The following is a 144,179-nucleotide window of genomic DNA, read 5'->3' as shown; positions in this document are numbered from 1 at the left end:
CTAACAGAAATCCTAAGTCAGGGGTGTCAAACTCATTGGCTATGGTGGGCCAGATTTGAATTAAATGTACTTCAAGTGGGACATACATACCATAAATCGAAATATTAGGCACTTCTGGAGCGCTGTGTCTCGTGCATACAGCGCTCCACGCATTGCCGCCAGAGTACACAGATCTCATGGCAGCGCGCGGCGCTGTACCCTCTGACGGCAGCACCCGCTGCCACGACATCTCGCAGTGTTGTACCCTCTGGCCGGACCAAAAAGGTTGGCGGGTCGTATTCGACCTGTGGGCCGGATGTTTGACACCCCTGTCCTAAGTCTTGTCATGAGTTTCTCTGAGTTCTTAATTATACATTATGAACAAAGTTTCACACCTCCCCACCCCATGACCTTAATACCTGTTGCAGAAAAATAAAACTATGAGCCTGATCCTGGAAATATCACCTGGAATGGGACTACTCATTCTGGTAAGCATGATGCGCAGGCCAATATCTCAGCTGGAGTAAACTGTCAGTGCTTCACTGATGTCCATAGAACTCAGACAATTTATACTAGTTGAGGATCAGCCCCCCAGCAGTCAGTGTTTGGGTCATGATAGCAATTAATGGCTTCACTCATTATACCTGGCTATCACAGAATCCAGGGGTACATCTGGGATGAAAATTGCACTGACTAGAGAGATAGGCCCCAAGTCAAAGATGTGACTGGATTTAAGGTGTTTCTGATTCACAGCAATTTCTAATTTTTTGGAGAACATACAGAAAAATAGGCTTTTTTCCCAAAACTAATTTAATGATATTAAATCTCAGATAAATTCACATTTTCAATTTTGTTTGTATAGGTCAGTGAAAAGTTATTTTTAAAGTAGTAACCTGTTGTTTGCAGGCTGCAGAAATAAAAACCAGAAATGAAATTTGATCTTCAGTGTCCAAACTGGGTTAAAGATTAAAAACTGACAAGTAAATTAGATTTAAAAATTATTTCAGTTTGAATGAGCCAAGAGGTTATTAGTTACGTGAGAAAATACAATAAACATACAATGTTGTAAACCAATGTGACAGTGCCCCTTTAAAGGTCAGACAAGATAAAACAAGTTGTTGCTGGGAAATTCCAATGCAATTAAATACAAACAGATCTATCAAAAATCTCTACATATACATCTTACAATTTAGACATACTTGAGCAGAGTTCTTGTACAACTAGGTACTTGTTCCCCAGGCAACACATTATATACACGACAAACTATTTGATTAAGAACTTTGCTTTCTTCTGCAACAATTGTATTTATTATTTGATGGACAATACGATTACAAGTGTTTCAAGGGCAATTTTTGAAAACCAGGAATTTAAAAAGCACAATTCCAAAACCTCATCAAATGGCAACTAAAAGCCAATAAAATAATGTTGCTTCACCTATTGAGATGAATCAACCCTGACAATCACAGAATGGAATTTCAGCAGAAGAGCAAAGTAAAGGAATCACATCTCATCTTAACTATACTATGTGTATGGGAATGGGCAGGGGGGGTGATAATTGCAGTAGTAGCCAAAAGGAGAGAAAAATAAACCCAACACAGGAGCAGCATGGGCAACATTCAATTAAACTGCAACATTCAATTAAAAAGTTTAACAGAGTCTCGGCAGCACACAGAGGGTTATTCTACAGACAACAGGCACTATAAAGAGAACCTCCATATAGGCATCTTCCACCAATCCAGAGACACATTATCGGTCAGATAATAAAAAAACTGATAATTAGTGATGGTATTACGGGAACACAGCAGTCCCAATCCAGGAGCAGAGCCCTTTCATGCTACATGCTATACAAACACATTAGAAAACAACCCTTTCCCCAATTAGCTTATCGACTGACAAAGTATAACAAGCAAATGTGACAAACAAACAATAGGAGGCAAGGGCAGACAGAGGAGGTGGGAAATGAAAATAAGATCCCAGAGTTACACCCAGAGATACTGCATACCTGATTATTTCTGAAGATCCCAAATTTACTGTTATTGTTTAAAACATGGCTATTCCTGGCTGGCACACAACAAAACCACCACTGACTGGATGATGTCTTGCAGAAATAGCAGCAGACATGGGTCTTGAAGAGGGCATGAGGGAGGGCAGGGGATCTTAACAGAAATTGCTGATTTTAAACTGTGCATGTCATGTAATAGAAGTTCTGATAAGATGAATGTCTTGGCGTATATAAGTGGCTACTGAAATATTATTAAAATATGGCACCAGGGCTGCCAATTAATTGCAGATGATGCCTGCAATTAATTGAAAACAAAATTAATGCTTTTTTTTTTTAATGCGTCAATCACATGACTCTGGGCAGGGAGGGAGGCATTGGAAATGGTGGGGCTGAAGCCCCAACCTGCAGCTCTGAGCTGGGCTGGAGCCTCAAGCTGGGCTGGAGAACTGAGCCTCTCACTCTGAGCGGGGCTGAAGCCTCGCACCCCAAGAGAGGCTGGAGCCTGGAGAAGTCCTGAGCCCCGTACCCCAAGAAGGGCTGAAGCTCAGAGCCCGCAGCCGGGCTGAAAGTAGGGGTTCACAATTATTTCTAGATGGAGTAGGAGGGGGAGTTCCACAATTTTTTTTTTTATTTTTTTTTTAAAGTCCAAATGGAGTTGCCAGCATAAAAAGTTAGAGAACAGGGGCCCGGCGAGCTCAGCCTCCCTGCACCAGCCTCTCCTTTCCTGCCATGAGTCCCTGAGGTAAAATCTAGCCTCCCTTGCAAAGATGGGCTCCCTCAGCTGTAGGGAATTATAATAAATAAATAAAATAAAAATAATTTGCCATTTGTAAGTTCAACTTTCATGATAAAGAGATTGCACTACAGTACTTGTGCGAGGTGAATTAAAATACTGATTCTTTTATCTTTTTTACAATCAAAAGCAATCAAAAATAATATAAAGTGAGCACTGTACACATTGTATTCTGTGTTGCAATAGAAATCAATATATTTGAAAATAGGGAAAACATCCAAAAATATTTAAATCAATGGTATTCTATTATTGTTTAACAGTACAATTAAAACTGCGCTTAATCGTGATTAATTTTTTTTATTGTTTGACAACCCTAGACATAACTTATTGCATTTTAAGACGTTGGTTCCATTCCTTGAAGTTTGAATCCATTCCATGTAAAAAGCTTCTCCCCCGATATACATACCACAAAGTAATCTTTTCTGTGCTTATTACTTTATCAAACAAAATACAAAAACTGCCATACCTAACAGTGTAAGACAAGGGTTCACAAAATATAGCATGCACATTTTAAGATTACTTCTACTTAGTCATTCATTATGCCACAAACTTTATTCCCTTGACTCCCTGACTCAGAAATGTCAATCACTTATTTCCATGCAATATGCAGCACTAGAACTGGGTCCTAGTGGCACTATTGATTTGACCCTAAAAGGGAAAATCCATTTGTGGAGGTCTGTGTCCTCCGGGTTTTATCGCCAGCAGCACATTTTACTAATTTAACCACTGGTTGGAAATAAAAAACTTATTGATTTATTCTCAACTCCCTTCAAAGACCATGCAAGTGACTTCACACGCTTATAACAGTATCCAGACAAATTACTCTCGACTTCTATTTAATTTTGCCTCCAAATTGTCCAGGGGTGGTTTCTGCAGTAGCAGGGAATAAACTGTGTTGTCTTAAAGGGCTGTCACTCAAAATTACAGATGTAACCAGCTAAAATGCAATCCATCTGTTCAACATACATTCAGTTAATTTGTGGAGGTCTCAAGGGCTCATAATGGTTTAACCCAACACACACTGAAAAGAAATACTACAAATCAACAGAATAGAATTAAAGTGGTTTAAAATTCACCATAACACCTGTAAATACCTATTTAAACAAAAATTATTTTTCCATTCAGTTTGAGCATGGGATGTATGTGTGTGCACCTTGATATTGTACATCAAATTCTAACCCTGGATCATTAAGTATATTGCAATTTTTAGGATGAAACTTTATATCTACTTGCAAAATTGCCATAAACTTTTACCAGCCCAGCCACAAATTCTGTCTGTTAATGAAAAAGTGTTAATGAAAAATGTAACAAAATGTTACTTCCCCATCAAAAAAACCACTTACCCTCCTGAGTGGATATTTACAAAGCTGATATATCAAGATGTTTGCAAAAATTGTTTTTACTATCGATCTTAAATAGAGGAACGTTTTCTAACTCTGCTCAGAGAAGCCAAAATACACAGCCATTGCTACTAATAGACACCACTTGGCATATGATACCACTTTATGTTAAATTCTGCTACTGGATTTGGTAACATGAAGTGATCAATTTGTAAAAAGGCATCTTAAATGTCACTGAGAGAGATGCCAAAATGATCAGCCTAAGAGACAACTGTGTATCGAGCAGTGGGGCTGGTCTAATGGCTTAGTGTTAGTGTTCTACACTGCAAATGAAACACCTGGATTTGAGTCTTGTTTCATGCTCGCCAGGACTGGGGTTGCTGTGGAAGCAAAATTTCAGCCCCTGGATAGTGTGGGGAAAAGGGGATGTCTCATGCTGCTCAGCAATGATTACTGTGTAAAGTTAAGAAGCACATTCATGAGATTCAAAAAGGAAGCCATCTTGCTCCTTTAGATCAGAGGTCCCCAAACTGTGGGGCACACACACCTACAGGGGCATGGAAGAACATTGGGAGGGGCACCGCAGGGTCCGAGCCAGCCCCTGTGCGGGCTGGGAGAGAGCACCATGCTGTCCCATTCTGCTCCAGCCCCACCCCACAGCCATGGCTCTGGCCTCAGCTCCCAGCCCCACTCCCAGCCTCGGCCGCTGGCTGCTGCCCGCTAAGGTCTCTGGCCCCGACTGTGGCCCCACTCCCAGCCCCAGCTGGAGGGGGGAGGGTGTCGATCTAAAGTTTGGGGGCCACTGTTTTTGACCATAAGAATGATAGCCATTATGTGAGGTCTGAAGAGAAGGATGTTGTACAAGCTGTACTAGGGAGTGGGGAAGTACACAGACCTCACAGGTAGAAAAGAATTAGAACACAGAATATGAGATAGCTGTATTACTTTATCTCCAAAGGTGTAAAATGCCCCACTTCAAAACACAGCCCCACACACAGACAGCCTCTTTACCAAAATCTGACCCAGCTACTTTAATTCAATATACATGTTGTTCATTCTTGCTGTGCTTTGAAAAGAACCACACACACTGGGGAAAATATTGTAACACAAGCTGCTGATCCAAGAGGCTGATACCAGGAGGAAGAAAAGCCAGCCACAGGCTGGAGCTATTTCCAAGCTTGTTTAGAGAGAGCACTGGGATGTTAACTTCAGCTTTCAGAGAAGCTTGAACTCCTGCAATGTTAAACTGAGAGCAAGCAAGACAAGACTAAAAACAGAAACATAGCTGGATGTTGGGGATGTGGGTAGTGAATCGGGAGATAGTCCTTGGGGGATTTTAGAAATGACTGGCCTGTCCAAATTCATGTTTCAGTGAGAAATGAAAATTTTAGCACACATTATCAAGTTCAAAACCTCTGTATGAATCAGGCTTCACAAATGACTCGAAATGGAACATACAAAACTCAGCCAAGAGCACGTAGACAGATCATCGCAAGTCTGGTAATCAGTGCATCTTTCTTGGTGTCCGTTTCAGACTGAAAGTCTGCCAGTTAAACCCCAAAAGAGACTAGGGACTATAGTCCACCACCCTTCCTCATACTGAGTAGTATCTTGGCTACTCATGGAGTAAGCATTTCTCAGTGTGAAGAAGTGTGGCAGAATCTGGTCTTAAGTACATAAAATGACTTCAGGGCTACTTGGATATATAGCTGCTAAGTTGTTAAAGTTTTACAAAGAGACATCATTTACTTGCCTCAGCTTACCGGGCTAAACACTCACATACATACAAGAGTTGTGAAACAATTCATTCACGTTTGTAAATTAACTTTAACTTTGTGATCTTTGGATGGGTAGCATTAGGGAAATGCCAAGTATTATAAGCAGACACCTGCAAACTAAGCAGCAGGAGATATATGGACATAGGGCAGTTACTGTTGATCTACTTATGTATGGAATAAAATCAGGCAAGGAAGTGATTTCAAAGTCTGTCCAAAGTATAGGTCTGAGTTCTTCACATCAATAATACGGTATGCAGTGATCCAGTTAATAGTTAAAGTGGAGATCTCTAAGTAATAAATTCTGCCAGTGGTAAAACCATCAGCTCCTGGATTAAAGGTTTGTGAGTACAATCTAGGAGTACCAGAGAAGTAAGTGAGCAACTGGTCTATATTGGTAGGATTCAATTTTTCTGGGTAACTCTTGGTAAACATTGATTTGACTGTACACACACAAACCAACGAAAGAATATTGTTATCGATAATAATCAAAATGTACAGACAAGCAAAGTAAGAAAAATGCTGCTTGAGGGCTCATTAGATTCCCACCTTAATATGTATAAAACATGTTATAATGCTGCTCAGAAACAGGGAAGATTTGGTAGGGGAAGTAGAAGTGGGTGGCAACCTAGGCAGCAGCGACCATGAGATGGTCGAGTTCAGGATCCTGACAAAAGGAAGAAAGGAGAACAGCAGGATACGGACCATGGACTTCAGAAAAGCAGACTTTGACTCCCTCAGGGAGCTGATGGGCAGGATCCTCTGGGAGGCTAATAGGAGTGGGAAAGGAATCCAAGAGAGCTGGCTGTATTTTAAAGAAACCTTATTGAACGCACAGGAACAAACCATCCTGATGTGCAGAAAGAATAGCAAATATGGTAGGCGTCCAGCTTGGCTTAACAAAGAAGTCTTTGGTGAACTTAAACACAAAAAAGAAGCTTACAAGAAGTGGAAGCTTGGTCAGATGACTAGGGAGGATTATAAAAATACTATTCGAACATGCAGGAATGAAATCAGGAAGGCCAAAGCACAATTAGAGTTGCAGTTAGCAAGGGATGTGAAGGGGAACAAGAAGGGTTTCTACAGGAATGTTACCAACAAGAGGAAGATAAGGGAAAGTGTGGGCCCCTTACAAAATGAGGGAGGCAACCTAGTGACAGAGGATGTGGAGAAAGCTGAGGTACTCAATGCCTTTTTTGCCTGTCTTCACAGACAAGGTGAGCTCCCAGACTACTGCACTGGGCAGCACAGAATAGGAAGGAGGTGAACATCCCTCAGTGCTAAAGGAACAGGTCCAAGACTACTTAGAAAGATTGGACATACACAACTCCATGGGGCCAGATGCAATGCACCCGAGGGTGCTGAAGGAGTTGGCTGATGTGATTTCAGAGCCATTGGCTATTATCTTTGAAAGCTTGTGGCAATTGGGGGAGGTCCCTGATGACTGGAAAAAGGCAAATATAGTGCCCATCTTCAAGAAAGGGAGGAAAGAGGATCCAGGGAACTACAGATCGGTCAGCCTCACCTCAATCCCTGGAAAAGTCATGGAGCAGTCAACATGGATTCACCAAGGGAAAGTCATGCCTGACCAACCTGATTGCTTTCTATGAAGAGGTGATGGGCTCTGTGGATATGGGGAAAGCGGTGGACATGATATACCTTGACTTTAGCAAAGCTTTTGATATGGTCTCTCACAATATTCTTATCAGCAAGCTAAAGAAGTATGGGTTGGATGAATGGACTATAAAATGGACAGAGAACTGGCTAGAGCATAGGGCTCAACGAGTAGTGATCAATGGCTCCATGTCTAGCTGGCAGCCGGTCACAAGTGGAGTGCCCCAGGGGTTGGTGGTGGGGCCGGTTTTATTCATTAATGATCTGGAGGATGGGGTAGATTGCACCCTCAGCAAGTTTGCAGATGACACTAAGCTAGGGGGAGTGGTAGATACCCTGGAAGGTAAGGATAGGATACAGAAGGACCTAAACAAACTAGAGGATTGGGCCAAAAGAAATCTGATGAGGTTCAACAAGGACAAGTGCAGAGTCCTGCACTTAGGGCAGAAGAATCCCATGCACAGCTACAGACTGGGGACCGACGAGCTAGGCAGCAGTTCTGCAGAAAAGGATCTGGGGGTAACAGTGAATAAGAAGCTGGATATGAGTCAGCAGTGTGCCCTGGTTGCCAAGAACGCTAATAGCATATTGGGCTGCATTAGTAGGAGCAATGCCAGCAGATCATGGGAAGTGATTATTCCCCTCTATTCAGCATTGGTGAGGCCGCATTTGGAGTATTGTGTCCAGTTTTGGGCCCCCCACTACAAAAAGGATGTGGACAAGTTGGAGAGAGTCCAGTGGAGGGCAACAAAAATGATTAGGGGGCTGGAGCACAAGACTTATGAGGAGAGGCTGAGGGAACTAGGCTTATTTAGTCTGCAGAAGAGAAGAATGAGGGGGGATTTGATAGCAGCCTTTAACTACCTGAAAGGAGGTTCCAGGGAGGATGGAGCTAGACTGTTCTCAGTGGTGGCAGATGACAGAACAAGGAGCAATGGTCTCAAATTGCAGTGTGGGCGGTCTAGGTTGGACATTAGGAAAAAGTTTTTCATTAGGAGAGTGGTGAAGCACTGGAATGGGTTACCTAGGGAGGTGGTGGAATCTCCATCTTTAGAGGTGTTTAAGCTGCGGCTTGACAAAACCCTCGCTGGGATTATTTAGCTGAGGTTACTCCTGCTTTGGGCAGAGGGTTGGACTAGATGACCTCCTGAGGTCCCTTCCAACTCTATGATTCTATGATTCTAGTGGAGCTCCTGAAGAGGTGTCATTTAGCTAGCTTTAACTTTTTGAATCTCAACATCCGCTGTCATTAGTCTGCATTCCATTGACAAAATTTTCCTATAACTCTTAAAATTTAAATGGATAAAATAGAAAAAATGCTTACAAATAAACCAATCTTTTCCACTGAAATTATAGAAACAAATAAAAATCTATTGGTGATCAACTTACTTTTCTCTCCCCAAAAATAAATAGAAACTGTTAAAAAAATAAATTTAAACCATGCTTAATTTCTGAAACACACTTAGAGCTTAAAACTGGCAATGGTTTGCAATCAAGTATAAAACTTTTTGTATATATGCAGTGCATATTTATTTTATAAATATATTATTGCAAAATAAACCTAGCATTACACAGAATGTGAAGAGAGAGAGAGTCCCGGTGTAGAAAACTTTATTTTCTTTCTCAAACCAATAGCGCACATGGGACAACAGTGTAGCCATGAGAAGGTGCAGAGATAAGTGAAGGATAAGTAGAAGAAATGAGTTTTAAAGAGGCCTGGAAAGAAGAAAGAAGGGTAACTGAGTATGAGAATTCAGAAGCTGGTCTAAGCTCAGAGAGCCAACCTGAGAGAAGATGTGAAATCAACAGGGCTAGAAGGAGACAAAGGGAGCACTTCGGTGGGAGGATACGCAGGGAGTGAGTTAGTGTGAGAGCAAATGAAATGTTTTTATTTCTAGTTGCTGTGGTTGTGTGTAAAAAAAGATACCCAAACAGATGAGATTAGTGTGCTTCCAGGCTTCCCTGCAGCAACTCGGCACCATTTCTCTGGGCTTTCAGTCACAGGGGAACTGCTGCTACAGTGTATTTATTAAACAGTGTAAAAACTAAAATAGGTATTCTAAAGAATACTTGGTTTTGTTGTGCTTTTATCTAACACAGGAAAGCTGTTGGTAAGTTTTAATAGGAAAATGATAACCTGACAAAATGGAGTCTTGTATTTTAAATGTAGATTAACTTTGGGGTCAGTTTACTTTGAGTGTCCCCTTACGGTTTGGATACAGTTTTACATACACTATCGCTGCCAGGATCTACCACCAGAGTCGGTGCCTATCCAGTTTATCAGTTTTTAGAAACCTTGGCCATCATCCGGCAGCAGGGCACTAGCCAGAAGATTTATCCTATTCCACAACAGTGCATGCATAATTTTTTCTTGAGGGGCCAACGAGGAATCTTGAGGCAAAGATCATGTGATTCTTCTAAGCACTGCTCTACAGTAGAGCTCTCTATCCCTCACCTTGGCAAAAGCTAGTTGGTGAGTGGATTGTCACAGGCTGGTAATTTGCACAGAATTTCAAGGGCTTTGTACAGATGGAGAAGATAAAGAACAAAAGCAATAAGTTAGTTGCCCATGGTTACATAGGAAGCCTGCGACAGAGCTGAGAAAAGACCCTAGAACTCCTTACACCAATGCCAGTCTGAGATCCAGGCCATGCTGCAATTTTAATACTCTACCCGAGTGAGTCAAGGGACAGAAACTGCTAGAGTCCCCATACAAAAGCGAGCACCATGGGGGGGGTGTTAAAAATGGGTGCTAAACCCCTGAACAAGTTTCCACGCCCTCCAAACACCCCACTCACCCTGCGCCTTTTGGATTTTTTTCCTTTAGGCCACATCTACACTTCAGACTTCTGCCAGGATAACTATGTTGGTCAGAGGTGTGACGAGTTGTGACCTACGACTGCCAGCACAGCTGTGCTGGCAGAAGCCCCTAGTGCAGATTCAGTTTTGCACTTTACTGGTATAACTTGTTTCGCTCAAAGAAGGCTGGAATAAGCTAGGCCAGAAAAAGTGCAGTTTTCCCCAGTATAAGTTGCAGCCACACAGCATTGCTGGTATTGCATACTGGTACCAGGGAAGGGCTCCTAGTGTAGACATGGCCACCTTTGGTTTCAAAAAGTTAATGCTTTCTGACATCTTGGCCACTATGCATCCTTTGGAGGAGGGAGGAGTTATGCACAGAAGAGCAACACCATGTGAAGGTGAAGAAAGTCGTTTGTTACGGACATTCGACTACCCAAGTAAATTACTGCCACCGATTTGTTTCTTCAAAGCACAGAATCACGTGTGGCCCAGAGACGATTATATCATATTGCCAGCAGAACAAAATCTGGGTTTTTTTTTTTGCAACTTGCTGCCATCAAGGCACTTGAAAGAGAAGCCTCCCCCCCTTCCATTCCAAGGAGACCTTTCACTGACATCTGTTCACTTTGTTAACTGTCAGCTTGACGTTACCATGACAAAAAGCGACATTTCCACAGTGAATAGCCTCCAGCAGCTACTAACTGCGAGCAGAGTCAGAAGGATAACAGGGGCACCAAAGGAGAGCCTCAGCTTTCCGCCCCTACTTGGAGATCTCTGCTTTTACTGTCTCCTATTTCGTTCACTGCCCTATGCTTTTTGTACATCATATAATAAGCTAACAAAAATAGCCAAGCTAAACAAAAGAAAAAAAAAAAGACAACGAGAGAGCGCAAGACAAACAATGGAAGCTGCTTTTATTGGTCAGAAAAAGCAACTGCTCTCTTAATGGAACAAACTGACTTGTTCTGTGACTACATCAAAATCCAAATGGAAGATAGTGGGTTATTGGAAAGCAGAGAAAGGACATAGCCTTGCATTATTTTAACCCTTTAAGCACCTTAAGGGGTGCAGTACATGAAGAATGCAGGAACTGGCCAAGAAAAATGTGCAATGAGCAGGGACATACAATGGAAGCTCTGCTTATGCAAAGGTGACAAAGCTAATATTTCACAACTGAAATGGTGCTATTTGCCTCATTGTTAATGGCACTGCATACTGTCCATGCATCCTGTAGCCAACTTAGTTCATTGCATCTGATTGAGCAAAGAAAGTCTCAAGATATCTCCACCTGGCTTACTAAGGGGAGGGGCAAGAAGCTAAATCATTAGCAGCTTACAGTTCCGATATATTATCTGAGTATAACCTGATGCCAGCCTAATAGCTTTTGCAGAGATTAGTAATTTTGTATTGCAATAGCAAAAACAAGTTTTTGCAGATACCAAAGTTCCTATTATTACTGTTGCTGGTCTAATTCAGACTTGATGTAAACAAGGTGGCACTGCCTTGGCTTTAATAGAATTACACAATCTTTCAACTCAGACCCATGTCTTAGCAATTATTCCCTGCTGTTTATAACACGCATGTGTGTAGCTGAAGAGAAATTCAGACCCTGAAATGTGCTCGTGAGCAAACAAATTGGAATCTGTATCACTTCATCATCATCAGCTCTCATGTAGCACGCTTCAAGAATCATTTTCCATGGAAGTATTTCCAATGCACCCAGTACCAGTAGTACCAAAACACCTTACATGTAACAAACCATCATTATGAAAGACTTATCTAGTTAGTCCTAATATCACCCAGTGCAAATGAGCAGAGACTAAACAATGAGTAAGAGTTTATGGAGCCGAGAATTTTTCAAGAAACAGGATGGCAACATTTATACATACATACACACACTGCATATATATCAATGTAATAAATTACAGAACTGTGAGATATGTTCATTTATCATGTCCCTCTAACTACTTTTGCCTATTAATTCATCTCCCTAGCACCTATTCTAACATGCCTGAGCTATTCTTTCTCCATACTAACTTACCAGAGAAACATTTCTTCCTTCTCCTCTAAATGTGGGCTTCCCATCCAATTACTACACTTGCCTGAGGCCCAGGACGGGCAAGATTCATTCTTGGGGCACTGACAAGTCTTCTAGACATATAAATGTATTTGGTATCTTTCATGTCTGATATCACATGGCTCTGAAGAGCTAGAAATAGGAGTTATACTATTGATATGAGTGGTTAAAGCTTGGTCAGATGACTAGGGAGGATTATAAAACTACTGCTCGAACATGCAGGAATGAAATCAGAAAGGTCAAAGCGAAACTGGAGTTACAGCTAGTAAAGGACGTAAAGGGGAACAAGAAGGGTTTCTACAGGAATGTTACCAACAAGAGGAAGATTAGGGAAAGTGTGGGCCCCTTACAGAATGGGGGAGGCAACCTAGTGACAGAGGATGTGGAGAAAGCTGAGATACTCAATGCCTTCTTTGCCTCTGTCTTCATAGACAAGGTGAGCTCCCAAACTACTGCACTGGGCATAACAGAATGGGGAGGAGGTGAACATCCCTCAGTGCTGAAGGAACAGGTTCAGGACTATTTAGAAAGATTGGACATACACAAGTCCATGGGGCCAGATGCAATGCATCCGAAGGTGCTGAGGGAGTTAGCTGATGTGATTTCAGAGCTATTGGCTACTATCTTTGAAAATTCGTAGCAATTGGGGGAGGTCCCTGATGATTGGAAAAAGGCAAATTTAGTGCCCATCTTCAAAAAAGGGAAGAAAGAGGATCCAGAGAACTACAGACCAGTCAGTCTCACCTCAATCCCTGGAAAAATCATGGAGCAGGTCCTCAAGGAATCCATTTTAAGGCACTTGGAAGAGAGGAAGGTGATCAGAAACAGTCAACATTGATTCACCAAGGGAAAGTCATGCCTGACCAACCTGATTGCCTTCTATGAAGAGGTGACTGGCTCTATGGATGTACGGAAAGTGGTGGACGTGATATACCTTGACTTTAGCAGAGCTTTTGATATGGTCTCTCACAATATTCTGATCAGCAAGTTAAAGAAGTATGGGTTGGATAAATGGACTATAAAATGGATAGAGAGCTGATTAGATCATCGGGCTCAATGGATAGTGATCAATGGCTCCATGTCTAGCTGGCAGCCAGTCACAAGCGGAGTGCCCCAGGGGTTGTTCCTGGGGCTGGTTTTGTTCAACATCTTCATTACTGATTTGGAACATGGGGTGGATTGCACCCTCAGCAAGTTTGCAGATGACACTAAGCTAGGGATAGGATACAGAGTGACCCAGACAAATTGGAGGATTGGGCCAAAAGAAATATGATGAGGTTCAACAAGAACAAATGCAGAGTCCTCCACTTAGGACAGAAGAATCCCATGCACAACTACAGACTGGGGACCGACGGGCTAAGCAGCAGTTCTGCAGAAAAGGACCTGGGGGTTACAATGGATAAGAAGCAGGATATGAGTCAGCAGTGTGCCCTGGTTGTCAAGAAGGCTAATAGCATATTGGGCTGCATTAGTAGGAGCATTGCCAGCAGATCAAGGAGAGGCTGAGGGAACTAGAATGAGGGGGTATTTGATAGCAGCCTTTAACTACCTGAAAAGTGGTTCCAGGGAGGATGGAGCTAAGCTGTTCTCAATGGTGGTAGATGACAGAACAAGGAGCATTGGGGAGGTCTAGGCTGGATATTAGGAAAAAGTTTTTCACTAGGAGAGTGGTGAAGCACTGGAATGGGTTACCTAGGGAGATGGTGGAATCTCCATCTTTAGAGGTTTTAAACTGCGGCTTGACAAAGCCCTGGCTGGGATGATTTAGCTGAGGTTAGTCCTGCTTTGAGCAGGGGGTTGGACTAGATGACCTCCTGAGGTCCCTTCCAATTCTCATCTTCTATGATTCTATGGGAGAGACAGATTGATAGCTTTTCAGTGGGACGCACAGCATCTAGTGTCCCTTCTTTATGCACAAAAATAAACAAATGAACAAACAAAATCTCTACAGTCATTAGCAACATTGTTATTAAGGCACCTGGCTTCACAGGCTCAGGGATTAAATAAAAATAAATAGTCCCAATGCTGCTATTTAAAAAAAAACCCCAAAACTCCCAGATACTTTTGCCATATGTAGCATGTACAGAACACATTTTGCTGTGGTACGGCATTGAGGTTTCATTGGCACTTGTTTGGGATGACCTGCATAACTCATTTGTGGCTTTGCCACCCATGAACAATGCACCGATCTCACTCTTATGATAAAACCTGAATATATTTGCATATACTATTTCACACACATCCCAGAGATTATGCCATTCAAAATTAAACAATTTGCCACAGCATGGTGACTGTGGGAATGCAATATTATCTCCTATTATAAATAAAGAAAGATACTACGATTGTTGCAAGTACAGAAGGCAGAGAACAATTTTTATTTTTATTTTTTATTTTTAAAACACGGACAGTCATTAGGAAATATTTTTAACAGCTGCCCCAATTTTTGCTTACACTTAAAACTATAAAATAGAACCATAGGACTGGAAATCAGAGGACTGGAAAGGACCTTGTGAGGTCATCTAGTTCAGCCCCCTGCCCTTATGGCAGAGCCAAGCATGATCTAGACCATCCCTGACTGGTGTTTATCTAACCTGCTCTTAAAAATTTCTAGTGATGGAGATTCCACAACCTCTCTAGGCAACTTACCCTCACAGTTAGGAAGATTTTCCTAATGTCTAACCTAAACCGTCCTTGCCTCAATTTAAATCCATTGCTTCTTGTCCTATCGTCAGAGGTTAAGGGGAACAATTTTTCTCCCTCTTCCTTGTAACAATCTTTTACGTACTTGAAAACAGTTATGTCCCCTCTCAGATGTCTCTTCTCCAGACTAAATAAATCCATTTTTTTCAATCTTCCCTCAAAGGTCCTATTTTCTAGAAATAACAGGTATCTAAGATGCCTCTGTGTGGTAACTGTTAGCACATGTTGATTTATTGATGGGAACCAAACCCAAATGTGTACACTGAAATGATTCCTATACACACAGTGTATATATAGTTTTATCAGGCTTGCCAACCTTAGCAGTGTCCCTTTAAAGATCTGAAACTACTAATTGGCCCTGCTTAATAAAATCTGTGTAATCTAATGTGAATCTTACAGATGATAACTAGCAACTGTTAACGTTAATTAACTCAGCAGAGCTTTAACTCCCCTTTTCTCCCCCAGGCTCTCCCTGGAGTCCGAGTTAAGGATTTTCTTTTACAGCAGCACTAGTGCACGACTTAGCTAGGGTTATTATTGAAGTATCGCCCTTGTGCTTCTAGGGCGGAAACCCATTAAATAAATTACATACATTTTTTAAGGGATTTCCTCTCCTCTTTTTGACTTCCATTCTCTAATACACGCTGTAGTCCTGACATGATTAATACTTCTAATAGCCTAGGAATATCCATGAAACACTAGGAAAAATGTAGAGGGTGCATTCTAGGTGTTCCTTTCTTCCACCATCTGTCACAGAGACAGAGGTAAGCTGTGCCACTATGTAATTTATTAACATTCACAAAACATTAAGTACCTAATACTCCTGCTATGCCACTTTTAAGGCTTCCAAGCATTACATTTTCAGTCTTGCCAACTTTCACCATTTTAATCTCGAGTCTTGCGATATTTAGTGTCTTTCATGAAGCCCTAGCTCCTGGAGTCAGGTAATTATGCGACAATCTCGACTTTCATTTAAAATAAATAAATAAATAAAGATAAGTTTCTAGCCCTCGTGGTTGAAAAGAAAAAGCTTGAAAAATGTGACCCTTTACAGGCTCAAAAACTAGAAGGCAAATAAAAAGAACCCTCCATGCATTATTTAAAATCTTGTGATTTTTTTTTTTGGGGGGGGGGCTGATTTATGATTTTTGAATGCTTGGGAGTGGCAATACTGCTGATTTTTTCTTAAAGGTAGCCCAGGCATAGGCTCTTGTAGACTGAGGAGACAGGCAGCCAGAGGGAAGGTGTTATCCTTGCTACAAGTTAGGAAAACAGAGAGGCAGGGAGTAACCACACACGTTATAGAAAGCCCTGTGCTACTAATTTCATTTCACAATTATACTTCTTGATCCATGGTTTCTTGTGATTTAACAGCTGGGGGGCTGAGTAAGAGTGACACTCAGAATGGCATTTCCTAGCATGTTAACATTTGCAAAGGTGCTTGGAGTTGGCACGTCTGCGTGATGCTTTAAGGCAAGGTTTGAAAACAGTCATGTATTTCTCCCACCACACCCATTACATTACCTGTGCTTGTGGAGCTCAGGATGACTGTGAAAGTAACACGGTCAGGCTTGGAACAAAGGAGGAAACACAAGACGATGTATCAAATGATCTATACTCTCAGCCTGATCATGAGACCACAGGCGTACTGCTGCAATGGAGCTGTCCTCCCAGCTAGTTAGAAGCCAATGGAGGGAGGATATAAAAGGGGACTAACTGTTAAATCCCTAGAAAGAATGCTTCAGGCAAGGAAAGAATCAAGCCTGAGAAAGCTGAAAGGATAATAGTGCCTCCCATGCTCTCGCTGTTGGAGGGCTTTAAATGCTGATTTACAAATAGCAAAGGCTGTGGGGAAATAAGGCCAACATTTACTAACCTTGGTGCCTAAAATTAGGTGCCATATTTAGGCACCTAAGTAAGTGACCTGATCTTCAGCAGTGCTAAGCAACCCACAGCTTGAATGGGAACCGCAGGCAGGGGCAGGCACAGGAATTTAAATCCCAGCGCTTTTGGAGGGGCTCATTCTGTCCCTCATTCCCCCACCCCTGGGTCAGAGGAGCATGCGCCCTGCCCTGCCCTGCCCACCAGGGCCCGAGGTACATGCATCGTCCTTGCCAATTATTAAAGGGGCCCGTGCCCCTGCTTGCCTCTTCCCCCCTTCTGCACGCCCCTGAATGCATGTCACTTATTCATGTGACTAAACAGAGATTATAAGGGTCTACCTTTAGGCACTTGAGTTGGAGCATTTGGGCTCAAGTCTCCCTAAAAAGCTTAAAATAAATACCAGTGTAATATTCACAAACATCTTGATTTTAATCCTGTTTAAATTTCTGTCATAACTGTGGAACAGCTGATGCAAAGCTATAAGGGTGCAGTGCCTAGAACCCTCTCTTAGACTGTGCTGAGTCAACAGTGTAGCTACCAGCAAGAGTTTGTCTCTCCTACTGCAGCTAAGTGTAGAGAACTTTAAAATCAAATCCGAAAAGCAAAGCCCAAGCAAGTAGTTCAGTTAATACTTGATCAGCAAGGGGAGTGTTTGTCATCTTTTGTTCTTGTGGAACACAAGACATTGGCAAAGCATGTCCACGTGTACAACAGTGTAACTAGAGCAACACTGAGTTTATTATGAGCTTCAAAGAGTTGAGGGTAAGTGGTGGAGTTAGGAGAAAGGAGGGTTTTCTTCTGGTTTACAAACAGCTTTTCACCTAACTTATTACAACTTCCCTGAATCATTGTTTAAATATATTTATACTAAGGTATCAGGTTACTTTGTCAAACCTGTTCTTTGTTGAAAATACCATGAATTAGTTGACTCTGGTGAATGGCTGATCTGAAACTGGAGAGCTATGGGAATTAGATTAGGTGCTTACCGAATGAAGCACTGCAGGGGAACAAACATGTCTTGCACTCTTAAAATCTGCAATTAAAGTGTGCTAGCTACGAGGAGTCAACATTTTCAAACTTGCACACTTAAAGTTAGCCATTTATAGTTAGATGCCTAAATAAGTGACCTGATTTTTCAGAGCTGAGCAAACACAGCTCCCATTAAGTTCAAAGGGAGTAGTAAATATTCATTATATCTGAAAAATCAGGCCACCTTGATGTAGGTACCTGAATGTGGATCTGGATGACAAGGTACCTTCACAGAAGTAGGCTGATTTTCACGTCACGTTCCTACCACTCTTTTTTAACTCAAAAGGAGCTGCATATGCTTAGCACCCTCTGAAAAGTCAAGCCATTGATTTATATGTTTAAATATCAGTGCTCAAAGTTAGAAATTTAAAGTTTGAACATTTTGATCTGGGTGCTCAGTTTCTGCAAACTCAGCAAAATGAGAATAATCGCTACCTTACAGGCTGCATAGGAATGTTTTAGAGCCCACTGAAATCCTCTAATGAAATGGTGCTACATAAAGTATTAATCAGACAGGAATCTCCAATATCCACAAACTCTGAGGAAGCTCTGATCCAAACTTGATGACTCACGCCTATCTCTAGCATTGGCATATATATACATACATGTACAAATGAAGTAGAAGGGGAGAATTTATTGCTAGTGTTCCAGATCAGCAGATAAACAATTAATTGTGAATTATGATTGAATGTGATACCATGAAAATGAAAGCACAGCCTTTTTAATCTTACCCAAAACTAATTCAGTCAGGAATTGTGTGAGCTTCTTCAAACAGCTCTGCAAATACATAACTCAGGTCTGAGCTGCAATGCTCCTAGTATTTCAAACCTTGGTTCTCACTAGAGCAAACTGCCCATTACATCCAATTGTGTGGCAGTTTTATGATGTGCACAGTAGGGAGAAGAAAGAAATTTAAGTTTGTCTACTTGTGATGTAACAGAGGATTTGAAACCAAGTAAAAAAGATCAGGATATTTTGCCACCTCTCTGTTTTCCTCAATAAAACAAAAGGGGTTATAGATATATACACACACTGACCCTTTTGAGAGTACAGCTCCATATGTTTGTTATATAAACTGCATTTTTATATTAAAGAGACCAGAGATGGCAGAGTGGAGTAGCTTTGCCTCCGGAGAATTGGCATTTTACCATAGGCCAGAAGAGCAGGAGTGCTGTCGCTCAAGACTGAGTTGCACTTCATCTGATCTCCTTGGGCCCGATTCTCCCCTCACTTCTACTGGTGAGAATCAGGAACAACTCCACTGAAGTCAATGGAGTTTCACCTATGTAAAGCTGATGCGAGATGACAATCAGGCCCATTGTGCACATTTGGTAGCCATGGTCCTATTATTATTATTGTAGTTATCTTACAGAACCCAAGGGTGTGCTAGGTGCGTCACAGAAGATTAGGAAAGATGTGCTCCCCACCTCCGAAGACTTTAAAGCCTAAAATCACAGTCCTGCCTTGTAATGAAGCTGGAGAGACTCTTTTTATCCACAAGATAGTTGCTACCTTCTCAGAAATGTAGTTTGACCACCTTGCTGGCTCTTGGCTGGGGTCACACGTCTAAGTCTCATCATTATGCAAGGGCCACCAAATCAGGATGAAAAGACAACATCAACCAGCTTTTCTAGTTGATTATAAATGTGGTGCATGATAAGTCTTTCCCCTGGGGATGGCTAGACCAGAAAGCAGATGTTCTGAATGAATTTCAGCCCCTATGGTTCAAAGTACTGAATAATGTATTTCAGAAAAGAAGAATGATGGAGGGTGGGGGGAACACATCATCACATTAAAGAATAAATCATGAAAATAATGGCAGGTGGTGACTAACAATACATATTTAATGAGGGCCTCCTGCTTCATGAATACATACAATATACAGTGGTTTTCCCAGCTAATTGACACCACTCCTTGTTACAGACTGAAAAAAAAAGAGCTTTGTTATATAGAACTACACATTTGAGTTGTTCATATTTTCCTTGGCAAAAAATGTTTAGCAACCAAGCAATATGAACTTTAAATTCTGAACTCCAAACAATTTATTTATCAGTGCTATATTTTCCCTTCTTAGCTGAATTTGCAATTACTGTATACTCTAAAACATTCTATACCCTCTATAATGGCCTTGGATTCAAACTCATGCTACTTTTTACATGTATTCAATTAGCTGAGGGAATGAGACCCAGTGGTTAGAGTAGGTGACAGAATTAGTGCTTCATAAAAATCTTATTTTGGCCAAGTTATTTTTAAAAAATAATTAGTTTATTAACACAGGCTGCCTCAAGGGTTAGCCAAGAAATGGTTTGGAAATAAACTCAGTCTGGGGATTTTCTGGAAGGTCTGGAGGGGCATCCAATACAGATTCACAGAGACCTTCTACTTGACAAGCTCCTCCTGCACCTATTGTGCATAAAGCCTGTGTCCAAGAGCCACAGACAACTCCTCAATGGGAGATATCCTGATATCACAGGATACTGGAGGGCTCAGACAGAAGCAGGTCACCAGTGCCGGTATCCCACAAAGGGGAGAACTAGAGGCATGAATTATGGGAAAGAGGATGAGAGGACTGTAATTGGGGAGATAAAGCAAGTCAGGCTGCTTTGACAAGCTATTGTACCAGGGAAGAAGTCTGAGTGATCAAACCATTAACTAAGGCTATGTCTACACTACAACCTATGTCGGCATAATTTATGCCGCTCATGGGTGTGAATAACACCCTCCCCTCCCCCCCCAGCACAACATAAGTTACGCTGACATAGCACTGTGCACACCAGTGCCATGTCCTCTGCCAACATAACTTCTGCCAATTGCAGAGGTGGTTTTATTATGCCAACAGGAGAGCTCTTCCCCATTGGCAAAGAGTGTCTTCACCAGACGCGCTGCAGAGGCCCAGCTCCATCAGTGCTGCTTCAGCGCTGTATGCATAGGCATATCCTTACTCAGGAAATAGGACTTTATCAGACTGTAGAGCTAATGCAATGAAGTACATGTAACCAAAGCTAAAAACTGCTCTGGCTCAGCACAAAGGCTATTATCTCAGGGGCTGTGGTAGCAATTTAAATCGTTATTGACGTTTACGGTTCTTTTCATGCCCTCTTAGGTTGCCCTTCATGCAACAAAATTCATTCTCCTTCCTCTGATGCAGGAAGGATTCTCTTGTTAACCACAAGCAAGATCTCTCTCTCCTGCACAAGCCTAAACTAATGTTGTGAAGCCATGCTTTGGGGGGAGAATTTGCAGGTTTATTTGTAAGCTAACTACAGTACATCTCATAACTGTTAACTGCTTTTGCCCTTGTGGGCATACATCATACATTCTAGGAAGAGAACCTGAAGAGACTTGCTCCAAATCCAACTAAGATTTTTTTTTTTTTTTTAAAGGGACAAAAGGCAAGAAGCAGTTAAAAAAATCTCTCCTTAGCACTGACATCTGTTTGAGTGCCAAGAAACTAGTTTATTCCATTCCTAATTTCTCTTTGATACTGCAGCAGGGTATCTCAGGGTGCCTATTGGCTCATAAGAGCAGTGAAAGGCAGATGGGCCCTCCATGCATCATATGCTGGGTTGGGGAAGGGGGTGGATAAACAAAATGGAAACACCTACAAATATTAGAACCCAAAAACTTAATAGTAATAAAATTGGTGGGTGGATTTTTTAAAAATATTTAAGAACCAAATTCTGCCTTCAGTATGCACATGCAATTCCCTTTAGTTCTACACATTTAGAATGCAGGATATAATCTCTATTCCATTCCCTCAAATTTAAGATCAGCCATATTTTAATGTTAAACAGGCTGACAGCATATATTTAACAGGCTTATCAGAGAAATCAGTGAAAAGCACTGCACTGTAATTTCAGCTGGGCCTCCCTGTGTTCTGAACCCTTCTTTGTGTAAATAAAATAATTAAATGGCAAGCTGTTGGCTGGCCATGATGGATAAACCCACGGAACATGTCAGGATGATAAAATTCAGAAATGTGTTAAATTTGAGATCAGGAGACAATGGTGTGCAGAGGTGTTTGACCATGAATAGAGACACCCACAGGGCATTAAACCAAGTTCTTGGGAAACTTCACACTAGAAGGGACAATTAACAGGAGAGATTTAAGCCACTAGGTTTAAAAAGGAAAGATTGTTCAGTTCATGTGAGCTTCCTTTTGTGCTGCAAAACAGCAAGAGACAAAGAGGGAAACACATACCCAACACCCAAATGCTTTGGTCTTTAGCTCTTGTGTGGTTTGAATAACTGCCTGGGAACGTGCTCATAAAAGGGTTTATTGGATCTGATGAGGGTTAATGCACCTAGGGTCTGATTCTGTGTTCCCTTGCACCTTGTACACTCACTCACACTGGTGCAGAGTGAGTGTAAAACACTACCATGGTAATTTAGTACTATTTCACACTGTGCACTAACCGAAGTGCCTGCACCAAGTGTGGACAATAGAAAACAAGCCATCCATCTGGCTAAGGATTTTAATTAAGTTTCTGGGGTTCTGGAATACTCCATCTGAAATTTGCTTTTGTCATCTCTTCTCTGTTCAGCAGAGTGCACGTTGTAAATAAATGAGACAGCATCCTGTATCTGTATCAACTCATCTCTCCCCCAGTAAGGACATCATCTACCTCCTGGAATCTAGGCCCTTCTGACCACTCAGACAGTGGCAGGAGCTAGAGTACTAAAAGAACTTCTAGTTTCACCTCTGTGCGCCTTGCATTTTAGTTTGAGGTGCTCTCCTAAAAACAGCCGTTCTCTATAACATTGGAGAAAAAATTAGAAGTCATCTTGGAGTCATCTCTCCTCCCATGCACTATTACACAGACTCCTCTCATTTGTAACCATGTTTGTATCAACTGCAACAACTGTCTTCAAGGAAGAGCAATAGGAAAGTATTAAATGTATTTTTAGCTGTTTTTTAATGCAGCTTAGTAGGGAGGAGGAGCCAGCACCATATGACAAACTAGCTCTCTGTGGACAACAGTTTGGGAACTAAAGTCTTAAATAAGTAGGGATGGAAGAACAGAGTAACAGTAAAATTAGGCTACTGTATTGAAAAGACTTCAAGGTGCTTTATTTTTAAGTAAATGCATCAATACCAATATATATTAATTTTTATGTATTTTTTTTCAAATGTTGAATAGATAGAGAAAAGTCAGATATACTGAAGACTAAAACATCACATCTTTCTGAATTGTTTTTTCACAGTATTTGAAGGGAACATCTTGTTATAAAGCATTTATTGATTTTGCTGCAATTTCAGCATTTTCTGACCTGTCCATTCTTGTACATTTTCTAATACACATGGATATGAATTTGGTGACAGAAAAACCAACCATCATGAATTGGATGAGAAAACTATTTACAAGTTTTAGCTGTCTCTAACATTACACAGTTCTCCTTTTTGCCATTTGTTTGCAGTACAAGGCATGGAACTGACACCTGTGACCACAGCGAAAGAAAAACAACTGTTGCTAGCACCATAAAGAAGAGTAGTGTGGTAGTCAACCACACTGCAGTTTAGACAACTCTGGGAGGAGAAATCAAACAAGGAAACAAAGACACTTGTAATCTTGTTATGGATGCTTTCATAGTTTATATTTGCCTCTACTTAAAAAAAAAAAAATCATACTGTGCAAACTACAAAACATGTCTTGCATATGCATTAGTTTGTATTACCAGAAAATTTTAAACCCCACTTGTGTGATGAACACTCCATATTCTCAGTCACTTTCTATATACATCTGTGAAGCAGCATAATTTAGGCAAGTGGTGAGCCATGACTCCTGTTTTTATGCAAAGGCTCAAGTATACGGAGTAGCAAAATGCAGCAGTTCATTTTAAATATGCTTTTTGTCTAGCACCGTAACCTGGTTGTCACTAACTTTTATAACTGCTTTAAGACTTATATATTAAGTAATTAGAGGGCACATGCAAAACACTAGATTATACTAAATTTATTGGATAGGCATCATATTTTACAAGTTCTCAAAAACACAGTAGAGTCTTGCCTATTTTCATTTTGTATATCGTTCTGCAAAGTGTATAGCCAACTCAAATAAACTGAGGCTGGCAATTACACACGATTATATTATCTTTCAATGTATACTAGGGCAAGGATTAGTTTAGTCCAGTATATAAAGCTTCCACCAGAAATACTGATTATATTCCACCTTCTGCTTTTGTTGAGTTTGGTATTGGAGATAATCACCAGAGACTCAGGAGAACAGGGTCCCTGGTTACATGACAACTACTCCTTCATGTTTCATAACTAGTGGGATGCAGAATTAAAGCATGATCTAGGATCACATTAAGGGAACTTCTATCTAGTCTTGCTGTCCTGCAGAAATGACTGAAGAAGTATGTCTGACCTTAATAATGTATATTGGAAAATAGGAGAAGGGTTAAGATTGCTGTAGAAATAGGCAACCGAACTGACTAACTATAAAAGCTCTTTTCTTGGAGAGATGGGCAGAGAGGCATTGTCAAACTAACATGCTTGAGCAAACCTGAGAAACCCACTTGTGCACAAAGACAAAAATAATTCATAAAGATGGTTTCAATTTCAAGCATCCAAATGGTTGCTATAAACAATGAAAGAATTAGTTTTGATAAGCTATGACCAATACCTTGACTGTGTTTAAGATTGCAACAGGCTGTCAAGGAAAAGAGCCAAAGCAAACCGTGAACTGGAATCCAGTTTTGTTTTAACCATACACAAGTGTATCAAACAAAACTGCTCCAGGGCCCAAGTCATGCAAGATGCTCAGCACCTCCTCACCTGAAGCCAGCTGCGGAACTGAAGGTGCAGACCATGTCAGAACTACTCATGATCAGGCTCCAAGTCAGAGAATAAAAAGGAACAAATTGGTTTTATTTTCTCTGTAGTATTGGAACTGGAGGGCACAATTAAATGAAGTGTAAGCAACTCTTGCAAAACTGGCAGCTTTTGTTACTGTCTCATATCAGCTCATGCCTTCTGCACATAAAACCACAAAGAAATAGTCATGTGCTACTCAGATAAATACAAATCATGACACTGAAGACAAAAGCCACAAATCATGATATGGAAGACAAAAGGCTTTCTGCACCCAGGGCTTTTCACATTCAGGAAAACCTAAAAACATGCACTTTTTTAAGGGACAAAATCAAAGAAAAAACTTGAGGTGAATTACACAATAGGGTAACTTTTTTTTTTTTTTTTTTTTTTTTTTTTTTTAATTTACACGGCTGTTCTGCTCTGAAAAATGACTAAATAATATTGAGAGATCTCCTGTTTATGGTTTCTTAATTATTCAGATAAAATCATACCCATATTAAAAAAACCCAAAACTTCTTACTGTCACCCCTGTAGACTTAGCTTGGGACCAGGAAGTCAAGCTGTTTTTGCTTTCTGCCTGCTATGTCACTACCAGTAACAAAGATGCTATAACTGAAATTTAATTAAGAATTCTGCTGAGGATCTGTGAGCCATAAAATAACTCACCTCCCTCTGCCTTAGCTGCTTTGGCTCTAGCAGGAATAATCACCAGTAAAGAAACTCCCTGGAATATACTTCTGTCACTAAAATAAACTGGATGACTTGGGGTACAAACAATGAGCAAGTGTAGGTTCATTTTAAGAGTCATTTTTCTGATAATAAATTTACTTTAAAGTAAAGTAAGTAATTAGCAAATGTAAAAGGTAGTTTAAAAATTGAATTCCTACATTACTCTGTGTTAAGGTAGCTTAATATTCTAAAGCATCAATCTAGAACAGTATCGTATAAAAGGTCTATTATAAATTAATAAACTGACAATTTTGGATTGAACATTTACAAGAATAATTCACCCACCACCTTTTTCTAGTGGTAATTCTTATGGTTCTCATGGGACTACAGCCATTTAGTCTTACTGCAACACAGCTGTTCCAAATAAACTGAGTATTAACCCCAATACGACCTTCTCCTTCCTCTAACCCACTGTGCACCAAAGAGGTTAACAGAAAAAGGTCTCCTAGTGAACACCATTTGGACCCTGGATTCCATTCCAAATGCCCCATTGGTGGATCTTTTATACATTAGTCTATGGAGCCAGCTTTCCAACAAAAATATGTATTTAAGATGCCCTGGAAAGAATGGCATTTTCTTTTAAAGCCTCAAAGCAAATAGATTTTACAATTATTTTAAATTAGCCATTTAACATGAGAGGACTAAATTCAACAATTTGGATCCATTTTTCTGAGTGAAGGACTAAGCTTATGAGTTAAAAGGTTTTAAAGATATTAAATAATTCCAACATATCAATTTTTAATGGAGGGAGGTATTCAGAAGTGGCATGTAGGATATCTTACTTTACAGGAGTTAGGCTGGGTTTTTAAAAGGGATAGCAGAATTAATGGGCTCTATCCATGTCATCAGACAGTCTAAAAACCTAGATTGAATAAATATCTAGGGATTTTTAATAATGCAAATGATTAAACTGACAGACAGTGACAGCTCCACAGGGGCTATTTCAGTCTGTTGAACTGATTCTTATTTAGGGACTTTTATTGGCCAGATTAGGGCCTGATAGAATTTAAAAGCTTAACTCCTTAGCTGCCAGATCCATCTAGATTGTACAATGCTGTGTGGTTTAGACAGCAAAGTCATCAGTGCACACATTTAAATCGTCTCGGAGAGCTAAGAAACAGGCGTTGTTGTGCTAGCACAGCTGTTACTTTAAAAAAAAAAACAAAAAAACCCACACACACACAAACCAAGAGCCTCTTTAAAAATCTTCCCCATTAAAAAACAAACCAATGAACCCAGAAGCATTATTGCATATTATGGATTAGTAGATGACAAAATTTCAGATTAACACACACTTGTGAGCAGGTGAGCTTCACAACTATCTCTGACACAAAGTCCACATTGTGTGGTGTCAAAATTTCACCTCCTTCCTGGAGCTTGCCTTTATTAACAAAAGAACAAAAACCTTTTCCTCCACCTTGACTACTCTGTTCCTATATCAGGTCTGCTCAATCCACACTCTAGATCCTCTGTCTAGAGAGACACTCCAAACTCTTTTATATCCAGGTGTGGTAATCAGCCACTGTCCACATGATTCAGCAAACCCTATTGACATATTTTCCCAGTAGGATCTACACCTGCTGTGGGAACGGGGTATTTCAGACAAACATTGACAACTATTTGCAACAATGTGACTTCCAGGAGCAAATACTACTTTGCATTTCTATAGCACATATGACAGTCTTAAAAGCAAATCTAAAAACAGTAACTTTTTTTCTGGAATTCCTATGATTTAAAAAACTATATTGCGCAAACATTTTTTCCAAAATTAAAAAAAATACCCTGGAGGTATTATTTGCAGGTCCAACACCTTGTTGGGGGGAAGGAGGGGAGAAAAAAAATTAGACTGTGTTAAAATGATGGCCAAGTTACAAACTATTATAAAACTGCTATTTTCAAGATGAAGTGCTAGTACAGCTGAAGACATCGGCTCCGATCCTGTGAGCTCATAGACACAGGCTACTACTTTGCTACTAATGCCACCAGCTAGAACAACTAACCCACTGAAACCTTGGATTAGAACAAAAAAGACAGTTGATGACAATAGCACAGCCCTTCTCCTCCACATACTTTCCATTCAAGCTATGAGCCTAGAATTCAGAGTCATCTTGATTGCTATCCTTTAATATTTATAGTACAGGAGCACTCACAGGCCCTGCCTGGGATTGGGGCCCTGTTGGGCTAGTTACTGTACACAAATACCTATTAGGAAATGGTCCCTTGCTATCTCCACAGGCACATGCCAGCCTATTCTGTCCTTTCCCATATTCCAGCTCCAGGAAATTACAGGCCATAAAGACATTTAAAAGCTGAGCTATTTTTCCCCATCTGTTTGAGGTCACCATTTCATCCAGAATTAAACTGTATGCCGAGCCTCAGGGGGAGAAATGTGCTCTCAAAGCTCAGTGCTGTATTAAGCTTTCAGACATAATCCAATATATCAGCTAAAATGAATTTTAGAATCACAGATAGTAATCTAATAACAAGTTTTCAATGGCATGTTGGTGAGATCCCTGAACCATCTGAAATAGGAGCTCTCAAAATACTGGTAACTTTCCAAATTAGCCACCACACTTGGAAAAAAATGGTTAATTTGTCTATCTCCACCAGAGTTACAGATGGCATAAATCTTACTACACAGTATCACAGCTTCACTTTCTGGTACATCCAGAAAGTCTAGACATCCATCTATCTAAGGTACTTATATGGCCCCCCCATTACCATAGTCTGTCTGTCTCACAATCTTTAGTGTACTTATCTCTACAACACCCTTGTGAGGTAGGGCTGTGCCATTATCCCCATTTCACAAATGAGGAACTGAGGCACAGAGAGACTAAGTGACTGCCTGCTCACACAGAAAGTCTGTGCTGGAACAAGGAATTCATTTATATGGCACCCATAACTGTAGTATATGAATGGCTCTTTAGAATCCATCTAACACTGTATAATTCATATTTCATACTGTAGATAGTGCACAGGTTAAATAATATTTAGGTAAGTTAGATGTATTCAAGTCCATAGGGCCTGATGAAATTCATACCAAGGTACATAATGAACTGGCTGAAAATCTCAGAGCCATTAGCAATAATCTACAAGAATGCATGGAAGATGGGTGAGCTCCCAGAGGGCTGGAGAAGGGCAAACAAAGGAGACCCAGGGAATTAAAGACTGGTCAGCCTAACTTCGATACCTGGAAAGATATGAGAACAAATTATAAACAATCAGTTGTAGGAAAATGGAAGATAATAGAGTTAAGGTACAGCCCGCATAGGTTTGTTGAGAACAAATCACGCCAAACCAATGTAATTTCCTTCTTTGACGGGGTTATTAGCCTAGGACAGAAGCAGTACACGGGATATAACTTGACTTTAGAAAAGGATATAGTCCCTTGCGACAGTCTCAGAAGCAAACAAGGGAAATGTGGTCTTGAAGAAATTATTATAAGTACAACTGGTTGAAAGACTGTACTTCAAGAGTAGTTATCAATGGTTTGCTGTCCAACTGAGAGAGTATATCTAGTTCAAAATTCTGTTCTGGTGTTTGGATTCAAATGCTGCACCAGTTCCACTGGGATGTCACCTTTTTCTGACTGAAATACCTTCACTGATCGTGTTGGGAGCTCTGCCTGTCTCAAGCACTCCGGACCCTAAGCTGAACAGCCTGTCTCCTGGGAACCTCGACTGATCAAGCTTCACTGACTGGTGAGACCCAACTCGCTCTCTCTCTTTGGTTAAGCACACTTTTTTTTTTTTAAATCTCCTCTTACTCCAGGTAAAAAACTTTCTAAACCTGACTTTTGTAATCAAATTTGGGCTAGATTTTCCTATTACCCCAATTGAAACCATGTAATATTGTAACTGTAATCCAGCATAGGATTCTTCTCTGCAATCAAGATAGCCAGCATCATGGCTTCATGTGTTTTAAGCAGAGTCTCCCCCTGCCCCACCACACTGTCCACAGTTCCTTTCTTTAAGGGTTTGAAATACAAGCAGGAAGAGGAAATCATTTGCTACATTGTATAACGGGATCATTATCTACATTGTTACATTTGTATCATGTTCTTCACTATGCTAACTGTGGCTACCTCGTTATTTCTCTTTCATTCTGTAGACACCTTGGCAGTGGACCAACCCTTAAGAAGTGCTGTGGACAGAATGTCTCAGATTAGAAAAAGGGGAAAAAGCAGAGATGACATGTTTGTGGAGCTCATGAACGCCTCAGCAGCCAGAGAGAGAGAACAAAGAGCGAGGTGGCTGACCTTGTCCCAGAACATGGGACAAATGCAGGACCACGATCGCAGCACCACACAGGAGATGCTATGACTCCTGCGGGACCAGGCAGACATGCTCCAGCGTCTTGTGCACCTTCATGAGGAGCGGAGGCAGGACAGAGTCCCGCTGCAGCCCCTCCATAATGCTCCTCAACCGAGGGCTATGCCACTCTCCCTTTCCCCCTCCCCCGTCCCGAAGAGGTCTCGGAGGAGATTGGCCAGGATGCAGTATATGCTCTCCTCCACCCCGGTGGAGGCGAGCAGAAAGCTGCGGTGGCCACGCTGACTGCTGGCCAGCAAGCTATCACCCTACCCCAGGAGACAGTGAATGAACCCTCCTCCCCACCCTTCCCCCATGACCTCAATGTTAAAAAATAAAGTTTTGCATCATTTCAACACGTTTCTTTATTAAATCAGATCTTGTTCAGGAGGGATTTGTCAGGCACAGATATCGAAGGGGGGTGAGGGGATCATCAAAGGCAAATAACAGACAGGAACAGAAATCAGTCCTGCATCTCATTGAAGAACCTGGTTTTCAAAGCTTCCCGAATGCAAAGCACTCCACAGTTAGCTCTCAGCATAGTGCTGGCATCTGGCTGTTCATAATTGACGGCCAGTCTTTCTGCCTCCACAGCCCAACCCTGGGGGAACCTTTCCCCCTTCATTTCACACACATTATGAAGAACACAGCAAGCAGATATCACAGAAGGGAGGTTCTTCTCACTCATGTCCAGCCTAGTGAGGAGACTCCTCCATCTACCCTTTAAACACCCAAAGGCACATTCTACAACCATTCTGCAACTGCTTTACCTCTTATTAAAACACTCCTTGTCACTGTCAAGGTGACTGGTGTACAGCTTCATTAGCCAAGGGAGCAAGGGGTAAGCAGGATCCCCCAGGATCACCATGGGCATTGCCATACCCCCAATGTGAATTTTTTGATCAGGGAAGAAAGTGCCCGCCTGCATCGTAGAGAACAGCCCCGAGTTACGAAATACACGAGCATCATGCACCTTCCCAGACCACCCCACATAGATGTCTGTGGAACGACCCCTGTGATCCACAAGCCCCTGCAGGACCATGGAAAAGTACCCCTTGCAGTCGCCAGGTGTGCAGGTGCTAAGATGGGGATATGCATCCCATCAATGCCCCCAGTTTGGGAAGCCCATCGTGGCAAACCCCTCCACTACATCCTGCACATTTCCCAAAGTCACTAGCCTTCATAACAGAAATCTATTTATGGCACTGCACACTTGATTCACGTCTATGCCCACTGTAGATTTACAGACTCCAAATTGATTCCCAACCGAGCAGTAACAGTTGGGGGTTGCCAGCTGCCACAGAGCGATAGCAACTATCTTCTCCACCGTCATAGCTTGTCTCAAGCAAGTGTTCGCACGCTTCAGGGACGGTGCCAACTCCGAGCACAATTAGAGGAAAGTTGCCTTTTGCACACAAAAGTTTTGCAGCCACTGATCATCATCCCACAGCTGCGTAATGATGTGGTCCCACCAGTCTGTGCTTGTTTCCCTGCACCAGAACCTGCACTCCATGGACTGCAGATGACACGTTACAGCCTGCAGCAATTGGGAATTGTTCTGCTCGATGTCTTGTAGCAGGGCAGCCTCAGTGGCATCAGTGTTGTCTCTGCTTAGCCTTCTTGCTCTATTTCTAAAGTACACCAAGATAAGCCACAATATACTTGTCACGCTCACAATTATAGAGCAGAGTTGAGCTGGCTCCATGTCTCTCCAGCAATGGTGATCGCAGGGAGTTTAAAAAAAAAAAAAAATGGTGCAAAAATCCTTTTCCTGTTAGTTGGGGGAGGGGGGGGGGGAAGGAGAGGGAAGCAGCATTGCATACTGGGACGAAGACACTTATCCCAACAGCCACCATGGCTAGTTGCACTGTGGGATAGCTACCCACATTGCACTGCTTTCTAATTCGAATTAAGGCTGGCCAGTGTGAACACAAGAGACCAGTGCAGTGTGTACACTGCTGCAATTTCTAAAAATCACCTGCTGAAAGTCGAATTAAACAAAGTCGAATTCCGGCAGCAGTGTAGACATAACACCCTCGTAAACCACGACTAAGGTTAACTTGAAGGTGCTGATTGACTCTGCCTGCTCAGATGCTTTGTTAACCAGTGTGCATGTGTCAGAATGAATTTTATTGTTGCCCTGCTGAACTAAGTTCAGTGCTGAATCTGGGGCATATGAGGGTGTCAGCTTAGAAGTGCTGATCGACCCTGCCTGCTCAGATGTGCTCTGTGTGCGTGCGCTCGCGACTGATTCTGGGGCTGAAAGAACCCAGCCGTATTGAACCAAGCCCTGCAGGGCAGCTCCACTGGGAGGAAGGGACTTGCAGAAGGGAGAAATAGAGCTCCATATAGAAACAAGTGACAGGCGGCACACTGATAAAATTACAGAGACCACACTACATAACTCTAATGAATGAACACATCCCAAGGTGACATTCAGAAGCTAATGTTGCCAGATTTGCCCATTACCTTCCCCATATCCTGTTACAAGTTATCACAATTTAAAATCTCTTACCTTTGGGAGGCATATTAATGTTCAAAATTACAAACATGAGAATGATACAGGCAGTTAAATATATATTACAAACAAATTGTGCTCTCAGTTGCATACACTATCAATTTTGATAGTGTATGAAGTCAGCAAAGTACTTTGGGTGAATTTATAAGGGACTATTATTTGTTAGAACTGCTGACATTGTGGTCTTGAGAAGAGACAAATATTGTGGTTTACAAACTTGGATTTTGAAACTCAAGAAAAAAATTCATCCCTTGAGTTCCTGAACTGAGAGAGAGCTTGAAATATACATAAAATATGTAGTATTACTAAGAAATAAAGTTTACTTAAAGAGATCTATTAATTAAGCAACTAATCAGGGACCACAGGACTCTTCTTACTACTACAGCAGAAATTTAAATTCAACAAAGTTTTTATATATAAACTTGTTTACAGCTGGCAACAGTTATTGGGCACAACTAATTAACCAGAACCAGAACTCAGATTTGGAGCAATATGATATATATAATGTTCTCTCTGTACATTCAGTGGATTACTTTACATTTACTCCTCCCACCATTATTTATGGAACTTCTAAGGTTTGAATTACTTATTGAAGCAGCATGAGCTATTATCAGAGTATAATTGATTTCTGAATTGTGTCTCAGCAGCAATTCTTTTTTAAATGCACAACTATTTCCAGCCTACTTAGAAATGTCAAGCAATTTTCGAAGGACTTAATTGCCACAACTATGGGAAATATAGGCATCAAAATGCAGCAGTGACCACACATGAAGTGCTTCTTCCAAAGGCATTTCCAATCTGCATTCTTCAAATGAAAGATATGCCTCAAAACCACACAGAGACTAGCCAAGCAATGATTTTTTTTTCTCCCCACAGCCACAAACTTTCATGCAAATTATAGGGATTTTTTGATGCAGTATGTGCCATTTGAGTGAATATTGGCATTTCTGAAAGTTACGGATGTAGCAGACATGGAAACAGATCTTTTTGCTGCTTCTGGTTTTTCAAACTAAATTCAAAATGAATTTCATTGCCCATAAAAGGTGTCAGATCCAGAGGCTGATGAACAAAATGGAGGAAGCATGACACAGCCACTTCAAGCTTCCCCGGGCTGTCCTGCCAGCCTGCCCCAGGCCTGTTTCAAATAACTGTTCCAAAGCCTAGTCCATATGAGCACATTCTGTACCCACTGTTGGTAAAGAATGCAGTTGCACTGGTTTTGACAATGGTTTAAGTGCTAGTGTATACAGGCTAAAACATTTCCAACAGTGTAGTAAGGGTACTTTGGTGATAAGCACAGTATAAGAACCAAACAGAATAAAATAAGGTGTGTCTACACTCAGAATTTTCCCAAGTTCTCCTGCTATTGTCCTAGCTACAACTTACCCCTTCCCCCTCTCCCCCCAGCTTGGTGTCATCTGCAAATTTTGTAAGCAGACACTCTACTCTGTTATCCAAATTATTAAAGAAAACGGAAGACTGACCCCCGAGGCACCCCACTAAATATACCCGCCCAGTTGGACAGCTAGCCTTAGATAACTACTCTTGGAGTACTGTCTCTCAGCCAGTTGTGCGCCCACCTTATAGTAATTTCTTCAAGACCACATTTCCCTAGTTTGCTTCGAGACTGTCACAAGGGACTGTATCCCTTTCTAAAGTCAAGATATATCCCATCTACTGCTTCTCCCCCAGACCAGTAACCATGTCAAAGAAGGAAACTAGGTTGGTTTGGCATGATTTGTTCTTGACAAACCCATGCTGGCTATAACTTATAAGCCCATTATCCTCTAGCTACTTACAAACGGATAGCATAATAAGTTGTTCCAATATCTTTCCAGGAATCAAAATTAGGCTGACCAGTATATAATTTCCCAGGTCTCCATTGTTCCCCTTTTTAAAGGGCAGTATTGTTTTTGCTCTTCTCCAGTCCTTGGGAGCTCACCCATCTTCCATGAGTTCTCATAGATAATCACTAATAGTTCTGAGATTGCTTCAACTAGCTCCTTAAGTATCCTAGGATGAATTTCTTCAGGCCCTACCAGTGTGAATACATCTATCTAAATGTTCTTAAACCTGTTCCTGCCCTATTTTCCTTCCCTCTTGTTGTTCAAATTAATTGCATTGAATATCTGCTTACCTTCAACCCTTTTAGTGAAGACTGAAGCAAAACAGGTATTGAACACCTCAGCCTTCTTGACGCCATCAGTTATTAGCTCTACTTCTCCTCTGAGTAGTGGGCCCATACTTTCCTTTGCCTTTCACTTGCTCCTAATGTATTTAAAGAACTTGTTTTTATTGCCTTTTATGTTTATTGCTAAGTGTAACTCATTTTGTCTCTTAGCCTTTCTGTTTTTGTCCCTACATGCTTGTGTTATATTTTGTACACCTCCTAAGAAATGCCTCCATATTTTTACTTTTTGTAGGATTCCTTTTTGATTTTCAGTTCATTAAAGACATAAAAACACATACGCCAACAAGAGAGGTATAAACCTACCAATGCTTTGATCCATCTAGTCTCCAGAAATCCGTTCATCAGCCTCCTTAAAGATTAGTTACAGTCAAGTAGGTTGGGCTCTGTTGTGCTATGCACTGTAGGAAGCTAGCCTGAATTTTAACCCGAACACAAATATTCAAAGATCAGCCAGTCTCCGACTTGTTCAAAGCATTAGCTAGAAAATGCAATCATGCTCTCCAACACACACACACACACACACACACACACACCCACCCCTGACACAATGACCATGTTTCACATTCTCCCTCATAGAAGCCTTCCCCAAGTATCACAGAAGTTCAAAAAGTTAATTATGAGCATTTTTGCTGTTAGCTGGTAGCACAATGTTCATTAAATGGAATTAGTGACAGATCCTCTTGAACGGATTTCTGCTCATGAAATCCCACAACAGAATTTGCTTAGTATCAGGAGATGAAGTTCTACAGGCTATGTAATAGTGGCCTACAAGAAGTGCAGCCATGCCATGAAAAAGGTAGACACTTTATTTGCCACCACAGCTAACCCCTTTTTATACATTCCTGTTAAAAGATTGGAACCAGCCAACCCAAAATTCTCTCATCTTAAAAGTTAATGTTTCTCCCTGTTTTACTGCAACCATCTTGACAAAAATCACTGGTGATTGTTCTTTTACAGCCCTCAGCGATCAAGGTTTTGTGCTGCTGTAATGCTGGCATATCTTCATTGAATTTGAATTGCTTTTGACAGTTAATGAAAACTGCAAGTGATAGGACACCAGGTGATCATCAGAGCCACTTAAACCGTTTCTTTTAAAGTGGAATCAGGTTTCTTTAGTGCATTTGCCCAGCCCATTTATGTCCAGCAAAGCAAAATTAAAGATGGGTCCAAGCTATAAAAGCTCAGATCTAAATCCAAATTTCCCCCAATATCCAACTCTCTTCAGATACAGGGTTTTGGTTCAGGCCCGTTATAGAGATAGCGCCTCAAAGTTCCAATCCAGATCTGGAATGTCCTAACATTGTGGGGGACATTTGGATCCAGTTTTGGTTCATTTCCATCTTTACTTTCAGAAGAATACCACCAAATATTAAAATGATCTCCTTGTTAAATAAAATTCAATTACACTGAGCACAATTATGCTAAACATATATATGGACCCAAAAAACCATCCAGCCTTTGAGTGATAGTTTAAAAAATAGTTCAATTTTAGTAGCTACTGATGTCTTCTGCCACAAACACAGGGATTAGGGGACCATGAACTCATCATGTTTCTATTCTTGTCTTTGGGGGGAGAGGAAGAGGCTTCTGTTTTGTGACACCCACTTTGACCCTTTGTTTGATAACATACAAAAGAATAATCACCCTTACTTTCCCTTCAGATACACTCTCCCCACCAAATACAAGGAATTAGCTGTAAACTAGATTTGGGTCCATTTGGTGAAAGTGAAGGGAATTCACCAAGGCTAACATGCTGTTTTTTAAGCTTGTGTTTCCCTTGAGGAAGCAGCAATTCATGCTTCTATTGTTTGTCAGGAACCTCCCCTCCCACTTCCAGACTGCCACTGAAAATTGATTAGATGTTTTCTGTCAGTAACACACTAGCCTCATCTCGAACTATTGACTTAGATTACTTAACTATACAAAAAGACATCCGATTTCAGGCTACTTTAAAAAAATGTTCAAAAGGAGGAGAGGTTTCACAATAATTACTATGAAAAGTTTCAGATGGCAAAATTCTCTAGTACACTCTGAAATATCCATACTAAATGCCTTGGCTATACTTCGTAACATTTAATTCAAATGATATACACTAGATGGGCTTCTAAAACTCATGCAACCATCCAAAATACAAGAACCATTAGTAGAAATGGGACATGGCACTTTTTTTTTTTTTTGGGGTATATATCCATCATATATAGAACTGCCAAGGTTGCTGCACAGACAGATCTCCTTCCAGGCTATCAGGAATTGAAGGTTATGCAAGATCATTTAAAAGGGAATCTCTCCTAAATTAGCAATGAGGCCTTGGGTTTGCCCTAAAGACCTTTATTTGACAAAGGAGAAGTGAGCTCCTTACATGTACTGTATAGACACAAAAATACAATTTTTGTTAGATTTGCTATTATTTTACATTTTTAAGAATAAATTAAATTCCTGAGTCAAGAAGTTTCCTGAGGCAGGGAGATGCACTAGCCTGACAAAGTAACAGCATATATTTTTCTGGAATATGCCAAGAATCTTATTATTATGCCTCCCACCACCAGCCTCAGGTCTTGCTCCCTGTTACAAACAGTAAGAAACTGTGTTATAAGGTATTACTGAGGTGCCTATCCGTACTAGATTATATTAAAAAACCCAACAGCCCAGAAACAAGACATTAAACAAGCTTGGATTGCAAACTGTAGAGAAAGGACTATGCCTTCTAATGTTGTATGTAGCATAGTTGTAGCTGTGTCAATGCCCAGATATTAAAGACACAAGGTGGGTGAGGTAATATCTTTTGTTGGCCCTACTTCTGTTGGTGAGACAGTCAAGCTGAAGAAGAGCTCTGTGTGGCTTGAAAGTCTCTCTTTCACCATCAGAAGTTAGGCCAATAAAAGATATTACCTCATCCACCGTGTCTATGTCTTCTGATGCCTGTAAAACTTCATACAGATCTATGGTGTGGAGTAAGTAATAACAAAGATAGACAAGGAAATCCCATCCTGTCGTGATGAAATGGGATTTCCCTGCTGGGACAGAGAAATCAACAGGACAATTAAAGTTATTTATTTTTAAATGAATGACAACCTATTCCAGCAACACCTACAATGCTAAACAATTAAGACATAAGTTTGTTGTCCTCAAAAATACGTGAAATGCCAACACCACCTCAGATCAAAAAAAACACAACACAATCTACTCTCCTAACATGCTGCCATAACGTGCATTGAAAGTTATCAATTCTATTTTACTTTCTTCTACATGAATCTGTCTCACACTCAGACTTTCTTTAGCAAGCTCCCTAATACAGATAGCAAGTGGTGGCAGTAATATTTTGGGCACATCTCTAGTATACTGGCATCAAGCAGCAGAACTGTAATTGAAATTAATGTAGTACCATTATTCTCCCACACTCCACTCTCAAGAGATGCAATACTCCATTCAGCTGCCTCTAGTGTATAGCATATAGCTAGAAGGTATGCAGGAGGAGAATAGCCTGAGAATGGGAGCTAATGTAGTCACTTTCTCAGGAGACTTATTTAAACACAATACATATGTATAGGACCATTTTAATATTCTTTGGTCTTTCAAGATGTCTCCAGGGAGGGTAAAAGCAGCGCAACTTGTTTTAAACAAGTTTTATATCCTCAGACATTAGTCCTATTTCAAAGATCCTGCAGAAGAGTTGAATATCTACACAATTAACCAAAGAGATATCATATCCTTCAAACTCCATTTTTTCCCTTCCTTTTTAGAAGCTGCTGATGGGCCATGAAGGCTAGAAAAGTTAGCTGTAACAGCTGGCAATGATGGCTGAAAATGTTTTTACATGAACACAATTTCCTCTTCATTTCCTGTGGTAGTTTTCTTTATCAGGCTACTAACTCATACGCTAGCAGAAACACTATAACCCTCAGCATTCACCAATAAGAGCATAGAGAGCAGAAGGCACACCTGATAATAAATCTTGATGTTTCTGACTAAGATGGTAAGATTTTGGATTCGGAGGTTGACATCATTATTGACGTGCTTGTTGACCCGCTGGTTTGTCGGCCGTGGATCTCTAGAAAAAAAGGAAAACCAAATGTTAGAGACTGGGTATTGCATCAGTGCTATCCCTTTACATTACAATAATGCAGCACAAGGATAACTCTTAAACATTTGAATATTTCAGTACAATTAATGCAAATTTACAGTACAATAACCTAGCAATTTAATACTCCTTTTGCAGTCATGTAATGAAAGGGAGGGGAGAGAGAGAGTTTGGAACTCCTCCACTTCCCAATCTGCACAACATATTTTAGGTGACTCTCCACGGCAATTCAAGGGCCTCCCTCGCTTCTAAGCAACAGCACACTGCCACCACCATGCATCCGTGGAACAAGGGGCATGCAGCATGCATACAGCAAAACAGTCCCTGACACAAGGAAATCTCATTAAGACACAGGCCATGCAGATCAGATACATAATGCAACGGGCAATGGTGGAAGCCTGAGGCTTTAGAGATGTCTAGGAAAGATTACTGCAAACAGGCTTAGGGTCTGAGCTCTTTAGATGGTGGGTTTTGTCTTTTCTGGTGTTGTTTTGAACAAATAAATCAGTATATACTACCCAGATTTCAAATCTCAGACATTTGATAGAATGAGAATTTTTTTTAACCTTTTTGTTTGTTTCTATATTTTCTGTCTTGTCTAACTAGATTTAAGTCCTGTCTTATATTTTAGGAGTGTTCAGTGTCTAGCACAATGGAGTCCAGATCCTAACTGGTGCTTCTAGGAAGAGATATAAAGATGTGTGCATGTGCAAGAGAAATCAACTAAATCAGAGGTGGAAGGGCTGGGATTAGGAGGCTAGAACTTTTCTTTCAAAGGAGGTGGATACAACTGAACCACAAGGGTGAACTGAAATAACTGTTTTGAAGTAAAAAAAAAGCCCCAAATGATTAATGGAATTTGTATGCAAGTTATAAACATCAATGCATCATAAAAGGATCTGAAAAACTTGGGATCAGCCAAACCCCTAGTTCAGCTGACACCTAACCAACATAAGAACCTGCATCCAGGGCTCCGCTTTGGCCGTTAATCAAGCCATTGACAACTCTTCCAGAGGAAACACTGAATTTGGGTGTTGACAGGTGAATTAAAGGGGAACTGATATATTATGTGACTACTTGTCAAACTTTACACAAGTATCTTAAGCAATTAAGAGTTGTTTTGTGTTTTTAAGCACAAGCATCACAATTCATATTTGCATTGAACATGGGTGATATGTGTAGACATCACAGAGTGTCTCTCCCACTGAAGAGATGGTCTAAGTGCTGCACTGCTATTAGATTCGATATCTGTATGCATGTGCAGCTGTGTTTTTAAATGCACTGAAGTACATAGGGGGAAATTTTGCCACTGGCATAAATGGGCAAGACTCCTCTTTACGCATTCTTACAGAAGCAGTGAATGTGTCACACTGACTGCGGTTTTAATGCACAAGCTAAGAAAAACACAGGTCTTCAGTATATAATGCCATACTTTCAGCTTTACTTGAACATCCTCATTTTTGTTGATGTATGTGCCCTGAGATTAATTTGCCCTTGTAACTGAAACCGGTGTTCAGATACTATGGTGATGGGGTCATCCAAGCACCTTGTTAGGAGGATCAGACAGCTGTGCAGCTGCACAAGACATGCAAAATCAGTAAGCGGAACCTGGGTTAGGCCTCTCCAGGTCCTTGTTAGACCAGCCTGTATGGGGAACTCTCTAGATACTGGAAGAGAGTCTGATTCTGACAGATGCTGGATGTTAGCATTTGTGAACAAAGTCATTACAATACACAGGGAAGCTAACGGGGAAGAAGCAAACAGTAAAGACAAGTTGGCCAAATGGAAGGGGTAGTTCAAAGCTCTCCAGGTTCCATGTGAACCAATCCATTCTTGCACTATAGAACGTGCTGCCGCCCAAAACTAGTGTCCATTAGTCCAAAATCTCGAGTCAGGAAGAGGAGATGCAGGCTTTGGCTGTTGTGTTTGGCATCTGCTGCTATACTTTAACAAAGGAAAAAATATTTTTTATGGTTGCTTCTCTCACAAATCTATCAATGGGATGTACTAGGAATGATGATGGGGCTGGAAAATAAGCTGACTATAAAAGTTTGATTAATAAAAAAACCCACAAGAAGAAAATACACCCAACCAACTGCATAAACACAACTGCCCATTGCAAAGAACTGATGTTTCTTTGGAATATTGACAGATAGGGCAGTTTTAGGCCCAGGGTGAGATTTTCAAAAGCACCTCAGTGACTCAAGAGCACAAGTTCCATGGACTTTTACTGGTACTTTTGCTCCTAAGTCATTTGGACATCTTTGAAAAAAAGATCCACACACACCCGCCCCAGAAACCGCAAACACACACCCATACACCTGCTTGACATTACACACACTAGTAGCCACACTGAAATCATTGGGGCTATTCACATGCACTACTGTTTGCAGGATCAGGGCCAGAGGAACAAACTTCTTAAACTGCCACTTTGACATTCAATGACAATAATCAGTTTGCCCAGGGCAGCCTTTATCATCATTGACCATGGGGCTTGTTGATCTGGCTGTGGAACCAAGCTGGAGTAAACGGTGCTATTCAAGTGGTTCCATCCTCTCCTCTCTGAGGTGGAGGCCAAGTGCTTTCTTGAAAATAAAATATAGTCTGAACATTATGTTACAGGTGTTTGAAGAAACTGCATAAGGGAGCAGGTTTATTTAATGTCAGAAAGGGGCACATCATGCAATGCCCTGAAAGCTCACAGCTGCTAGTCAGCATACAGACCACAGTCGTGTACAGTTTGTTGCCCAATATGAGAGAGTGGGGTAAGAAGTGAGAGCATATATACAGCAACTTTATAAGGTTCCTAAACAGCATGGGATCTTTTGCAGAGGTGAGGTAAACCGCTGCTTTCCTTGAAACAGAAATGCTCCTTAACTTCTCAACTTGTCGCCAGAGAAGCACTTTATGAAATTTTAATGTTCACTCTACAACAAATTCAGATACTGATACTGCAGATGTACACGTGCAATAGGAGATGGGTAAGATATGGGAGTCATGGCAAATTGCTCTTTGAGACAATGGCTGTTTCCTGAAAAGCAGATAATCTTACAGGTCCCGGTTTGCTTGCTTTTACATGATTCTGCAACCTGAAGGTGTTTTGACCTACTTGGTACTTGGATGAGCACCTACCTACGAATAGGCATCCAAGTTTTTGGATGCAAGAAAAACTGACACTTCATTATAATATTTTTAAAATACGCTTTTAAAAACACGTTTTCTATAGTTGATCTTCAGTCTAGTGTGAGTGGGCAGCATAACACAAAGGGGATGGATTGGATTGCTGTTGCTGCTATCTCTAAATCACTCACCAGAATTAAAAATCCACTTGCCCAAGACTAGTTGGGATATGGAAAGTGTGAATGGGTTGAGTGGTGTCAGGGAGCAGAGACAGTGGCATACTGATGTGGGGGATGGGAGAGGGCCAGGCAAATTCCCCGGGGCGCCAGCCCAGGGAGGAGGGCCAGCCAGGCCATCATGACTTGCAGGAGGTGGGGTGTGGTGCAGGAGGCTCTGAGGAGCAGCTGGCCGGAGCACAGGGGCGGGGGGGAAGGGGGAGCAGGGAGCTGTGGGTGACCAGGAGGAGGAACTTCCCTCCCCCTTCCCCCACTATCCTCTGGCCGGGGAGCGAGGCCCCCAGCCCAGAACTGGTGCCGGATCTGATTGGGCTGTGGAGCTGGAGTGGGCGCTATGCGGCAGGTAAGAGCGAGGGGGTGGCAGCAGCGCCGGGCCAGAGCCAGGGGAGCTGCTGCCATGAGAGCCAGAAAGTCCCCAGGGCACAGGAGGAGGAAAGTAGCGTGTCTGCTTGCAGGTACAGACCCCTCCTTCCCCGGGACAGCACTGTCTGGTGGGAGCCAGGGACCCCTCCTGCCTGCATGGGGGGGCAGAGCGCATGAGATGGGGGGCACAAATGCAATCGTTGGCCCCCGGGCGCAGGAGACTCACGGTACGCCACTGCATTGGGATGGTTGACTTCTACACCTACAGCAACACAGGGACAGTCACTCCTTTAAGACGTTAGAAAGACAGAGGCAGAGTGGTCAAGGGGCCATTGCTGTATCTTTAGGACAAGAGGCAGCAGAGTGGCATCAGCCCCACTTCTCTTTAACTGGGGGAAAACCAGAAGTGAGTCTGTAAATGGATGGCTGCATATGGGCACATGCAGTACGAGTTGGAAGATGTGGGTCTGGGGAGTAAGAGGAGGGATGATATGGGAGAGGAAGATAAATAAAAACGAAACAGAAGATACCAGAAATCTAGGGGAGAAACAAAAGAACAGAACTCAGTGCAAGGAGAAAGACAAGAAGCTACTCAAAAACAACACAGAAAAGAGTACAACTCAATCTATAATAGCAAAGAACAGGCAGAGCAAAGTCAGGGAGGGGAAACAGGAGCCAACAAAAGTACAGGAGACTGGGTAAGCTGTACAATAAGCAGCAAGCTTCACATTTACAGGAATATCTTCTTCCTTAATTAAACTGAGGCAAAGAATCTCAAACTGTGGCCTAGGGAAATCATACTGGCCCCCCGCCTTGTTTCTAGCTTTTAAACTCCAATCATTCCCAGCTCTGCCACTGGCCTGCTGGGCAACTTTGAGCGAGTCACTGACCCTCTCTGTGCCTCAGTTTCCCCAGTTGTAAAATAGGGATACAATACTGACCTCCCTTTGTAAAGTGTTTTAAGTACTCTGGATGAAAAGATCTATATAAGAGCTAGGTATTATTAAATTGTATTAAAAGAAGCTACAAATATATCATACTTTGCATAATATCCTTATTAGTTTTCTGTGTAATCAATCGAAAAGAGGGGGTGATAGCTCACAAGAATCTCTGTATTAAATATGTCCCCCAACGATGAATGAGTTTGAGGCCCCTGAACTGAATCTCATGAGTCCCTCGATATTCGGCATTTTCCTTAAAGCCCCTGCTGCATATGAATACACGAGAATCTTAACTTTCATTTCTAAACAATAAGGATGTTTCTAGCCCTCATGACTGCAGAGAAAAACATGAGTTGAGTGTAACCCGAAGTTAAAAAACAGGAGCAAATAAAAGGTCTGCAAAATTATTAATTAATTTTTAAAATCTCATGATTTTGAAGCCTATCTTGATTTTTTTGAGGAAGGAGTGAGTCTTGATTTTTGAATGCTTTGAGGTGCTAATTCTGGGTAACTGCTTAAAACTCATCAGAGAGCCTGCCATCAGTTAAAAGAGATCATGAACCATGGGAAAGGATGTTTTGTTTTTTTTAAGTTCAAAATGACAGGCCTTGCTTGAGTAATTGGTGGCAAATAAGTATTACAAATAAGTGGGGAGACCTCAAATAGAGCCAGGGAATTATCAAGTATCAGAGTTAATCCAACATACTAGGTGTCACTAGCATTCTACTACCCCTGGGCTGATTGCGTCCGAGATAAAAGTTAGTTTGGGAAGAACTATCCCAAAGTCCCAATCTCCTGCACTGTTTTGCCTGCTCTTTATTCCTAGAAGTAATTCACTAACAGAAAACAAACAAAGAGAGGACTTTGTTTAGTCTAATTGCCCCATGAGTCAACTATCAACTTCCTCTTCTTTTATATCTAATGGGCTAAATCCAACGAGGGTAGGATTGGGTTCTGAACTGCCTGATAGATCACATTTGAATATTTATTTTTACAATCTAACACAATACTAAAGATATGCTTCCAAATAACATAACCTTCAAGCATACATGGCTGCTTGCTGCTTCCATTATTATATTGGCTACTCCCATCACATGTACTGAGATCACTGAAGACAAGTTGATGATATTATAAATCATGACAATTGCAATAAAAATTCAAATATTATAGACTCAGACTATAAGGTCAGAAGGGACCATTATGATCATCTAGTCTGACCTCCTGCACAATGCAGGCCACAAAACATGACCCACCCACTCCTGTAATAGATCCCTAACCTATGACTGAGTTATTGAAGTCCTCAAATAATGATTTAAAGATGTCAAGGTTCAGAGAATCCACCAGCAAGTGATCCATGCTCCATGCTGCAGAGGAAGAGAAAAAACCCCCAGGACCTATGCCAAACTGTCCTGGGGGAAAATTCCTTCCCGATCCCAAATATGGCAATCAGTTAAACCCTGAGCATATGGGCAAGACTCACCAGCCAGACACCCAGAAAGAATTCTCTGTAGTAACTCAGAACCCACCTCATCTAACATCCCATCACAGGCCATTGGGCATATTTAATACTAGTAGTCAAAGATCAGTCAATTGTCAAATTAAGCTGTCCCATCATACCACCCCTCCATAAACATATCAAGCTCAGACTTGAAGCCAGCTAAGTTTCTTGCCCCCACCGCTCCCCTTGGAAGGCTGTTCCAGATCTTCACTCCCCTGATGGTTAGAAATCTTCATCTAATTTCAAGTCTAAACTTCCTAATGGCCAGTTTATATCCATTTGTTCTTGTATTTATTACACAGAATTTCCATTTAGGAGTTGTAAAAAGTTGTTTTTCCAGGTTTATTCCTATCAGATATTTATGTTTGTTTACCTAATGCTCCAGTCTAGGTGTGTAACCCGTTGTTTAAGAAGCCAATACACAAACATTTAGGGCTTCTTGTGTATATACATCCACCATTTCCCAATAAAAACACTAACATAAGAAGTTAAGGCTTTAAGCAGCAAATATTTCTTTACACTAACAGATATTGCTGCCACAATGCAATCACCGTGCTAAAGGTGATCAGTTCAGCTTTGTGTCACCACAGGTATGTCTATACTGACAGCGGCAAAGTCACTGCCGCCAGATTGACCTTTCTGGATCAACTGAGCGGTCAGTGAAGACCCGCTCAATCGATCCAGAAGTCGACGCTGTTAAACCACCCCCTCAAGTGGCATAGCGTTGTGTCAACAGGAATCAGCGCAGTGCAGTGAAGACGCCGTGCAAAAGGGAAGCACAGCAGTCCACAGGAGTTATGCAAGCTATGCAGAGTAGCTTGCGTAACTCCCATCGACTGACGCCAAAACTCCAGGTAAGTGTAGACCAGGCCCATGTGTCAGTTTCATACCAGGAAGTGACACACAGCTGTCTGCAGCAGAGTCTGAATAACTTTGAAACGTGGCTATAGAACAGTGTATTAATTTGATACAAATGCACCCTCAAGAAATCCAGAACCTCTAGTCGCTTGTACTCCTACTGCAGTTTCACTATGGCTAGCTGCAGTATTTTACTGCCCCACTAAAGAATATTGTATCATTTGTTTATAAGGGATTTTATTTACAGATATGCACCTATGCCATATCCATGCTTAGGTCTGGGTTTACTATTCCAGAGTATAGAAGAATGAGAGACCATCAACCACAATAAGACTTATTCTGTTTAGCAGTATATAAAATTGTTATGACATAGTTGGCCACTGGATAGTTGGCCACTGTCTGGCTCAATATGTAACTATCACGTGCATGAGTGTATAAGGAGGCCTATCATCCCTCCTTTCACAGTTTTAATGTGCCTGAGGAACACAGGCTCTGTTCACATCTCATGTCCTTCTGAACTCAAGCTGTCTAAAAAGGACAGGGTGACACAGCAGAGCCATTGGCCAGCCCTCACTCCCCCTCCTCCATTTCACACAGCCAGCAGACCTGGACAGGAAAACAGAAGACCAGCTCGCTGCACCTCCCTCCGAGGTGGTGGTGCAGTTGCCATGCCGATCTGACTGAGCTATCCAAAATGCCTCCTGGGGGTTCTGGCTGCAGCACAGCTGTCCTGCACCCACTCCAACATGCCAGATGGTGCATTGGGCATAATCCAGCCTACTGTATTTAGAAATCACAGGCCTGATTGTCTGAATGGAGCCTGCTCAGCACCTCACACATTCAAAGCCCTATGTTTTGCTAGCAATCAAAGCTCACCAAATTTAACCATGCCACTTAACAGAGTCACTGGATTCCTTTCAGCAATGATTTGACATTAAACCCCACTTGACAAGGGAACAGAAATAATGAAACACCTACAGCACCAGCCCTACAGCTTGAAACAAAGTTTTGTTCGGGGTGGATTTTTAAATACAAATACCAGCTTCACCTGCTTCCATTTAGAGACATCTCTTTTGCTGCAGCTAAACAATGAGGGTTTCAATCACATCGGACTGTAAAAAAAATCCAAACCTAAAACTCAAACTGGCATTTAGGTGTGAAGTCATATGCCTGTGCTGTTTGTGTTCAAACAGCTTTGCCAACAGGATATTCCTCAGGCTAAACAATTTTGAGTAGCACTGACAAGAAGAACACCTGATGGATCAGACAGTTGTCTAATAAAAGGATGCCAGGTCTTTACTACACTCCACCCTCTGTGTGCGTTCAAAGCGCCAACATTATCTTAACATGGCACATAATATACTATCAGATTGACCAAGGACCTGACAAGTAGAGTTTCAGCAATAAAGGTTCTTGAGACAGGCATTTAAAGTCAACCTTACATGGAACCTGAGGAACTGATGAGTGAGCATTTCTAAAACATTTGTTTTTCTATTCTGAAAGCTTTGTGGGGCAGAAACACATTTAGAAAGGCTCTCCTGATTTACAGGCGAGCAGTAACTGCATTGCAAATTCTAAAGGTTGGTTAAGAAAGAGTGAAGGTCATGGACAACAGCTCTCCACAGCACCTTGCTGGGTTGCGTGTACATAAATACAGCAGTGCTGGTTCCTTAGTTAAATAATCTCAGGCTCTTAATAAAAAAGTTTCCATTTCTTTGATCCCAAGACACCATCAGAAGCACTGCCAAAGCTGCCTAAAAAAGGGAAAAGAAAGCCCTGTCTGCTTGTGTTTAATCTAATGGGAGTGTCTTAGTGCTTTTCAAGGGTGCTGCTGGCAGTGCTGTCTTTTGGATGAGACATAAGACTAAGCTCTTAAACGCTTATGGTCATTAAAGATCTCATGGCACTTTTCACCAGAATACGGTATTCTGATCAAACACCAACTAGTATAATTACAGTCAGTCAACCTGAAGCCCTACCTTTCTGCAATTTCAATTGGATTTGATTGTTCACTCCTTGCCCCAAAACGCTGTTAAATTGCTGTATGCGGTAGAACAGTTATGTTCCTCCCTAGAGGAGGATGCATTTCAGTGGTTGATGAGGTGATACAATAGAGTATTTATATTAAAATATATATATAATTTTAGCCAATAAAGCACTTTGGGATTCATTATTATGAGGCACAATGACCTCCTAGAGTTCTATAACTAAAAAATAAACTCCCCCCCTCCAAAAAACACAAAAAACCAAAAACACTCAGTTGCTCATATTTCTTGTTGTAAACAGACACCAAGATAGCACTGTTTTTATTTTGGTTTTTAAACTATACTCTCTTTGGATAAGCCAGGCCTGATAAAAAATTTCCCAACAGTGCCCATAAATTAGTTAATGCTGTTAGCCTAGTTAGTTAATTCCTTCGCAGCCTCTCTACAGCTATAGCATTTTACTTGTCTGGCATGGAGATGTACTTTAGGGAAAGATGGGCATGAAGTAAAACCCCCTTCCACCTCTAGACACTGAGAAAGTTCACATCTGGATTTAAATATTGATGCCTGGAGCTCTGACATTAGAAATGCTATGTAAAGAATGGTTCTTCCATGAAAAATGACTCTGAAATGTGGTCTTTATGGAACCAGATTCATAGTCCCAATAAGATTTTAATACTGTTTGTTTGGTTTTTTTAACTTCAGTTAACACTGCAGAAACAATACACCTCAGGGGGAGTGAGCTGGATTCTATTTTGGCTCATGTTACTTGTTAGCTAAATTTCATTTACAGAATCTTTATTATTGGTAATGCACAAACCAGAAATGACTCAGTTTGCTTTGCAGATGGCATGTGGAGCTGGCTATTGACAGACACAGGACACTGGACTAGATATCTTGGGATAAGATGACAGACTCAATACACTATCTTTGCAAAGTCACTTTTCAGAAAATACTTGCACAGTAAGCTCCCAGTGATAAGTTAATCATCTACGGCAGGATTTTCAAATGTGCTCAGGATTGGCCTAAGTCTGCATCCATTAAAGTCTATGGTAAAACGCCCATCTGCTTCTTTCAAAGGGAGCAGAATTAGGCCCACATTAAGTGCTTTTGAAATTCCCACCTTTAAAAGGCAAATCAAAAACTTTTCCACAAACTCTTTACCTGAAATATGTTCATGTTTAAAGGCGAATACAAAATTCATATGAAACAGAATCTGCATATGATAAATTCAGCAACAGGAAAGGATGTGGTCAAAACTAGGTTAATGCAGAAAGTTTTTACTAAGAGCTCACTTAAATTGAAGAAAAAACCCCAGAGCAATCTTAATTTAACTGTTTTCTATTTCAGATTAAACTATTTATACATTTCTTAGTTCTAGCTGTAGCCATGATAAATACCTCACCCAAATGAAAATGCATTTTACTGAACTACATGAGCAATGTGAAACCTTTTATTTGAACATAGATACTTCAGCCTTTTTACTTAAGCATTACCCACTGTCTACAGAAAAGTTTCATGTAAGAATGTCATTCATGTCATTTCCCTGAAATGTGCCATCCCAGGGAGACACACAAACAATTTTAAAAAATTGCCCTCATACCTTCATTAAGTCAATTTTAAAACCTGGGCCAAATTCAAATTCTGGAAATAAAAGCACCACCACCCACCCACACAACTTCTTGAGGTCCCTTCTAGTCCTATGATTCTATAAACCTGGGGGAAAATACTGCAAAAGATTTCCTTCTTGCCATGCACCTGTTTTCATAGGTGCTGGAACTACAGGGTGCGGGGGAGGGGAGACTGCCACACCCTCTGGTTTGAAGTGGTTCCATTATATACAGGGTTTATAGTTTGGTTCAATTGCTCTTAGAACCCCCCCCCTCCCCCCCGCCCTTATAAAAATTGTTCCAGCACCCCTGCCTGTTTCCCAATCAGCTCTCTATCAATTATACAGAAGACTGAACTGCTTTAATGACTGTCAAACAACAGTAACATACACTTCACTTTCAAGAGGAAGACATTTCATTCACCAATACTGATGCAATTTGCAGATCAGGAAACTGAAGTGTCTATTCAAGAGTATTGATTTCCAATATACATAAGTCAACAATTTACAGTAATTTAAGTTTGGATCTTGTAACACAAGCGGTTTTCCTTATCCTGTAAAAGCTTACTTACATTTGCAACATGATTTTGTTCAGAAAGACACCATCTACCAGATCCATATACATAGTCAATTTGTCATCATTTTCATTCCCTAATGGTCCAAATGTCTTCACCTGTCAGAAAAAACAGCAGATACTTTAATAATCCATCTGAATTTATTTATATATTTTTTAAATAACCTAAATTTGCACACATTCCAACTCTCATTAGAAACCACATCCAACCCCACACCTGACAAAGCAACTACATACTTTGTAGTTAAACAATCCCTGTACAGCATCCAAACATAAAAGGCTCATCTGCGAATAGGCCTTCTGACATAAGGGGAGGTAACCAGCCCTGCGGTAAACCCATGGATTTCAAGAGTGCTGAAGCTGTTTACACCAGAATGGAGTTTAAATCAAGATGAGATGTTTTTTCTAAAAGATCTGCTCTAGGAATTATTTTGGAAAACTTCTATGGCCTGTGTTATACAGTAGATCAGACCAGATGATCACAAGAGTCCCTTTTGACCTTGGAATTTATTAATTTGACTCAAACTTCTTTACACCCGTTTTCCCTACCTAAACATTTTTTTCTTCCCCTAGCAAGAACTATCACGTGTCATAAAAATAAAGGACAGTGGCTATTTAGAGATTCTCACCACCAATAGGGACAAATATTTTGGGATTAGGGTGCCCAGGCCTCTTTGATAACATGGTCCATGTTTAAATTAAGATTGAGACAGATTCCCAGGTGATGGCAGATGTCAAACTCATAGAAAGAAAGCTCCCTGCTCTCACTGCACCAAAGCAAGATTTACACAGTTCAGGCTCCTTTCCCATCCCCCATTTCAAAGGTGGGTTCTGACTCTCTGCATTTCAGACCCACATGGTCCTTTTTCAGATTTCCTGAACGTTTCATGGCTCAACTACTAATGGCTCAACTTTTACCTACGGTTCATGTGACAATCCTGTCCTGGAAGGTATTTTTGCTTTGGGCCTAGCATTCAAACATCCGAACAGCAGGTACGTGGCAAAATAACTGGAGTCCTGTTTGCAAGACGGTCCCCACTCCCTCGGCAGTCAAAGTCCCTTTTCTTCTCCGCACCTATTGTTAGCAGCACCTAAACCAACCGAGTTGCAAGGGGAACAACCCGCCAGCGCGGAGAGAGAAAAGCTTGTTTTTGTTTTGCAGACAGATCGCTAGGAGAGCCCCTGGCTCCTGGTCCCAGTCACTTGCGGCAGCTTTATTTAAAGTTGGGAAAAGAAAAGAAGAAAAAAGAGCTACTTTGTAACTGCACGATTCCTAGAGACAGGATTTTTGTTTCGTTTTTTAATTTAAAAATAACCAGGACCCATAACCCTGTTCCCCTGCCAGCCGCAAGCCGGGATAATAATTCAGCCTGGCAAAGAGATCTCGGCATTAAGTTGCTTTTCCAAATCAAAAAGAAAAGCACGGCTCCAAAGTAGCATTGGTTTGTGCGCGTGACGTAAACCTGCCCCCAGCACCTCGGGGTACGCGACCAGGTGCTCCAGGAGGTGGGGGGATGGGGGGGGAAGCAGCCCCCTGCCCCCGCACACGCTTTCAAGAGCCTGCAGCGCTGAGGCTCCCAACTTACCCAGGTCACCAAAGGGCTCTGCAGAAAGAGCTCCAGGAGCTCGGAAATGGTCACATCCATGTTCCCAGGGCGCCGCGGGGCTTGGCTGGCTCACAAAGGCGGGCAGCGTGGGACGGGCTCGCTCACTCGGGAGACAAAGGCGAGGAGCCCATGTTCCGCGGCTCCGGCGCCCGGGAGGAGTTGCCTAGCAGAGGAACAATGCGAGGTCCATCCCTCCGCCCCTCGGGGCACACGGTGCGCGCCCGGGGCCGCTACTTTCCTCCGGCTGCGAGTCCACTTCCAAGGCTGCCCTGCCAGCGCTCAGCCCCCCCACCCCACCAGCAGCAGCGGGCCGGTCCCTCCTCCGCCCCCGCACCGGCTTGCTAGTCGCTCCGCGAGCAGGCTGGGCGAGTCCCTCAGAGAAGCGCCCACCGCAGACTCACTCCGCGGCGGCTGCAGGTTACTTGACGCGGTTCCTTAGGCGGGCGGGCGCGCAGGGGCAAGGGAGCCGATCCCAGGGAGCGCACGCGCCTCGCTGCATAGTCAGCGGCGGGGCAGCAGCGGGCGGGGAAGTTGGGTGTGAACAGTAAGAAAAGGAAAAAAAAAAAATGCACGGCCCGGAAACTCCCCTGAGCGCGAGAGAGGCCAGGCAGCGGCTCCGCGGCTACCTGTAGCAGCTCAGCCCCCCCGCAATTAGACAGGGGGTGGGAGAGGTAACAAGGCGCTCTGACAGGCATCGCCGGCTGCAAATGGCAGGCTGGGGGGAAGGACTGAGACTGACCAATGGGAGTTGCCCCTGGCCTAACTTTGATGTCAGCGCGGCTGTGGACGGTAAGTGTGGCTCGGTGGAGCGAACTCACCCGAAGGGGCGGCGAAGTGATGGGCGCGCGCAGGCCCGGCCTGGTGCTGGCGGCGGTTGTGGCGCGTGGTGGCCGGGTTTGCCAGGGCCCCCGGGGGGGGGGGGAAGAACCAGGGCTGCTGGCAGCTCCTGGCGGTGGGTGATACCAGCGGGGAGCGTGCCTGCAGCTGGCCCCCAGTGTGTTCCCCGGTCACCAACCCACGCGCCCTCTCCTAAGGAAGTGCACACAGGTGCTCGGGCCGAAGGTGGGGGCAGCAAACCCCGTCTGAGTTGTAGAGCACGGCACAGAGCGGGGCTGAAGGGTGCCAAGCCGAGAGACACTGAAGGAAAGCGAAAGGGGGGAGGAGGCTGAAAATCCTCCTTTGACCTACAGGATGTTTTTCTTCGATGCTGGTGGCCATGGCGAGCCTGCCTCTTGTGTTTAAACATCAACTCATGCCCAAGGCTGCCCAGAACAGAGGGAGGGGGCTGGTTAGAAAGAGGAGCTAAATCTTTCCCTTTAACCTTGGAGCCCTGCTCATTTGAACTGCAGCGGGAGCGGATAACTGGAGTCACAGGAAGCACTTTCAGCAGTTACCTCTTGCCTTCAGTTCCATGTTCTCTGTTTTTCAGGGTGCCCTGTTTATTGTCTTTGACTTTTCCTCCAGCCCTTCACGCAGGATGTGGAAGCCGAGTATTTATCTGAGCCATTTATGGTGTTGTTTCTCGCTCTTCTAAATTCTAGTGGCTTCATGCATCCCTGCGCCTGTTCTTTCATAAGCGGCCAAACCTGTAGTACTTCTGGTTTGAATTGGAAGAGGAGCTTGATGGAGTGTTGATCCGCAGACAGTAGGGGCTGGAAGACGCTTAGTCTGAGTAACTGAACCATTGAACCTCTGCAGACCTCCACAACTAGTCATTTCTGAAGACAGATCTCCAAACAGCAGGGCTAAAGCCAACAGGTGGGATGGGGACTTCTAGTGGTGTTTTCAGCAGTACCCAAATTAGCTACAAGTTAATTATCAGAGAGATCAGCACTTTTGTTTGTCCCCATGTAAACAACCATAACTGTACGGTTTTTTGTTATTCATCCACTCAGCTAAAATTCCCTTGGGGGAGAAGGGGGACTACAGAAAATCAGATTAGGTTCCTTGCTACTGCAAAATGCAATAGAATAGGAAAAACATGAGATGATGAAAGGCTGGTTTCAGAAACTCAGTGGAGAATTATGGTTTCTCTGTGAGGTCCCAAAATTAGGGTACACTGTCTCATACACCTCCCTACTATTGTAGTCACAGAGGCTGAAGGGTAGGAAGAACAATCATGTGGTTAAGACATGGGGTTGGGACTCTGGAGCATCATTTCTAATTTTGCTGCAGACTTCTTGCGTGACTTTAGGAAAGTCACACTCTCTCTGTGCCTCAGTTTCTCCATGTGTAAGAGCCTAATCCAAAACCCCTAGAAGTCAGTGAAAAGATTCCAATTGAATTCAGTGGGCTTTAGATCAGACCCTAAATGGGGCTACTGCTACTTACTACCTGACAAAGGAATAGTGCACGCAGTTAACATTTATAAAAAGTGCTTTAAGATCCTCCAGCTTGAAGGTGCAAAGTATTATAAAATTAATGGCTAGCCTTTGAAGAAGCATAATGAATGCTTGGAAAGCTACTGGGATGTGTTTAGTGGGCTAGAACAAAAGAAACCCAGTGGTGCTTTAAAATGTATTGCATGTCACAGATACTGAAGGACAGCAAGAAACTGAAGAGGGAAAAGGAGAAATATTGATGCAGTCAGGCGAGTGAGAAGCATAAACTACTGGATGTCTCTATTTTTTAAATAAATACAAAATCAAGTGGTTAATCCTGGTTACGCTTTGCTAGTTGTATTCTTTAACACTTACACAACATTTGACAGTAGTAAATATTTTGTATTGGGATATGGATGCCAACATATAGTCTTGGCAAAAGAAGGTGGGAATTATTTTCTTTCAGACAGAATTCAGCTTATTTGAGCTATAAAAAAATTCTAGATAATTTCACATGCTGCATGATATTCTTATCACATTCAACAAATTGTGGATAGGCATTTTGATATGTTAAATTTGCATCTTGATAGTTACAATATTCTCAGAGTTGAAATGAAACCCTCGTATGCAAGGTACTAGCATCTAGCTGTAGTTTGCTACATTTGTTTTTCACATATGTAGTACATAATTTACCCTGTTGAATCAGCTTCCCCATCACTGACTTTACTGGTACATCTGATCATTTTATTGTTTAGACTCTAAGCTCTCTGGATCAGAGACCATTTTTATTTTTGGGTATTATAGAGGGGTCAAGCACATTGGCAGCAGTAAACAAATAGGACAGAATGCCTTGAACAAGGTGGGGGAATATCAGTTGATTTGAGCAACATAGTTGTAGAGTTTGTGAAAGTCTACTGGTAAATGGTAACAGTCACTGTTAATTGTAGTGTCTTGTTCATGTAATTTAATTTGGGTTTTAATGACATTGTCAAAATCCACGGTGGTGCATAATTATAGACAGATGAGTAGAATCCTCTTCTCCCTGGGAGCCAGTTTCTTGCCCTCAGTGAGAAAAAGATTAGCCCCATGTATGTGACTGGGAGATTTTTCTAACAGGACAGGAGGAAAGAAAACATTCTCCCTAAGTTGAAAAGAGTTGCTGAGACAATGTGGGATTGATCAGACTCACTCATCTGTCATTTAAAGACCAGGCAAACTAAGTGGAAGATCACTTCCTGTTTGTACAACCTCTGCTCTGTCTACTTCATTAAATCAGCCCAGCTGGAGAATGTTTATCTATCCTTCATCACTGTAAGAAGTGTAGTGTTGTTGCAAATCAAGATGGGCTCAAACCTCAGTTCAGATCTGCATTTGGACTTCTGCATAATTCAGGGCTCTTCCTATTTAGGGGGTTTGTTAGTAGAGACACACTTGTAAAATTTGGACCCTCAAACTTGTAGATTGCTAAATTACAACAATGCATAACTCTTGGATGCTGGCAAACTTGGTCTATTTGAATTGTCACTTGCCTACATCCCAGTATATGTGCTTCTGTAGCTTTCCTGAGAAAAGTGGAGCACCAGTAACTGAACAGTAAAAGAAAAAGGCAGAAAACAGTGGGCCACATACCCATCAGTGTGCCTTATTCAGTATCTCAGGCATCTATGAGCCTGACCCTGAGAAAATATGGAGAAAAAGGCAGAGTAGGAATGATTAACAGTTTTTCTACAAGTTTTAGAGAGGGGGACTGTTGCAATTTAACTTCTTGTAACTTGTGATCTTCCATACTATTGACTGATATGTTCCTCCACTTATTGGTGAAGTAATGTTCTCTAGAGGCTAGAGCAGGGGACCAGTGATTAGGAAGATCTAATTAGCTAAAGCATAGGGCCAGGAGTCAGGAAGCTTGGATTTTATTTTCAGTTCTGCTACCGACCCACTATGGAATCTTGGAGCAAGTCATTTAACCTCTCTAAGCCCTAACTTCCCCATCTATACAATGGGCATAATTACCCACTTTTGTAAAGTGGTGTGAGATCCTCATCTGAAAGGCACTATGCAAGTATCAACATATCATAACTTCCCTCTGTTCTCCGAGAATCCTAACTAGAGCAGTCTGTCTCTCTCAAGATAGGATTTGGGCATTAGGAATGTGGGATAATTGACGGACTGTGGAGACAGGATCATAATAGATCACAAATTATAAAATGAGTGTGCTGATCTAATGGCTCCAAGGGGATAAAAGCCTGATCCTGTGAGGTGCTGAGCACCTCAGCTCCCACTGCGTTCAGTGGGAAATCAGAGTACTCTGCATCTCAGGGAAAGTTGTTGGCCCCTCACAGCAGCAGACAATATGGGTGAAGTCTTGGGCCATGTCTATACTGATGAAGGCAAATTCGCCGCCGCCAGATTGATCTTTCTGGATCGATTGAGCAGTCAGTGTAGATCCACTCAATCGATCAGGAGGTAGACGCTGGTAAACCTCCCCCTCAAGTAGCATAGCGCTGCGTCGATGGGAACAGCACAGTGTAGACAACGCGCAGAAGGGAAGCACAGCAGTCGGTGAGTTACACAAGCTACTCTGCGTAGTTTGCGTAACTCCTGTCGATTGCTACCGAATCTCCAGGTAAGTATAGGCCAGGTCTTGGCCTCAGTGAAATTAGTAGCAAAACTAATTCCTATTAAGTTCAACCGGCCAAGATTTCACCCCATGATTTTCACTTCTCTGTATAAGGAGATGGGTTCCATCTAGTGGATACAGGAAGACATAGCATGCTTGACTTAATGTCAAATAACCAAATTAGCTATGCTGAATTCAAGATAAAAACCTGTGGGCAGTGCAAGTTTCAGATAAAAAAACCAAATCATTATAATGGATTATATAATATATATTATAATATAATTGAAAAATGGATGCACTTTGAAAATGTGATATGAAAATAAAAGGTAACATGAGCTTCCATTCCTCTCCCCCCTCACACCTACTTTTTAAACAAATTATTACTCTAGTACTCTAAAGTGAGCTAGGTGTTTTAAAACCACTTAAGAAAGGCACTTAGAGTTTACAGAAATAAAAAGATGAGGGATTGAGAGAGAGGGTTGGGATGAGTCTTGTGGGCCCATGACTTGGAAAGTTTGTTGCTTTCCAACCTCCACCTCCTATCCTGGAATCATGATCTTCAGGGTGGGGTCCTCAAGAACACTCAGTGATGGCTTAACTCTGCTCCTATTAAAGTCAAGGATAAAATTCCCATTGACTTTGATGGGAGCAAAAATTAGATCACACTCCCAGTGCACAAAGATAGTCTGGGGAATAGAGACTCCCTCTGCTTTTAGAGTCCTTGGTCCAGTGTGACTTTTTTTCCTTGTCCTCTCCCTTGATGATTCTGTCCCATGTTTTCAATGCAGCTCTCACCCAGACACATAAGGCTTTCCTATATTTACTCCCTACCTGCTGGTTGCCATAGTAATCAGCCCACTTTCCCCCATCCTGTCTCACCAAAGCAAGAGTTGGCTTGCCGCACCTACCCACCTACCAAGAATTAAGTTCTTGTCTCTGTATAAACAACTGACTGGGGTATGGTGCTACTGATGTCACAAAGCCAGTGAAATAAATGTTGATGTATTTATGTGAGTGTGTTCCAATCTAGGTATAAGCATGAGTGTGTATGGATAACTGCACTCCTTTGCTCAAATCAGTAAGGAAAATACCGTGCACATTTGTATTACGTGCCATTTGTATTATGTGGTTTTTCTAGTGGTTTGTAACATTCATTTCTAAACCGTTTTTGGTCATGATTTGGCAAAGTGCTCATTTCTCTCCATTACAAATGCTAAACTTCAGCTTCTAAACAAAAAACTTAGTTACCAGAGCACCAAAACAATGTCTTTAAAGCAGCTAAGAGAATACAAGCCACTAAAAATAGGCCATAATTATTAACGCCTCTATTTATTATTATTGCACACATTTCTATTGCACAATCATCCAGTAGCTAGGTGACAGAACTTCAAACTACAGAAAGAAAAAATCCTAAATCCAAGCATTTTCAAATGTTCTTTTATGCTGACTGTACACAGCATGATTCACCTCTCTCAAGCTGTCCCCTGGCAACAGCTATAAGCATCAACAAAGCTACACCATTCATGTGTTGTCTGAAGTGTAAGGTCCTGAGCCATGGGAATAGCAGAATGTACAAGATTACAATACAGGACAGCTAAAGTGATGGTAATGAAAGTAGGTTTTCCATTTCTGTCTGCCTAGGAGTGTCATTAAGAAACTTGCTTGTAAATATGATTCTACTGCTCACAACCAAGATTTTTAGCAATGAAGGCAATTTATTTTAGACTAGTGTGAAAAGAGCTGCTAGAGCAGCATTGACAGGAGAATCCCCATATCTTGCTATCCAGTGCCCACAGCAATTTTTTACTACTGTTTTTTAATCTTTTTACAAACTTGAAACTCTCTTTCCATAGCATGTCCGTTGGCTCAGCCCTATGACACCATTAAACGTTGACCAACTACTGTTCCCTGTAAAAATCTAGGGGATTAATGCCTTTTGTTTTTGGAAACTTAATTTCAAATCTGGTTGTGGGCAAAAATGAACTGTTTATTTTTGCCTGTTTATTGCTGTCTAGCACGGGGGTTTTTAAAGATTCATTGCATGAATTATATTTTAATAGGTAGATACTCATGTTCCAATTCACAACTTCATGAATGGTCATCACACTCATTTGTAATCACATAATTCCCCTGAGGCAATGGCAACAATTGCTTAAATGGAAAAGTGACACTTGGGAAGAATACAATGTATGTTAGTCATGTTTAATGTAATTTAACAGCTGGAAAAAAGGAGAAGCCAGTTCTGTGTGACCAGCAGACACAGACCACAGTTAGGGAAATTCTGACCTAGTGGATGCTTTTCTGGATTACCCAAACACCTAACAACTGGCAGTTTCCATTCAGGGTGTCCAGGAAAGGTACCTTAGTGGGGTTGTTGGATCAGGAAGAGCTGCATTGGCAGAACTGGTTGTGGAAGTTTAGGCACTGCCTCTCTGCAGCTAGTTAGCACACCCTTCTATGAGCTTTCTGACCTAGCATTTTCCTTTCCATTGTAGAGCAGTTTCAGATAGATTGTACCTCAGGACATCTGAAGAATTTTGGGACAAGGCTCAGACTACCTCTGTGAAACTGTTACATTTAAGTCAGTCTCCTCTGAATGGGATTATTAAAATAATGGGGATGGAAGAGACTAGTTAGAATATTCAGATGATTTCATGCCATTGCTAGATTGTTCCTTACAGTGCATTCTGTAGGGGCCAAAGCTTGTTCCCCTCTTCACCATAAGCATAGTAGGCCCTAAATGTCACAAAACCATCACAGTTCTACTGTGCAGGGAGATCTAACAGAAAGGTTTTAACAGTCTGCAACCACTGAGAAGAAAGTGCATAACCTTAGGGTCCATGACTGAGAAATTTCTTACCTGATCATTTTCTGTTAGCAGACTCTCTCATCATTCTTCATTAATGGATTAATAATCGCTCTGTGGATTGACTGCAACAGCCAATATTGTTGCTGGAAGCTCCAGGATGAAGCCCCACCGTGCAGCTGAGAGCACCACAAGATTTCTTCCACAGCTGCAGAAACACTTCAGCAGCTGATTATCAGCATTAAGACAACTTGATATAATGAATCAATTAACCTTGAGACTTAGACATCTAATTGTCTTCCTTCAGATACAAATTTCAAATTGAGATCTATCATTTACCAGACTATCAGGATGGGTTGAATGAGGAGAAAAGTTACCAAGAGAAAGAAAATTATCAGGTAAGAAATATTTCTTTCTGTTGTGCGGCTTCTCTCCTCATTCATCACTAATGGGAAGTAGGGAGCAGTGACATCACAGAAGTAGTGGGTGAAAAGATAAGCAGAATTGTAATGGGTATAGCAGAATAATAGGCAGTAATAAAAGTTTTCCCCATATAATGCAAGGATTATGTGGGAACCAACTTAGTAGCACCTTTCTACTGAAGGAGGCCTCTACAGCGAAATGGAAACCTAGTCTCAGATGAGGCTTGTACATTTTTTTCCAGTGCCAGTAGGGGCTTCTGTGACTAGCATTCCCAGATGCATAACATGCAGAATTTATATATCTTGCCTGCTGCAACTCTGATGCCCTAAAGCCTTGGCATTTTGGGTAGAATGAGATGAGCGGGGTGCTATTGGTATGTGAACTCCATATGCTTGAGATACATCTATAGAACATTAGGAATGCCCATTTATGACACAACTTGCCAAAGGAGTGCTAAGGGTTAGAACAAAATGAGGGGAGAACTGTTTCCTAGGAATTACGGAAAGGGAAATTTACCTTGAACAAAAAGGTTTCTGGAGCTATAAGAATGACTTTTTCCTCATGACAATAATAGTGTGGGTCTTGTAAAAATAGTTGATCTAACTCCAAAATCTGCCTTTCAGAGGTAATGGCAACTAAAAAGGCCAGCCACAGGTTTGTCTAACTTGTCATTCTGGTTAATCTTGGCATCTGAAGATACTCAAATGAAGCGTCTGATGTGCCTCTTTATGAAACATTAATAGGGCTGGTACCCACATTTCTAATGATCCTTTGTTGTAAGACTCCAATCAGCCATTCTGAGGAATTGTAATGTAGCTGAATTCACCAGTACTTTGTGATTATTATTATACTTGTATTGCAATAGCATCTAGAGATCAGGGCCCCACTGTGCTGCGCAATGCACAAACAAAGAGGCAGTCCCTGAAAAGAGCTTTCTGTTTCCCCAGGCATAAAAGTGTGAGTCTGACCAGATCAATGAATGTCATTTCTAGTTGTGGTCTCTCTGGCTGCCAAAATGTATCAGGGTGGCTAATGGTGAATCTATTCTGAACTACACTTCTTTTCTGATGGCCAGGCTGTTGAGTGTAAGTATTCGGGATCTTGATGGAGCTCCTGCTAAAGGACATCTGGTCTTTTCTGCAGATGCAACATGGGTTTCTTGGTTAAGCAGGCTTTCCTTCTATATGAAAAAAATATTTGCTCTGAATGGCTGTAATGAGTCTTTGAAATGGCAGAGTCTCTCTCTTCATTCTTATGGCCTATGGGGTCTTTTGGAAGGAAGTTTCCTTCCAAAGGTGTGACACACTTTCAATGGTGGAGCTACTGCTGCACCAACCTTAGGCTCCCAAGAGTTATGAAATTTCTTTTTATATAACATTTTAGTTTAAATGTGGTTTTAAGCAGAAGTCCTCTTTTGGATCTGATGTTCTCAAAGGAGGTTTCTATGGGAAATAGTGTACTGAATAATGCTTGTATACTAGATCTACTAAGTAGGAGACTACTACTCCTATCAGCTCCCTCCCCACTGTACATCCCCTTCCTCCAAGCTAGGGAAGAGGAAAAGGGCCTGAAGTTGGAAGTGGCTGGGCTCTACTGGGGAGTGGTGGCTAGCCAGGAACTGCAGAGAAGTTTGGATGCAGAAGCTGTCTGGCAAATGAAAAGGTGCATAGAAACTGGATGCAGAAAGGGTTCCTCAGGAACTGAATGCAGGGCCATGTGTGAAACAGGTTGAAACTGCTGCACATTACACCTGGGTGCAGGTTTGTCTGGGTCTCATAGGAGAGCAGCAGAAGGAACAGCTGGGCAGGAAGCAAGTGCAGAGGAATCCCAATGAGACACACTGAGACTGGCCTGAAAACCCACAAGCTCATATTTGCTAGCAACTAGACTGGAGAAGGCACCCCAGGCCCTGGGCCTGAAGGCCCCCAAATCTCGATTGGACTAACACAAGGACCCAAATATTTATCACCATTGGTAACTTTAAACTATAACTGTTTAAGCCTCCACATTTAGGGTATTTGCAAACTTTCCCTTTCCTGCCAGCCCTAGTAAAATATACTTTCCCTTAGCCAGGTGCCTAAGGCCTGGTCTGCACTAGGAAATTAGGTTTGTATAACATCACTCAGGGATGTGAAAAATCCACAGCCCTGAGCAGCGTGGTTAAGCCGACCTAAGCCCTGTTGTAGACAGCAATAGGTTGATGGGAGAATTCTCCTGGCGTAGGTACCCCACCTCAACAACAGGAGAAGCCCTCCTGTTGGCATAGGTAGCCTCTTCACTGAAGCACTATAACAGCACAGCTGTAGCAGTTTATGAGTAGATAAGCCCTGAGCGGCTACGGATCCCACCAGCAGTAGCACCTACAAGGCCTAGCTACACACAGTGATTCACACTAGCTAGCACACACAGTGGTTGACCTCAAGTCATGGTACACCTGATATGCTACAGGCCTCCTGGGAGGTTGCTGTGCTCCATTACTGAGGAGCCCAATACTTAAAGGAAAAGAAAGATATTTTGTTAGAGAGTTCCTTGCCAGCCATTGGCTGCCTGTCCTGGAAAAGTCCTGCTGGTTTTTGTTTTGTATGGTGGGTGGGTAGGTTTTGGTTGTTCATGTGGTACGTCCCCTGGCTGTTTATGGGGGGGGGGGGGGGGTAGTACACTATTCATTCTGGCATGGAACCCACCCACATGATGGAAGGTACTGCTACACGTACCTCAATTGTGGGAGTAGATTGCTAGGTGTCCCCAGGAGCCTGGAAGGCTGCCTGGCTGGCTAGCACAGAAGTAACTATTGTAGGAGTGACCGAACACCACGCTGGGCTCTGCTCAGTAAATCAAGATCATTTTGAACATGTGGATTTCTTTCTTACCTTCTGAAATCCCATGAAAGTGCAGCTTCAGGGGGAGTGAAATCCTCATTGTGACCCTGGCAAATCAGGTGCCAGCTTATGCCAAGGTCCCCATCCCTCAACTGAATGTTGACAAATACATATCTGGAACCAGGCTGGGTCAGTTGAGTGTTACAATTAAAATAGGTATTGCAATGATAAAAATGTGCTTAGTGTTTAGATCAGTGGTTCTCAGACTTTTGTATTGGTGACCCCTTTCACACAGCAAGCCTCTGAGTGCGACTCCCTTGCCCTGTGGGCTTCCCACTCCCCCTTCTCCCCTGGCCCCTATGGGCTCCCCACTAACCGCTGCACTGTGCCCTCTTCACCCCTAACCCCAGCATCCCCCCCGGGGAAACAAACTGCATGCAGAGCGACTGGTATTGCTGCTTGATCTCAGCTCAAAAGCTGCTCCACCACACCCCCCTAGGGAACTGTGGGGGATGGAGGGGAGCAAGAAGCAAAGCCAGGGCTCCCTGCATCCAGATCACTTTCCCCACCTGGGCTGTGTAAAGGGAGGGCAGAGAGCAGCAGCTCCTGCTGCTTGTCTCACAGCACTGCCTCGGTAGGAAAAATGACCTGGATACAGGGAGCCCTGGCCTTGCTTCTCACTCCCCACCCCACCACAACCCCCAGCAGGGGGGGTGGGGGTGGAGGAACATTGGGGGAGGGGGTTTGAGCAGTATCTGTGTGTCACCACTTGCCCCCTCTTCTAATGTTCCTCTGCCAGGAAGAAGCAAGGAAGCTCACAGCCCCACAGGTGGCCAGGGTCAGGGCTTATAGCTCATGACCCCCACATAACCACATCACGTCCCCCAATTTGAAACCTAATGGCTTAGACTTTATTGAATGATTGTAAGTTGCTGCATGCATTAATCTCACTTACAGTATCTGTATCTCATATTGTAAGGTAATATTTGAGCAGTTGCGTTGAAAGCATCAGTAACTGTATAAATCACCAGACAGAAGAGAAGCATTAACTAGTGTGAAATACTTATCTCCAACAGGTGTTATGACCTGCCAGACACACAAGGTCACTCAACATGACAAAACTTTTATCATCTGATCTTCTGCAAAAGATAGTGTTGCTTGCTTGCTCCCTCCCTCCCTTCTTCCCTCCACCCCCTAGCCCCCAAGATGAAGAGATGTACAAGTGAATTCCTCCCACCAGCTAAGTTGGCAACTCAAAGCAGATGGGGATGGGTGGAAAGGAATATAAAGCCCTAACAAGGAGGAACTGTATCTCTGTGCTGCTTGGACTCTCAAGGGCAAGGTATTTTAGGCATAAGCAAGCGATCCTTCATGTTTAGCCTGGGTTAGCTATTAAGGACATATAGAGCTTGATTATTAGAAGTTTCTACTACTTCTTGAAAGTTAAGGTTGGAGCTCATTTGTTTCTCTATATGCTTACCTGCTTTAACCTTGTAAATAATGCTCATTTCCTTTTCCTAATAATAAATGTTTACCTAGTTCATTATAGGGTTGGCCAATCATTATCTTTAGTGTGAGACCTAAGGTGCAATTGAGCTGGGGTAAATGACTGGGCCTTCGGGACTGGCAGTAACCTGAATATTGCTGTGATTTCTGGTGCAAGAGACAAGCCACACAAAATAAGCTCTCCGGGGTGGCAAGACAGGTCAAAGTAAGCAAGGGGACTGACTGTGATGCCATGCTAAGGCTCTTACAGTGCCCGAGGAGTTTACACTTGATAATTGATTGGTGAAATCGAAGTACAGAACTCTCAACCAGTCTGGGGCTTCTGCCATTTCCTAGCAGTCTGCCCTGAGGTTGGTGCCCATGCTCTTGAGCCGGGGCAGGGGACAGCTTGATACTCATATTTGCTGATCTGATCAGACCCTGCCTGACGGGCTCCTCAGGCTTTAATGTGGAGCCAATCTGTGGAGTGGGCAGAGAGACCTTTTCCCGCCTTTCAGACTCTGAGTCCCTGTCCCTGGCAGAGCAGGGATTTATGACTGACGCTCAGAAGGCACAATTCCTATTCCGCTGCTGCCTGACAGTTACCTCGTCCCTAGGAACCGTGCCGATCTGGCACTCTGCCATGAGGCTGCAGCCTGTGGCAGGGCTGCACAGGAGGAAGAGGGCCCTGCAAGGCTGTTTAGGAGAAAAACACCCAGCAAACACTCCTTCGAGGGGGGCTGGGCGGCTTGGCTGGGAGAGATGGTGTTTAGCAGCCGATTTTCACCCCACTCGTTCGTTAACAATATTAATTATTACCTTGTGAAGGCAAAGCTAGCTTTTGCCTTTTCGGGAACCAGACTCACCCCTGCATAGCTTGAGAACCCCTGAATTCATAATGGAAAGAATAGGAGCCAAGGACCCAATTCAGGAGTGGATTTTGGACCCTTTGAGCCCAGGTCTGATGTAGGACTTACCCTTGGAGCTGGCCAAGTGGCTTCCTCCTTGTCCATAGACTCTCCCTCTGAAAACTCCGACTCAGGCTTTTCTGCATTGGAGTCTCAGCTCCTTGCGGCAGGGTGGGGACCCAAACTGCCAGCCCATCTCTGAGCTCTGTCCCTTGGCAGTACGAGGGACTGCTGGTTGGGAACAGTCAGGGCATTCTTCTCCCTCTGTCGAGCCTGTAAACCCCTCCTCACATAGGAAGCATCCCTTTGCTGTATCCCCGAGTTTGCAGAACAGCTCTGCCCTGCCTGAGTAGGGGCAAAGGAATCCCAGAGAGTAGGTGCTTCAGCAGCAGATCTGGGTGATTAAAACCACTACTATGTTATTTACCAGATACTGTGGGGAGAGGGGGAAGATAGATATGACTAGTTTTTGTACAGTAATTAAAAATATAAAACAAAATGGGCAAAACTAAACTGCCAACCTGTTCCACCACCAGAGGCAGAAAATAGGATGGACCGAGCTGAAGGTTGGGGCTCCGTGACTAATGAAGACAATAGCTCTGCAACAAAATGCCAATTTAGGGGTGCGCCCTGGTGGCAACTCACGAGCTGTCCTACCTGTTGGAAAGCAGGACATTCTGGGAGCTGCTCACTGTGTATTGTGACTGCTTTCCTTTGCTAGGTCATTAGGAGACACTGACCCATGTATCTCTTCTTCAACCTGGGGCTGATGCTCCAAAGTTAGTCTGAAAATTCCTCCCCAGAGGACCTGGCAGCAAAGAGGCAGGCTAGGCAGCCTACATACTGACTTCCCTCATCCTTGCCCAAAGCAGTCTTTGATGAAGTTGAGGCAAACAGGGCTAAATGCAAACACGGGGGAGGCAGCAAAACCTGCTTTTAATAGGCACCGAGTATGTATTGCCCTGCTTCCAAGCTCTGCTGGTCAGCAAAGCACATACAGACATGAAGTTTATCCCTGAACACTTCTTGAAGAGGAACCTTGTAGGAAGCATAAAAAGTTCCCAGAGTAAACCAGCACATATTCCATGCTGCTCCCACTTACCTCAAATCAAATCCATGAGTCCAATGTATGTCTCAGGCAGTTCCACCAAGTGTGCACCAGTCACCAGACAGAGAAGATAGGTGATTAATGTAGATCTCTCAAGCAGGGCTGAAAGCTGAGCTGAAGACAGCCACAGGAGCTCAACAATAACATAGCTGCCCTATACCAGAAATGAAGTGACTGTTCTGTGATACAGCTGAAATCAATTCATAATTAATGACAGATTCTCCTTCTCCTCCTTACATCCACAATATTTAACCATGGGAACTGACTGCTTTACATAAGAAACAGTAAGACTAATAAAAAACTACAAATCAAAGGGTCACTAGTTCACACTTTTTCAATGTACATTCAAGGCTGGTGACATTTATTTTCAGGAACTTGATCCTAGGCTTCAGTGCAAGTTGATCTAGGACTGTTTAATGATAATACTTTGTGACTAGGTTAGCTTTATTCCAAAAGACTGCTGCAAGTTTTTTATTGCTCACACACAGGACAAGCTCTGCTCTCTTGTATGAATACAACAAACAAACAAATGAAATGTAGTGCTGTGCATACATGTGAGGGCACTTTTGGTTCACAGATTGCTGCATGCGTTGTTTCCTTGGGTTTTTTTTTTTTGGGGGGGGGGGGGCTTTAGAACTATACAAAATGGGAGTGATGTTATTTTGTCATCCCTTGGCTTTGCTTTAATTCCCCTATCTTTGGGTTGGTTTATAAGAACACTAAGACTTTGCTTTTTAATGCGTCTTAGCACTAGCAAGAAAATACTTTTGGGGGTTCTCATATATGGTAGTTTTTAAATGGAAAACCATTTACCTGGAGCTGATGCGATCCTGAATGAATGGTTACTTACCTTACAGTATTTGTGGTTCAAGATGGCAGTCACATGGATCGTGTTGTAGGTGTACATGTGCTTCATGTGCGAGATCTTTTTTTTTCTTTTTTTTTTTTTTTAAACAGAAGTGTCCATCAGGGCTGTGTGTGCACCTTGTGCCACCTCATGCTCCTGTGCAAGGGCACGAAGGGTGGAGAGGCCATGACTCTGCCTCAGCTCCCTTACAATTCAGAGCCCCTGGTAGCTGACTTCTTTGAAAAATGGGTGTGTGTGTGGGGGGAGGGAGCGGGGGTGGAGAAGGGTTCATAGGATCCAACTGACTACATCATCTCAAAAACCACCTTTAATCTAAGGTAAATGACTGTTTTTTCTTCTTCAAGTATGTGTTAATATGGATCCTACTGTAGATGAGTGGCAAGCAGTACTTAGTACTTTAGGATAGTGGGAATGAGGCGTTTCAGCTGTAGCATTTGCAGTACTGCTGTCCCATACTTGGCATATCACCTAACAGCTATGTCCACGGCATAGTGTTTGTCAAAGGCCAGTGGGTTACTTCACATTGCTGCCTTACACATTTCTAATATTGGCACATTCCTGAAGCAGCTGGAGGATGTTGCTTGCACTCTGCTGGAGTGAGCCCTGGGTGGGGGCTTGCACTCTGCTGGAGTGAGCCCTTGGGGGGTGTCGGTGGGAGAGGTACACCAGCCAGTAACCCAGCAAAATGGTGTTATCCATTTCCATATCCTTTGTGAAAAGATTGCTTGACCTTTAAAATGTCCTGAACCATGACTAGAAATAGACAGGGCAACAGTCTGAATGGCCTAGTCCGGTCAATATAATAAAATAGTCTTGGATACATCTAGTGTGTGTAATTTCTTTCTCCCAGTGGCTTTGGGAAAAAGACAGGAAGACTGAATGACTGGTTTAGATGAAATTCTGAGATCATGACTTGGTCTACACTTACCCCAGCGATTTGGCGGCAGTCGATGGGAGTTATGCAAACTACGCAGAAAACTTGTGTAACTCCTGTGGACTACTGTGCTTCTCTTCTGCGTGCCGTCTTCACGGCACTGCGTCGATGGGAACCGCGTTACACAGCGCTACGCCATTTGCGGGGGTGGATTAATAGTGTCAACTTCTGGATTGACTGAGGGGGTCTTCACTGACTGCTCAGTCGATCCAGATAAGCCGTCAGTGTAGAGATAGCCCATGTTAGGAATTAGCTTTGGATGAGACTTAGAACCTTGTCCCTGTGGAATGTCCTATAAAGCAGTGGTTCTCAACCCCCCCCCCCCCCCGAGTACCACTCGGGGAAAAAAGGGGGGGGGGACTTTCAGGGGTGGCGGGGTTACATGGAGGGGAACAATGCCCTCCACCGAAACCCTGCCACCGTTTGCCCCTTTTTGGTGGCAGGGTTTCGGGGGGGAAGGTGACACTTTTGTGGCAGCGGGGGGGAACTTGCAGCAGCGGTGGGGTTTCGTGGCGGTGGGGGGGGGGGAATTCGGCAGCACGGTACGGCTCGCGTACCACCCAGCCTTCTTTGAAGTACCACTGGTTGAGAACTGCTGCTATAGAGGAGTTCAGCCATAAGAGTATGAGGCTCACCTACTCTTCTGGCCAAAGTAATAGCCAATAAGAAGATAGTTTTCAGAGTGAGGTGGTGTAAAGAAACGTCAGATTCAAATGGGGGTTCCACCAGCTCTTCAATCTAGAAAAGAAAGGTAGAACAAGATTCTATGACTGGAAAGAAAAGTTAAATAAATTCAGACTGGGAATAAGCATAAATTTTTACCTATGTGTAATTAACCATTAGAACAATTTACCAAGGGTCATAGTGGAGTCTCCATCACTGACTATTTTTAAATCAAGATTGGATGTTTTTCTAAAAGATCTGCTCTAGGAATTATTTTAGAGAAGTTCTAGGGCCTGGGTTATACAGGAGATCAGACTAGATGATTGCAATGGTTTCTCTTAACCATGGAACCTATAAATCATCTTCATCCTATGGTCCACTTTGAGAGATCCATTTCCCCTCACAACCCACAATTTCTTTGTTCTGAAAATGTTTCATTTTAAAGTTTTCAGTGATAAGCAAAATGAAAATGGTATGAGAACCACTGAGCAAGACCACTTTTCCCTCCCAAACTTGGTTATATAACATGATAGGGCCCCTTTAGATACTCATGTCTAGCTGGGCTAGAATTGTTAGTTAAAAAGGGGTGTAAGGTACACAAGATATGGCAGAAATATCCCTTTAGCACTTAACTGGTCTTCTAGTTCCTCATAAAATGGATAGGTTTAAACACATTTATTACTCTACAATTCAGACAATTTCGTTAGTTTGTGAATTGTATTAACTGTGTTAATTTTAAACTTAACTAAGAACTGACGACAAGATTGTAAGCTGTTTGGGGCAGGAACAGTCTTTTTGTTCTGTTTGTAGTGAACCTACTACAATGGGGTCCTGGTTCATGACTAGAGCTCTTCTGTAATACAAATAAATAAATAAAATAATTAATTACAATGTTATAGGTTTCTTTGCTGCTAATGCTCTCTGATGCATCTAAGTTGCAACAGTAAAGTTTCAGAATAAAGCTACAACAATGATGAAAATACAACTGGCAGAGGGACAAATATGCATCAACATTCTGTTTTACACTGCTTTTCAAAAAGCTGGTTTTCTTCCACCCCAATATTTTCCCAGCTTGGTCCCATGCCCAAGTGTTTTTTCCACACATCTCCCAGCACAGAATAAAGGAGACTGACCACTGATGTTCAACACTGCCTCAGAATGCCGCTTCCTCTATATCCCTCTCTCCCCTGCAGCCAGTGCCACACCTGCAGATTGGCATGGGGCATGTATAAAAAAATGTAAATACGTGGAGGGGAATAGCAGAAATGGTTACTTACTGTAACTGCTTCTACACTGATGCAGCTGTATATTCCACGTAAGTGCCTGCATGCCCAGCACACCGGAACCAGAGAATTTTGCCTAGCACTACCTGTGGAGGGGCAGCGCTTATACCTCATAGCTATAGACTCACCCCTGGCTATATGAGGTGGCACTGCCCACACCAAACACCCAAAGTCCAGACTCCGATGCAGAGGGGAAAGACGATGGGTCATGGAATACACATCTGCATCACATCTTGAAGAACTATTTACAGCAAGTAACCGTTTCTTCTTCTTTGAGTAGATGCAGCCACGTATTCCAGGTGGAAGACGCACTAGCTGTACCAAGGGGTGGATTTTATTTAAACATGAATTACAGGAACGCTTTCCCAAAGTTTGCATCTGCACTGGATGCTGCAGTAATGGCATAATGGTTTGTAAACGTTTGTATCAACGACCATTTGGCAGTCCTGCAAATATCCAATATTGAGACATCACTTAATAACACTATTGACGTAGCTTGTGCTCTCATAGAATTGCGCTTGCACCCATAGAGGGGATGTAGCCAAATGTAGTCTTGATGCAGGAAGTTATCCACTTAGAGATAGTTTGTGAGGAGACTGCCTGTCCCTTCATAGGGTCTGCATATCATACAAACAAAGGAGCGAAGCCAGAAAGGGTTTAGTTCTATCCAGATAAAAAGGTAAGACCATCTGATATCCAGTGTGTGAAGACGCGGCTCCCCTGGAGATGAATGCAGCTTGGGGAAAAAAACAAAACAAAAACAAAAACAAAAAACAAAAAACAAAAAAAAGGCAAATATACTGCCTGGTTTAAATGAAACTGAAAAACCACGTTAGACACAAAGTTCAAGTGCGGTCGCAATGTCACTTTGTTATTGGAGAATTGCATGTAAGGAGACTCTGCCATCAAAGCCTGCAACTTTCACTTTCCTCACAGATATCGCCACAAAGAATGCAGTTTGACTTGAGAGGAAAGGGGCAGGATGCCAGAGGCTCGAATGGAGGTCCCATGAAAGCCACTAAGACAAGCATTAAGGTCCCACAAGGGAACCAGTTCCTGCATCAGCAGTAGGGATGAAGGATTTCTTACAAGAATGTTGCCGCCATGACATTGGAAAATACTGTTCTTCCATGCATGGGTGGATGAATGGAGATCGCTGTGAGATGCACCCTCAATGAAGTAGCGTAAGGCCTGATGACTGAAGATGCAGCAAATATTTCAAGATGTCTTGGATACCAGCCAGCATCGGCTGCTCAATGACCACACTGAAAAACACGTCCACTTTGCCGAACAGGCCACCCGGGTAGAGAGTTTTCTACTACTGAGTAGGACTGGTCAAACAGCTGCCAAACATCACTCTTCCTCCTCATTCAACCATGGAACAGCCACACAGTGAGATGCAGGGAACTGAGCACAGGATGCAAATTGTGACCATAATTCTGCATTAGCAGGCCAGGGTGGAGAGGAAGGGGTATGGGAGGCTGAATCGACAACGCAAGAAGATTGGAAAACCAGCACTGCCTCAGTCATGCCAGGGCAATGAGGATGAACTGGGCCCAATCTGCTTTCAGTTTGAGGATGACCTGTGGAATGATCAGGATTGAAGGAAAAGCGTACAGGGAACTGACTGCCAGCTGAGGTGGAAGATGTGTCAGGGAGCCTGAACTGAGGCCCCCTTGAAAGCAGAATAGATGGTATTTCCTTTTGTCCTTTGTAGCAAATAGGTTGATCGTCAGGATGCCCCACACTACAAAGATGACTCTCAGAACATTGAGCTTCAGAGACCACTTGTGGGTCAGGGAAAAATTCCTGCTAAGATGATCCGTGAGAAGATTCTGGATGTCAGACAAACTATCGGCTATCAAAAGTGATACTCTCATAGATGAACAGCCACAATCTGATCACCTCTGGCAGAGCATCCTGAAGTGTGCTGCCCCTTACTTGTTCACATAATACATCATGGTGGTGTTGTTGATAAGTATGTGAACTACCAAACCCTTGTGGTGGTCTAGAAAAGTGAGAGAAGTATTGTAGATGGCCCAAAGCTCCAGGACAGTGATATGCAGTAGCACTTCCTGCTCCAACCAGAGGTCATGATTCTTCAGCAACCGCAGATATGCTCCCCAACTTATCAGGGAGATGTTGGTGACAACAGTCCTAGTTGGTAAGGGCCAGGCATGAAGGGAATGCTTCAACATACAGTCCCCTGAACCGCCCAGCGCTGCAAGGAGTCCAGAATCAAGGGAGAGAGGCAGATCAACCTGTCCAGAGTGTGAAGGGTTGGTTGGTAAATAGTCCTGAGCCACATTTGAAGAGGACAAAGGGGCAATTTTGCAAATGAGCCACCTTTGTGCATGTGGACATGTGGCCTAAGAGCCCCAAGAACATGCGAACTGTTGTGGAAGGTTGAGACTGCAAACTGAGAAAAAGATAGCGAATTGTCTGAAAACAATTGGTCAGCAAGAACATTCTCAAATTTGTAGAGTCCGTAAGTGCCTCAATGAATTTGATTTTCTGAAGTGGGGGACCAACATTGACATTCCAGTGTTTAGGATGAGACCCAGACAGTCAAACAAATGCAGTGTAACGCGTATGTGAGAAAGGACTACTTCCCTGGACCTGTGCCTGAGGGGAGGTCTATACTTAAAATGCTGCATCGGTGCAGCTGCACCAATGTAGAGCGTAAGTGAAGACACTCTTATGCTTACAGAAGCTCTCCCATCAGTGTAGTTAATACACTTCTCAAGGAGGTGGTATTAACTATGGATTTTTCATACCCCCTGAGTGACAGTTATACCAATATAGGTCTGTAGTGTATACTTGGCCTTAGTTGTCAGTTATCCAGATACAGGAAGATGTAGATTCCCTTCACCTTGAGGTATCATGTCACCATGACAATACATTTGGTAAAAACTAGGGGGCAAAAAACAGACTGAAGGGAAGGACTGCGTATTGAAAATAACAGTTTACCACAAGGAACTAGAGAAGTCTTCTATGGCTCAGGAGAATCAATGGAAGAAAGTGTCCTGAAGGTAAAAAGCAGCAAACTAGTCATTCTGAGTCAACACGGGGTAGGTTGGTTGATAGGATGACCATACCAAACCTTATGTATCTGATATTTGTGGAGGTTACGGGGGTTGAGAATAGGTTTTATCCCTCACTTGGACTTGGGAACAGTACTTAGGAGTACTGGGAATAGAAGCCCTGGCCCCAATGTTCTGAAGAAACTTCCTTCACTACTCCCAAGACTAGTAAAGAGTGGACCTGCTTAAGGAGCAATATCTTGTGAAAGGGGTCCCTGAAGAGGGATGGGGAGGGAGGGTTGTGGGGAGGAGTGGAGGGGAACTGGATAGCATAGCCCAATCTGACAGTGTTCAGAACTCAGCTATTGGTTGTAATTAAGTCTCTCACATCATAAAGGTGAGCTAGCACGTCCCCGAACAGAGGTGGGGTAAAGGAAATGATGACCTGATCACTGCTCTAGACCAAAAAGAGTCAAAATAGGTGCCAGGAGAGGGTGTGTCGACTGGCCAGACCCTGGACCTGACTGCCTCCTCCTTTGGGATCTTTACATCTTTCTGGGGTAAGCCAGCTGTCTCAAGGGAGGAAAAGGCTTCCCAAAAGTGCATTGTGGATAGTATTGTTGCTGCTGTTGGCCACCAAAGTGGTGACTCTGCACTACCGGCATATACACCTCCAAGGACAATAGGCTGGCCCTAGAATCCTTGGAGTTCAGGGTCTCGTCTATCTTGTCTGAAAACTACACCTGGCCATTGAAGGGCAAATCATCTATGGCTGCTGCACATCAGGAACAATGCCTGAACTCTGCAGCCAGGACACCCTTCTCATGGTCACCACAGAGGCCATAGCTCTGGCTGAAGCATTTGCAATGTCCAGTACGGACTGCATCATCATCTTGGCCACTAACAGCCTCCATTGATAAATGCCCCAAATTTCTCTCTGGAGGTTTCAGGAAGCTGGTCTGCAAACTTAGACATAGCGGTCCAATTTACAAAGTCATACTTGGAAAACACTGCCTGCTGGTTTGCAATCCACACTTGCGGGGAGGAGGTGTAAATCTTCTGCCCATTAAATCCACCCTTTTCGAGTCCTTGTCCATAGAAGTGGACTTAAACCTGCCTTACCCAGGGTCTCTCATTCACTGCAGTTACGACTATGGAATCTGGGGCCAGATGAGAGTAAAAGCCGTTGAAACCCTGCAACAGGATAAAATGGGGTTTCTCCATGTTCTTCACAGTAGGCAGTACCAATGCTGGCATGCTCCGGAGAATCTTTGCAGGCTCTAGAAGCCCATTGTTGATAGGGAGGGCTACTCTCCCAGGAGCAAACAGCTGTAGGATATCCACTAACTTATTGCTGTTTTCCTGCAGGAAATCCATCTGAACACCCAGCGAAGCAGCCACACACCACATAAGGTCCTGTTAGACCCTGAAATCCTTCGGTATTGGAGGAGAGGATGAGCTGAATTGTCCAGGTGTGAAGAGGAGATAGCTAATTGCACCAACGCTGACTCCCATTTCTAGACTGGTGAAGTGGGAGGGGCAGCTCCAGGGACTCAGCATGGGGAAGGCTCAAGAGTGCCTGAACCTGCAGTGTGTCCACAGTTCCCACCACCGATCTGCCCAGCAACCTCACCTCACAGCGAGCCGACAGGTGTGAACTGTGTGACCAAAGAATGTCCCGCAGATTCTATGGAGACCACTGATAAGGATAAGGTATTGGTGGCTAGTAAGCATTGGGCCAGGGGCTCTTGTCCCAACCACAAGACGAGTGCCAATCTTGATGCCTGTAGCACTCCATAAACAGTCCCTGATATGGGTCAGATGATGGGAAGTGGGAGGAGGAAGATCCAGACCTTGATACTGAGGAGCCTTGGCTTTCCAGGGATAAAGGTGGAGCCAGTCCTGAGGGAGCAAGTAACTGGTCTGACTCATCTGTTGCCCACAAGGAGGCAGGGATCGGAGCTGATGATGGAAGTGATACTGTTGATGCCAGAAGCATTGTTAACTCTGAAAGTTAGTGGCAGTACCAAACCACCTGATAGTGCTGAAGTGGAAAGTGGTAAGAGCTGCCACAGTAACATTGGTGGTGCTGAAGAGTTTTTCAGTGCCATGGAGGTCCCTTGCTCTAAGTCCAGTATACCGGCCCTGCTTTCAGACTGTGGAAAGGGAACGGCAGGGTGCAATGCCAATAGACACAAGGGTTTAGTTGCCCATCCAGGCAATAGAGCTATAAACGATGCAGCCATGTCAAAGTCCTGGACCAAGGGAAAGGTTGGGTCGGAAAAGCAGAGGTGGTCTGTACTGCCTGGTACGCCACCAGCATTTAGCTTGTCAATAATGGATTCAATTGACACCCTGGGGCCAGAACCAGAGTCGATGGTAAAGGGTCTCTAACCTCCCTCCTTGGTACCAAGGAGTGTTAGACACACTCGCATCATCCCACATGCTGACACTAACCCCATGCCAGTCTGCTCTCTTCCTGGGAAAGGTGGAACAGTCCCTATGAGACATGGAGTGGTCTTGAATGGTCTTATACCACCTTTTCTTCTGTGCACTCGATAAGGAATGGCTTCTCCATCTCTTTGGAGAGGCGCCTGCTCCCAGGTTTGAAGCAGTAGCATTCTCAGAATCCCAGGATGACCTCTGATCAGACAAAGACCTCAGTGGTGAAGCAGGATGCATGGCCTGTTTGAGCAGGTGCTACTTTAGGCCAAGGTCCCTAGTCTCCTGAGTCTGCTTCATGAACGATCTACAAACTGAACACCACTCCTTGATGTGGGCCTCGCCCAAGTACAGCATGCACCATGTCTGAGGATCATTGTTGGGGACTGCTCCCCCACACAATGGGCAATGTTTAAACCTTAGTGAGGGCATCACAGGGGAACACTTAACTAAGTACAATTAACAGTAACCTAAATACTAAGAGTACTACTAACTATATACAAATAGAAAAAGACACTAAAATAGTGAGAAGTTATGACACACAAAGATCCAATTCTATCCACAGGTGGCAAGAAGGAACTAAGGGAGGTCAGAGTGGGACTATAGCCATGAGGTGTGAGCGACAACCCTTTACAGGTACTGCTAGACAAAATTCTCTGGCTCCAGTGCACTGGGCGTGCATTCACCTAAGTGGAATACGTGGCAGTATCTTCTCAAAGAAGCACTTGCTATGGCTGGCAACAGTATGAAAACAAATAGTGATAAAGAGTCTTCTTAGGAGCTTTGCTGATGAACAGTGGCACCTGTTCCTACCTCGGTTGCTACCCTTCTTTAGTGGCACATCCCAGTGATACACCAAGCCATTGGTTCTCAAATTGTCCAATGATCATCAATTGTGTCTTGAACATTTCCATTTAGTTGACATAGCTGAGTCTATCATAATGGTAAAATCAGTCAATAGTCTTCAAGCGACAACACTTCCAGTGCTGGATTACAGCTAGCCAGAAAGTGTCTGAAAGTTTTCTGATCAGATTTTTTTTTTTTTTTTTAAATTAATCAGTGTGGACTGAAGCATCGCCCCCTTTCTCATCCATAAAGATAAATCCCACCAAGTCAGTGTTGAGAGACACTTCAGCAAGACAATGTGGGGAAACTTACACTTCAGTATGGAGTAGTACCTGTTCAGTTAGTGACAGATGACTTGATTTTTGGGCTATCAACCTAACACCTTTCATCAGCACAAAATTCACTCAATTGTCCTTATACAAAACACCATTGTGACATACCAAGGTACAATCCAGACTAATGAGCAGCTGTGTCACTCCTGCCCTGCAACCTTACAATGCTTTTCAAAGTGGTAAGTTATTCTTTAATGCAGTCTGATTCCTTGTATGCAGAACGCAATTTGTTTCAGCTGAAGATTCCTTGAATGGAGGGAGAGACTGGTGACCCTGGGATCTGCCCATGTTTTTCCCATCATGTCCAGATTATATTTCTACTCCTATTTTTCTTGTGCCTCTTTCTCTTTCAGCTCCATGGCTCCCTTGTGGGCAGCTGTTTCTCTCCTCTTTCTGCTTCTCAACTTCTTAGGCTTGCTGACGGGCTGCTTTTTCTTTTTCATTCATCTCCAAGGCTTGTTTATGTGCAGCTACTTCTCTCTTCTTTTTGCCTCTCAGCTTCCAGAGCTCGCTGGAGCGTAGCTGCTTCTGTTTCCTTCAACTCCATGGCTTGCCAGTGGGCAGCTTCCTGCTCCTTCATTTTCATCTCTGCTTTCCACTTTTAGTATTCATGTTCTTTGTCTCTTTCTTCTTTCTCCAATCTGGCTAATTCTAGCTTTGCAGTTGTTTTGCTGGCGCTCATATTTATGTTTTACACTGGATTAGATAAAACAATGTTTAAATTGAAGTGTCTAAATAACTATTTGAAACAAAAAGCTGGCATATTTCCTTAAAAAACCCAACAGACTTAAAATACTTGTACTGTCCAGGAGAGGACTGGGCAGTACAGGACACAGGTCTGGAGGGAATCTGGGACTGGGGTTGTGTTGAAGTCACCATGCAGTATAACTAAGGCTGGTGAGAGCCAGAGTGTAACTCAAGTGTGGCTGGCTCGCTGCAGTTACACACAGACACTCAGGGCACAGCTTGCATGTTAGAAGACTGTTTGTAAGCGGCCCAGGTGGGAGCTACTTCAGCAAGGAATTGTATGGCGCCCAAGGTTGCAGGGCAGGGGTGACCTGCTCATTAGTATAGATTGTACCTTGGTATGTCACAACAACACACTATGAATAAAACTTACAAAGTAGCAATGGACCTGAAAAATTGATGTCAGAAGTAATTTGTTGAGGAAAAAATAGTTAATAGAAAGAAAGATTAACTCACATTTTACACTAGAGTAACCACTTCACTTTTTTCTGCTGTGCTTTCTCATTTAAATCTGGAATCACTGTGCATTTACATATGTATTAATAAAGATGAAGCTCAAATGCTTTGACACTGATAATTGGTACACCATCTGAAAAGCATTTTTTGTAGGCACCTTACAGATAACATGTCAGTTCCCAAGCAACATTCCACCTACCGACACTAAAAGCTAAGCTGCTATCTATGGTCAAATCCTGGATCCCCATTGATCATTATCCCACTATAAAATGGTATATTGATACTTGTGACAGTCTGGCAGTGTGAATGAGCAAAGAGCAATCAACTACGCATTAGGCAGGTGTCTTTTGCATGGAAAAGAATGAAACTAATTTCTAACTAACAAGATAATAGGAGTATCTTGCTACTTATTTTAAAGGACATCCCTGTACTTAAAGTCTACATTTGGAAAAGAAACTAAGGAATTAGTATGTAGCATTTAGTTTTACTTAACAATTGAGATTAACCAGGGTTTGGAAAACAGGAGAAAAGTATGATCACTGAGTTACACTAAAAGTTTAATTACTGTTTTCCAGCTAGGTATCACAAGAGACCTCAATAGATGGTATTCTGGTAAATGAATAATCCTGGAAACATCTTTATAACACTAAAACTGGTATTCCAAAGGGAGTCAAAGGTTTAAAAAATACCACTAATGCAGATTTTCCTTCACTTTTAATTATTTCTTTTTTTATTTTCATAAGTCAAATGTGTCAATATACTGGCATTCCTAAATCATCCATCATCCATTTTGATTCGTAAGTATACCATCACTGTTCCCAGTTATGATATTTCAAAATCTCTTTGGAATACTAATTTCATCTTTATAGGTTTTCAATTTTTTTTTTTTAATTCCACCCTATTTCCCTGAATTGTTTCTCAAGACAGTTGCTGATGTAAAGTTTAATATAAAATATTTAGTCACAAAATAGTATTGCTTTTGTATGCACATTGTGGCAAGAATCATTTTTTCAATAAAAACTATACCATCTTCCATAAAATCCTACACATATTAAGATTGGTGATGCAGAACAAAATTACACGGGGTGAAACAGGTACCAGCACAACAGTGAGATTATATTACATCAAAAAAATTTTAATGGTCCCAAATATATACTCAACAACTAAGCATACACTCAGGGGGCAAAATAAAATAAAATAAAATTATGACACAAAAAGTGACCACATCTAGAATTCCACTCAATCTTTAATCAAGAAGGGACAGACAAATCCCCCACCTCCAAAAAAATTCTGCAGTTTAAAGGGCAAAAGGGAACAGATTAAAAAAAAGAGGAAACTTTATATTCAGGTCCTCCCCCATAGAGGTTGTTAAAACCTGTTGCAGCTTGACTAAAATGTTCAGAATGTATGATTTCAAAGGCAGGTCTCTTTATACAAAGAAACTGCTGGCATTCTTAGTGAAGAATTATGGCAAGACAGCCTTTTCTTCAAAAGTCTCCTACATTGTCCAGGAAAGCATATTCTGATTGTAGCAACTGACCAGCCAATCCAGAGTTCCATGAACAAAACTCCTGCCCTGTTGGCTTTTTATTTTTTCCATTTCCTTCCCTGAGAAAAGGGCAATATGTGGTCCAAGCTGGAGAGCTCAAAGGCATAAGTCTTCCCCCTAAATGTAATATTTTCCCCTTCTTCTGCTCCTTTGAATTGGCACTTGATTAGCAGAAATCCATTTGTTTAGGTTGATCTGTGTCTCACACAGTAATTCACAAAAGATTGCTGCTTCATTGTGTAATTTTTTTTTTTAATTTGAAAAATTAGTAGTTTTTTTTTTCCTTCCCCCAACTGGAATTGATGTTAGATAGTTGCCATTATGATGACTCAAGTTTTGCTTTCTTTGACAAAGGTAGAGTTTCTTCCTTATCTTCATCTTCATCATCCTCTTCGTCATCATCAGGATAATCTACAAGCCCCACTAGGCCTCCCTGTGAAGAAATACAAACAATTATGTGCACACAAAAATGACCCAGATATTGCTCAATGCCAGAGATACTAGAAAGTTATCCACATTCTTGTAGCAATATACTGTGCTAATAAGTCTGAAGTTTTGTAAAGAAAAACTTCAGCATGCACAAAAGTAATGTCTTTCGGAGGTAAGTCCAAAAAAAAAAAAAGAAAAAAAAAAAAAGAAAAAAAAGTTCTACTCCTTCAAACAATCCTACCTACTAGGAATATTTTGGGTTGAAATGAAATAAAATGCAAACCACTTAGCAAAAAAATTGTCATTGCAGTTCTATCTGTACAAAGATGGAAATTTCCTTTACCTAGGATAGTTGACTGGACTGCAGCAATGAGCGATCTGGCAGAACTTCAGAGACAATATGGAACATCCTTCAAATTGAATTATTAATTAGGATAATTTTATAATATAGTCTCTCTTCACTAACACTAATTTAAAAGTATAGTAATTTTAAATGATTATATGCAAAGTAACTACATTAATACAATATGAAGGTTACAAAATTTAAACAATTTTAGGAATTCAAAATTAGAAAGATATCTAGTAACATCAACTCACCTACATTGCACATACTGATCAAAACTTTCTAATTCAGATGCCTAAGGTTAGGCACCTACATCCATATTTAGGCACCTGAATAAGTGTCTTGATCTTCAGAGGCTGTAAGCACCCACAATTCCCATTTATTACAATATTTCCCAATTTCTGGAATTTAGTCAACATCTGACTTCAAAGAGTTGTGGGCACCCAGCACCTCTGAAGATCTTTGTTTAGGTGCCTAACTTTAGACATCCAAGTTAGAAAATTTTGGCCACTGCATAACGAGGCATAAATGCAACAAGTATGTTCTATACAATATGCACACAGTAGTATTTTATATTGCAGAATACTGTGTGCGTGTATATGTACAAAATAATGTGAGCAAATAAATGTTACTAAAAACCTAATTCCAACGTTATTTCTAATGGGCATATATAAGAATAAATTAGAGCATTTTTAGAGCAAAATGTTCAGAAACCACATACATACTATTGTATTAAATTAGGAGGAAGATACCTTATACAGAAAGGCCATTGTTGCACTGCATTAGCAGATAACCCAACAAACTGCACAATAACAGTGTAAATATAACCTTTTCCTAGTATGTGGACAATTTGATATTTAAAAAAAGTCTAATAATCCAATTTACAAAACTATATCTACAGCTAGATTTATTGTTTGGGGAAGGAGGAAGAGGGGTTTTCAAGGTCAGGAAATGATCAACAAACTAAGAAATGCAGTTAAGTTTCACTTTTGATTTGGCTTTTCAGCTTGTGTGAGAGTTATAAAAAAAAGCTAATTTATAGAATACTAAAAGGACTGTATCATTCCCCTAATATCTGTTAATGAAGGGGTGTTTTCTACATGTAGATCCTGTCATTCCAGAATAGAACAATTAGCAGCTTCCTTTGTGGCATTATCCTACTCTCCCATATTCCTCCATATACCCAGTGACCCATGAATGCAGAGAGGTAGGGCAATGTGCAATACCTTGTATTCATGTTTTAGTGGAATCCCCTCTGTTCTGAAGAACACCTAACGTAAGGAATGTCCTAAAGGTGTGCGAACTCTAACTTTGCTCTGCTGCTAGGCAGCACAACAGGGCTACCTGAAGCTGGTAATGGAACAAAAGACTCCACATAGACAGGAATCTGCGGGAGACGGAGCTTAATTCCATGAATACCTGACCTACTGCTTCTTCCATGGGTGGGACAAATCTGCCAACCCCATTCCCTACCGGAAAACTTGGAGGACACATTTTTAAGGGAATCTCACTTTAGTTCTCTTTCCAACCAGGTTTCCCTCCTGCAGGTACACTATGACTGGTAGTAGAAAACTTTCAATAAGAGAGCAAAAATGAAACCCTGAAGTGAAGGAAAATCATCCAGGTTTTTAAAAAAGGATGAAGTGGGCTCATTTCCAAGCTTCTGGGACAACACATGACTAGAGAAAGATCCAAGTGACCTTTCAGAAATGGAAGAATTCAGTACTAGAGTAGGTTCCGGTTTTCTTAATTTTGTATTACCATGAAATTCTGCTCTCCATATATTTTCCCAGTGTGAAAACCAAGCTTGATAATACAAACATGTTATTAAATATAATTTTATTACAAAATGTAATTAACTGCATTTACAAATGTAGTGTTATTGGAGTTTTAAAATGCTCTTTCTGGATATTTCATATAACTGCTAATAATCCTTAATTCTTTTTTTTCCCATTAGTTTAGTGCAGTGGTCCCCAAACTTTTTACCCCTATCTTCCTTATCCATGCCCCCCAGTCCCTCCCAACTGCGCCTGGGAGTGAGGCTGTGGTGGGGGCTGGGGAAGCCAGGAGCCGGGCACTGGGGCTGAGTCAGGGGCCGAGACTGGAGTAGAGTTCGGAGCAGAGCAGGGTGGGTGGTGCTCCCTCCCTACCCCTTGTGGGAGCTGGCCTGCACCCCCATAAATGTTCCTCTGTGCCTCCCTAGAAAGGTGCACCCCACAGTTAGGGCACCAAAATTTGCTAATATTTCCATTGAATGTAGATTGCTTTTTATATTCCACAATAAAAGTAAGTGAAAATTGGAGACAATACATTAAATTAATACTTCATACTTAAGATTTTTTTTTAAATTGTGCACAAGTTTTAAATTGTGTACAAGTTTGTGCATAAAAACTGATTTAAATACTCCCTTTGTTTATATTGTGCCAAGGTTCTTCAAAAGCCTTAGAGACAAGGAAAATGTGCAAAGAACTCTACCAAAATGAACTAATACTTAACTAGTGGAAATCACTCAAACTTATGGATGTGACCAGATGGGCTCTAAATTTGCTATAATAAAAATGTGGCCAATGACAGTTGAAAAATACCTTGGTAGTAATAGCTGCCATCTGAGATGTGCTTTTAGAAACTGATCCAGGAGACCCTGGTGATCCTGGAGATCCTGGCGATCCTGGAGAGCCAGACAAGTTACTTGCAGATGACTGGCTGGTAAGGTTAGTTTTTGTACTACTAGAGAAGGAAAGTTTGAAACTTGGGCTCTGACGACCTGAAAGATTAGTTTTCAGAAGGACCTCCTTTTCTTCACTTTCTTTCACTGTAGAAAAGAAATATACTTTTTGAGTTATACATTTATTTACAAAATGTCACTCGGGTGAATTATGAAATGTTTAATATTTTTCTACAAAAGTGACATCGGTCTAACTTCACTTGTATCTTGCTGGAAGGAGACAAGTGAATGTATTTTTATGATAATTTATATTACTGTAGTGCCTAGGAGTTCTTGTCATGGATCAGGACTTCCATTGTGTACTATTTCAGTGCTATTATTTGTTAAATGTACAAACAATATAAATTAAGCAAACAGCATATAGGAGAGATTACTCAACTGACATTTTTTCATTTCACTGTTTTAAGAAAAAGGCAAATTCATTCAGAGCACAACATTTTTTCACTTTTATGCCTTTAAACCCGATATGACTAAAACTTAACATGGTTTGAATTTAGTTTCATGTAGCAAGTTCTAAAAATAAAAATAAGGTTTTATATAAAAAAACCAGGCAAATCACTGAATATAGTAGAACTAATACTTCCTTAAAATATGAGCTAAGTCTTTCATTTAAGCTAGATACATAGCCATTCTCCCTCCAGTCACTTACATTTTTTCCTTTCCATGAATTTACTTATAGGGTCCATAATATCTTCATCATTTTTAGTTTTGTCAGAAGGGGGCACTACTGCTTCTCCATCCTCCATATCATCTTCATCACTATTAAACCACATTTCCTCCTCATCCTCTAGGGTTCTTGCATCTCTCCGATATCTATGGTTTCTCAAGATGGAACGCATGCTGTGGAATAAGTAGTTTTTAGGCTTTTGAGACTCAAGTATCACTTTAAGTTTACATAAATATTGGAATAAATCAACATGGCATAGGTTTACACAATTTGAGTTTACAGATAAAAATTCTGTAAATGACAAAAGAACTATCAATATTTTATATTTTAAAAGTTATCCTGAAACCTGTATCTTGATTTACTTTACATGAACTACATAAAGCAATCCAACAACATAAGGATTTAGTATAGAACACAGTAAAATCTCACTAATATGCACATAAACACATACAGCACCATTGGAGAGAGTGATGAAGTAAGTTTTAAATTACTAAAAATAGTCTGGTTTTTAAATAAAATGCACTAAAAGTACTAGTAAATTATGAAGTATTGTCATAATGCTAATTTACAATAGTCTAAATAAAGGACATTTTTTAAAGTATTACTTTTATTTCTGCTTATTCAGTGCAAATTATTATACTTTATTGATAGATGAAAATACAATCAATTAATGCAAATGTTATATCTTATTAACAGATGTCTTGAACAAGGTGTCAGTATTGTCAACTCTCCCAATTTTATTGTGAATCTTGAGACGATTGGTGTATTTTTTTTTTATTTTTTTTTAAAGCTACAACTCCTGGAGTCAGGAAATTACCTAAGAATCTCATCTTTCACCTCTCCTGCGTGAAGAGCAAAATCTTAAAAATGTGAACCCTTTACACCCAAACATCAGAAGGCAAATAAAAACAGTACAAAATATATTGTTTTCAAAACCTCGTTTTTTGTGACCTGACTCATGAGATTTGAATACTTGCAATTGGCAATACTGTGATCTTGCTGTATCTGTATGTACAGTACCATTTTTAATTTTGTTGAATTAGAATTCTCACTTAAGATGAAAACTTCTAAACTTAAGTCCTATACTCTTATGAGTATTCTGGAGGTCCCACTCTCCCAAGTTGTGAACCTATCAATCAAAATACTTCTTGCACTAAACCATGTAATAAAATCTTTGCTATTTTTGCATGCTTCACTTAGCTACTGGCCTGGTTTATGTGGCCACGAAGGAATGTAAATGCGAGTAAGACACTAACCCCCCTCCCATGCCACCTCTGAGTGGGACTATATCCACTACAGGCACAAGAAGAAAGTGGGGCCAATTGTGCCTCTTAGGGCCATATTCCTTCCTTGGACTGCTCTGAGGCAGCACAACTATGTGCTATCCCTTAGCCGCGGCCAAAAGCAAAGGACAATCTAACTCTTAGTATTTTGTTTTTTTCTAACTGAACAGGAGAGAAGGATCTCTTCTGCGTTTGGCTAATTCCATAAGAGGGAAAAGAAGGAATCTTGTTTCTTTTTTTTAATTAAGGGCAATGCACCACTAAATCAGATTTTTCAATGCTGACAAATCAATAAATTAAGTAGGGACTATATGATGCCTCTAAAATTAGGAATAAAACTGTCTACAAACAGCTTCTTCAAGATGTGAAATCTAAGGGTATGGCTGGATGTTTGTCCCTCCCCACCCCAACGCATGCTAATGTAAAAGCTCTAGGATTTGAGTTTTACATATATTGAAAAGCTCAGTTTTCCTGGCATTAGATACTAATATTTCACAATATTATTATTTAACACAACAGATTAGTATTAAAAAGTGTAAATTTGGACCACACTCCTAGAACATGATAGTTCTATTTAAAAAAGTCTTCTGGCATTTTAAAATCAATCTGTTGTATTCCTGCTCCTTTGTTTAAATTTTTAGACTCTCAAAGTATAATATCAGAGTTAAGAAATCTCTGAGCACGAAGTCAAATATATATTTTTAAAAAAGCATTTGTTTTGACATTTTAAACTTCTGGGATGGGTAACATGGATAATTTCATTCAAATGTGTTCTCAAAGTTTTCAAACACAATATAAATAAATTTATTGCAAATATTGATCCAGAATCTGCAAACATTTATGAAGATAAATAAATGTTCTCATAGGAATAGCCAATTTTATATAATGAGAATATGCACAGAAGTAAAGCTATTCACTTATAAATACGAGTGTGAGCCCTAAAAGAGGAAGTAGCATCTGTGTGTAACTTCAAAGTGATGCAGGGAAAAGCATGTCAACAATCACACACCTTTGTTTTAGCAATGAAGCAATATACCCTAAGTGGAAGAATTTACTCACTGTGTGCAGTAGCAATGGTTCTTCAAGATGTGTTCCCCTATGGGTGCTCCCTGTGCTGCTGATCGGAGAACTTTAGTAGCAGTCCGTCTTGCCTGCACCTGACCTGCTCCCCACCTGCCATGAGGCTAGCCAGCCTGCACAGGAAATCCCTCCTCAGTTCCTTTTCTACTGCAGAATCAACTACTAGAATTCCAAAGTAGAGGGGAGGAAGGTGGAGCACTCATAGCGGGACACATCTCGAAGAATCATCATTATTGCACAAGGTGAGTAACTTGTTCTTCTTCAAGTAGTGTCCCTAAAGCTGCTCCACTGTAGGTGACTCCAGAGCAGTGAGCACCACTAGAGGCTGAGACTTGGGAGTGGAGTCTGATATAGATAGTACAGTGGTACTGAATTTGGCATCTGCAGCAGAATCCCCTAAGATGGCATAGTTTTCTGGCAAGTTGTGTGCAGATGCCCAGGTAACTGCTTTGCAGATTTCTGATATAGGAATATCCTTGGAGAAGGCAATGGATGAAGAGACTGACCTTGTAGAATGCATTCGTATTGAAAATGGAGGTGTTACATTAATGGTAACTGAATTTAATATAGCCAGAAACCCACTTGGAGAGTCTCTGAACTGAAATCGCTATACCTTTTGACCTATCTGCAATGGAGAGCAAGAATCTTGGAGATTTCCTGACAGCTCTTGTCCTGTCCAAATAGAAAGCCAACACTCTCTTTGCATCAAGCATATGAAAGATGGCTTCCCTATTATCCGGATGGGGTTTGGAATAAAAGGCTGACAGCTGAATAATCTGATTTATGTGAAAGGCAGAAGATACATTGGGAATGAACTTTGGATGAGGTCTAAGCGTGACCTTGTCAGGAAAGAACAAGGAAGGGGATGTGTTATCAGTGCTGCTATTTTCCCCCAATCCTTCTTGCAGAGATGAGGAAAACCATCTTCCTAGACCCTCACTTTTGCGTTGCAGCATCCCCAGAGCCTACCCCCATAGTTCCAACCAGGGATCAGGGCACCCATTTTTCCAGGAGCCCCCAAATTGGCTGGGCCCTCTGAGCCCATGTGTTAATCGCGCCCTACGGTTGGAGGTGGGTCCAATCTCCCCCCTTAAACGTCCTGCAGCTGCAGAAGCTCCAGGGCTGCTGCCCAGTCACAGAGCTTCCTGCAACCAGGGGAGGTACCCGGAGGTGGGTGTGATTCCTCTCCACCTCCACCCTCCCCCCCCCCAGCAAGAAGGGCTATGCAAGTCCTATTCCTCCCCAGCTGGCTGGGACTAACAGCTAGGAGCCCCTGGGTGATGTGCTACTGCAGCATGGGGAGATCAGACTCATCTCCACCTCCAGGAGCCTCCTTCAGCTGCAGGAAGTTCTGCGGCTGCTGCCTTCAGAGTCCAGCTCTGAAGGCAGCACCGAAGTGAGGATGGCAGTCCCATGACCCCCTCCAACAGCTGGAATGGATGGCAGTCCAGACCCCCTCCAGTTATATCATCATGAAATTGACCAATTTTAAAACCCTCTGGCCATGAAAGTGACCTTCAGCTGTTAGTAGGCCACACTAGAGATGACGGTGGCCTGATGCCTTTGGGCTTGCCAGGGGTCCCAGTACAGACATTGTGGTAGGAAAGAGCCCAGTGGTTAGTACCATAGTTGCCCAAACCAGGGAGGCTGTGGGTCAGAGAGGTGGCATATCCAGTGTCCATAGAAGAGCTGGGCTCCATATGGTGGGTGAGAAGAGCCTGGGGAAGCTAAGTCTTCTCGCTCACTTTCTGATTCTGATGATGAAAAGGGAGGGCTCTGGGGGAACTTGGTACTGGGGCCCCAGTATTGAACAGAGGAGAGTCCAGTGTGTCAGACGCTGAAAGATTTGTTGCGCACTGGAAACCTGTCAGCGCAGAGGGCGTCAGTACTGCCGAAGGCTGTCAGTGCTGACAGGCTTGTACCGATAGTATCGGAGACATGGACCTGATGGCAGGGTCCACTGGTGCCTGGCGTATTATCAGTGGTACTAGTATTGATGACTGTACTAAAAGAGCATTCCTCGGGGTAGATCTTCTGTTTCTCATGCCCCTGCAGTACTGATGTTTTTTTGCCTGCGCCCATCGAGTCTTTAGGCATTCTGACTTGCCCTGTTGGTTCATTACTGGGCATGCCCTGGGTATCAGATTTAGATGACTTCGGTGCCGTTGGTACCAATGATGCTGACTGAGCTGGGAATTGTTTTTGGCTTGGCCTGGCTCACTATGGGGACTCACCAACCATTTTTTTTTTAAAGGCCTTATATGAGTGGCTTGCAGGTGTCTCTCTGAGCTCACCTCCCTTCAAAGTGGAGAGAAGAGGTGAGGATTCCCATCATGATTCCGGAGGTTGGAGGGCTGACTGTGTGAGTAGGAGTTTGAACCTCTCCTGGAGCTGGGCTTCAGTTGCTGACACAAGCCACACTTCTGTGAAATGTGCTTCTCTCCTAGGCAGAGAGTGCACTGTGACTATGCCTCAGTCGTTCAGATAAATTCTTTGCAACTGAGGCACTTTTTGAAGCCTGAGGAGCAGGGCTTGTCCGGGGGTGAAGCGGGTGCCGTGCAGCAGGTAAGTGCAGGGAGGAATGACACAGCAGAGCCAAGCCTACATTTGCCGCCCTCCCGCCCTCCTCCCACAAGTACAGAGCCCCCGACCCCAGGGCAGTTAGGAGGTAGCGCCGGGATCCCTCCTGCCCTGCACCCGGGGGGAGGGGGAGGAGGCATGAGGACCACAAATGTGGGCTTGGCCCCTGGGCACCAGTGACCCTCGGTACGCCACTGGGTGGTTGAGAAGGAACTGTGGAGGGACTGTCCACGCATGCTGGCCAGCCTCCTGACAGGTGGGGAGCAGCGCATGCATGGGTGGGATGGACTGCTACCAAAGTTCTCCGAACAGCAGTGCAGGGACGCAGACATACCTACAGTGGCGTACCCACAGGGACACCATTCAAAGAAGAATATTACATGATCTTTTACTTTACTGCTATGCATGGTGAGAAAATGAGGTGTCCCCTATGAATTTCTTTGGGAATTAAATCTCCTGGTGATTTTAAACATCAATCATCTGAAGGCCTAGCAGAGGAATTAGCTGAACCAAAAATAGTTTATACATGTGATTGTTTTTAGAAAACAAGAATAATCCAGGATAGAACAATTTTTCAGATTACTGTTGAGAATCTTATTTTAAAGTGAATGAGCTTCAGATATTGTTAGCTCCAATTAGGATAATCTAAGTAAAATTAGAATAGATAAAGATTTCTGTACTTATTAGAATGTGAAAAAAAAGCCAGCCCCATATTCTTAAATTTAGATGCAGATTTCAGAAGACGTATCAGTTGAACACTGACCGAGTGTTTGAGCAATACCGATTTGGAAATCACACTATCAACCAGATCTGTTCAGCAAGACCTGAGATGCAAACAGCAAAGGCTCTGAATTATTTATGGCTGTCCAGCTAGTGCACAGAAATCCACATGCCAATATCCTCAAAGGCAGAATTTAGCATGAAAGTACTGAGTAGATTTAAATGTATATTTACCTGTCTAGTTTGGGATTATCTTGTCTTTCCCTTTGTTGTTCAAATCGGAGTTTCAATCCTTTGAATGTCTGCACATAATCTACATCTTCCAGGGCTTTCCAGTAATTCTCAATTACATGAGCTGTTAATGATTTTATATCTTCCTATAAGAGAAGTACAATCAAAAACAAAAGTGACTTTTCAATTCTACAAGACAACTAATTAATTTTGTTACTATAATAAAAATACAGCAGGCTATAACAGAAAAATATGGAAGAAATGAAATATTCATAAAATGCCTTCAAAGTAATACCATACTAATTTGTTCAATTAAAAAACAAACGTATATACCAGTGTGGGTGAAATCTGGCACTTAACTTCTAATTAATAATTTGGTAAAATAGGAGTACAACATTAACAATTTTGTGTTCATACATTCTTCGAAACTAAAAAATGTAAAAAAACTGTACAAAGCCAGTATAAAAACAATGAACACAACTCTAAAAATTAAGATCTCTGTATGGCGATTTACACATTTTTACAAGTCAGTCAGTCTCCTTATATCTGTTGTAATAAACAAACGAAGTCTTTAGATAGAAGTAATACAACAGGAGGACTGGTTTATTTCCCCACAGAATGAGCTGTGGGGGCAGCTCCCAATCCCACAGAATTTTAAGGGATCGGTAGGAAGCTGGGGGCCATCTATGTGGAGGCCCTCTAGCTCTGGAGCTTCAACACAAATATCACTCTCTCCACTTCTGGAAATGGGACTTCACTGAAGCTGTGCTACCAATGGCTGGCCTTGACTACCCTGGGGTCCCATATATGTGGGAGGAGGATCCCCGTAACAGAAAGTTAATAAAGTTCCAGGATCTGTTATATTTCCCAAGTAATCGCCACAGGACTGATGGGGGAATGAACATTCTCTCTTACCCCTACCCCCCCATCCAACATAAGACTGCCCTCTCTCCAGCCTGGCCCTCTCAACTTGTGAATCTTAAAACCAAATAGAATCTTGCCAGGATCTGGGTGAAGGTGGCAGGTGAGGGAACAGTTCTGTGGAGGGAGTCCCTTACTGTCTCATGCAGAGCTCTTGGGGGCCAATATTTATATCATCAGGTAGATTAACACTCTTCTCTTTGGACCTTTCCATATTCTATAGAATTACTATAGTCATCCCTGAGCACACTGAATTACTATGTCCTCTGTATGAAATTTCAAATTACATCTATACTTTAATATTTTCCAGAAAAGAATTAATTAAATCCAGAGACAGTTTATACAGTGGTTGCATTTTCAAGTCTGGGCACAATGGAGGGCAAGTTCAACATTGCACAACCATTAAACTTAGCTTTGAAAACACTGTCTTTGTTATCAAACAGTGGTACTTACAAAATGTCACTTAAATTATGGATTTCTAGTGGTCACATTATTATGATACTCCTATTTAAACACCATCAGAATTAAGTGGGCATCCATAATTATATCAGTCTGTGCCATAAATTAAAGTCTATTTGCACTCCAAGTATGTGTGATGTATTATAAAAATTAAATGGTCAATTCAAGATATGATAGTACTCACCACCCTAATAAATTCAAACATCTCTATTATGGCAGAGTTCATCAGATTATAGCGGGATCCATTGTTGAGAAATGCTTTGACCACAGGTTCAAACAAAAAGCTTTTCATTATGTAGCGGTTGTAGAATTCATCCTTCAACCCAATTATCTTTCTTTTAAAACGAAGGGCACCTGAAACATAGAAATGGCTGTTAAAAGCCATGAATTGTTCATATTTTACATTTAAAAGCAAAAAACCCAGCAATTGTTCCATGTTGACTACAAGAAGGATAACTGCCAATCTCCGCTCTCATGGAGATTTACATTGTTGGCAATGGATTACTTACCCAAATATTCAGTACCCTGTATAAACAAGTTAAATCTATAGGGGCTCTTGAAACTAGAACTGAAGTGTAATAGCATTTTACATTACCAGCAAAAAACTCCAGAGTAATCCTACGTATACAGAGGCTGTCAATGAACATGCTTTAACAAAAGCAGAATACTGTAAATTTGGCAAGTTAGTTATATACAAGTGGTATAAATATTAATCTTATTTTGAAACAACTGTTCAAGTTTAAAAGAAAAATCATTTCACAACGTAGGACTTGTTGACAATATTCATAGTTGGGTTTATGATGCGATCATTTTTCTTTAAAAATAGAGATAAATTTACCATGAACAAAAATAAGAAGTTAGTAGTACAGACTGTAATCAGTATTGTGTGATTAGCTGAATCTTCCCAGCATTTATCATGAAACCTGAAAATCCAGTCCCAGCCCATTTTGGAGCAGACACTACCAACCTTATTGTCCTGTGCTTTTGAGATTTAGAAATCCACTGGAATTTAGACAGGGACCACTTAATTTATTTTACTTGTGATCAAAAGTTAAAGATAAACTCCTAGTATTCCTTGTGCCGCCTAGCCTTTCATGAACAAATTCTAAACACATTTTCCTCCAATCAGAATTTTGCTCATAATTTCTATTTTCCAATGACAGATTTGAATCTATTTCATTGGGTTTTTTTAATTAATTTTTTAAATGTAAACCTTCTTTTATTTTAAAATGGCATTTTCTCTCTCTCTCACACACACTTTATTTACACCTCCTTTTCTGTGGAACTCCAGTACTTCCTTGGCATTTGAGCCCTCAGGGTACCTTATCATGCACATCTGAGGGCTTCTTGACACTTACTACCTCTCTGGCAGCACAGGGTCACCTCCCCAAGAGGCGGTAGCTATGTTGACAGTAGAAGACCTCCCACTGACATAGCATTCTACCCTGGGAGTTAGGTTGGTATAACTACAATTTTTCTAAAGAAAATATTATTTAAAATCTATGGAGTGTTCCCCTAATACAGCCTCTTTCAATTTCATCTTCCTCCTTATTCAAGAATGACATATCCAAAAACTGCTATGAAAAATATAGACATAGTTATAAAAGTGGCATTTTTATACTGAACTGGTAACTGTCATGCTTCTGTAAATGTATTTTTCTTCCAGTGAAGTACAATTATAAAGAATCAATATTCATCTTTACACAGCTAACAGTTTATTCTCTGTAACTCAAACTTACATAATGCCAAGAAAGCATGCTTTGAGGCCATGAGAACTAGTACCCTCCGTAGGATATCCTTGTTAATAATGTAGTTCTTTATGTGATACGTATGATGTTCTACACAGAATGTTAGCAATTCCAATATTAATGCCAAGAGCTGGGCTGTCTGAAAATCATCTATAAAACAAAAACCAAAATGTTAACAAGGACATGATTTTAAAAATATTTAGGGCCTAATTTTCAGAAAGTAACTCCAAATTTACAGATGCAATCAGATCATTAGAAGCTTAAATGCCATTGTGCTCTAATTTTGGCAAATAACTGTAAATGATGTTTAGGCCTTTAAGAAACAAATATATAAGTGATTTAGTATTTTCTACCAAAAGCCAGGTCTACACCTGAAAAGGTTTGCCAGTATAGCTTATACCAGTTTGGCGTGCGAAATAAGCTATACCAGTAAAAGCACTGCTATGCCCACATAACTGCATCTACACTAGGGCTTTTGCCAGTACAAGAATATTGTACCAGAAAGTTATATCCCTAACTGACATTAGTACGCCAGCAAAAGTTTCTAATGTCGACCCAACCTTAAGTATTTTGTTAAAAGACATACAAGAGATTTTCAAAAGGTTTCTAGACCACAACTTAACACTAGATCAAAGACGAAATTATTGAAGGACCCACTAAAATTATAAAGTTACATATTGCAAAGAACAAAAGTGAGAGAAATGGAAAATTTAAATTCAGAGTTCATCATCTAAACATGTAAAACTAGTTTTTAAAATATTGTTGAGTTACAGGCTATATAAATGCACATGAGTTCCAAAGAAAAATAATATATAATTTCAAAACTTTCTGGAAGTTGGTCTGAAATTATATTTTACTTTTCTTTGTTGAAGGTATGCATTTCAAAAGGAGTAACTGTAAAGCATACTTCCAATGTTTTCAGCCGGCTCTAACAACCATCTTTCTGGTTCAAATCAGACATTAATCTTTTGAAATACTCTTCTTTTGATTGTGCAGAGTTCCAGACATCTTTTCACAATTATTATATGCACTGTAATTCAATAGCCTTGGACATGATTACCAGCGTTGACAGTAGTCTCACCTTTGCTAGGCTTCTCCTCTGTAGTATTAGCCAGTAGAGGAGCTGTGAGAACATGCATACAATGTTTATAGAAGAAACCCAGGAATTCTGTCTTTTCAGTTTTCTAAAGAATAAAAATACTTTCATATTAAAATTTAATTATATAACATACATAACCAACAGTATTTTAACACACAAAAAACCCCAACCATACTCAAATTTAGGAACGCACTTACATTGGCAGTGGCCAGCATGTTTTCTGGGTCAACTAAAGTACGAAGCAGACCCATGAGTTGGACTGCCCCTCCAAGTTCAGGATCTGTATCACAAATCATGTGTTCTATAATGAGGTTAATGAGTAAAATATCCTAATAGGAAAGATATAAAAATGAAGAGATTAGTTATGACTAAGAAAAACTAAAATTAAAAGACATTGTCAGGTCAACTTTGGCCCAAAATTAAGGTTTTGTAAAATAAAAGATTTTTAGGACAAAATTTAGGACTAACAGAAATAGATCCTTGAAATGTACTTTTGAAAATGCCCATGACAACCTGCTCTATTTGCATCCTTAATACTGACGCACTATACTAATCCATGAGACTCTTTGAGCACAACTAAAGATGGTTGATAAATAAAAAAGTTGGATAAAAACAGACTATCTAAACTGAAAACACAAATGGTAAACAGGATTAATGATGAGAAGGTGCATGCTTAAAATTCTTATGATTTGCATATGGAAATTTGTTTTTTGAAATTAGGAGTTTTAACCTGAGCCCTGATTCTGCAAACATTTATGCAGATGATTTACTTTTATATATGTGAGTAGTCAATTGAAGACAATGGACCAACTCACAAGTAAAATTAATCACATTTATGTCAGTAGGATTAGGGCCTTAATTTATACATTGCCTTCCATATTTTTAGGAGGTCTTCCATAGAGAAACAAATCAGCTGTACAATATGAAAGTGGACTATTTCCTGAAATAAGACAAGACAACTTTTAAAAAGGAACTTGAAACACTGGATATTTCTACTAAACTGGTCAAATATGAACAAAAAATATTTTAATTATCCCACTATTTAATTAAGGTCTTAAACCACTAATACAGAAATTAAATAGTTATGCTGAGAATCATCTAAAATTACCGTGGAAATAAAAAGACAGGACAATTTATGTATTTGTTTAACTAACTGTATTTTAAATTGATATAAAAAATATTATGGAAGACAGGTATATAAAGCAGATAAAAAAATATACCAAGTATATACATCCATAGTACGTTTTGAACAATTTAGGGTTAATTTTTTTTTTTTATTAAAAATTCCATCTTTTTTATGACTTTCAATTTCCTTCTTTTCTCTTTACAGTTATTTTATTCCAGCCCCAATTCTATTTTTGTATCAAGACTGTTCTAATATAGTAACGGTTCATCTTACATATCTTACAGTATCTTACATAAATTAAAGAGCTTTTTTTTAAAATTATACTGTACAAGCAATTTCCTAACATATTGTTGAAGGATTCATTTAAGTGCTATTAAAGATTGAACTGTTTTGCATTTCTTAACCATTCTGGAAATTGACAGTCTCAGATTATAAAGTCAGAAGAAAGGGTTACTCACCTTGTGCAATAACTGCTGTTCTTTGAGATGTGACCATCTGTGGATGCTCCACTTTAGGTATCGTCATGTCCCGTGCCTTTGATCGTAGATTTTCTCAGCAGTATTTGCTTGGGCTGTGCGCGCATGGCTGCAATCTCATGGCGCCGTTGGCACATCTTGTAGCACACATGCAACTCAAGCCCCTCAGGTCTTCTCTATCATAGCGTCCACTATTAGAACTCCGAAGTAGAGGGGAGGAGGAAGGGTAGTGGAGCACCCACAGGGAGCACATCTCGAAGAACAGCAGTTACTGCACAAGGTGAGTAACCCTTTCTTCTTCAAGTGATGTCCCTGTGAGTGCTCCACTTTAGGTGATCAGAGAACAGGGCGCTCTATTGGAGGAGGGACTTCGGTGTTAATTATTTTTTGTAGATGACAGTACAGTTAAGCCTAATGAGGTATCCTTGGCAGATGCCTGGTCGATAGCATAATGTTTTATAAAAGTATGTGCTGATGCCCATGTTGCACTTTGCATATGTCTGTTTTTGGAACATCATTCAGATAGGCTAGGGAAATGACTATTGCTCTCATAGAATGAGTTCTGGTCCCGAGAGAACTTGTAAACACTTTTGTTCATAACATAACTGAATACATGTTGAAATCCATTGGATCGCCTTTGACTAGAGACGGCTATGGCTTTCGAGTGATCCGCTAGAGAGATGAAAAGTTTGTTTGATTTCCTAAATGTTTTTGTTCTCTCCAAATAGAAGGCTATGGCTCTTCTGATGTCCACAGCATGGAGTGCTACTTCCTATGGATTGTTATGCAGTTTTGGATAAATGGTAGGTAGATGAATAGGTTGGTTAATAGGGAAGTCTGAAACTATCTTTGGTAAAAATTTTGGGTGTGGCCTACGGGTGATTTTATTTTTGTGAAATATCATGTGGGGGGATAAACCATCAACGCACTAACCTCCCCTACACGCTGGGCTGATGTAATAGCAATTAGGAATGAAATCTTCATGGACATGTGGAGGAGTGAACATTTGCTAGAGGCTCGAATGGTGCTCTAGTAAATGGATCTGAGCACTAGACTTAGGTCCCATGATGGTGTGGGTGCATGAACGACTGGAAATACTCTCTATACCCACTAAGAATCTTTTCACCATTGGATGAGAGAATATGGTCATATCATTTATTTTGTCATGGAAGACCGTGATTGCTGATAGATAAACCTGATTTCTTGAGTTCTAATATGTATTCAAGAATTATAGGGATAGAAGAAAATGTTGCCTCAATTCATCTCCCTTTGCACCACGATTGGAACCTGTGCCATTTCTGTAGGTAAGTCTTTCTTGCTGTCAATTTTCTGCTGTTTATTAATATCTGTCTAACCTGTCTAATCTGTCTAACCTGACCACTAACTCCTCGGGACACAGCCACTTATTAGCCATGCTGTGAGATGAAGCTTTTGTATTTCTGGGTGATAAATTTGACCCGACTCCTGATAAAGGAGATTGTGTCTCGGGGTGTAGAATGGTTGGCTGTCCCTCCCTGTCAGTCTTGGAGAGAGGCCACACCCACTCACTACCCTGCTTTGGCAGGGGTAGCCCCCAGGTGGGGCAGCAAACAGTTCCAAGGCCCCGGGCGGGGTCGGGAGATGCAGGCCCACCCGACTCCACTGCGTCCCAGCCCAGGTCCCTAACCATGGCAGAGGGGTATGCCACGGAGTCAGCGGGGTATGCCACAGAGTCACCGGGGTCCCAACCACAATATGCTGACTCACTGTCTGGCTCCTCAGTCCCCGGACCGTGCGGCCCCTCCCTTGGGCTACTTCCTTCCCCCTGTCCCTTGGGTACCTGGTGTCCTGTTGCCCAGTCATCCTCGTTGGGATAGGTGCCCAGGGGCAGGTTGTAGAACCCTTCGATCTTGTCAGGGGGCGGCAGGTTGGGCAGCTCTTCAGGGTCGTCAGCAGGGGGCAGTTCCTCCAGGTCCAGTCTGCTCAGGGCCCGCGCCTCAATGTCATCCTCTTGCAATGCAAGGGGTAGCTCCTCCAGGTCTGGCCCCAGTAGGGCCACCTCCTCCGCACTGGCATCTGGCAGCTCCTCCAGGTCCTTGCCCCTCGGGATCACCGGGTCTGACAGGGTGGTCAGTTCCGGGGGTACCGCTGGGCCCCAGGCCTTGCGCTGCTCCTTCGGCGGCACCTGGATGCAGGCCCTGGTCTGCTTCCCCGGGTACCCGGCCACAGGCTGCTCTGCAGGGCCGGGGGGGGGGGGGGGGGGGGAGGAGGAGGGACATCCTTCCCCTCTGGGAGCTGGCCCCTGACTGAGCTCCTGGGCCTCTCTTTTATACTTCCCATCCCGCCCCCTCGCTTCTGGGCTGGCTGACAGGCCCGGCCTGTTGCTCCCTGTCAGTCTTGGAGGGAGGCCATACCCACTTACTACACAGGGGAAGCATAATCCGTTTGCGTATTGACATGTTTAGGACACTAGAGAATCATGTTTGTCTTGGCCAAGCTGGTATTATTATGGCAGTTGCCTTGTCGGTTCTGAGTCTGTGTACAGTCTTGTGTATCATAGGTACGGGCGGAAACGCATACAGTTGCCCCATTTAATTGGGAAAGCATCGCCCATCGATCCTGGTCCTTTTCCTGCTCTCGAGCAGAAAAGAGGACACTTGAAGTTCTGTTTCGTGGCAAAGAGATCTATCGCTGGATGCCCCCCTAGGTGAAAAATTTCCTTGAGAAGTGGTGGATGATTGTTGTGGCTGTCTGCGTCATCGTAATCTCTGTTTTCCCCTTTGGGGTTCGTACTGCCTATATTGTGGTTGGAAAGGATATCTGCAAGGGTAAGGCTGAAACCTATACTGTTTCCTTCTCGTTCCAGGTGTATATATGCCTAGCGTCCTGAGGGTTGCACTCAAGTCCTTCACAGGATGCAGAACTTCAACCATCTTGTTGGCAAAAAGCTGCGTTTTTTCTGAAGGGAAGGTCCTCTATTTTCGTCTGCAGTTCCCTTGGAAGGCCTACGCAGTGAAGCCAGAAAGCTCTATGCATGACAATGGCCATGGCCATTGTCCTAATCGCAGTATCAGCAATATCTAAGGCCACCTGCACGGATGTTTGAGCTGTAAGTTGTCCATTAATCAACTTTCTATACTGGTCTCTCTTGGCCTCTGGGATGTCATCGATTAATTGTGATAACTTTTCATAGGTGTTATGATCATAGTTTGATAGTAGTGCTTCATAATTAGAGACCCTCATTAATAAGGTGGAGAACAAATATTATTTTCTGCCTAATAAAGACCGGAAACTACTTGATTTGTCATGTGGCATGGATTTATAATTCGTCTGTTTTCCTCTCTGGTTGGCCGCATCTACAACTAGTGAATTCGGCAGTGGATAGATAAATAGGAATTCCTTCCCCTTGACTGGAATATAATATTTTCTATCAGTCCTCTTGTTGGTGGGAGAAATGGTTGCTGGTGTCATCCATATATTATTGACTTCATCCATCGGGAGGGCAATTTCTGAGGAGGTTGCTGTATGCAATATCTTCAGCAGTTTATGGTGTGACTGTCACTTCTTCAAGAGGGATCTCTAAGTCCTGAGCTACCTTCCTGAAAAGATCATTAAATTGCTTCGGATCATCTACAACAGTCAGTGCAGGGGGAATCACAGCTTCATCAGGTGAAGATAACTTGTTTGTGGGAGGAGAGGTATTCTGATCCCCAGTGGTGATCTCTGCCTGAGTTTCTTTCCCTGCTTCAGCCACTGTAGCTGAAATTGATGGTCTTGCCAATCTCACTGTACTTACATGGGAACTGAAAGGTCTTTCATAAGGTCTAGAGTGGGAGAAGCAAGCATCCCAGTTATGCCACTGCATATTGTATGGCATCAGAGGGACAAACCATGGTGGACCATAATAAAGATATGCTGTGAGCCCTCTGTGGTAGCCATAATCGCCAGTTCTAGTGAAGGTCTGGAGGGGGACGAATGCTCAGATGAAAACTGAGCTTCCTCTGTCTTGCTATCATCATCACTGAGAGACAGAATCATTGAGAATGTCTCATCATGTGAGAAGCGAACTGGAGAGCCAGCAGTGTCCTCTGATCTTGGAGATGAGGTGTGGATGGGTGGTATTTGCACCTTCTTTTACCGGACAGTGCAGAGGTCGGTGCCGTGGTCCCAATCGGCTCCGTTATGGTAGTCGGTGCCAAGACGGGTGCAGTATTGGAAGACAGTGCTGTGATCGGTGTCACTGTCGGTGCCTTCTCAGTCACCAGTGCCACGGCTGGCATATTCTCTATCTCCGGTGGTGATGCTGTAATTTCTCTTTGCACTGTACTCTTCTTCGGTGTCATTGGACATGGTGATGCCGCAGTGACCACTGATCAGGTGGTCTCTGCACTGTATTTTTATGTGGTGCCATGCCGGGGGAGGACAGCTTTTTCAAATTGCTCAACTCCTGGACAGGACTCACAGACTCTAAGGTCAGAAGGGACCAATATGATCATCTAGTCTGACCTCCTGCATAACACAGGCCACAGAATCTCACCCACTCACTCCTGTAAATAGACCCCTAACTTAAGACTGAATTACTGAAGTCCTCAAATAATGATTTAAAGACTTCAAGGTACAGAGAATCCACCAGCAAGTGACTCATGCCCCATGCTGCAGAGGAAGGCGAAAAACCCCTGAGGCCTATGCCAATCTGCCCTGGGGGAAAAATTCCTTCCCGACTCAAAGTATGGCAATCAGCTAAACCCTGAGCATGTGGGCAAGATTCACCACCCAGACACCCAAAAAGAATTCTCTGTGGTAACTCAGAACCCACCTCATCTAACATCCCATCATAGGCCATTGGGCATATTTACCGCTAATAGTCAAAGATCAGTCAATTGTCCAATTAGGCTGTCCCATCATACTGTCCCCTCCATAAATTTATCAAGCTCAGTCTAATTTCAAGTCTAAACTTTCTGATGGCCAGTTTATATCCATTTGTTTGTGTGTCCACATTGGTGCCGACCTTAAATAAACTCCCCTCCTTCCCCTGGTATTTATCCCTCTAATGTATTTATATAGAGCAATCATATCCAGATCTTCCTGCATGATATCCCGATCCTTCTCTGTATTAGCAATACCTTCCAACTTTATGCCATCCGCAAACTTTATTAACACACTCCCACTTTTTGTACCAAGGTCAATAATAAAAGGGTTAAATAAGACTGATCCCCTGAGGAACTCCACTAATAACCTCCCTCCAGCCTGACAGTTCATCTTTCAGTATGACCCATTGTAGTCTCACCTTTAGCCAGTACCTTATCCATCTTCCACTTTTCATATTAATCCCCATTTTTTCCAATTTAACTAATAATTCCCCATATGGAATCTCATTAAATGCCTTACTGAAATCTAGGTAAAGTAGATCCACAGAATTCCCTTTATCTAAAAAAATCTGTTATCTTCTCAAAAAAGGAGATCAGGTTGGTCTGGCACGATCCACCTTTTTAAAACCATGTTGTATTTTATCCCAATTACCATTAACCTCGATGTCCTTAATTACTTTCTTTCAAAAAATTTTTCCAACACCTTGCATACTACTAAGGTCAAACTAACAGGCCTGTTAACTGCTGGATTTCTTTTTTTCCCTTTCTTAAAAATAGGAACTATTTAGCAATTCTCCAGTCATACGGTACAATCCCTGAGTTTACAGATTCATTAAAATCATTGCTAATGGGCTTGCAATTTCACATGCCAGTTCCTTTAATATTCTTGGATGGAGATTATTCGGGCACCTCGATTTAGTCCCATTAAGCAGTTCAAGTTTGGCTTCTACCTCGGATGTGGTAATTTCTACCCTCATATCCTCAATCCCATTAGCCCCCCTGCCATTATCCCTAAGGTCTTCATTAGCCTCATTAAAAACTGAGGTAAAGTATTTGTTTAGATATTGAGCCATGCCTAGATTATCCTTAACCTCCACCCCATACTCTGTGATTAGTGGTCCCACTTCTTCATTTTCTTCCTGTTTATACAGCTATAGAACTTTTAACTATTGGTTTTAATTCCCTTTGCAAGGTCCAACTCTACTTGGCTTTTGACATCTCCTGCATCCCTAAATTTCTGATTCTACATCATAAGTATTTTAAAAAACTTGGTTTGCTAAATGCATTACAAAAACAAAGTTTCTGTAATGTATTTTTATCAGCTTTTCAAGTAGAAAAAGTGCAGCCATTGTAACCTCTGGATGCATATCAAGATTGACAGTTGTTGCTAAGGGTTTATTACAAAAGAAATAAAGTAAACAAAAAGCTTGAAATTTACACATCAATTGGTACACTCTGATAGCAACCTGGCAGGTGTAGAAAAGTTACTTTTTGTTTAAACACCCCAATCCCATGGGTACTTAAGCATATGCCTAGGCCCCCACTGGACTGCTCTCACCATTTAAAGTTAAAGAACATAACTGTTTGCAGGATTGGGGTCCAAGAAGGCTATGCAAATGAGGAAATATGGTCACCTTTCCACATATGCAAGATTAATAGATAAAATAGGGTCAGCTGTAGTTTATATAATTGTGTTGTGATTAATAATATTATTAAAAACACTATCATGATGGGTACTATACAGAACCTTCGAACGATAACTTTTTTTTAAAAGGAAAGGTTCTAGAAAACTATTTCAAATGCACATTTGCCAAATGCAAACTCATGAAGTAGAACTTAGTCACTACTAATAGTGATATAAATATGAACCTTGTAAAAAAGCATCAGAGAATCTCCTACTTACATCATCATTCTGTTGTGCTTCCTGCATGACAAATTCTCGTACCATGGATGGATTGTACTCAACCAAATATGAGAATATATCAGTAGCTGCACTTCGCACTTGTGCATCATCCATACCCTGGAGAGTCAAGCAAAACTGTTTAAGTACTTTAAAGAACAAAAATCCATGTATTTGAAAGTCATGATGCAGTAGTTTGTTTTTTTTTAAAAAGAGCAGAAGCAATTTCAGAAATCACAGTATTGTCTGAATTTTTACTAACTCTTACTGTTACAAGTAACACCTAAAGTGACTATAACTAAGATATTAGAGCTTTTTCCCCCCCAGTTTGCTTTTTATTTAATTGAAAGCTTTATGTGTATAATCAGTTTCACAGTTTACCTTATTTATTGATCAATATCCCTGTTTTAGTTAGTAGTTTGAACACAAACAGAACAGAAAAAGGAATAAAGATTGGAAAGAAATTGCAAATTTACAAAAACTGCTAGGGGGACTTACTGATGTAATACCTAAAACTACATTGTTTTTTTCTTAAATGGACTGAATTTCAAGATGACAGTATCCCCTTCAGACAAAACAAATCAAGAAAGAACTTCAGAAAGCCATATGACACTGTAGTGTTGCTTTTATTACTTTTAAAACAATTACCTTTTCTGAAATGAAAAAATATAACTGTTACAATAAATATTTACAAAGAGTTATTACAGAAAAATACATATTGAGATAACTTACTAGAATGACTTCTAGTGCTGGCAGTATACCCATATTAGACAATGTTTTGAAAAAAGCATCTCTGTTTTGAGGTTGTAATGTTTGAGAAAATGCACAGAACTCTTTAAGAAAATTGACCTGAAATGTAAAAAAAAACAAAACAAAAAAAAAAACCATACCAGTGATTAACAAAATTCAGAGAATGCATATCACTTCATGACATCACCACATCAGTCACTTCATGCATATTTTACAAATCCTTACCAATTCTTGTCTTTTTTCCTCATCTGTGGCTTCATCTGTTAATTGTGCAAACAAGTCTGTCAGAAATTTTTCATCTTCCTACAAAAACAAGACAATGCCATGTGTTTATTTGACAATACTAAAGCTAGACCCCATAGTATTAGCTACCCAAAGTCATATCTCTTGCACTTCAAAGGAATAACACAGTTGAGTACTGTACTTAATTTTAACAGTGTCAACCAACTTTCCACTTAATACATTTAACTGACTATGTGTCCCTTCACTGCTTTTGTTATATGCAATTTTCTTTCCCAGATTCATTCCACTTTCTTTCCAATAGTAGTGTCTTATGTTGTCCTCTGCCAGTCTCCTCTTTTCCTTGTCTCTCTCCATCATCTTATCTCCTCCTACATTATTGTCTGATTATCACCACTATATTGTCTCACCCTCCGCCCACCAACAAATATCACTCTCTGTATGTGTCTTAATATCGTTTTTTTGTTTTAATTTACCACTCAACAGTCTCTCTCTCTCTCCCCCCTATCCGCAGGGCCCGGAAATTTTACCAGACATCTTAACAACATAACTATACACAGCAGCTTAAGAATGATATGAGAGGAAAGGAAGATTCCAACACCAAGCTGCTGGGAAAGGGGTGAGTACTGAAAACCAAATGAAAATGACTAGATGCTTATCAGTTCCACTGCTGCTCACAGGGTTCTTAATGGCAGCAGTCAAGATTGATCAACATTCATGCTGCTAAAGCTTAGCAAAGCTATGAGCAGCAGCAACACACTGGAGCCATCTGTCTGCAGACTTAGGGAGACAGCATTACATTAGTTAACCTTCCAAACATGAACCAAGTGTAATCCTAAGAGCTAAAAATTCTTAAACAAAACCACACAACCCTTCCAAAAACAGTAATTGAAATTCAGCACTTGATGGGGAAAACTTCCTACATGCCACTGGTAAGCAACATTGAAAAATCTACTCAATACGAAGTTGAAATAGACTTCTTAAGAAATTATTAAATAGGCAACCAAGAAACACAAAACAAAACAGTGACTGAAACCCAAATCTCTGTGGATGGTCCTATACTTAATGAGCGTCATTCATCAACCTTGCAATTCCTTGGCTCAGATCAGGATGAACAGTGCCAACCACCTACTTACAACAGAAATAAATATATTTCAGAAATGAATCCAGATACGGTTCATATTACTTCGTTTAAAAACTAAACGAAAGGAAATCTGAGAAGTCTCATTTGAAGCAGAGTGATCCTCCACACCGAGTTATAGCTGATGAGGGAAAACAAAAAACAAACAAAAAAAACTTACTAGTAGTTTAGGACTGACATTCCAGATTCTAACTGAGATCATACCCAAGACAGTCAAGCATGGGATGTACAAGTGAATTTTCTTTAGGATAAGTAAACCAGAGTTTTGTGATGAGAGAACATAGGTGTGGCTATCTGGCACTTGTCTACCATTTTGAATTTCTAAATGTTCTGTTCTAATCTTTAGTCTATCACAAATTACAGAAATTATACTAAATTTATGACAGACTGTAGAGAGACTGATGTACTTATTTTCCTGAACACCACAAGAGAAATTATACTAATTATGTGGTACAAAACAAACATAGAAAGATTCCTTAAGAAAAAAAATCCAAGTTGCCCTCCTTGAATAACAGTCAAACTAAGAAGAGACTAAGGACTGGTCTACACTACAGGATTGTGTGGACAAAAAGAACAGAGGTGTACACACTGAAATGCTCCCTTCACCGATGTAACTTCCTGCATATGCTGACATAATAAAACCAACTCAACAAGAGATGTAGGGCTTACGTTGGCATAGATAGGGAGAGTCAGTGTCAGTGTAGACACTGATTTCCTTACATCAGCTGTTGGATGTCATTTTTGTCAATTTCACAGTGGGGCTGTGAAATTGACAAGAAAACCAGGCAACTATAGCCTAGCTTCCCCCAGCTAGGAACCAGATGGGGAGAAGCCCAGGGCAGCTGGATCCCAGCTGGGAACGGGGTGAGGAGAAGCCCCGGGTGGCTTGACTTCCAGGTCCCAGTTGAGAGTGGGGGGCAGCACACTGGGAGCTCAGGAATCTGTGGGGCAGCCAGGCTCCCAGCAGGGAGCTGCCAGCTCCATCTCAGTTCTGCTATCAGCTCCCCACATTGCCCCTCTCAGATCAGTCGAAGTGCTCCTGGTGAGGATGTACACCACCAACCCAAGGATAGCGTGGACATCAGCCATTGCACCAATTAATGCAGTGGCTATAAATGGACCTAACAGATTGATTTATCTTTGGAATGTAGACAAAGCCTAAGTTTCATTTTCATTGAAAGTTAATGAGATTTAGGCTCCTAAATCATTTTTGAAAGTGGGATTTGGGCCTAAGTCACAGAGGCATTTTAGAAAATTTTACCCCAGGTGCTAAAAACTGCATATACAACCATAACTCTATAACCCTTCATGAACATAAGAATGGCCAAACCAGGTCAGACCAGTGGTCCATCTAGCCCAGTATCCTGTATTCTGACAGTGGAAATGCCAGGTGCTTCAGAGGGAATGAATAGAACAGGTAATCATCAAGTGATCCATCCTATCAGCCATTCCCAGCCTCTCACAAATAGCAACCCATGCCTATCCTGGCTAATAGCCATTGATGGACCTATCCTCCATGAACTTATCTAGTTCTTTTTTGAACCCCGTTATAGTCTGAGCCTTCACAATATCCAGGAGTTCCACAGACTGCATTGTGTGAAGATACACTTCCTTTTGTTCGTTTTAAATCTGCTGCCTATTAATTTAATTTGATGACCCCTAGTTCTTATGTTATGAAACACTTCATTTACTTTCTCCACACCAGTCATGATAGTGTCTCTTTTCCAAGCTAAAATGTCCCAGTCTTATTAATCTCTCCTCATATAGAAGATTTTCCATACTCCTAATCATTTTAGTTGCCCTTTTCTGTGCCTTTACCAATTCCAATATATCTTTTTTTTTTTTAAATGGAGCAACCAGATCTGCACACAGTATCCAAGATGTGGGTGTACCATGGATTTATAAAGAGGCAATACAATATTTTCTGTCTTATTATTTATCCCTTTCCTAATGATTCCCAACATTGTTTGCTTTTTTGACTGCACTGCACATTGAGTGGATGTTGTCAGAGAACTATCCACAAAGATTCCAAGATTCTTTCTTGAATGGTAACAGCTAACTTAGACCCCATTGTTTTATATGTATTGTTGGGATTATGTTTTCCAATGTGCATTACTTTGCATTTATTAACACAGAATTTCATCTGCCATTTTGTTGCCCAGTCATCCAGTTTTGTGAGATCCCTTTGTAACTCTTCACAGCCTGCATGGACTTAACTATCTTGAGTAGTTTTATATCATCTGCAAATTTTGCCACCTCACTGTTTACTCCTTTTTCCATATAATTTATGAATATGTTGAACATTACTGGTCCCAGTACAGATGCCTGGGGGACAGCACTATTTACCTCTCTCTATTCTGAAAACTGACCATTTATTCCTACCCTTTGTTTTCTATCTTTTAACCAATTACTGATCAGGCGAGGACCTTCCTTCTTATCTCATGACAGCTTACTTTGCTTAAAAGCCTTTCGTGAGGGACATTGTCAAAAGCTGTCTGAAAATCTAAGTACACTATCTCCACTGAATCACCCTTGTCCACATGCTTGTTGACCCCTTCAAAGAATTCTAGTAGACTGGTGAGGCATGATTTCCCTTTACATAAACCATGTTGACTCTTCCCCAACAAATTGTGTTCATCTATGTAGCTGATAATTCTATTCTTTACTATAGTTTCAACCAATTTGTCTGGTTCTGAAGTTAAGCTTACCAGCCTGTAATTGCCAAGATCATCTCTGGAGCCTTTTTTAAAAATTGGTGTCATATTAGTTATCCTCCAGTCATCTGATTGAGAAGCAAATTTAAAGGATAGGGTACATACCACAGGTAGTAGGTCTGCAATTTCACATTTGAATTCTTTCAGAACTGTTGGGTGGATATCATCTGGTGACTTATTACTGTTTAACTATTACAAAGCAATATTTTATGATCACATACTATATCAACTTCTCAACAGTTAGGGGAAGTGGTTGAGATATCTTTCTAAGATACACTTTAATACAGTTTCTGGAAATAATTCTATGGCCTGTGCATGCAGGGTGTGTGTGGATGGTTGTGGAGGTTCTTCTGGGCTTAGGAGTCCATGAATCTCCCTATTCATTCTCTCCTCTCAGAGAGAGCCCCATGCAGAGAGCAGGAAGCTCTGCACTGCCCTCAATAGGCTCATAATATTTGCAGCTCTGCATTAAGATGATGACTATAAATAAGAGTTCAGCCTGTCACCAGCAGGGAACAAAAAGGAATTTTTTCCCCTGGTACAAAATTGGCTATATATACACTCTAGATTTCCTACTCCAATCAACCTTCCTCTGATGCATCAGAAATTAGCCACAGAGGGATATAGGACACTGGATGGGGTGACCAGTGCTGAGGTAGTATAGAGACTCCTCTTAAAAGCCTTGCTGGTGAGTCTTGCTCACATAAACAGGGTCAAAATGACCACCATGTTAAGGGTTAGAAAGTCTTTTCCCACAGGTCAGATTGGTAGGGATATTGTGGGGGGAGGTGGGAAAGGTTCGCTTTCATCTGCAGCATGGTGCATGGATCACCAGCTAGGATCATCTGGGCATATCCCTCTGCAGGCACCTCTGGCATTGATTGCATCTTGATTTTTCCTGTTCTCGCATGACAACAATTAGTGTCGTGTTACTGGCGTGCTTTAGTCTAACCCAAGTTACTGAGCTCAACACAAGGGTAACTGGATGAAATCTGTGGTATACAAGTGGTCAGAACAGACCTAACAACAGTATCTTCTGGCCTTAAATTCTATGAAACTGTATTGCAAATACAATATTATATAATTTCCCCCCATGAAACCTCTATTAAACACAGTGTTTTCTATAGATGAGATTTCCAAAAGTTCTCAGCCCTGACCTAACTCTATTCCCATTTAAGTCATTGTAGAGTTAAGACAGGGCTGAGAGCTTTTGAAAAATCCCATCCTATAGTATGCATACAATCCTTTATATGACAAGTACACAGTAAGCTGCTGTTATTATAACAGAATAATTTGCTAGAAAAATATAGGCCACCTGCAATTGTAACTCAATTAGCTTGGTGGTTATGGCTCAGCCCGTGAAATGCACCCAATGAAGGATGTATTGTGGCTGAAAAGAACAAGGGCATGCACTGCTCACAAAAATAAATATATAAATGCACCTTATAGAAAACTGATCTATAGACGCTAAATGAAAGAATATACTGAACTATGAAGACGATGAAACAAATGACCATGAAAATATTCGAAAAATAAATACTACAAGTGTCTACATATGTATCTATGGCTGTAGAATAAATTGCATATTGTATTTGAAAGAGTCTTGGACTATGCGATCAGAATCTATAAAAATGCACTGTACAAAGGAACATAGCTAATGCTGCAGGTTAAAAGGAGAAAATGCTAAAGCTGAGTGCTAGATTGTGCAACCTTAATATATTCTTGATGTAGGTTATACAGAATTTCTTTGGTTTTTACAAAAGAGAAAATAAATTAAGCATGTGCATAATTCTTTGCAAAGTCAACTCCTTAATAAGGTGTGCAGTGGGAAGGCCCAATCTGATATGTGTTAGAAGCTATACAGGCCACAGGGTTTTCAGAAAAAAAGACCTCCTGAAGACCTCCTCTGGCTGGTTCAGTGTTATTAGCTAAATCATTTCAGATTATGGAATATGCATGTTCTGTTGCCCATTGATGTAAACCAACAGAAACTGCAACTCCTAAAAAACCTTCCTTTTTCCTTTTTACCCCCTCTTGGAAAAGTCTAAGAAATTCTGCACAATAAACTATATTAAGAAACATCAAGGCTGTACAATTATAGCCCTTGGTGGGACTATGCTGAAAGTTAAGCCCATATCTAAAGCCTCTGGATGATTGCAGCAGCTTTCCTTAGCTTTTTGGCATCTTACAAAGTCTTTGCAGACACTGAGCTAAGGACTCTTGGAAAGTCCTCACCTTAGCCCACTGTACTTCTCCACACAGTTGACATTAGCAATGCATAGATGTGCAGCTCAGCCTTCTTTAGCTATACATTTAATGAACGTTAGCAAAAAACTCGTACAAAATACACTGCATATGCAATTTTCAAAGGCATGAAAAACTGTCAAATTAAATGCAATTTTCCCAGCTGGAACATTCTAACACACAACTAAGGCTATTTCCATGAAATAAAATTAACTTTCAACTTCCAGGCACTTCACAGCTGTGCACTTGTTTGAACAACAACAGATAAGAATCCCCTCCACTCAAAAAACAAAACCCAACACCCTATTCTCTCTGCTTTTTTCATATTCCCTTTGGGCTGGGACAACTTCTGGAAGATTTTAGCCCAAAAGGTGAAATTTTAATGAAGTTACAAGCAACAGAACAGAAACAGCATTTCAGCCTTAAATATAGTGATATTGTTGTGGCTCCTGTTGTAATATTGCACTTGCTCTACATAACCCCTCAATTCCACATCAGACACAAGTGATTAGTTTGTGATATTCATTAAAGTGCCCTCATCTCCTTGATTTTGAGTTATCCTGCTTCACACAGGTCCTTTCATACAGTGTTTAAGTAATTCCCCCCCTTGAGACACTTCTTAATTACTACCAAAGCTATGCCTAAACAGCACCAGGAACCCATCATATTTTGAAGCTACCATACATATCAAAACCATTTCTTCAGCATGGAAGAAAAAAGGAACTAAGCTCAGATACCACCAATATGCAGCACTTGCATGCATCATTTCACTGAGGCATTTCCCATTGGAAAACTGCATCCATTTACCTTAGTGCAGCAGATAATTTGCATGGTAAATTGCACAGTAAAATGCATTTCAAAATGCAATTAAATTAAACCTGGCATTTCTGAGCCTACTGCTGGCAGCATGCATCCTTCTGAGATGGTCTAGTCTCAGCTCTGATGAACTATCTTTGATATTTAGGCAAAACTGCTTATCTTCTCTGACTCAATTCCCCCCCAAATCACCTACACATAATACATACATACTTCACAAGGATGCTGCAAAACATAGAACATCTGTAAAGACCTTTCAAAATGAAAAGCAGCGTATTGCTATTATTACATGTGACTCTGGCAGCAGGATGATGCAATTTAAGAATATACATACATGTGTAGAATCTTGTGTTTATTCCACCCTTTTTAAAAGACTGGCTTAAACATAAAAATAATTGCATTGTAGAAAGCTGATCTACAAGTATAATGAAGGAAAATTATAATACAATAAGGCCATGCACGCAACGTCCCAAGTAGCAAGGGATAAGGCAGCAGTAAGTATACAAATTATTTTAAACTATTTGCTCCTCTCCTACGATTCTATTCTTCACATCCCCAGAAAACACAAACCCCACAGACTCCAAGCGAGCCCAACAACATGCTTTATTCTCGCAACATTACAAACATCACAGGAGCTTGCTGGCCCATAGAACCAGCCAATATGGGGGTTAAGTAAATGGTGTTTACTCACTCTATGGCGCAGTTTTGCAAGTTTTAAAAAAAAAAAAACTTTTATAATACAAAGGGATAGGACTGGTGGCCACCAATGTGAGCAGAAATGCATAAAATAGTATTTTTAAGTTGCAAAAGAGCGTCATATAAAGTAAGAAACACCACTTACCTGTCCTCCCCGCACTCCCAAAATTGGTCAACTCCATTTTCCAGTGAGGTTTTTTGGTAGTTGTGATATCACTAGAATAGGGCATGCTGGAACACCAAACTCTGTTGGTAGTTAGGAGGGGCTGAAATAGAAAATGGGGGGAAAAAAAACAAAAACAAATTTAAATTCAATTATGTGCTGTATGCCTTTCTTACACCATCTACACAGATCCAGGATAGGCTGAGCAGAATTTTTTTACATATAATTTTGATAGGTATTTATGTTTCTTTTTAAGCTTTTATTTCTTCAATTTAAATGTTCAAAGTTGTGCAAAATTATGGGTTTTAAGATTTTTTTTTTTTTTTTTAATTTTTATTGATTTTAATTTTCACAGTTGTGGGAAATTGAGGGGGGTATCAGATAATTATGTAACAACAGCAGACATTGAGATTCAAAAAGTTAAAGCTTTATAACTATTGACAATTTGTATTTTAACATTATTTGTCAAAATATACAAAGTAAATAGCCTTAAATCCAAGCAGCATTTTTCTTACTTTGCCTGTCTGTAGATTTTGATGATCATATATGGAAATATTTTTTCATTGGTTTGTGTGTGTAGTGAAATTGAAATTTACTGCTAAAAATCTAATCATTCCAAGCCTAGGTATAAACTTTGTAATTAACTTCTCTTTGAACACACTTTAAGATAACCCTTTAAACCTTAAGTAAAAGACTAAAATTCTTCTGGGTCCAGATGTGCTGGCAGCATAAATTTTTATTTGTTTGCTTTGTTCAGCATGTTGCTGGGATGATCCAAAGCACTAGGAAAAGTGACAGAGCTTGACTAAGTTTTTTAAAATGCTAGAAGCCAGAATTCAAAATTATGCATCGACATTATAAAGGAACAAAAGAACCAATCAGCGTGAGCTTTCTGAGACCGATGTCCAGGTCCAAGCAGGAGGGAAAAATGTCAGGCATAAAACAATGTCAGCTGACCCGACTTTTCTATTCCTGGCTCTGTAATAGGTAAAATGTACTTACCTAGCCATAATTTTGCCTTTTCTGAAGTAGGCACCTGATGCTCAGTGATCCATTCTGACTGGCTTCTCCCTATTCATCTTCCAAACATGGAGTTTTGTGGGGTTTTTTTTTTTTTTTTTTTTTAATTACCCAACTTCACTCTTCACAATGTAGAGTCAGCAGATGGATCTGTTCAGAGAACTGATTATATCTCAACTCCCCGATGTTTCTTCCACTTTGGGGCTTACCTTCATCACAGAGTTAACCTGAGTTATAACTCAAGTGTTGCCTCTCATTTGAGTATTGTGGTACTTTTAACTTGAGTTAACTGGTTCATGAGGGAATGGAGGCAACAGCTTGAGTTAGCACAACTCATCACCTGCTAACATTCTGTGTTATTAGTCCAATCCAATTGCTGCTCTCACACTAGCCAGGCTACTTCAAGATTACTTATCTTGCATGTAGATAACTCAAGTTAATTTGCTTCTCAGGCTAAGGCATTTCACACTGGAAAGCTGCATTGTTTCCAAACAAGAATTTTTATAGGGCGTTCCAATTATTTTTAATAGGGTATTCTGATTTCTCTCTCTTTCCTCAGTGCTCCCTGGGACAGAGAGGATTTGAGAATAAACTAAGTCTGCATGAAACCAGTATTTGAGATGAAAACACAGTAGCTGCAATGGATCATGGAACACCAGGTGCTCACCATGGAAAACCTCCATTTTTCTGTGCATAAATTACCCAATCTGTAAAATGGGGATAATGCTTATAAACCTTTATAAAGCCCCCTGACATCTATAGATGAAATACTACATAACTGTCAAATATTATTGTTATATCAACACTTAAATAATATAGCCAAGGTTCCACCATGCCAGCAGTCCTGTTTTAAAACACAGTCCTTAATTTTGCAGCCATTCAAACAGCCTGACCTGTTCATCTTGTTTCTATCAATATTCCTCTATGCAGGCCCTGAATGTAGGTAGATAGACTTATAACTACTCTTTAGAATGGCAAAGTCCAGCTACCCACTCTCTGGGTTGGCATAATGGGACAATTTTTGAATGGCTGTCAAAACCAATTTGCAAAGAAACACAAGATTATGGATGGAAACATGGAGGAAACAAAAAACCAGCTTCTTATGTCACTTTATATAATATGGGTGCCTGATTGCTCATGACCAGTTTGAGATTTCCTAATTAATATTTATTGACATGTAATTACATCAATTTTTCTCTCAAGAAACAGTGCCAAATCTATTTCTTTTTCTCTCTCTCTCTCTCTCACTCACACACACTATTGAATTATGTTTATAAAATATGTACACACTTCAACAAGCACCCACTCTATGCTCTTGGCACACTCATAACATTCAAAATTAGAACTGCATAAATTATATATAAGTATACACACACAAAACTATGGTAAGAGTGTTAAGATTACAAAGTCAAGTACTCAAGAGTGAGGAAGAAAATACCATAATTAAAGTTCCTCATGCAACCTTAATTCAGCTAGCTTGTACATATGATACAGTTGTCAGTTACATGATCATGTACCATATTTTCCACAGAATCCCTGTCTCTTTCAATGCCCAGGATTGACTATGCTCAGTGATTCAATATTTTGTTTTATCCTCACTGTGCAACATGTGGTCCCAGACACACCATTCAAACCCTGCTTGGAAGGCAGAATTATTAATTTCCCAGGGTATTTTCTGTGGCTGTCACATGATGACTGGCCCCTAAAAGAAAGGGAGCAGGGTCCAGTGCACCTGGACTGATTAGCTGATGCCCAATTGGGTCTAAAGGAAGGCACCTGAACCTTAGAGAAGGGGAGTCAGCCACAGGTGGCTGAGAGATGCTTGCATACACTGCAGGGAGTAAGGACATTTCTGCATGGTCCTGAGTCAGCAGGGGAAAGGCAGCAACTGGAAAGGCCTATGAAGAATGCCAAACTTTTAAGCAAGAGGTGGTTGGAGAGCAGGAAGACAGGCCCTCAGGGACTGCACCCAGTTTGGAATTGGGGTGGAAGAACTAAATTGTTACAGAGAGGACAGACCCTCAGAGAGGAAGGGTTGGGGCCAGCTGAAACAGGAATGGAGACTTTGGAAGTCTGAATTTTCTTTTGAAAGACTTTTGCTGGACATACCAAATTGGACCCCAGAAGGAGGAATATTTGCAACTTATGCCTGTGTAGACTTTTTTAAAGGGGACGAAGTTAAGGAGAAACTGAGGCAGGCCTCAGCAGAGCCTCAGCAGTGGCCAGAAGGGACACTATAAAATAGACATGGCCGTTTACAATGGCATTCATCACAATATTAGCTGACTGCTTCTCAAACATGAATGAATTTATTCTTAACAACCATGAGATGAGGTGACATTATCACCTGAGTTTTACAGATGGAGAACTGAGGAACAGAGATCAAGGTCAAAAGTGTCCACTAATTTTGGAAGCTCAGTTTGAAATCCCTATTGCCTAGTTTTCCAGAGTACTTAGTTCTATACAGCATTTTTATATTCAAACCACAGCTTCCATTGACTTCAGATGCAGTTGTGAGTGCTAAGACCTTCTGCAAATCAGACCCCAGGGTAAAGCATCCAGAAAACAAAGAACACAATTAATGCTCACCTATGAATAAAAGTTTGGTTTTAATGACTTGCTCAACATCACATAGCAACACTGTGGCAGAGAGAGGGCATTTTGCGCCTTATTCACTACGTACTTTCCCATTCCTGCAACAAATGAGGCAGCAGTCCTACAGACAACAGCCTCCTTCACTACACAACCCTAAAACAGATCTATCAAATCCATTCAATGAAGCAGGGGCCCTGTGGAACAAAATACTATAGAATCATATCAATGCAGGGCTGAAAGGGACCTCAAATCCAGCCCCCTGTGCTGATGCATGACAAAGTAAAAACTTGTGAAGAATGGTCTAGGTTTATCTAACCTATTCTTAAAAACCTCCAGTGATGGGGATTCCACAACCTCCCCTGCAAGCCTATTCCATCACTTAACTACCCTTATAGTTATCAAGTTTTTCCTAATATGTAACCTAATTCTCCCTTGCTGCAGATTAAGCCCATTATTTCTTGTCCTACCTTCACTGGACACAGAACAATTGATCACAGTCCTCCTTATAACAGCCTTTGATGTGTTTGAAAAGTATTATCAAGTCCCCCTCAGTCTTCTTTTCTCAAGGCTAAATATGACCAGTTTGTGTAACCTTTTCTCATAGGTCAGGTTTTCTAAAATTTATTTTCATTTATCTCCTCTAGGCTCTTCAATTTGTCCATTTTCTTTCCTAAACTGTGGCATCCAGAACTAGACAGTACTTGAGGCCTCTGTGTAAATAAAGACTGTATCGTAATGTATATGCACAAGGGGGCAATCTTAATTCTGGTATTTCTTCACTTTTGAGTGCTTGACTTTGCAACCTTATGCTCTTTTGAAGTATTTGTGTGTGTGTAATTTCTTACGTTTTTAAAAAAGAAAACTGAAAAACAAATTCTACTATGTGGCATCATACTGACACCCATTTAGGTCATCCAGAGGGCTTGGACTCTTTAAATCCGCAACACATACCCCTGCCACATGAGCTAACAGAGTAACTGATAGCACCAGTAAGTTATCATCCGCTATGTAGACCAGGCACTGAGACAATTTGCCACTGAGTTCCTTTGCTGTCAGAAAGTATTTGTGGAACACAGACTCAGGAATCTTTTGTTCCATTCCACGTTATGGAGGGTAGAATGCTCTAATGTACTCTTGGGCCCCTGTTCCCCTTAAGCCTGATGCCTTTCTACCTCTGTCCACTCTAGTCTGTCCCAATCGTGCCTCTTCTCATCCACTCCAGGCTCCTCATTCCACTCTCTCCCTCCATGTTCCTCATCTGGCCTGTTTTCCTTCTCTTCTAGGCTCCTTGACACAGTCTCCCCTGCCAGGGTCCTCATATGATCTCACTCCAGTCCATCCCATCCTGAGTCCCTGGCTCCTTACTCAAGTAGTCTCAGTCTCCTCCTTATATGCCAGACTTCTTGTCCCAATCTGCACCTCTGGTTTGGTTCTTTGTCTCCTCTGCATTCAGGTTGGACAATTTCCTCCTCCAAACTGTTAAGGCACCTGGGGGAGGAGGGGGGAGACAGACGACGATGACGGAGGGGACGGACACAACAGCACAGGACAGTATTGCTGCTCTCAGTTCTGGGTGCCTGGCAGCATAGCAGCTTCTGGCTACTGGGAGCAGCAACTGCAGAGAAAGTCCTGCTCATCTTCTGCAGTCCTGAGATGGAATATGGCCCTGTGTAGAGGGTATCTTTGGAGAATTTGGCTGCCAAACACTAGCAAGAGAGTTTCTAAAGTATCCTGGAAATCACTTTACTCTTTCCCTCTTATCCTAAAATGAGTCAAAGAACAGTTCTTGGTGTTCAAACTCTACAATGGCCAAACCTAGGATAGCTGTCTTTCAGCAAGGCCACAGCCAAAGCATGCTCCACCTGAGGGCCCCGACCAAGCAAAGCCCCCTTTACTGAATTAAAGATTTGCCCTGTTTTTCTAGTCTGGATCCATACATGGATAAGTAGGGACTGGTTGAAAAGTGGTGCGAAGAACATGAAGCTAGAAGAGAGCTCGGGTGTACGCCAGGGTTACGTAAAGGACGACACACATAGGTGGCAAGAGAAGAGGTCCAGATGTTGTGGATGGAGTGTATAATGTCTTACAATCTAAATAACTTCATGCATTTAAACATAAAGCAGAACCATTCTGCTCCTATATAGCTCACCTTTACTGGGCTCAAAGTTGTCCAAAGTTGACCTACAATCAACAGCAGCAGCATCACCACCACAAGCACTACCATGGTCCACAGAAGATAGCCAAACACTCAGTACCCCTCGTCCTTGGCTCCCACTGGACTATCATGAAGAAAGAACTCTGAACATCAAGCCCAGAGCTCTTCAGTTAAAGATGGCTTATAAAGATCGCAGTCCCCTAAAAACAATACCAGCACCTGTCTCCCTCAGGAAATGGTCAGGTGAAAAGGAGAGAGAGCCAGGCACTCCACTAACTACAGTGGCTTCAACAGTGGACTGCAACTGTCTACTAATACACATGATTAACAATAGTCAGAAAGGAAAATTTTGTACAGTTACATTGTGCCAAGCCTCTACTCTAACAAAAAGTACAATGAGCTTTTATATCCACATAGAGCAGACAGAGCTTCAGTTTTAAAGTCCTCTCTACAAGATCCAAAATAAACTTCATGGAACTCATTTATTTTACCTTGAGCATAAAGGGTCAATACAACCCTAACCAGACTGTACCTCTGAATAAATGTTTCTAACCTGATTTTTATAAATAAGGCATAAAAAACCTACTCACCAAGGCTGAGCAAAAATTTTGCCTGATGAGTGGGACCAGGGACCTGCATGCTATTTCTCAAGTGGAGAGGAAAGGAGACTAATAGCCTATTAACAGGATGGGATAGATGGAGTCAAGCACTGCAGAGGTGAGCAGCCTGATGAGGTATGTTTTCAAAGGAAGGGAGGATGCTCAGAGTGCTGCTCTCCCATCCATCCTACAGTTGCTCAAAATAGCCAGTCAGTAGGGTCTTTGAAGCCCTCCTTCCCATCAGCTAGGGACTGTGGTGCTATCCTTTCTTCTTCCTTTCTCTTTCATTTTCTCTTTGTAAAATGAATGACTACCCAGGCTCAAGATTAAAAAACACTTGAGCATCTTTCCCACTCTCATTCCTCTCCACTAATGTACTCCCCTGATTCTCTTTCCTTCATTTATCTTCACCATAAACTATACCTCATATTTAGCTCCACCACTCCCTTTTCTCCTCTCCCAAGGTAGGGGAGCAAGCAAGTGTAGAGCAGTGGAATGAATGAGGGCCAATCAATAAAGGGGAAACAGAACTAGGGAGGGGATAATAAGAGATGAGAGTGAAAGACAGCTTGTTGGTTTTAAAATTTGATCTCAGGGAGTCACTGGTCTCAGACAAGAAAAAAAGATATTAAAAGCAAACAGCGTGCCAAAGCTTAATATTTACCGTGTGTGGATAGAAGAGGAAAGGGCAGCATACATTAATTTATTGGAGGTGAGCTGCTAAAGCCAAAAACCAATAGTAGTGTAATAGCAGGGCAATTTCTTCTCTATCAACTTCTTCATCCTCTGCAACAGATATTACTCCTATTTCTGAAAGCTGCACGTGATATACGACTTTCTGTTTGATGCTGTTGCAGTACTGACTCCTCTTGCCTCCTGCCCAAATTTCCTCCCCAAATCTTATCCAGTATCATGTAACTCGGTGTCAATGGTTAAAGTTTGTTGGGAGGGGAGACAAATAGTCTTTCCCCTAGGCAAAAAATGACAGCATCAACAAACAACATTCCAGTTTTGTATTCAGAAAGATGGCAATGGGGTGGGTGACTCATGGGAGGTGGACAAAGAGGCCAAGATTTTCAAAAGTGACTAATGAGCCAGGATACCTAACTTGAGGCACCTTAATGGGGCCTGTTTTTCAGAGGGTAGGTGTTCAGCACTTTCTGAAGATCAGGCCTTTAAGGTGTTTCAAGCTGGCCATCCCAAGATTATTAGTCAACATTGGAAAATTTAGGCCACAAGTGCATTCTCCCCATTCTACACACAAGGAAAACTCAGATCAAGTGATTCAGCTGGGGAGCACTATGGTCTAGTCAGTTAGACTATAAGTCAGGAGACCTAGGTTTTAATATTGACTTGCTATGTAACCATGAGCAAGTAATTTTAATCAATCAGACAGTTTCCTTGTCTGTAACAGGGCAATGATATTCAACAGGGTGTTTTGAGGCTCACCTAAAAAAGTTTAAAATATTAAGGCAAGTCAGCAGCAACATATAGCACTTTGCTCACTCCTTTAGACTACACAGCCGCCAGGAAAACATGACCATTATCTTCATCCTTCTTGCTTTTGTTTTGTTTAAGAAACTGGCATCCACTTACTGCAGATAAATAAAATACACATCTGCGCCTTACCAACTCTGCATAAAAGCCTTATTAAGCTCGCATCAAATAGATGTGCTATGCAAAGTTGCTACTTACTTCTGCCCAATTCATAGGGTTGCTGTGGAATACTTAAGCAATGTGTGAGTAAAAACTTCACACAATTGCTTTTAATATCTAAATTTCTCCATTAAAAGCCTTTCAACAGGTGCAAAAATTCAAAATAAAACAGATTAGAACAGATGCGGAGTTTTGCAATTATGAGGCAAAATAATTAGGAACATATTTAAGACATTAAGCCACCGCTATTTTTTAAAGTTTGTATCTTCCAAACAACTTGTCTGTACTGCCTCAACCTTCATAAAAATTCTACCCTGGCATAAAATCATACATGTAAAGATTTAGGTGATGGTAGATTCATTCTTAGCTACAGAGGCCAGAGTCTTAATTAGTAAAGGCCCCGATTGAGCAAAGTACTGAGTAATCTTACCAACTTCAATTCAACTGTGTTCAATTAGGTACTAAAGTAGCTGTTACATTTAGACTTAATACTGTAGAAATTATAATGTAAAGTTCACATTCTAATTGTAGAATATCAACTTTATAGCACAGCCTCCCAAACTCAGTTAATCTCTTGCATATAATAAAATATAAAAAAATTCTTATACTGATAGGCAGTTTCAAGTCATCTTTACAAGTTAAAAAAAAAAAAAAAAAAAAAAAAAAAAAGCCTCAGACTTACCTGTAACATCCCAACTATTTCCACTTTATTAAAAAAGATGAAGGAGTGAAGTGTTGACAGCATATTTTCCTCAAACACTGAGGGAGTGGGTAGAACCATATCTTGAATATACTGTACTCTGTATGTTTGATGAATTTTTTGCTTCAGCTCTGGATCAGAGATAGGAATCACTTCTTTGAATTTTGCTGTTTTTGTCAGAAATTCCCTGTGTTTCCGTGACTGTGATAAAGAAGGATCATATTCTAGGCATCCAATTACGTCCATTATACATTCTTCAGAAAACATTACTTCAAAAAGTGCAGTTCTGTTCAAAAGGAAGATTCCCTTGATTATTTCATACAAGTGGTGTAGTCCTTCAATGTTTTCCAAGTCCTCACACACATGAAAAATTTCTAAGAGCTTTTTAATATAGCCCTCATTTTCCAATGCTAGTGCGAGTTTTTCACGACGCAATGGGGAAGGCAGTGAAGATGCCACAAGTTCTGCAATTTCTTCTAGTCGACTTAATTCACAAGATGGCAATTCTAGACCTGGTGATGACATATCATCAAAACGTTCCTCCTCAGATTCATCTACAAGGTCCTGAGTAATATCCACTGAAGGATCTTTTCCTTGAACCTATTAAAACGAGACATTTTTATAAGTAACTTTTAAAATTTCTACTGGCAATTTAAAATAAAAATAATTCTAAAAATTTGCATTTCCAGTAAGAGGCGGTGGGAAGGAAAAAGCAAAAAGTCACATTATACTCCTTGATGGTAGAAAGACTTCTAATCATATTTTTATTAAAAGTATGATATATAATATCAATGATTTTACTTCATAGAGCCAAAAATAAATGCATGAATAAAATTTGCCATTTAAATGCAATGTAGTTTAGGTTCTGATGTGCTTTTTGAATGATGATATGAAAGGCACAAGATAGGACACGGAGTACCTTTATTAATATTGAAGGATTTTGAAACAAAGAATAATTTTCTGGACTAGATATTTAATGTTATTAGTTATACAAAGTAAATACTTAAATGTCAGGATTGAGGAAGTACAGGGAATAGAGAAATCGCAGAATTTTCAAAACACTTAAGCAAAAAGAAAGACATTATCATTATTATCAGCACTTCTCAGGGGCCAATCACTAGAGCTTGAAAGGTCCCACTGCCCAAGGTGAGTAAGATGCATTCCTAGGTGAGTGACATATCTTCTGCAGAATCTAAGCTTTCATTTAAAAATAAATTTTTTCTAACATGTCTTGTTTTGAAAATAAGATTCTAACACAAACAAATATTGAACTGATGCAGTGCAATCTTCTTAAGTCTACGTACAACCTGTTCAAGTACCTCTACTGCTGATCAGAGATTTCCAGCAGAATGAACTGACCAGAGTCTTGTCAGTTTTTATTGCTATTTCTCACATCTGTGGGTAGTAGTGAAAATGACAAGCATCAAGTCAGTTTTATTCTGTTGCAGATTGGGAAAACTGAACATTAGCAGAGACAGGCACTGGCACTATTCATTGAGAAAGAGGACCCAAACATGAAGGCTGTTTCCAATACTCTGCCCTTTGTTCAATATATTTGCAGTAACCAAAAAGTTTAATGGAAGTAGTTGCGATTCACACCCCACTGATGCAGCGAAGAGGCTAGTGGAGATATAAAGCAATAAAAAACTCCATTCTTGCAGCAGCCAGAAGGCTGTGGAAGAGGATGGAAGAACTGTGAGAACACTTCTACTTCCTTACAGCAGTCAAAGAATGCTGGGGGAAGGAGGGAGAGATATGAAGGCTTCAAATTTGGATGCCCTCCAGCTGCAGGTGGATATAAAAGGTATCAAAACATAATCCAAGGACAGTGATCAGGCAAGAATACTAGCACATTCAACTTTCCCAAAGCTGGGATGATTGGCTTTTCACCAGGGTATTCCCCAGAAACTGTCTATAGCTAACAGTTTTAATCCTCTGACTACTAGGTGTCTGGCAATATTTCCAATCGTGGATACATGGGTGGGAAAGATTTGTGGGCTAAAGTAGAAAATAAGTATTACGTGTGTGTGTGTGTGGAAAGAAGAAGTGGAAGAAGAATTAACACAAAATATACAGGACAGAATGTTGAAAAAAGAGGGGACAAGAGGAGAGGAAAGGAAAGAGACAAATAAGGGGGTGGAGGGAGACAGAGAAAAGGGAAGCAGAGGTGGGAGAAATTTAAAGAAAAGACACACCCTGGTTTATTAAAGAAAAGAAAAAGAATGAAGTGAAGCTAGGAAAGACAGTAACAACAAGCAAATGAAATAATATTAAATGAATATATTTGATTAATCCTTTGGGTAGTATTCAACCAGCTATATAGCTAGCTAAATACTATTAACACTACTGGAATACAGCAGATACATGCAATTAATATTTTTTCTGCTATTCAATCTGCTAATTCAACCTAGTAGAAAATACATTAAAAACTGTATTAAATAGAATGATTGACAGGTCACAATTAAAATGCAGTGCACAATAAACAGTTTTATTGCTTTAAACTGACTTTTGGGGGAGGCTATAGAGGCACAATTCTGACTCCCAACCTAATAGATGTCAAATAACTCTTTCAAGCCCTGCCAGTCACTACCAGGACACCACCACCACACATATGTAGAAGAAGAATTCACTGTCACAGCAGAAAGGCAACTGAAATAGAAGGGTATAAGAGAGTAGGAAGAAAAGAGCACAGATAAGAAAAATTGATATGAAGAACAGAGAATCAGAAGCACAGGAACTAGGAGAGAAAACAGACTAACATTAAGAAGCCTACGAAATGGAAAAGACAACAGGTAGATAAATCAAATGTAGTCTCTATCCCATGGTTCTATAATCACTTCAACATTAAAGTGCATTTTGAAGATACCGCCCACTTTTTAAAAAAATGAAGTAATTAGTAACTAATGAAATCAGTGTTATAAAACCTCATGAAGTTGTACTTTGTGCAGACATTCCCTAGGGAAAGTGTGGGTGAATCTCAAAGATACTTTTAACATAGATGTGAAAGCTCTACACAAAACTCACACAGTTAAACTTAGCATCACACATTTATGGGAAAAGCAGCAGTTTCTCTATTACCCAATATGTAATTTTTTCCTCTGTATTTTTTAAACTTACAAGTACTGCACTTAACCTCATTGTTAAAACATTCCATTAAAAAAAAAACAAACCACAACATTGAGACAGCCAGATAATCTTTCATATTTCAAACATACCTGGCATATTTTTTCCCATATTTCATCACATCCCGCTTTTTCTTGAAAGCTAAGTGCCAAGTCATAATTTTCAGCTTCCGACCACACAATCAAAGTGTCCTTGAAAGAGAAGTAGTATTTTTCAAGTGAGTTATATTTTAGCTATAATAGGCTTTAATAAAATTTAAAGAGTGATCTATCAGTTAATTTAACAAAGCAAGTGTAAAAAACAAAAACCAGAAGGACAGTATAACAATACATATTCAATTGTCATATTTTAAAGTTATATTGGAAGCTTCTAGAATCTTGGGATAGTCACATTTTATATAAACCAAAATAAAAAAAGTCACAGAATAATATTGAAATAATTGTTTTAACCTTACTTTACACAACTGAAAAATTATATCTGAATATTATAAATACCATTCTTTAGCTTCAGGATGTAATTATTCTCATTCCCTGTCTAATAAAACATGCTAACAAGTACCATACATAAGTTTAATTAAACTGACTTCAATGGGACTATTTAACAGTGCATAAAATTAGGCACATTCATAAGTCATGCAGGATCAAGGCACAGTCAGCTTCCAGATCTGTTATGTCCCAGAAAACACTATGCTAATGCAGTGTCTAAATACTATGGAGATGTATTTCTAAAAATGCTTATAAATCTGAAACTATTACAGAACTACTGAGATGCATGAAGCTAACTTATTGGGTGTATGAATGTCTTTTTATACACTATACTCAACTGTATACCCTCCCCACCTTTATTTTAGATTTGAAAGGATAACACATTTTACCATTTTGTAAGAATACAAAACAGGTAAAATGGCACCAAGTTATACTTGTCTCTTACTATCCCTAAGCCTATGACCATGTTCTAGTGGTGTCCTGCAGTTTATGGAAATCAGCGGAGTATATACAGGGGTACTGCACAAGAGCAGAAGCTGATAATATGGTGTACCTTTTCAAACAAATATATGAATTATCTGTCTGAGCAGCGCTACTGAGGAAACATATTGCTAAAATTAACAGACTGTTGATAATTCCTTTTACATGCACCTTGGTATAATCTACTTTATATACAATAGTGCATTCAAGTTTAGTTTGCAGTATTGTAGCTGTGTTAGTCCCAGGATGAGTGAGACATGGTCTTTTATTGGACCAACTTTTGTTCATGGAATGGACAAGCTTTTGAGCTTCACAGAGCTCGTCCTCAGGTCTGGAGAAAGTAACCATTTAGGAACTCCTTTTTCTCTTCTTGTAAGGTTTAACAGAAATAACAGAATTACAGTTATACATATGGCCTGATAAAAGATCACCTTTTATAATCAAATGCAAAAATATACACTCACTCGTTGGATATATAAAAAAAATGGAAACATCAGAAACTCTTTTCTGATAACATTCAACATTTAAATCAGAAGCATGCTATAAAAAAAGAATATCTGTGCTACTTTATGCATAACATGTTTAGTTTACGATCATCATTTTTAAAGACGTTAATTTTAAATTTAACAGTGAGAAGTTACAAGAGACTTATAGAATTAAAAAACATTTCACATAATTGGGTTTTTGTTTACTTCGACAAGCATTAAACAGATGTTAACCATAAAGGGAAAGTGAGTATTTTTATTTTAAAGTGCACTTACCAGAAAAACATCTTAATTGCTGCCTCTTCCCATTACCCAATCCCCAACACTTTTAAAAAAATCTGTAGTCCAAATAGCACAACACTACCATCCTGCTCTATTGTGAGTCAGTCAATCAAGAAAATATCAATTTGCCATTACCAGAGCAGCTATAGCGCTTGAAATATACTATTGGGTTTATCTTGCAAATGGCACTTTACCTTTTCTTTTTCCAAAGGTTTGGGGAAGAGGTGGTGGACAGAAGGAAGAGATTTAGGAAGCCACCTCCAAAATACAAAAGGATAAAAGTTGCAATGAATGATGTACCCTCTACGAGGCAGATCACAGTGCAAATGCTTTGGTAATAATAAACTGACAGCATACGGTGCTGCTAACACTTAACGGGGATGGAAAATACACTGCCTATAATTTTTAGGAGGGAAAAAAAGACAATAGGAAAGAAAACTAAAGATCACTGAAATCACATTAGAACCAGGTATCAAATATTGATGTTTCTTCGGCACAGTTTCTTATTTTACCATCCCCTAACTGAAAATTTTAATTACTCTATCTCAAAATCTAGGATTACTTATCTTGAAACTTTTGTCATTGGTATTTATATTGCAGTAGCACCCAAAGACCCCAATCAGAATCAGGTCCCCATTGTGCCAGGTCCTGTTTATTTAAAAGATTAATTTCACCTTCAATAGTAATGCTAACTTGATACAGACTCTAGCATAATAGATAAAATTCTCATTTAATTGGATGCAGTTGGATTGCTGGATGAGCCATTTCAAAGCAGAAAGAAGTCAATAGGTAAGATGCTATTTCTCATCTGTTGTGGTTCCCATGGCCACCAAAACTAATAGGGAAATTACACATAGCAAGAAGGAAACTTCAGAATGTTAAACAATTACTCACGTAACAGTGTTTCTCAAACTTTTTCATTTGTGGACCCCTAAACAATTTCAAATGGAGGTGTGGACCCTTTAGAAATCTTAGACAATCTGTGAACTCCCAGGAGTCCACTGACCACAGATTGAAAACCAATGTTCTACGGTAACAACCACCTTTCGCAGATCCCTTAGACAGTCTGTGGACTCCCATGGGTCTGTGGACCACAGGTTGAGAACCACTTTAAGACAACAACAAAAAAAGTCTTCCTCCACCTAAAGTATCCTATCTAATGTAGCATTTGAATGAGCATCTTCTTCCAAAAAACTAGCAACGCTATGCTAGACCAAACACTTTTACAAGATCACTTCTATGGATGCATATGATCTTTCTGGACATGATGTGACAATTACTTCTGTTGAGCAAGATCAGCTACTGCTTCTCAAAGGCAATATCCTTCTTTCTACCTTTTCCTAATACGGAATTTACATTGTACTCTACTTTCAGACAACATTAAAGAAATTACTAGCAAAAATAGTTTGAATATGGAAACATCCTTTAACAGCTTTCAAGGTTGCTTTATTTAAGCTTATAAAAGCACATTCCATTTACCATACTGGTGTTTCCAAACTCTGTTAGAGCTACTTATCTTGCTGCCTTCAACTCATCACATATAATATAAATGCATATATAGTCGGCTCAAAATAAGTCTAGAATAAGCCACTATGCTGCTATCTTTAATGAGAGGATATTCAACTATATATACATACCAGCCTTTGAAAAAAGTGTTAAAAAGCCATCAGAAAGTTTGCTCTTTGTTGGATGATATACTATTCTGCCAGAGTTTGTGTTTTGGATTAAATGGAGGCAGACATTGGTGTCATGTCAGTTTCTCAATTCTACAAGACTCATGCTCATCAGATAACATGTAACTACTATTTTAGAGGTGACTATCCAAGCTGTGCCATCACATTTAGATCCAACGTATTAAGGTGGAACATTCATTTTTCAAACAGAATACATTTTGAGGAAGTAACTGATCGCTATTTGATTTCAGGTGTACTTGGAGATCAAAGTGAGTATGTGTATGCTTCAGTTTAATTTCTGGTTTTCCTTTGGAAAAGCGCTGGTACTTGTCACAACCACAATAAAACTTTTGATTTGGTCAACTAGCTATTTTGGACCTCTTAACTGCTTTGAAATTAGAATATCTATGATTTCTAAAAGGTAAACCAACTTACAAGAAGTCCTAACAAGTGGTGTATACAGAGGTTTTCTCTTCCCCTTTCCAAGAACAGAAGGGTGTACACATATTATATATGATTAGCTGGTTAATGAAAAAGGTAAAGAGATGGGTCTTTCATTTTGTTCTTTTGTGAAAGTGAATTTCACAACCTTGAGACCCACACCAAGAATGCTCTGGGCTAAATAGTGGTGAGAAGTGATCCAGTGTTCCAGAGGAGCACATTGGTTGCAGATGGTTTTTAGAACAGAAGCAAATTCTATCTCTGACATAGAACTCTCAATGAGTTAGATCTGGGCTAAAAACAAGAACTGTGACCTTTGTATTTGATAGCCAGTCAGTGAAAGGAACAGAGAATTAAAGCAGAGTAAACCTCTTCACCCATTCATTATGGTAAAGCGGTTGTTACTAAGTGACAAAAATGACCATTTGTTGTTGCTTTGTTATTTCTGGAATGCTGTTGGTATATGGAACTTCACTCAAAATAGTTAACTCATTGCTAGAAGATAGGAGCCAAATCAGGGGTGATGGACAAGTGCTGTTGAATTTTATATGCAGCATCCCACAAGGATCTTTCCTCTCCCCTATATTGTCAATGTATATCAGAGACTTTTTAGTAAGAGCTTTTCTAAAAACATGGAAGAGGAAGCTACCGCTGAGCAACTCTCTCTCTGCTTTGAAGAAATATTTTATGCCAGCTGGATGTGTCAACACTACCTTCTCCTGGAGAAATGGAAGTTTTGCTGTTTGGAAATGGAAGTTTTGCTGTTTGGTATAAGGACAATAGTGATCTGTCCTTTTCACATCCTCCTTTATTGGTATTACTTGGTCAAAGGTAGTAAAATTAAGAATCACACCCAGGAATTCTGACCATGTCCTTTTTAAGGAAAGTTATGTACTGGACATGGAATTTAAGTACTCTTTTCAGCTTTACTATTTGCAGAGACTGCACCCGTTCTGCCTTTATCAACATAGGAATTGATTTGTCGTCACACACTCAACAGGGTAATGTCATCTCTTGAATTTTATTCAGAACGCAGCACAATAATTAGTTGCTGGTTTGACTAATGTATCACTGACCATATTATGTCCATCCTGCGTTAACTTTGGCTGCTTAAAGTCACAATGTTATTTTTTAAAGCCCTAACATTGAAGGCCATGGCCACACTTGAGATCTCTTTCTTAAGCCGCACGCTAAGTTTTAGGAATCCCACCACTGCAGATAAAAAAATCAGCAGGTGATTGCTGCTTTGCCACAAATAAATGTGGTTACCATCTAGAATTTACTCATCTATCTCAATTGACATCTTTCTGAATTTCTTTTCTCATTTTTAAAAATTTCTTTTGAAATAAATCTCAATTTTTTTTTTTTTTTTTTTTTTTTAAAAGGGAGGACCAGTGTTGGCTCTATGTCATCATCATATTCTCATTTCTCCTCCCCATAACCCTACCAAAAAAACAAAAAACAAAAATTCACTATTTTTCAGCGTATTCTAGAGTGGTTTAATTGAATGTTAGTGAGCTGGTTACCAGTTATGCTTATGGAAGATATGGGGTTTTAAAAGAATGACTAAATTCATAAGAGTTAGTGCCTTGGAAACAATTCTTTAGTGAGATTAAATGTGTCAATAACAGTGCAAGAAAAGATTGCAGAACACCATCAGTTTTGTAGAATTAAGATCAGCTTCTCTTGCTACAAGATTAAAGGATCACCAGCCACCTTTTCACCTTATAGTTAGTCCTGAGGATCTAACAGAAAAAAACCTCAATGTTATTCAGCCATCCAATCTACCATCTAATGGATGCCGTGACATGAGATTCCGATGACACGTTGCAGGCTGAACTGCTGGTAAACCAAGTTTCAAAATATTCTCAGAGGCATCAGCTATGTCTAGCCAGGATACCACATTCCCTCAGACCGGAATGAACACACAGTTTCAGCTGATACCTACTGAAGCAATCTTATGGTGATATTGCTAATGTGATTGATGCTAATACTTCCATTCTGAATTTGGTCCCATATATTTACTCAACCTGGAGGTACCTGGCTCTTTAAATAACTTTGAGTCTCCTGAAAACCGCAAACAACATGAAGTACAAATGATTTTTTTTTATTTTTTTTTTTGCATTTGCTCTATTAGCTCCTATGGATGTGTAATAGCTGAACTTACATTTTTAACTGCAGTGTATTTCAAAAAGTTGGGATAAAATAAAATATTTCCATAATATGGTCTTGTGGTATTCCTTCTATGATTCATCTATCTAGTCAGCTTTATCCAGGAATAGCGAAAAAGAAATTTGTTTGGCAAGAAGTCTAATGTTGAGCTGAAGAAACCAATTTGGCAACACGTTGCTCTCTCATTTGAAAAAAAGGCATTCACTGTCTTCTCTTGTTCTACTTCCTCTGTCCGAACAACTTCCCAACCCATATTCTAAATTGTTATAGGGCCAAAAGTTTTATTTCATAGTGTCTGAATTATTTCAGGTTTGCCTGTTGATAAAAGTACAAGTTTATTCTTTTCTGCATGTTTTGTCACCATCTCCTCACAAATCTCAGTTTTGGACATCCTGAAAATTTAGCTCATGTTAGTAATAGTTTGACATAGCTACTTTTCAACATAAAAGCCATAGTTGCCTTTGAACTATTCCATTACTAGATAGTACACTAACTGAAATTTAGCGTGCACATAGGTTCATCTGCAATAAAATTAAAGAGATGTGAACTATGGATTTTACTGCCATATCACTAATTGTCAAAATTACCCTTGAACAAAGTACACGCAAAAGTCTGCATGACGGCATGCTTTAATATTTCTTCTTGAAGAGGTTTTATTTTCATGCTTGTTCTTTTGGAATGGACAGTAGGGTATGTCCCTTCCTTAAGAAATAGCCATGTTTACATTGTGAACTCTTTGGGGTAGGGAGAGAGCAGAGAATTCACCATGTATACTAATTTAAACCTACAAGTGCCCTATGCTGCAGAGGAAGGCGAAAAATCCCCAGGGTCTCAGCCAATCTGACCTGGGGGAATATTCCTTCCTGACCCTAAATATGGTGATCAGTTAGACCATAAGCATATGGGCAAGACTGACCAGGCAGATACCGGGGAAACAATTCTCACAATTCAGAGCCAACCCATCTAGTGTCCCATCTCCGGCAGCTGAGGATTTTTGCTACTGGTAGTCGCTGATGGGCCACATGCCATTGTAGGTAGTCCCATCATACCATCCTCTCGATAAACTTAACCTCTGTTTTGAAGCCAGTTAGATTTTTTGACCCCACTGCTCCGCTTGGAAGGCTTTTCCAGAAATCTTCGCCAATTTCGAACCTAAAATTGTTTATGGTCAGTTTAAATCCATTTGTTCGTGTCCACATTGGCGCTTAACTTAAAAAACTCCTCTCCCTCCCTGGTATTTATCCCTCTGATGTATTTAGAGAGAGTAATCATATGTCCCCTCAGCCTTCTTTTGGTTAGGCTAAACAAGCCAACCTCTGTGTCTTCTCTCATAAGGTAGGTGTTCCATTCCTCAGATTATCCTAGTAGCCCTTCTCTGCACCTGTCCCAGTTTGAATTTATCTTTCTTAAACATGGCAGCTCACAGTCATCCTGTGATTAACCAACATTCCCAGGTCCTGCTCCTCTTCTGTTGCTTCCAACTGCTAAGTCCCCGGCTTATAGCAAAAATTCTTGTTGGTAGTCCTAAATGCATAACCTTGCACTTCGCACTACAGTAGAACCTCAGAGTTATGAACATCTCAGGAATTCAGATTGTTCATAACACTGAAATGTTCATAACTCTGAACAAAACATTTTATGGTTGTTCTTTCAAAAATTTATAATTGAACACTGACTTAATACAGCTTTGAAACTTTACTATGCAGAAGAAAAAGGTTGCTTTTAACCATTTTAATTTTAATGAAACAAGCAGTTTCCTTATCTTGTCAAATCTTTTTATTTAAACTTTTTTTTTTTTTAAGTAGTTTATGTTTAACATAATTCTGTACTGTATTTTCTCTTTTTGTGGGGGGAGGGAGGAGAAGGAGGGTCTCTGCTGCTGCCTGATTGGTTCCAAATGAGGTGTATGGTTGACCAGTCAGTTCATAATTCTGGTGTTTGTAACTCAGGTTCTACCATAGGCTTAATTTGCATGAGGTGACTTCAGTATAACTATAACCAGAGAACAGTAGCATTTGTCCCTTTCTAGTATTGAAAGAATATTGTGCTTTTCAACAGGACACACATCAAATTCCATTTTAATTCTTTAAGCGCAAAAAAAAAAAAAAAAAAAAAAAAATCCAAAAAACCAGACTCTCCAGGCTATGCACACAACTAAGTAGTTTAAGATGTGAAAGTCTTGCTGGCAAAGAACTGTTAACTCTAGAATTGCAAAAAAAGCAGGCAGGCATCAATATTTCATCTATTCGTTTGAAAAGAGGTGGCATAGTTTTGGGCAATGTTAATCTGTATGCCTTAAGACTTTGATCACCATCTTTTTAAACAATAAGCATTTAGATATTTACATATACATGTATGAGTTTAAAGAAGAAAACTTTTTAAATGTGCTTTATATAGAGGGACAATCAAGTTATTTGAAATTAGATCCATTTCAAAAAGGGATTATAAATAATTTAGGAATTATAAGGTCTCAAGTGCCCCTGCTAATTTGTAATTTTAGAATCCAACTTTGCTGTTTTTCCAGATGTTTTGTTGCTGTGTAAAATACACACAGATACTCACATGGGAAACTGATTTTACAGAGGAAACAGTGCAACCACGTCATACACAAAAAGACTGAAAAATATTTTCTCTAAACTTCAGTTACCTGTAATAAAGAGTGGTAAACTCAGAGAACATTCATATTAAAGAAACAACAGGCTCCCTGTAGAAAGAAAGGCAAGGTAAAATAATTCAAGTTTACCTGTTGCTTCTGGTATGCGGTGTTTGGATTAATTTTGGACTCCAAAAGAAGAGAACCTGAAAGAATTAAAAAAAGAAGAGAGTGCTGTTTTAATTCTACAATTGCATTGTAAATTCAATAATGGGAATTGAAATTCTCTTTTCGAACACTAATCCACTAAGTACACATTAAAAATACACACAACCAAGAACACAATGTTCAGAACTTCATCCCCAATCGTGCAAACAGGAATGCACATGCTTTATTTTACTCATGTGAATAGTTTCATTGAAGTCAACAAGACTCCTCACAAATAATGTTAAGAACATGCATAAGCATTTGCAGGATTGGTGCCTTAATCTCCATAATCTATTCTGACTTCATTATTTCCTCCACCTAAACTGCATTTATGGGTGAGATGATCAAATTAGAAAAATAAGTGGTTCCTCAGATATGGTCCATGAAGCACTTACTGATGTTCTGCAGACACCTCACTGGTCACATGATGCTGGCACTCCATTTCCATCTGCGAAATCTCATTAAAAAGTTCATGATCCATGTTAACTTCGATTCTACTTTTTCCATGTACGCAGTTACTGTAGTTCCCACAAGAATGTTATTCTATCACCAGTGAGAGGTAGTCCACACAATCACATTACAAAACTAGGAATTAAGGTTAGCTTTAAAAGAAATCCAAACAGGAAAAAGTATGGAAATGCACAGTATGGAAATGTATAGTTAAGACACCCTACACTGTGTGACAAGAGGCAAAGTTGAAGTTGTATGGGATGTCTTAACTGTGCTTTTCCATACCTTTACCTCTTTGGATTTCTTTTAAGTTAAGGTTAACTCTGAATTTCCTGGGTTTTTAGTATAATTACAACATCACTAATATTTTATTTAATTCATTCTAATCCTTAAATTACTGGAATGCATGCCTAATCTTCACTGAACCTTACTGCAGTACTCTGTCCAGGAACTGAAGTGAAATTAAAATACTTAAACCCATTTTTCTTAGTGCAAAACTCTGAAATTTCTGAATGAATAACAGAATTTGAAAAGGACAACTGTAATTAAAACAGTAACTTCTGAATCTCACAGTGGGAGCCATCTTGTTGAACTGATCACTGGAAATTAATGTTCAATACCTGAACGGTTCATTAATTATAAATCCATACTTTAAAAATCTATGTTAATAGTATGGAGAGAATTATTGAAAGAATCTTACACTTGTTTTTCACACCACCAGTTACGAAATATGGGTCTAGACAGAGTCCTTACCTGACGAATTCCCAGTGACTTCAATAAGAATTTAGGTTAACTAAGGACTGCAGAATTACTACAGACCAACTTCACTTTTTCAGCAAGATGGCTACTAAAAGCAGTAGAACTGAATTCCAATCTTAATGATAGTTCCTCCCTTCATGATAAAAGTGCTTCTTACCTTATGAATTTAAAAAGGTTGATGTTCAAACAAGAGACACACAAACCAAGTCAGTAGCAGAATATATAAGTTTTAAAGATTATAAATACATTCACTTAAAAGACCAAAAACATTTCACATTGTTTCTCCTGTACTTACCTGCAACTAGCTTACTATTTATTAACTCTAAGACCCACGTTCAGATTTTTGTTTGCCTTGCAACCACATAAAAACACACAGACAGTTAATGATTCTAAAGATGGTTGTTCATATCATCAACTGCTGCATAACAGAATCCTCAATTCAGATGACAGGTAATCAAGAGGACAAACAGATTTTCATGTTTTTAAAATGTAAATCTATTTGCAAGTTGAAGTTCACACAATACATTCAATAGACCTAAACTATTTTTTCCCTCTCAGAAGTTTTGCAGTATACACTTGAATATGCTTTTGTCAGTTAATCATATATCTGCTAGCCTAATTCTTTCTTTTTCTAAGAAAGTTGTAAATAGCCTCAAGCCATCTGTGACATTCCTGTCACATACTAAATTTTTTAAAGAAAACAACACACCCCCACTGAATTGACAAGTCCTTTTTGATTGCATAGATGGGTGTAGAAAGACTAAGGGCTTGTCTACACATGGACAATGTGTGCACATTCTTAATCCAAATTCAATGTGGATTAAGGTGAACCTGAACAAGGCACACTTATTCTGGAAGTGTCCACACATGGCCTTATTCAGGAACAGTTGTTCCTGACTATCCTCAAATGCAGACGAGACGTAAAAGGCCTCTAAATCCAGATATTTGATGGCGTTAAAGTCTATGAATGAATTCTGGATTTTGATATGGATCACTACTATAGAGATCTCCTCAAATATTTTGATATTCATAAAGGAACAAAGGAGGAGGAGGAATCTCACTATAAAGAAGATAGCTTCTGTTCAAACACTCAACTTGGTAAGTGGCAATAACAGTAAAGAACATAGCTAAATAGTATAGGGAGCAGAATAGGATTTTGTGGTAATGCTATGTAATTTACTTCAGTGTGGCAGATCTTAATTTTAAGTCCTTTTAAAAAAATGTGTAAATACATGACATGCAAATTTATGTTTTCCCTGATTAATTTAGATGTTCAACTTCTATAATGTCTTACTGAACCAGAAATGTTAAGAACTAGAATGCATGGCCCATTTATATGGACAGGTGTCTTAAATATCAATTTGTGATAGATTACTGCTATACAACTCCTTTTGCTTTTGGGAACCCAGTTGTGTAGTGCCCCTTTAACTGCCATCCTTGTGAAAAGCAAGGCAATAATTCAGCATTATTAAAAAGCAAATAATCTCTCTTACAATATGGAGTGAGAAACATTTTCTGGGTTGGTTTTTTCCTTAAGCAAGGCTATCATATAAAACAATGGCTGGGAATGTGTGCAATGTAAGTGAAAGCCCACACTGTAAGAACAGTAGAAGTCGGGCAAGTAATCTTCCTCACACAACCAATTAAACTGTTGCATGCAAATTAGCTGTAAAGTAAGGGTGGTGATTGGTTGAGTTATCTCTGCTATCACAAATAAATACATGCCTTACTGTAGCTGAAAGCCCTTGCTGTTGTACTAGTGTAATTTGTAAAGTCAAAATGGATGAGAACTTACACACCTGAAATTAATGGACAACAAATCCCAGTGATGATTGAACCTGATCATAATTTAAATAAAAAGAGCTCTCTCAAGAGCTTGTGGCAGCTTCTATCACTTCACATTGAATCAATTCTAGGCTTTTTATAGTGACCCATAGACAGACTTGGAAACAACTTTTAAAGGGATGGTGGAATCAAAAGTCACTAGAAATCTTCAAGCTAGGTGTCTTGATGAACATCTACTGGACAAATTCTACAGATACTGGATTTCTGAAAAAAGTCAAGGGAATAAGCAAAATGATCTTGTACATGTGATTAAGTCTATGACTGACCAGACAGAATACAGAATGTGGAAAAACAATTCAAGACAATGTCGTCCTTGCCTATGTCTGACATAACCTCCTTACAAATTTATCCTTCCTCTCTATCAAAAAGGTCAGTCTTTATACCCCTTTTTTACTGCTACTACAAATATTGCTTTCTTCTATCTGTACCTGATACTTGCAACACCCTTCCAAAATCTATTTGTCAAGGCTCCAACCTCATGATTCAACTCACTCCGACTCATTTATTGCAAGATCACCTACCAAAAAAGCATGTGTTTTCACACTTTTTAGACTCGTGACATTGAAACCATCACCTTTTATTGTAAGAATGAATAACTGAGTTCTCTCTGTAATCTATGATCTCCCTCAACTCCACACCACCTAGGAAATATGATATCCTCACAAGTCCTTCGTAACGGTCCAAACTTTCAAGATAGAATAGTTATTAACATGAGTAACTAATACTTAGGTCAGTAAGAATACACGTGAAAAAACACAAAATACAAACTTTTGCATGACAAGGCTCCTATACAGTAAAATATTTGGCGGTAGGAACCTGTAACACACTTGTGCATACTAAAAACATTAAATAATAGTTAGATATGGTAGTGATAATAAGAGCCTGTAAGACAAACAATGTCACCCTTCATTTAATAGGTCATAGCTTGCATCTAATAAATTTTCCTTGTTTTTACTTACATAAATTCTCCACTCAAAATACTAAATTCCAGTTCTGGTCTTTGAATAGAATAATTAAATTTTATTTTATTTTTTTTATTTTCTTGGGTTTATTAATCTTGTTAGATATGTCTAATGAATTTATAAAATATACCTTCCATTTCTTGGGGTTATTCTAGAATACTCTCCAAGACTCTGTGCACACTACTTTTTGAAGAGTGGTATAACCTGTAAAGCAACTTTTTTAAAATGTCAGCAGGATTCCATATTCATTAATGACTCCATATGAAGTTTGCTCATTTTTCTAAACAGTTTTTCTACGTGCCTGTCCTGAAAACTCATCTTATACTCTCATAGTCAAGCTGGGTTCTTTACACAACCACATGAAAAAAGTTCTGCAGAGTAAATGATGCACTAAGTAACATCTGTACAAACCCATTTAAAGGAAATGGGTATATGTGGGCATCACTGAAGGAATAATGTGAAGACAGCAGGGTTACCTCTGGAAAGGAATGTATGATTTGGTCTACAGAACCTCTATTACTGGGAATTGTATGTGAGATAGAAAGCACCCAGCTTGAGTCTTACAGCTCACAGCAGCTTTGCAGAATTGAGTAGAGTGGGAATGGTTTGATTCACAAACAAAACAATTCTGACAGGGAAGTGAGCAAAAATAACTACAGAACCCCATAATGTCATATTTTGAGTTACTGTTTAGGAAGAAACATACTTTAAATGTGGTAAGCCAGTAGTCCTCAGACAGAGGTCTGCAGTGCCCTTCTTTGTGTTTTTAAGAGATTGGGGGACAGGTGTAACTGTTGGCACTTGAGGAAGTGTGGGAAACAGCTTCTCCCACAACCCTAAAAATTAGCTGGATGTTTCTGCTACAATGACCAGCAATGAAAATTAGTTAACAATGCAATTCACACTACTCAGCTATTAGTGCAGGCTGTCTACAGACTTGGGAAAATACTTCATCATTGCCACTTCTGCTCATGTTAATGTTTGCTTCACAAGGATGGAGGACTTTTTTTGTTTTTTACATGAGAACTAAATTTAGGAGCATAATGCTGAAGGAAAGAACAGGCAAAAGGTGGATTCTGCAGTAAATTCTGCTGTTACAGAATTCGTGTAGCTCTGGCTATAAGAAGGTCTCTTATGAAAGGGTCTACAAAATGGCATGAGAACAAACTACAATGCATACACTACTTTCCTTGATAGTGTATTTCACAGTCTAATAATATATTAACATTTTCCTCATTATTTTCCATCTTAAATGTTGCTTTTAATTTCAATCCATTACTCCTAGTTTTACCGAAAAGAACTGAAGTGTGTTATTGCAGAATTAATTGTGCTGAATGATAGCAGCAGTGCCACCATTGCTTTTGGGGCAGAATGTATCTCCTGCCTCTGTAAGAGGAGCAGAGGAGACCTTGCTGCTGTCACTAGCTTTTGTTTGTTTGTTTATCTGAGGGGTGGGGAGAAGTCAGTATTCCTTAGAGAAGAGGCACAGAATGAATTGGGATGCAGAATTCGCCTATTAGGAAGCTGGGGTCTTCAGGCCCCAGCAGCAGGGAGGTGTTGCCCAGAGGAAGACTAGCCAAAAGGGAAGATATGGCTTGGTAATCAGTGTATTCTGACATGGAAATAAGCTTAGTGCTTGGACTAGTAAGTGTTTAATAATTTTCTCAATCCCTAAAATGGAAAACATTTATGTCATTAACTGAATGGTATACTCTCATCTAAAATATTACTTTCAGTTCTGGTCACCTTACCTCAAAAGAGAAATCAACAAAGATAAAGGAGGTTCAGGAACAGGCAATGAAAATGATTTAAAAGCATGGAAAAGTTTCCATAAGAAGAATAAGACTGTTCAGTTTAAAAAAATGACAAGGAGGGGGATAGGATACAGTATTTATAAAAATAAATGACATAAAAAGAGTGGAAATTGGGCACTCCTTTACTTTCTAAAGAACAGAAGTACAAGGAATTGACTATGATAAACTTTTTTCCTCAAAAGCAAACCAACATGTGGAACTCACTGCCACTTAGGTATCATTAAGAGAAAGGAGTTTTACAGGTTCTAAATAAAGGACTAGATATTTACACAGATAATGTCAAGAACATTCAATTACAATACAAGGGATTTTAAACAATTAGATATAAACCTTCATGGTTCAAGGCATAAGCCATACTAAAACTGGGTACAGTAAGAGATTTCCTATATTGGCAGGTTATTCTCAGTTATCCACATGAGGATTTCTTGAATTTTCTTGAGGTCTCTGGTTCTGGTTACTGTCAAAAACAGGATATTTGACACAACATGGACCACTGGCCTGATCTGGTATGGCAATTCCTATGTTCCATCTGTTGGAAGCAGTTATAGTGTCCTATCAGGCCATGGATAAAAATGGACTATTGGTTGTATTCTCCCTTAGTGAATTCTGAAACCTAAGTCGGTCTACCAGCTTCTGAGAGTAAACCATTAAATAAGGTCCACTACCCCAAGAAGAGCAAGTTGAGTCCTTACCCCAAACTGTAGGAGGAAACAGTACAAAGAGAGGAAGGCAGCAGACACCATAATGGAAAGGGGAGGAACTGTCAAAGAAAGAAGATGCAAGAACTAAACAGGGATGCGAAGACATGTGGAACACTAGTAGGGTTTCCAGTGCTTGCCAGTTTTGATCCCTACATTTAACAAAGCAGTTCAACAGAAAAGCTGAAGGGTAATGAAAAGAAGAAACAAGGGACTTGAGCGGTATAAAAAGCATGTGTGCATTTGAAGTATAATAGTTTGGCATTGCCTTAGTTTTGAAGGCAAATTTGTATGCAATGAGAGTATAAAAAAATTACCTGGTCTGTTGTTGCACTAAATATTTATAAGTGTGAACAATTAATGCACAAAAAACAATTGAGAGAAAACTGAATATTAATCTGATAAAGTGGCAAGAACAGACAATTACCAGAGGGCATGTTTGCCTAAAAGAATTGAAATATTAGCATCGATTATTAAAAAAACTTAAGTTTTTTAAGAGAATTTTATTATCTAATAATCTTACAAATGGCATATGCTGTAACAGGTATGATAGCTAAATAAACTGCATGTTAATTTCAGTTATTCAATTCAAAAATTTTAGTTTGCTTAATAAATATTTTTAAATTATGGATAATTAAACTTTAAATTCAATAACTCCTAGATAAACCTTAAAGCAGTACTTCCAGTACCTCATACTTCCACTTTCTTTTATAGATTTATACACTACCAAATCAACTACCAAAATCAATCTAATTTAGGGTCAAATCTGCATATGCAAATTTTACTGAAATCAGTAGAAGTCTGTGTAGTTTGAACAGACTGCCCCTTGACAGTCAGATTACAACCTGCAGCATTTTATACTAAAAAATTCTGCCCACACCATTATATTTTTAAAATACCACCACTATATTTGCTTTTTTAATATCACTCTTTCAAGTGATGTTTCAGTTGTATTTTACTCATTTGTTCAGCTCGAGAGTTGTAGTTGTGGTAGGTGAGTGCTATAATTATACCACTGTAAAATAAGCCAGTTTACATTTTAGTGGTGATTTGCTCCTCCCCCCATTATGTTCCCCTACACTCTTAAATTCAACAGTAGAGGTCCACCGCTATCTTGAGGGGTTCACACAAGAAAGAAAACCTGCTGAAGAGAATGTGAAGAACAGCCTTCACATTTTCCTTGGTAAAATAAATTACATATTTGGCTTTCATAATCATAAAAGAATCAAGTCAATGTAATTAGCATTTAAACATGCTTTTGATAATCATCAATTTCCTAAATTTGATTCCTCCACTACTATATCAATTTAGGATTTCCTTATAGTCCAGATTCTCAGGACTTTCCCCTACAATGTCTCAATTAAGTAATTGACCTCAATGAAGTTTTCTAGCATTCAGCTTCAGCAAAGGGAAAGCCAAATAAACATGAGGGAGAAGGGAGATTACTGTCAATTGTAGACAGCAATCTGCAAGAATGATCCACCATAACTAGATGTAAGATAGAAAGACTGGAAATAGCTATGGTCAGAAAAACATCACAAAACATGTAATTATATGGTTAAATAATGAGATATGACGGACTTCATTCAGTGTACTAGTGTTAAATAAAACGAGATATACTTCAAAGTCTAACCCCCAATACCACAGCAACCATTAACTCTCTGATTCAATAATCATGGATAGTTCTTACACAAAACCTACCATAACATAGTGATCTGTAGAGAAATGTGTTTGCAGTGTGAGGAAAACAGGTAATAATGCTTAATTTTAAGTGAATTTATGATTTAAGAGATAATTCTCATGCAGTTTTATGAGTGCAAAATATTGTAGCTGCTTAGAAAAAAATCCCCCAAAATGTTTTGTTCTTTGTATTGCCTTGAAACCAACAATTTAATACTGTAATATGTATAACCGCACATTATAAAACACCCTTTAAAAACATTTTTAAAGACTGAAAATATATTTGAAACCCAACCACAGAAAGCTGAATAGGCTAGACACCACACTGAAAGAATTTTAAAAGATTTTATGTTCAACAAATGTAATCCCAACAGAGTAGTTTCCTCAATCTGGGGATTATCAATTATTTCAAGAAGGGATCCCAAGTAATGTTCATGGCAATGATCATTTTGGGAGCCAAGAAGAAGTGGGATGTCTGGTGTGCAACATAGTTCAATGTGGACTAAGTGTATTTGGTATGCAGCATTATGTCTGTGTGTCCAGGATGAACAAAGTGTGTACCTGATGATTAGTATAATGATTGAATCTGTCATTTAATCTCCCAACGCTGTCACTTGGCCTAACAAGAGTTAATCATAGTTGCTGCCTGCCTGAATTCAGAATCACATACAAATTATGCAGACAATGTAATGGAACAGATATACAAAGCGCAGGGTCTTTTTTAGGTGGATTGGGAAAAGGGGACTACCATTACTTGGCATGCTCTCTCTCACACACTTACCATCACTTTCTGCCCTGACAAGCAGGGACATGCCCTTCAGCCTCTCCACATAGCCAGAGGACACATGTCCGGTGCCCCGATCATCCCACTGGCGGTCTTCATTCAGCGTGTAAACTTTCACCCTCCGCCGGGTGTCAGTCATCCTGCCACACCACAGCCACCACCCTAGCCTGTGACACCTGAAGGAACAGGAGGTTGGTGGGGGGCTAGGCCCCCCTCAAAGGAGGGGCGCAGGAAGGAGGGTAGCAACCCCACACAGATCCCTGGGACCTCTCCTTAGTCTTCACTGCTAGGGCAGTCTCCTCCCCATCCCCAGTATTTAGAGGCACAGCAGAGCGCTGGGGAAGGGGGTGGTTGTGGGAAGCTGTTTATGAGTCGTGCTAGAGCAGCAGGGACAGGGAGGTGTTATTCAGGAGGGAAAGCCTGGGGGAGCAGAAGCAGCCAGTTGGGTTGCCCAGTGAAAAGGGACAGGCCGGAGAGATAGTGGAGGACGGGGCAGAGGTTATTAGAGGATGGTGAGAGAGGCGAGCAGAGGAAAGATGGCTATAGAGACTAGAAGTGGGGGTGGGGGGAAAGAAGCAGAGGGAACGGGTGGCAGGAGGGGTGACCAGGGAGGGCAGTGTGCTGGCCGGAGCGGGAGACAGGAGGAAGCTAGATTAGCAGAGGGACAAGGGGTCGGGGCAGATCGGCGGCAAGGGGGAGGGAGCGGGGTCAGGTCACCCCCTGCCCAGCGCTCGGCTCTATTGTGCGGGCGCTGCCCAGGCCCGACGCCCCCTCTCAGTTCGTCAGTGCGGGGGGGGGGGGGGGGGCAGAGCAGGCTTCCCCAGAAGGGCTCGTGGGCGGCCAGCGGGCGCTGCCTATCCCGGGCGGGGTGCAGAGGCGGCTGGGCGGGCTGGCTCAGCGCCCCGTTTCCCCCATGGACTCTCCTCGCAGGCGGCAGCTTCACTCCCAGCCCGGCTCCGCCGCCATATTCTTCCTTCTCCTCCCGCTACTGCTGCGGCTTAGGTCCGGCTCCCCGGCCCGTTCCGCTGGTCCAGCCCGCTCCGCTCCGCGCGCCCGGCAGGCAAGGCCCTTCCCCGGCCGGGCTGGCTGAGGCGCGGCTAGGCCCGTCCGCGTCTCACTGGCTCCGTCTCCGCCTCAGTCAGTCACTGCGCGGCCGCCATCTTGGTTTCACCTCTCACTGGAGGCGCGGGGTCTCCGAGCCAGAGGCGGCACGGGCCGTCCGCCAGCATTTAAAGGGCCAGCAGCAGCCACGGGCTCAGGGGCCGGCTTGGGTGTATGGGGAGGATGAGGTCGCCCCGAATACCAGCTGTTCACCTCAGGGGAGCAGTGCCCTACGCCTGCCCGTCTCACCCAAACGCCTCAGTCACCCACGGTCCGCACGCCCCTGCAGCCACCTCCCTAGAACCACACAGCACCCCAGCCAGCAGGGGGCTGCTCACGGCGAGGAAAGGGCCTCCCCCACCTGACGGATCACCCGGCAGCAGCCTAGGGGTAAGGGCAGCAGCCCACTCACAAAGCACCCCACTGTACAGTGCAGAGCTCCAGGGCAGAGCTCCAGGGTGCAGCACACCCCTGATCAGCACACAGCACCTTAGGGTGTAAAAGAACAGTACCCCGCAGCACCTCAGGCTGTAAGGGCAAAACCCATCGCTCAGCACTACACCCCACCCCCATGCCTTATGGTGCAAGTCCCCTCCCCCACATACTAGGACACCCCACCCCCTTGATACTACATTCAACCTGGGGTCTAAGAGCAGTAACCTACCCACAACCTACTTTAGAGCCAGGCCTAGAACTGAAGTGGAGCAACTATGCAGTACCCCACAGAAGGGTGTATATGGGAGAGCTAGATAACCATTACTAATAATATTTCACACTTACAGTGCAGCGTTTCCTCTCTGACATCACAGGGCGGGAGCCATGCATCGACCCAAAGCTCAGTGTGTGTAATAATGACACTATAATGTTATAGTGCTGAGAAATACTTCACCCTGCCTGGCTTGACCCTACATTAAAAGGAACTACTAAAGTAATGGAAAGTCACCTTTGTTCCACTACCTCTGCTTGGGACCAGCTCCAGATTCAGGAGTAAGTAACACCACAGTGGTCCTTAAGACTTTAAATTCATTCTGAAGTTATCCAACACTGGCGAGAGAGTGCTAGAGTGATGTGCTCCTGCCTGCCTTTGTTGGCCTCGAAACAGGCTGCAGCATGGCATATGAACTGCAGCTTCTGAGACGTAGCTGTTGGCTTCCTCAGGAAGAACAAATACGAAGTCTAACCTGGAAGTGATAAATACACGACAATAAGTGACAAGATCCTCATCTGAGAGAAAGGGGTGGAGGCTATTGACAATCCAAAGATAGTAAAAAAAATAATAATTCCTTGCCCTCACATGCAAAATGTGTGTCCAGGAACATCAGGGAGCAGGCCTGCATGAGGCCAAGCCTTTGTTCTTCTTGGCAACTGGTGATCAGATGCCCTTGATTAAACAGGAAGTTTGAGCTCCAGGAAGTTTCTCACCCCCCTTCTTTCCTGGATTAGGGCTGAGTCCTCATCTGTTCGCTTACATTTTCTCCAGCAAAGCTGGAACGATCCTCCTGCAAAAGCATCTTTTCAGGAGGCTCCCTTATTGCTGAGTGGTACAAAAGTTAAACAGCTCCTGGTAGAACGGCTGTTAGATTGCCACAGACAGATGCGATCCAACAATTGCAGTAACAAACAAACAGACACTGTTGAGTCGCTGCTGCCAACATCATAGCATATGTCTAACAGATTTTTCTTTTTGAAGACTGCATTAAAATTGGGGAAAAAAATATGTAAAAAACACTGGTGCAATGGGAACCTTACAGACCCATCACTACTGGAAAAAAATCTATTACAAGACACATTCTAGCCACACTTAATACATGGAAGCTCATTGTATTTTTTTTATTAAATGGATGTTTGTATTTGTTAATCAATTTAATTTTGTTGAGTCTAATACGCCACAACCATAGACTAAAGTTGTCTCTCTGATTAACTGTTACTCAGGAAGAGATATCCAATCACCACTATTTCCACATTATAAATTTTGTTTAGCTCTTTAGAGATTATACCTAACCACAAAATTCACATCCATATCTGAACTCTTCCAAAGTCCACTTGTGGACACTTAGTTGGGGCCCACCTCTAGCCATCAACAGGGATCCAGTGGTGGATTAGAGCTGGCTGTGAATCTCTCTCCATCTACACTATGAAATCAAACAATTAAACATTACTATGGAAGGGCTATTTTATGGCTGAAACTGTACCAGAGACACAGTTGTTCCATGTTTCCCTTAACTACTGAATGTAATGTATTGTTGTTTTAAGAACCACATGTTGTGGGCTCCCGCCCAGGGGAAGTCCTGAAACGGGCACAGAAATGCATGCTATCTGTAAATGCATAGGCCATCCCCGCATGTACTCTTGTAGCCAGGTGTAGCACTGCAAGTGAGCCCCACCTTACTTTCCCTGATTGGGCATCAATAAGATCTGGGCAAGGAGAAGCCAACACAAACTAACAAAACAATATATCTCCTTTTAATAAGGTTTCAGGACAGGCACAATTACATTAAACAGTGCAAAAGGGCCTCACCTCAGGACCCTGGTTCAGAACTCTCACACAAAGTATCTCAGCCTGGTCAGACTAGTCTTCTGAAGCTTAGAACACAAACCACCAGTTCACCACCTGCTGCAACCAGTATTACAGCTACTCCCTGTCCCCCTTGCCCAACTTCCTGTTCCTGTTTAAATAGCCAACCCTGATAGCGAAGCAGGGCTTCCTTGATTACACTTAGACTGTTCATTTCCTATAACCGCCACTTTGGCAGATGACTTTAAAATAGCCCACACGGCCCCACAAGTAGATAGGGATGGTCTAGGAAGCATTGGGGACAGACTAACCAAAGATGTGTTGCTTCATCACCTGTTCCAAGCACGCTCAGCCAACACTGCTTCTGTATGGAGTCCTGGTTGGAATTTAAAATTGCTCTCCTCCAATGGAAAATATGAGGGAGAGCAGAGGTTATTTGCAATTT

General features: G+C 41.0%; 2 protein-coding genes and 1 long non-coding RNA gene across 10 annotated transcripts in view; 1 reads left to right on the top strand and 2 right to left on the bottom strand.

Moving 5' to 3' along the window:
* Nucleotides 1-51,924, bottom strand: part of CCDC88C (coiled-coil domain containing 88C) — a 129,871-nt gene extending 77,947 nt beyond the window's left edge. For 3 of the 4 annotated variants that reach the window (XM_067547077.1, XM_067547079.1, XM_067547080.1), the window contains exons 1-3: nt 51,409-51,924; nt 49,821-49,921; nt 38,500-38,608 (exon numbers count right to left, since the gene is read on the bottom strand). In XM_067547077.1, the coding sequence (XP_067403178.1) occupies nt 38,500-38,608; nt 49,821-49,921; nt 51,409-51,468 (270 nt within the window). In that variant the 5' untranslated portion in view covers nt 51,469-51,924. Of the gene's footprint in view, nt 1-38,499; nt 38,609-49,820; nt 49,922-50,740; nt 50,875-51,408 lie in introns of those variants that run through there. The other variant, XM_067547078.1, reaches the window with a different exon arrangement.
* A 214-nt stretch (nt 51,925-52,138) lies between these two features.
* LOC137152476 (uncharacterized) lies at nt 52,139-54,090 on the top strand. Of its 2 annotated transcripts, none has more exons than XR_010919525.1 (3): nt 52,139-52,218; nt 52,971-53,187; nt 53,963-54,090. It is a non-coding gene; the product is annotated as an uncharacterized lncRNA (long non-coding RNA). The 2 variants fall into 2 exon arrangements; XR_010919526.1 differs by lacking the exon at nt 52,139-52,218 and adding an exon at nt 52,257-52,381.
* A 24,537-nt stretch (nt 54,091-78,627) lies between these two features.
* Nucleotides 78,628-143,861, bottom strand: PPP4R3A (protein phosphatase 4 regulatory subunit 3A). Of its 4 annotated transcripts, XM_067547088.1 has the most exons (17): nt 143,738-143,859; nt 142,514-142,718; nt 142,163-142,400; nt 131,070-131,125; nt 122,401-122,499; nt 119,168-119,785; nt 102,672-102,749; nt 102,429-102,545; nt 101,700-101,816; nt 93,545-93,676; nt 93,330-93,432; nt 92,240-92,398; nt 90,685-90,854; nt 89,124-89,266; nt 83,209-83,399; nt 82,420-82,646; nt 78,628-79,495 (listed from the first exon to the last, which is right to left on the bottom strand). In XM_067547088.1, the coding sequence occupies exons 6-17, from the start codon at nt 119,708-119,710 to the stop codon at nt 79,382-79,384; spliced, it is 2,094 nt and encodes a 697-aa protein (XP_067403189.1). In that variant the 5' UTR covers nt 119,711-119,785; nt 122,401-122,499; nt 131,070-131,125; nt 142,163-142,400; nt 142,514-142,718; nt 143,738-143,859; the 3' UTR covers nt 78,628-79,381. The 4 variants fall into 4 exon arrangements, with proteins under 4 accessions (XP_067403189.1, XP_067403188.1, XP_067403187.1 ...); XM_067547087.1 differs by lacking the exon at nt 142,514-142,718 and having other exon boundaries at nt 143,738-143,861; XM_067547086.1 differs by lacking the exons at nt 142,163-142,400; nt 142,514-142,718; nt 143,738-143,859 and adding an exon at nt 140,116-141,645.
* Between the last annotated feature and the right edge of the window lie 318 nt (nt 143,862-144,179).

This window comes from Emydura macquarii, unplaced genomic scaffold, assembly GCF_026122565.2.
Source record: "Emydura macquarii macquarii isolate MOO-44397 ecotype Brisbane River unplaced genomic scaffold, CSIRO-AGI_Emac_v2 contig_1229, whole genome shotgun sequence".
In the NCBI taxonomy this organism is placed as follows: Eukaryota; Metazoa; Chordata; order Testudines; family Chelidae; genus Emydura; species Emydura macquarii.
The sequence above is the reverse complement of the archived record's forward strand: the minus strand, read 5'-3'. Positions and strand labels throughout refer to the sequence as shown.

Coding starts and splice junctions, on each gene's coding strand:
- PPP4R3A (XM_067547086.1), bottom strand. CDS start 140,257: ATGACTGACACCCGGCGGAGGGTGAAAGTTTACACGCTGAATGAAGAC. Junction 119,786..122,400: donor TATGGGAAAAAATATGCCAG/GTATGTTTGAAA, acceptor TCGTTTTAATAG/GTTCAAGGAAAAGATCCTTC. Junction 101,817..102,428: donor CAGCACTAGAAGTCATTCTA/GTAAGTTATCTC, acceptor TTGACTCTCCAG/GGTATGGATGATGCACAAGT.